At 42.2% G+C, this 121,886-nt stretch overlaps 7 protein-coding genes and 4 long non-coding RNA genes across 19 annotated transcripts; 6 read left to right on the forward strand and 5 right to left on the reverse strand.

The window, feature by feature from the left end:
• Positions 1–8,232: 8,232 nt before the first annotated feature.
• On the reverse strand, positions 8,233–14,246 carry cpeb1b (cytoplasmic polyadenylation element binding protein 1b). The gene is made up of 12 exons (XM_081706249.1): positions 14,019–14,246; positions 13,742–13,748; positions 12,958–13,149; positions 12,202–12,419; positions 11,830–12,079; positions 11,542–11,655; positions 11,354–11,458; positions 10,858–10,994; positions 10,478–10,676; positions 10,258–10,352; positions 9,791–9,871; positions 8,233–9,521 (listed from the first exon to the last, which is right to left on the reverse strand). The coding sequence occupies exons 1-12, from the start codon at positions 14,106–14,108 to the stop codon at positions 9,411–9,413; spliced, it is 1,599 nt and encodes a 532-aa protein (XP_081562375.1). The 5' UTR covers positions 14,109–14,246; the 3' UTR covers positions 8,233–9,410.
• A 1,753-nt stretch (positions 14,247–15,999) lies between these two features.
• Positions 16,000–23,122, reverse strand: rbpms2b (RNA binding protein, mRNA processing factor 2b). 2 transcript variants are annotated; one of them, XM_027004791.3, is made up of 7 exons: positions 21,445–23,122; positions 19,845–19,922; positions 19,306–19,344; positions 18,999–19,061; positions 18,273–18,423; positions 17,764–17,900; positions 16,000–17,169 (listed from the first exon to the last, which is right to left on the reverse strand). In XM_027004791.3, the coding sequence occupies exons 1-7, from the start codon at positions 21,496–21,498 to the stop codon at positions 17,104–17,106; spliced, it is 588 nt and encodes a 195-aa protein (XP_026860592.1). In that variant the 5' UTR covers positions 21,499–23,122; the 3' UTR covers positions 16,000–17,103. The 2 variants fall into 2 exon arrangements, with proteins under 2 accessions (XP_026860592.1, XP_026860591.1); XM_027004790.3 differs by lacking the exon at positions 21,445–23,122 and adding an exon at positions 20,386–20,498.
• Positions 20,580–28,216, forward strand: LOC113574110 (uncharacterized). Its single transcript, XR_003410283.3, has 4 exons — positions 20,580–20,715; positions 25,665–25,717; positions 26,199–26,343; positions 27,886–28,216. It is a non-coding gene; the product is annotated as an uncharacterized LOC113574110 (long non-coding RNA).
• A 1,397-nt stretch (positions 28,217–29,613) lies between these two features.
• Positions 29,614–33,141, reverse strand: tipin (timeless interacting protein). 2 transcript variants are annotated; one of them, XM_027004780.3, is made up of 8 exons: positions 32,907–33,141; positions 31,898–32,042; positions 31,683–31,776; positions 31,516–31,591; positions 31,290–31,412; positions 31,034–31,100; positions 30,712–30,903; positions 29,614–30,481 (listed from the first exon to the last, which is right to left on the reverse strand). In XM_027004780.3, exons 1-8 carry the CDS (start codon positions 32,997–32,999, stop codon positions 30,264–30,266), a joined length of 1,008 nt encoding a protein of 335 aa, XP_026860581.3. In that variant the 5' UTR covers positions 33,000–33,141; the 3' UTR covers positions 29,614–30,263. The 2 variants fall into 2 exon arrangements, with proteins under 2 accessions (XP_026860581.3, XP_026860583.3); XM_027004782.3 differs by lacking the exon at positions 32,907–33,141 and adding an exon at positions 32,821–32,843.
• Positions 33,142–33,193: 52 nt separating this feature from the next.
• lctla (lactase-like a) lies at positions 33,194–39,059 on the reverse strand. Of its 5 annotated transcripts, none has more exons than XM_027004772.3 (15): positions 38,887–39,059; positions 37,895–38,093; positions 37,428–37,588; positions 37,171–37,258; positions 36,975–37,084; positions 36,682–36,810; positions 36,475–36,570; positions 36,278–36,332; positions 35,586–35,747; positions 35,148–35,422; positions 34,853–34,979; positions 34,543–34,742; positions 34,204–34,267; positions 33,912–33,949; positions 33,194–33,780 (listed from the first exon to the last, which is right to left on the reverse strand). In XM_027004772.3, the coding sequence occupies exons 2-15, from the start codon at positions 38,022–38,024 to the stop codon at positions 33,772–33,774; spliced, it is 1,644 nt and encodes a 547-aa protein (XP_026860573.3). In that variant the 5' UTR covers positions 38,025–38,093; positions 38,887–39,059; the 3' UTR covers positions 33,194–33,771. The 5 variants fall into 5 exon arrangements, with proteins under 5 accessions (XP_026860573.3, XP_081562152.1, XP_081562150.1 ...); XM_081706026.1 differs by lacking the exons at positions 33,912–33,949; positions 38,887–39,059 and adding exons at positions 38,260–38,290; positions 38,599–38,878; XM_081706024.1 differs by lacking the exon at positions 33,912–33,949 and having other exon boundaries at positions 38,887–39,058.
• An 853-nt stretch (positions 39,060–39,912) lies between these two features.
• Positions 39,913–42,445, forward strand: crybgx (crystallin beta gamma X). The gene is given in 7 exon segments (XM_027004773.3): positions 39,913–40,019; positions 40,417–40,465; positions 40,823–40,944; positions 41,197–41,311; positions 41,313–41,336; positions 41,691–41,830; positions 42,180–42,445. Coding segments are annotated over 7 exon segments (624 nt in total). The 5' UTR covers positions 39,913–39,978; the 3' UTR covers positions 42,313–42,445.
• A 64-nt stretch (positions 42,446–42,509) lies between these two features.
• On the reverse strand, positions 42,510–59,099 carry LOC145653177 (uncharacterized). Its single transcript, XR_014119516.1, has 3 exons — positions 58,973–59,099; positions 49,662–51,177; positions 42,510–43,448 (listed from the first exon to the last, which is right to left on the reverse strand). It is a non-coding gene; the product is annotated as an uncharacterized LOC145653177 (long non-coding RNA).
• Positions 45,014–47,871, forward strand: LOC118240447 (uncharacterized). Its single transcript, XR_004775418.2, has 2 exons — positions 45,014–45,522; positions 46,227–47,871. It is a non-coding gene; the product is annotated as an uncharacterized LOC118240447 (long non-coding RNA).
• On the forward strand, positions 57,728–65,916 carry smad6a (SMAD family member 6a). 2 transcript variants are annotated; one of them, XM_027004771.3, is made up of 4 exons: positions 57,737–59,255; positions 60,794–60,850; positions 61,021–61,098; positions 64,952–65,916. In XM_027004771.3, exons 1-4 carry the CDS (start codon positions 58,505–58,507, stop codon positions 65,494–65,496), a joined length of 1,431 nt encoding a protein of 476 aa, XP_026860572.2. In that variant the 5' UTR covers positions 57,737–58,504; the 3' UTR covers positions 65,497–65,916. The 2 variants fall into 2 exon arrangements, with proteins under 2 accessions (XP_081562155.1, XP_026860572.2); XM_081706029.1 differs by lacking the exon at positions 61,021–61,098 and having other exon boundaries at positions 57,728–59,255.
• A 12,052-nt stretch (positions 65,917–77,968) lies between these two features.
• Positions 77,969–101,084, forward strand: smad3a (SMAD family member 3a). Its single transcript, XM_027004759.3, has 9 exons — positions 77,969–78,408; positions 90,926–91,119; positions 91,448–91,582; positions 93,165–93,239; positions 93,660–93,710; positions 94,668–94,880; positions 95,193–95,330; positions 95,674–95,818; positions 99,122–101,084. The coding sequence occupies exons 1-9, from the start codon at positions 78,206–78,208 to the stop codon at positions 99,243–99,245; spliced, it is 1,278 nt and encodes a 425-aa protein (XP_026860560.1). The 5' UTR covers positions 77,969–78,205; the 3' UTR covers positions 99,246–101,084.
• Positions 101,085–106,144: 5,060 nt separating this feature from the next.
• Positions 106,145–117,401, forward strand: LOC145653216 (uncharacterized). Of its 2 annotated transcripts, none has more exons than XR_014119583.1 (3): positions 106,145–106,390; positions 106,789–106,889; positions 113,776–117,401. It is a non-coding gene; the product is annotated as an uncharacterized LOC145653216 (long non-coding RNA). The 2 variants fall into 2 exon arrangements; XR_014119582.1 differs by lacking the exon at positions 113,776–117,401 and adding an exon at positions 110,099–110,409.
• The last annotated feature ends 4,485 nt before the right edge of the window (positions 117,402–121,886 follow it).

The following is a 121,886-nucleotide window of genomic DNA, read 5'->3' on the forward strand; positions in this document are numbered from 1 at the left end:
GCATGTGCTTAAGTCTCTGTGCTCAGTCCGTTACTGAATGTAGGTCCCTACATGCCTCCAGCCATCAGCAACAATCAGTTCTGCCCCAGTTACTGAGGCATCACAGAAACACACACTCAAAACATATGAACAAACACGATACACACGCACATTATGCATAATCATAACAAAATACATTTTTAACAAAGAAAGACAAAAATACCATTCCCTGCAGGTACTAGTTATATCCATCAGGTAAACTATAGCCAAATTAGTGCTGATGTGCAGAAAACTGGCACTAGATGTTAAAAATATATTCAAATATATTTTTGCCCAGCAAACTCACCTTAAAAGTGAACTTTTGTAATGATGTTTAAAATCTAATCTTTAAACTCCGATTCCAAGTGTCAACCTTCCATGAACTACACAGCAAGTGATTCAGTGATAACTTCATACCAGCATAGGCCTACTTAGCACAAATCTAGCAATATTTTTGCCTGAAGCTGCAGACATATTGCAAATGATTATATACTGATTAGTCATGGACCCAGACAATTTGGCAAGGGGAGCCAAACTCAAGCACTGTCATATGGACAATTTCTGAATGGAGGAGAGCTGGATACCCTTAATAGCTCTGAATTCAGGACTCCGAAGCCATTACTGTGCTATATGTGGACTTTGCTGGAAGAGTCACAGAAAGCAATTGCTGATGTCTGATCAGTGCATTACTGAGGGCAGCTATGCTTTTGGATGAGTCGGGGGGGGGGGGGGGGGGGGGGTGTAAGGTGCCAATCTCCACACTGCATGACTTTTTAATACATGATTTAAATGTGTTTTAAAGGGTGAAATCAAATGGTAATGCATATGAACAGACCTATAATATTTGTGGAAGTTTATATACTTTTGCCTTGTTAAATATTGGAGCTTTCAGTTAATTTGATAACTCATAGCTAAGGATTTGGAAATGCTTGATGTAATATATCTACAATCTTTCATCCTCATATTTAGACTTTGACATACACTGGGGAATACAGACCCTTTTCCAAGCCACTACCAACACAACCCAGGCTAAGGTATACACCAACTTAAGCACAGAGACGCACACACCCCTAAAACCATGGCACGTTCCTGGACTTTGTAGCTTGGTATGATCCAAACCTACTACATTTCAGCACTCAAAACCATGGCCGAATGTGATACAGGCGTGAACCTTCATTTGCCATCCCTCACTCTCTGTCCCTCTCTCCACTGGAAGGTGCCAGGCAGCATCTGGGTGACGCTCCTGTGCCAGATCCTGGACTGCACTTGGAAGGCAAAACCGTTGCACGAGAGAGCCGTTGTCTCAATATCAACAAACGTGTGAGCCAAACAACAAGCATTCAGCGACGCTTTACACTTTGACTTCTCCGTTTCTCTCACACTTCTTCTCGCTGTGTGAGAAGTGATTGCCTTGATATTACTACAAATGGACACAGTTGAGATAATAGGACTATTTACCAACAACAGATCCTCAGAGTAAGAATACTGCTCTGGGATCAATTTTGGCCTTTTAATTCTCATAACTGTTGCTATATATTTACGGCATTCATCTCACGCTTTTATCCAAAGCGACTTACAACTATGACCGAGTACAACTTGAGCATTTGAGGGTCAAGGGCCTAACAGTGGCAACTTGGCAGTGGTGGGGCTTGAACCAAAAACCGTTGACTTCCCATTAGAAGTCAAGTACCTTAACCGCTGAGCGACCAATACCCTATAAACAGCTAATGCCAGATCTGGATTCTCACCCTGTTCGGTTAAAGGTATTGCAGGAACAGGAGGAGCCATGTCAAAAGAGAACACGCTCATTAAAGTTGCACTTTCATGCCTTCAGAATAATTCACCATTTGATTCCACTATCTCTCGCTTAGTTTCCATTGCTTTGATGGCATGGTCCTTCTTTTCCCTGCCCCCCACACTTCAGCTTTAGTTGAGGTGTCAGGGTGGGGGGTGGAGTGGAGAGAAGAGATGGGGGTTATTCCCTAATGTTGCACCATCTTTGATGGACAAATCCCCTTTAACCAACTCCCTCTGGGACAGATCAGGAGGATAAGAGAGGTCTCTCTCGCTTGCTCTCTCTTACCCCTGCCTTCCCTTTCTCACACACACAGCGGCTTACCCAGACCATGACAGGTCTCACATTTACATGTATGTATTTAACAGTAATCAAAATTCTTTCTGTTAAATAAATTATGGACTGGAATTCCCTGAAAGAGGCCCTGAATGCATAATATACACACAATGAAATATCTAATTTGCATGAAACACATATGTGATGTTCCCAAGGAAATTATTAACTATGCACTTGTGTTGAATGACCATAAGGCATTGTGGTTAAACGCTGCTCCATAGAGACTTAAACCAAAAGGAATAAACATTTTCTGCATGTGTGCTATACTGCTAATGACACCATCATGCAATTGTGACGATGTCCAAGTCTTTAATGGGCTATCCGCATGGCCTCTGAATATAGCATTGGACATGGTAACAATCACCATAGCATGTCATTATTGCCACAACCCTGAACATGTTTTGTGTGAATGTACATTAAATGTACATGCATATGTTCAATGTATGTACCATGTATATATTATGCATTAATTGTTTTTTGCTTATGTATAAACCAGCGCATTTGCGGATGCCCCCATTACATTCACACACACACACACAAACACACTGACATGAGAGGGGATTAATGGTGCTCAGTTAGCCATTATTTTGGGATGTGGGGAACTGACTTAACTCCCTTAAAACCAGGAATGAAGTGTAACTAAAATGGCTTCAGTTGAAAAGTCATTTTCCCTTTAACATATTCAACAGGTCCATGTTAATCTGAATAGAATAATCAAGGGTTTTTAACTATGTAGACTTAACATAATTAAGTAAAGACCCTGATTCTCTCAATGTTCCATTCTGAGCTTTTTTTTTTTTTAGGAATGTACTGGGATGTGTTGAGATATTACTGAGATGTTTTAAACTGGTCCATTTTGATTGGGTTGCTAGGTGTTTGGATTGGTAGAAAAGTCACAATTTCCTGATGTCTGCATCCTGGCCTAGATATAGAGCGGTACTAGTATGAGATCACACAGCCAAAGAAACAGCTGAGAGAGCGCGAGCATGTGGAAACTAGAGCAGTCTGAAAGAAATAGGATGAAAAATGCGGAAATAGGGAAATAATTAGTAGAATGGACAGATATGAGCTTGGCAACATGTAAAAGGGAAAGAAAGAAAGAAAGAAAACTCACAATTCAAGGGCACCTCTTGAGAGGTTGATAAAAGGAATAGCAAGAGGAAAGAGGAGAAACGTGTCACTCATAGCCCACCCCAGAGGGGCAGGGTGTGCCAGCAGGCTCCTCATCTGGTGAACTACAAAAACGAGACACTTTTCAGTATCGCCTCACCCTCTCCCCCCCCCCCCCCTTTCCTTCTCTCCTCAGCCTTGACCTGTCCTCCTCGGCTTCCTGTGGCATGACAAAACAGGTAGGAATGAAGAATACTCCACTCCTTTGTACTCACCTACTTTAGCAGCCATTATATAGGTCAATAAATGACTTTTTATGCCACAGATTAACCAGAGATTGAAAGACTGAGGAGGGTATAATGAGTCTCTAGCAACTTTTTTGTCAAAATGCCTATATAAGATGTTTTGTTCTATATGATGAAGTAGATTTTTTTGCACATAATAGAATTTCACTAAATTTGAACATCCATATTTGCTGGTTGCCATGTTTCTAATTAAAGCTCTCATTAAAAAAGTTGAAATATCCTGTTTCCAGACAAAACACTGGATAACCTCGTCCTGTTAGTGCTCTATATAGCTACCTCAATCAAGCGTCCGCTGTTGTGTCAGCTATCCCTGCTCTCTTCCCGTGGCTTCTGTATACCTGCACTTGCCCTCTGAGACAGAGAGAGAAAGAAAGCAAGGGAAAGAGAGAGTGAGAGAGAGAAAATATTTGGAGTGACATTTCACAGTTGAATTACGGACGTTATACAGAGATAACAGAAGGGTTGTAGAATGGTTTGAATAAACCATCCCTGCTGGACTGAAATGAACTAAAGACTTGAGTCTACTTGGGCTCGTCACCATTCTTTCACTAGAACACAAACAGAGAACATTCCTATGCACCCAGGCCGATGTTTACCATAGTACCAAATTTACCATTTTGTTCATCTGAGGAGTATTTAATATTGCTGTAAAATTCTAATATATGGAAAAATGATAAAGTAATTGTAATGTGGCGTGTCAGATATTTAGAAGTTTGGGATTAGCGCCGTTTATTTTCATTATATCAGAAAAATTACTGAAATTTTCCTTTGCGGATCAGTGTTACTATTTTAGTTGGTTTCAGGAAATGTTAAACAAACACATTATTAGCGTGGATTAGTGGTTTTACTCTACCATATTTACTCTGTGTGCTTACTTTGTGTCATTAGTCATACCTAAAGAGTGTGTTATGAGGTTTAAATGAGGCCGCTTAAGCGAACTGCTCGTCTCCAGCTTTACTGACGGTTCCGTGCAACAGTCTTTTCCTCCCAGCTCAGCTAAAGCGTAAGGTGACACGTTTGTTTTGACTGTGGTCAGTTAGCTGCTGTAGCGGTTCGGATTTGTTTTGGCTGTGTGGTGCTCTGCATGGTCCTATTTCTCCGCGCCTAATCGGTTTCTCGCGCGCCTCACTGCGTCACAGGCGTCCGGGTCCGGGGTACCCGCAGCGGGCGTCTCGTGACTGCGGTTACGTCAGCGTGTAAGGCCTTGGTGTGCTGTACTTTGACTTTTTGCACCCTTTCAGCATTCTCCGTGGTCATATTTCCTCGCGGTGGGGGTTGCTTCCAGCTGGCACTAGTGTACTGGAATACACGCCAGCCCATTCTCTCGGTCCCACTCGCAAAAAATAAAAATAAAAAAAGCCGACAAACCGCAAACGACCACTCGAGGACAGCGCGACCGCTATGACAGGAAGCGTCGGGGAGGTCAAGCAACTAATGCCAGAATATTTTTTTTAAACATTAGTTAGTCTTCTCTCTCTCATCGATCATCATCTATCACAATTTTGTTCATTTCCGCTACGTGGTTCTATACTTGGTTAAAAAGGAGAGCTTTTACCACATACAGACTTTACGTACAGTGTGAATGTTAACAATGTTTTTCCAGACATAAAACCCCACTCCCTCACATTTGACGCACAACCCCCCCCCCCCCCCCCCAAAAAAAAAAAAAAAAACACCAACCACCAGGCCAAGAAGGCTGTGCAGTCTCCATGACAACCAGCTGGCACGTTGGGACCATCATCAGAATGCCTGTCCACAGCTCTGCTGCTCCCTCCCTTTCATTTGTGTTCGTCTCCTTCATCTTATTAGCTCATCTGCCTCAGGACAGAGACATCTTCATACAACTACACAAGCAACATATAAGGCTTTGCAGGCCATGTCTATGTAGTGTGGTGTATGGAACAATAACAGCTTAAAATTCTGGGAGTTCAAAGGCAGTGCATCAGAGCATCAAGAGTCCAGTCCCTGAGACATGAAAGAAGGAAGAGAAGAATTATGAACGTGGATTTGTTAGTGAAAAGCTTGAGACTAAACATGTAGGTTAATTTATCCCACTGCTGTTCAAAGATGTTCTGTTTGTACTACACAGATAGACAGACTGAGATGGCTCAACCCAGACAAGAGGAGAGATCTCCATGCTGGAGACACTGAATAACTAGTTTCACAAAACAAAAGGTGCCCACATTTATTTGCTCTTTCATGTCTGAGGCAGCAAAAGCAAAGTTCTGTGAAAAATTATAACTGCATGTCCCATTTGTGCTCCCAGGCACCAGTGCAGTGGCCCTTGAGAATGACCCTGGAGGACACCGGGGTCAGGGTCAGGCAGGGCTGGGACCATCAGCTGAGCAGCACCCCTCTTAAACTGGCCTCTTTGTCCCTCGACTCAAAAGAACCAGTCTGTCAGTTCTCCAGTAGCGATTGAAAGCGTAGATCAGAACTCTGTCCAGCTACGATGGACAATCATAAATCAAACACATGGGGGGTGGTCCTGTTTTTTTGTTTTTCCACTACTGTTCCACTCTTCCACCCCCCTGACGTGTGAAACGAGTCTGCTGAGTCCCGTACCGTCTTTCGGGGTCTCTGCCATATCCGGCTAGTACCCTCCCTCTTTCCCACGGTCATCTAGCTGGCCTCCATTATAGGCTCAGTCAAAGAGATAGTTCTGAACCTTAACCCCATAACCCTCCATTTCCTACACGTTTACAAATACGGAGAAGTGGGAAGGGAGCACAGGGCGTATGTGGGACACTTTCATGACTCGGAATCGCTTCCGTTTCTGTTACACCAAATTCAAATCCACGGTAGGGACTAGCAGTAGGGCAAAGCTGAACGAGTTAAACGTTGCTTTATCTGACTAAATAAAACAGCCGTTCAACAGCTCGCTATGACTACACATGCAACCACATCTCAGTCAGCTGTTAATACAGATTTGCAGAGGAAATAAGAGCGAGGAATGCCACATACCTCCGCAATTCTCCCACATTGCGATCTATGGAAAGCCCCGCAGCGGGAGGTATTAAAAGGATTACGGGAGTTTTGGGCACGGACGAGGGACAGCGCGACAGGATATTGCTCGCCATGAGCAGCGTACGGATCCGAACGCAAATGAACGAGGCATTAAAACGTTAGGTACCGAAAGGGGTCCACGGAGACAAATAGACAGCAATTTGGTCAGAGAATGAAAACGGCCTTCCCCGTGCATCCCATCACCTATGTATGGCCAAAGCGTGCAGAGGGCGGTCGTTTTTCTAGACGTGGCAGTGGGATGTGTTGAGAGGAGTAGAAAAGGGAAGGATAAGATCTTACATAAAGCTCAACGCACACAGCATCCTACACAGCGAGGAGCTCGGGGTGATTCACACTGACTCAAAATCCCTCGGTCCATCACTTCAACTCTGCTTACCTCCCCACCCCCCTCTTTCTGCTGCGATCTAGAGGAATTGACGCGACATGCATGTGCCGTGGGTACGGGCTGCATTCTTTTCACACGTGAAAGTGCAGTGCTAAAACCGGTGACTCACAGCCAGTGTGGGCAAACCCACAGCAAAACAGCCTTAATATCACAGGGTTCGAATGTTTCTTCCAGCTACCTCTCCTTCTCTGCACTGATGCTGTTGGGTATGTGAAGACAGATCAAGCCGGCGACCTCACCTTCACTGCAGCACGGACATAAGTATTGGGACACCTACCCCTTACAGAAGCTTTTAGGACATCCCATTCTAAATGCATAGGCATTATAGAGTCGATGCCCTCTCAACAGCTATAACAGCTTCCACTCTCCTGTAAGGCTTTCTACAAGATTTGAGTGCATGTATGGAAACGTTTACCCATTTCATCCAGAAGAGCAGTTGTGCTCTGATGGTGGCCAAAAGGTGTTTGATGGGGTCAGGGCTCTGTGCAGGCTACAAGTGCTTCCAGGGCATTCATGACACTTGCACAACACCTCAAAACCTGGTCACAAATACGGCAAAATTACACAGCATAGTGGCCAAGTTGCTTTAGTTAACACTTCCACCACTCACCGTTGCTCATGGAACATCTAGGAAGAATGAAATATGAACTGATGTGCGTGTGTGTTACAGTACCAGGCTTAACTCTGAGATCTTTAGAATGACAAGGTTTGTAAGAATGAGTAGGTGCTTGATTTTACACTTCTGGCAGTGGGAGTGAAGGAAGACACCTGAAATCAAGTCACCAAGAGGCATGTCCCAATACTTCTGTCTATATAGTGTGTAGGCTAGCCTAGCACCTGGTGCAAAGTGAGGTCCCTCATGTAACCGCTTGATTTCAGCAAACTTTCAATGACTAAAAATGCGATTGTGCTGAAAAACTTGAATGTAATTCTCTTCACAGCAGGGGGGGGGACCCCACAGGTATGAATCAGAGTACCCAAGTCAAATATGCAACTCAGCCTTCAGCTTTTTAAATGCTCAGCTCTCCCTGATGGCTGAATGCACCGGTGTCAAGAGGCCATAGAGCGCCCAGTTGTTTGTATAGTGAGGAAGCACTGCCACCTAGTGGATTAAAATTTATCACCCACACGGAGTGGAAAAACCAGGAATAAAACTGCTAATGTTCCATTTTTGTTGCAAATATGAAAGGCACCATCCATTTCCTCAGAACACTTAAATATTGGTCTGTTAAAAAAAACAAACAAAACAGCCAATATGAATGCTTCAACACCTTTATTGTGATCAATTGGAGAACCAAACTTCACATCTGTACACAAACTCAGCAGACCACAATGAGGTAGAATACAAAGAGGGACAGCTGATCTTGGGAGGCTCAGCATTTGATCTGGAGAAACAGTCCTGTTTCTGAACTCTGACAGAGTTAGAAAGCAATTTGCATCTGGTCTACTACAGCTCCAAGGTAGTCAAGTGAAGTTCAGCCTTTTTACATTCAACAAGCTGCTGTTGGTACCAATAGCAATACCTGCTGACATTAAGTGATTAAAAACCAACCCCTTTCCAAAGTGCAAATTAAAAAGTGCAACAATAAAACTAAGTGCAATCTATGGCCACTTGTTTCTGATTAACATGTCAAGCTGATCTGAAAACTTGATGCAACCCAGTAAAAAAGCAATGCCTTCCAGGAGCACGCACTAAAATGACCTGGGTTGGTGACAGCTACACAAAGCATAAACCCCCTTGTTCCACTTAACATAAAAAAGGTGGACAAAAGGAGAATACCTCTCCAGAAAAACTGTAGGAGGGGGGAAAAAAAAAACTGAAATTAAAAAGCCAGTAGGTAGAGTACTGTTCAACCTTTTTTCCTTGTAAGGACTTAAAAACCTGTTATGTAAAAATTAGTAAAAAGAACTGCGTAAAATGTCTGGAAGATGAAAATTGGGCTTCATTATGCAGCTGTGTTTAAAGTAAAAAACAAAAAAAAAAACTCCCAACTGCAGTGGGAAAAGCAGCTAGAAGAAAAACCAATTCAAAAAGGCACTGTCTGGCTCTCAGTGGATGAAACTTGCATGACTGCTCAAAAAACCTGCAACTTATGGAGGAAAAAAAAAAAAAAAAAAAAAAAAAAAAAAACTCAAAGGGGGGGACCCCCCCCCTCCCATTTAGGAGGAAAAAAAACCTGAATCATGGCCTTATTCTCACCCCAAAAATTCCAGGGGACTCAGCTGTGTGGGTCCCTGTAACCCCTTCATTTCACTGTGCAAAGTGCCAAAGTGAACAAGCCAAAAGATAAGGGGGAAGGGTGGGGGAGTGCCCAAGTGAACTTTCTACAGTGTTTCTGCAAAGCAGTGCTTGCTGGTGTGCACCCTCTACAGGGCTGGAGCTTCACCCTGGGATACAGGCAGCAGCACAGCGCTGCCCCAACACAGCAGGCCTTTAGCTGGAGTCCCGGTTCTTCTGGTTCCGCATCAGAGGACGATGGTTGCTGAGGATGTCCATAGAGTGCTGCCAGTGCCAGCATGAGCGACAGTAGTACTTGAAGCAGGCCTGGGTGTACCAAGTGTGCATAAACTGGTGAGATCAACTTTGAACCCAAGTTGGGGAGTTGGACACTCCTACCCAATCCAGACCCAAAAAACTGGATAAAAAGCTCAAGCACAAACCCAACCTCAGCACTAGTGTTGGTAAATTTAATTCATGTGGTCAGGTTTGATACAGTAAGTTTGGATCTGGGCCACATGTCAAGCTTTAGTTACTGAAGTCTTAGTGTTCAATATGCCTGGCTCCTGTATAAGAGTGCAATTTCAATGCCTCACCTGGTCCCTGCAGAAGAAGGGTCCTGGCTGACGAGTGCACACCTGACACATGGAATCCTCCAGATATGGGTCAATCTGGACCTGCAGGGTGAGCATAGCATCTCATGAGGGTACACAAAAGAGCATCATTTACTGCTGTAGTTGATGTCCAGGAGCAGCCACAAAAACAAGACCTTTATATGCAGTCTCAATGAAAGTCTTCAGTGCACAAGCAGCAACAAGCACTCAATATTCCAGCTCCCAACAAATTCATAGACTAGGGGTAAATATTTGCAGGAGTCAAGACAGCATGTCAGTGTCTAGGTTTGCAAAACTGCTAAAGTTTGTGAAGTTAGGTTAGTAACTGGCTAATTGAATCAGTAAGCTCTTCCTGCAGATGACTATGGGAAGTACACCACAGCTCTGGAGCTCCCCATACACCTCAACACCTTTGACCAATACTGCTGCAAAACAGCCTAGGAACATACCTTTTTTGTGAATTTAGGGGTCTTGATTTCAACAAATGCAGCACTGACTGCCTTTAGATAACTGCGCTGGTTGTTAAAGGTCACACGGCCAGACCCTGAGCAAGGAGAAAAGCCCAACATTAGTTTACACAAACCCCGGAGGAGACGAGCCCCCAAATACGGCTAGCATTTTGGCAGGGTGCCAAACTACTAATGTGAACAAATATACAATAAGCCTCACCGATTGGATACTTGTGCTTGTCTGTGTCAATCCCTGCATACATGACTCCCCCAAACAGGTCATTCATGATGCTGGCCAAGGCTTCTGCGTTAAGCATGCCATGCAAAGCCCCTACAAACACAGTGTTACTGGGGTCCAGCCTCTGAGAAGGACAGCGCACATAGTTGCTGTCTGAGATTACCCATGGGATCACCTGGACCTGGGTGACATACAGGAGTCAATCACCACAACAGTCACTGCTAGGACAGCACAGCAAGCAAATTTAAATGTCTTAAAATAAAAGGCAACCTAGCATGAACACAAGTGCACATGCAAGCAATTGTGTGAAGTTCAATGAGAATTCCTCCTGGGATGCAAACGAGAAGTAGGCACAAGCTTACATCCTTGCAGCGCATCCGCCTGCTGGACATTTTGAAGTAGTACTCGCTGTAGCCCTCAGGGTGAAGCAAATCCTGGGTGCAGGCCTGCAACAGGGCCCGCACAGACTTCTCCGACTCAAATACCAGGTACACGTACCCTGCAAGACACGAAACTCAGCTACAGGGCAGACACAGAAACCAAAAACAGGGGGGGTCGAGAGCAAGTGTGCCTCCTGAAGTTAGGCACTTTATACAGCATATTAAGGCATGGAAAAATCCACAGTAAACAGCTTTACTCAGCAGCTAAAACCATGCAGGCTATTACAGACCCAGGTACAAGTATGATGGACCCCTATTCACCTTTAGGTAGTCTACCATGTGCACAGAATTCAAGTAAGTTTGCTGCCACCAAAATTGCACCTCATGTCAGCCAAGACACTGGCACCAGAGATGGGTGATGGACACCAGTCACCTCAAATGTGCAGAAGGAACTGAAGGACCTACCCGCTTGCATTACCTTTGGGCATATTACCTTTAGGAGGGCAACGTGGGTGCTTGCCATCCTTACCAGGCCACTCCACACTCAGTGGGCCATAACAGTTAAAGGTATTGATCAAGCCAGCTGGAAGGAACAAAGCACTCTTAAAAAGGGAACTAGGCAACAGTAGCTTTAACTGCTTTAAGCCAGACGACAAAGTGCCCCACCCTCAGTAATGTCCCATGGAACTCCTCCGAGGAAGACCTTGCAGGAGTAGACAGGGCTTTTATAGTTCCTGGAGGGGAGCTGGCCACTCCATGTGAACGTGGCCTCATTAATTGCTGTTTATTCAGAGACAAAGTCAGTAATGGCCTCATTAAGGCAACAGCAGCTGTGCAGAATAAGCACCTCTACCACAAAAAGTTCGACAAGCATAATGAGAGAAAAGACATTGGCTCAATTTTACCTACAACTCAGAAACCGACACAAAGAAAGAAAACGGCCACCGAACGCACATGCTGCCTGTCTGTGGAGTCGAGCTTCCCTCTCGATGCTGAAGGGGCCGTCTGGGGCTTCCAGCAGGTCCCAGTTGGGCCAGACGGACGCACCAGGCCAACGGCGGGACAAGCTGCTGCCTGGGCTGGTGCTGGGTGGAGGGGTCAGGGGAGAGCTGTCATGGTCCATACGGGAGCCGAGACCCAACTTCAGCGGATCCTTCTGCATGCTGGACATGAAGGGCATGGAGGGGGAGATCCTCAGAGAGGACTGCACAGGGGCACACAAACATGGCTGGTTAACAGGCTTTTAGCTTACTCAATCTGTACCATGTGCAGACTACATGCACTTAGTTTCAAGTATGAAGCCATGCATCAGCCCCCTTGACCGACCAGCAGGTCAGAGAGGTGATCGGAGCCGGAGCTGAAGCCACTAGTCTCGGAATCCACAGGGCTGCTGGAGTGGGAACCAAGCAAGGAACGCGAATTCATGCGTGCCAAGCCTGGAAACTTCTCCAGGAAGTCGGAAGCCCCTGTGCTGGACTCGTTTGAGCTGAAGACTGGAGGCTTGTTGAGGAGCTGGCCGAGAGGGCTTTCCAGAAGCCCAAGCACTGAACAGACATGGAGAAACAGTGAGCAATTTGTTTATAAATCAACCAATTCACCGCCAACAAAACCCAGATCGATATGAATACAAGTCATGCCATTAGAGTTTATAGGGCCTGACGATCTTATACACCCAAAGAATTAAGTAAAGAAACTTTCCAGAACATACAACAGTTTAGTGAACAGCAAAGGCTCATTTACCATGCTACCACCAATAGGAATAGGGAGAACATGAGGCAGGCAGGGAATCTTTGACACCAAGCCCCAACTCATTTTTGAACTGCTGTTCAGATACAGCTTCACTTGTCACTATTGCAACTTGATCAGCAGCTCAAATTAAAGCATTAAGAAATTGACCAGAGGTCAAGCAAAAACTGCTTTGCCCCCCCTTTACATTAGCATTTAATAGGACCGAAGCATGGGAAACTCAGGAAGATTCTTCACTTAGAAAAAGGGTGCAAGGTAGTGTTACTAATAATAGAAGGTTAAAACACAAGGAGATGGTCAAAGCTTCAGAAAGGCAAGTTGCAAAACGTTACTCACTGGAGGCATTGTTGTTTGGGACTGCCGGCTCAGAGTCCTGGCTGCTCCATGGCCTCTCCCAGCCGGACAGGCTGAGGGACTGCAAGCCCAGGCCGAGCTCACTGACGTCAGGCAAAACTCGCGACGAGTCCTGGCCACCGCTGGGAAAAAGCATCTTGCTCCGGACCGCAGACAGGTCCGACTCCGGACGGTCTGTAAACACGGGCCAGAAATAAAAAGAAAGCTATTTCATACACCCTTGCATTCGCATCAGCTGGTGGTATAAACAAAATCAGCACAGAGCCAACACATCTTCACTGATCAGCATCTCCCCTCTAAGCCTGCTGAAAGAATGAATCTGCAAGCTGGCAAGGAAAAGCACATGAGGCTGCAGCAGATGCCATGCGACTCCCCCTGCAGACGTGACCCACCCTGCATGTGACCCAGGCGCTGATGCCCTCACACCCCCGTGTGAATGACATCAGCCCTCCAGCTCCTGCTCTGCTGCCACACCACTGAATTCCTGTCAAATTCTCCCACAAGCAAACAAGCAGGAGTCCAAGCCATCCGCACCCACCCCTACCCCCTCCCCCAGGGCTGCTGTGCTTGCGGTTGGCAGCAGAGGGAGCAAACCAGAAGCACTAGGATGGAGGAGAGAGGCAAAAGAAAAAAAAATCCTGACAAATCAGAGCAACAGCAAGAAAAGGCCGTCTTAGAGGTTGAACGGACATGCAACACTGTCTGGACTGGCCCATGGCCAGCTGCTCTCCAGGCCAAATTCAGCATCTTTTGGCCACTCACTGGCTCTCAAGCTGCATGCATGAAGCATAACTGCAGAAGGGCAAAGGCTACACAGACAGCATCACAGCCCAGAGGACAGGAGACCAACATGACCATTCAAAACTCACTTCAGCCACAGGCTAACCTGCACTTAATCCAACCATTTGAGGCACAAAAACATGGTCAACTCATAACACACTGGTATAGATGAAGAAACAAGTCACCAGTTTATCACCACTTTTAAAAAGTGCACCATCAAGCCACTCCGTTATGTGATCCTGTAGTATGATCCAAAGTAAGACGTTACCCATCAAGGAATCCCGCTTGGTCCTGCCACTGGGAGTGGTGCACACCCCAGTGAGGTCCAGGGAGTTCCCCAGCATGGTGTTCATTCTGCGGAAGATGTCTGCATTACTGCACGTTGACAGGGCAGGGGTCTCTGAATCCCAACGATTAAGAGCTCTAGGATTGTCTCTCTGCAAGATTAAGACAGGAACATATGGGAACGGTCGAAATAACAGATCATGAATGACGAGGCCTTGCCTCAACACATTATGGCCAGTGGGCTAATGTTTAGCTCCGCTATACCTACGTTCAGCAACTCGCTATACTAGGACGCTTTCAAACGGTCAAAAGGAAAGGTAAAGTTAAGTGGTGGGGCACATGACAAGATACAAAAGTTAGTGAAATCCAGAACTAAACCTTTAACTTTGAACATAAGACTAACACCTCATAAAAACAATACATGTCCTTCTTGCAATACAACGCGAGGCCTCAGACAAAATAAAAATAAACTCGCTTAACTAAAATACTTACCAGAGAAAACGCCATGATAGAATTTTTCAAACAGAATTATCTAAAACACCAACAAAGTTTCACTCCGCATAGATCTACTTAAGTCCTCTACCAGGCTGATTTCTCATTGAGAACATCTGTTCTTGCCTCCTGCGAACGTTGCCGCACCGTGATCGCAGTGGCACATCAGACTGGCCAATCACATGCCTCGGACAAATGAGCCCTGAATGAGAAGCACGTGGAGGTGTGTTAATTTGTAGTCTGATGATGGGGTGTGAGTCTATGCCTTTTCTGCAAGGCGAAAGTTTCAGTGTAATAGCTTTTCGGTGCATGATCCTGGGAGGATACGTATATTTAATGGAAATGCATAGATAATGGGGACCCTGAACGGAAGTTCTCGTTTTTTCGGTTGCAGTTGTAGAATGTCATCGCTGGATAGCAAGTACTGATTAATGTAAGCAAAGAGAAGCGTGAGCATTTGTGCACAACATGGAAAAATGTGATTAAAGATTGAACTCATTTGCAGTAGAGCTACATACTGATTATCAGGTGGCACCATATAATAGTAATAGATATAACGGTGCATCAGAAATATAAGAAAAAAAATATTGTTCAACCCGCTAGACGTGGCATATAACGTTAGTAATGGACGTCTTGTTGTTTCATCATATTTATTCTAGGCCTATCCCTATCCCGACGTTACGTTACATGAGTGAATGATCAAATTTCAAAACTTTCGGACAATGAAACCCTAGTTTGAAATGAGTATAAATCCATCAGACATGCATGCACCGTAGATTTCCCAGCATTCTTTATATTAAGAATGTCTTGTCAAACATGCAGTGTCAAATACACAAAGCTCTGGCATCTCAATACTCTGGCGCAGTCTGCAGTTTTATCATTGACACGAGTGTGTGATTGTGTAGCGTTTGGGTCTGCATATAAGGTGCCATATAAAATGAGCGTTAAAAAAAATTGCACAAGTAAAAATATTTTATGCTGCTAAGTGTATTTTTACAATTCGGTGTCAGATTCAAGCGTTATCATGATGAAGATGAACGGACAAAAGCCCAAAAGTTCAATCACCCTTTCAGTTTGTGCTTGGCTCACGACACTTGCTTTTGATCAGTAAATATTGCCATCTTCCGGTGATGTATTGTAACTGCAACAGCATTCCAAGGAAAGACTGAAGCAGCGTCAAATGTGTATCTTGATTAGTCGTGCCTGACGAAGCTGAACCACAACCTAACAGCACTTTAGTTCTAAAAACGGTGTTGCATTTTGTTTTCAGGATGACGAACGATTATATTTGTAGTCTAGCGACTGGTAGTTTCTGCTGGCTTTGAAAACGAACAGAATATTATAGAGGGGGCCAATTTTCTTGAAAAGGCGTTGTAGATGGCATCACCCAAATCCACTGCATATTTCCGCTGAAGGCATTACCAACATGCAGTCATTCTAGCGGACGCTTAGTCAAAAAATAAATAAATAAGATGAGCAAAGTGGTCTGCATTTACATTTTAATACTGTATCGTACAATAGCAAGTTTACAGAAACGTTTTACAAATAAATTTCTAATGCCAATATTAGCCATTACTATAATCCACATTAAAACACCATCCATGCGTCAATACTTTTAGCACACCATACTGACATGTCCAACAAAAGGAAGGAGTTCCACTCACACGGGACAGAATCAAAACCCAGTAAATATCAAACAAAAATGTTAACTTAGATTACTTATTTAATTGCACAAACACTTTAATCTGCACCACATCTACTGCACACTCAGATCGTCTTTGTATTTTGCTAAATCCAAGCAATCACAGGTACACACAAACTCAAGGTGGCATCTTAAAATCAGAGCTCATGGTGCTGGGGAAAGATGACTTTGTACAAGGTGTATGGCACTCACCTAACCAGTCATAAGGACATGTAATGACAACTACTTCACATCCATCACAAAACAAGCCCAGGTATCCAAACATGAAATGAAGAGGTTTACTCCTCCATAACTGGAAGTAATCACTACAGACAAGAGCACACAACATCTACTCCTTGGGGGTGGGGGAGGGTGCACTTGTCTCAACTGACTGGCTCAGACCCTGTAAACTCCAACACAGAGTGGGGAGAGCAGCCTTACATTTTAAATCCTAATTCCAAAAATATTCCATAAAGGAATGCCAATTACACAAGTGCTACTACAGCAGTGCCATCCGAGTTTCATGTTTAGCATATAGCTGGCACGATGTCTTCAGTGTCACCCTTGGCCCGACTCCCAATGATCAGATACGTCCATGCTGCAGAACTCCCAGGGAGCCAGACTGAATTAAAATGTGGTCTGTGATGGGTTTACTCCATTTGAAGTGAACATTGTTATCTCTAGGGAAGGCAGAAAAGTGAAAGTTTCTCTCCAAGAAATGCATAATTTAACCCCCCCCCCCCATCAGGAGAAAGCTGCATTAAATAACCAAGAGCCCTGAACACTTTTTTTGTTTAACATTCTAATACTTCACAAAGATCAGTTGGTTTATGCTGATGCAATTGTACTCCTAAGGGGTTAATGCATACAGGGGTGAACAATTAACATATTTAACAGAACTGCCTCGATTTCCATCCAGGTTGGGATGACTCAGAAGTAGATGGATACCAACGCATCTGTAAAGAAAAATAAAACCATTATAGATTGTGTACACAAGTTGTCAGGGGTGCACTCAATTTTATTCTTTCTTTTTTTATAGGCATCACTACAAGTACATGCTCACAGATTATAAATTTATATTTAGACATACAAACATGCTGCATCTTAGCAGGTTTATAGACTTTCCAAAATCACTGTTGCTTAAATTGGATTAGTGTACATGAGTATTTCTGAGCAGCAGTAAATTGTGTAATCAGTTACCAAGATGTCAGATTAAGCTGTGATTCAATACACTTGGAGTCATTAAGTTTAGCATAGTACATTCCCATCATTCAGGTTGAGATGACAAGTCATGGGAATTTTGTGCAAGGTCAAGTCGGTCTGACCAGAAGCCATTTTGCAAACAGCTATGAAAGCATCAAGTTGCACTCAAGCTGGGCCCCAGACACAGGATGTAGGTAAGAGTGGAGGCTTCAATGGAATGTTTAACTCTCCACCACAGTGCTCTTAAAGCCAACAGCAGCAAACAAAACTGAATATACTGCATTGACGCATTGTAGTCTGAACTCTTGGAACAAGTGAATTAATCAGTGTTCACTGGTGGGTGTTACCTGGGCATGGAGAGCAGCCGCAGCCGGGTAAGTGAAAGCAGCGTGGGGCAAACCAGGGCTCAGCTCGGCCGTGTAGAGTGGGTACGGAGACCAGGCCTCTGGGGATGCTGGGATCAGTGCTGCCCCTGTCAAGTCATCTGAGAACGTGCACACAGCCAGACAGAACTGGAGCTTGGTGTCTGATTACAACTTGGGTTAAATTAAAGCTCAATGTTAAAATGACTCAAGAAAGAACCCAAGTGTCAAGTATATCTAGATAGGGGATACTATAACCCAGATTTGTTTGGAACGCAAGACAAGCTGCATATGGTGTAAAGTGAAAAATACAGAATCGGAATGTGTGCAGCTTAAAGTTACTGAACTGAAAGAAGCCAGTTTCTAACACTACATGCATGTGGTGAAGGTGAATTAGTCCGTTCCTCAGCTACGGGTGACACTTCAACACATGCCTGGACAGTGCGCGCTAGTGTGTATGCGGTCTGAATGCTAACGTGTGGCAGTACACTTACATGGGTCCCGTGCTATGAAGTGTGCTCCTAGAGCTGGGTGGATATTTGTGGGGTTCGGGGTGCCCATCAGCTTACTCTTTGCCATCTTCGTGTTGGCTTTAGCAAACTCTAAGCGGAGTGTCTGCGGGTTTTCAGGGTCAAATCGAACCCCCTGGAGACACAAGGTGGTTCGGGGTGGGGGTTACGGTAATAGTGATGGGCTTTACCCGAAACCCTGGCAGAAATAGCAAGTGTGCAAAGCTGGTGCCCACATGCAGCTGAATGCTTGTGACTTTCAGAAAATCTAGTACTGCTCTCAAGACAGTGCTACACCAGTTACTATGCACCAAAGTTTGTAGGAAAGACTGTTAGTTCACAGCAAAAAGGGTGCCTAGTACTTCAACTAGACCAAAACTCCTCATTTGCCCAGATCCACAGCCAGTGAGTGCCAAGCAGAAAGAACTGAATAAAATGTAGGCCAGCAAGATTACCAGCCATGAGATTCAACTGCTTCATGAACCAGAGAGACAGAACTAATGTATTCAGAGAGTAAAGGCTACTTCAACTGGTAATCCTTTGACAGCAATAGATTGTAGTTAGAAAACCACTACATTCGATCACCTGTGACACCACCACTATTAAACATGTGGGGGGGGGGGACCCCACAGTGCATGCAACCACTGTTGTGCATCATCTGAGGGATGATAAATCATTCAAGCCATTGCTTACAGATGAATGGGTGCTTACATTTAATGCATTTTTTGCTGCTTCAGCACCAGAGCGACTGTCAAATGTCACAAATCCAACGGGCTGGGAAAAGAGGAGAAAAAGGTATAGTTTGGCTTTATTGCTTACACCAGCAGTGCCATTAAACTAAATTCATAATTTGATGTACAGTCAAAGGATTTCTGGTAAGCTTAGTTCAGGTAACATTCAATGTGTCCTAAACATACTCCAAGTTAGTCAGATACAGGACAAATGTATTCAGAGAAGTGAAACTCCAGACTGTATGCAATACATCACCAATTGGCTGTAATAGCTGCCACTGTCTCACCTGCTTTGATGTTAACTTAATCAGTGAACCTTCATAACCCTGAAGAAAAAAAAAGAAAAAAAAAAAGTTGTCCAATTAGGGTCTTTAAAGTCACATGCCTGCAGAGGAGCATCAAGAAGAGGGGAGGAGAGAAAAAAAAAAAAAAAAAAAAAAAAAAAAGCCAACCTTCCTAGCATTCCCCATAGGAAGTCAACCCAATCAGATAGTTAGCCTCTGGGAAAGCCAACCAGAGGACTCTGAAAAGATCATGAATTTATTTATTTATTTATTTATTTTATTTTTTTATTTTTTTATTTTTTTTTTAAAGCATGTTAAATCCTAAGTCCAGATCATCAAGATCCATGGTTTATGTTAGACTCTCTGCTGCTATGAATGAACTTTATGACCCATTAGAAGCTTGGACATGATGAGTGAGGCAGCAAAATGACTCATGCAATCCGATAACACATTCTTAGTATATTTATAAACATACTTCAAGTGTCAAGCCACCTGTGAAGAAACACCAAGATTAGAAAACATGAAACTTCAAATACACTCACCTTATATGGTCTAAACAACAGATAGAGTTCACGAGGTTTGATATCTGTTGGCAGGCCACTGACAAACAGTGTTCGGACCTGGGGGGTGAACATACAGCATGACTATGAACACTGTGCTCAGTCTCAATTCAGTATTAATAAAATGACAGCTCTCTGGCAGATTCAGTTCCAAACTACACATGGCTCAAAAGAAACAAAGGGCCCAGAGCGCACAAGCTTAGTTTATGCTTTGATCACTTCTTGGTTTGTAACTGAAACATTACAAAATTAAGATGTGCCAACACAGTCTACATGGAAGAAGAATCAAACCAACAGAAAACACCTTAAAACTAGGTCACACTAATGTGCAGCACTGGCTGGCAGTGTTATTTCAAATTCTAGTAGCCTTTACAGAAAAAACACCTTGCATTAAATGCAAAAACCTCAAACACCTAAAGTCTAGCAGACATGCCGGCCATTATGGCTTCTGTGACCAACTACACTTTCGTCTACTTCCTGGACATGGCAACACGAACACATACAGTTGCAAATAAAACCCTACACAGAGCATCATGCTAGAAGTGGCCAGCAACCAAACAGTGTTGAATGCAGCCAGGTTCTCTCCAGTCGCTAAGGAAATAAACAAAAGTGCAAACATCCACTTGTTGGAACTCAGTGGGACGCTCAGTACTACAATGGTCTGCTGATGGAACGGCAATGAACAACATCGCCCAGCACAACAGCGTTTCCTTCCTCTGCACAGCAGCTTTGTGGCCCATGGAGTGCACCCAAGCTCAGCCTGCTGTCTCACCACACCCCTCTCTACAACCTCATCTGACGAACGCTGGTTCAAGATGCGTGTGGCTCAGCACATATTATGGCATGTTGAAAGGTAAGGTGAAATGGCACTTTTCAGAGTCTCATTTGAGTCATATACCAGTGCTTTAAAAAGGCATTTCCACTCTTGGAAAAGGGGGGGGGTTCTATAGGCTACTGGTATAATAAAGTTACTGTAAAGCAGATTGACATGCACCACAGATGTTTTACTACAACTTTAACAACCACAAAAAACCTAGAGGAAAATTAAAACATCAGTTAGTGTGTCTTGGAAAAAAAAAAAAAGGTGGGGGGCATTTAACAAACCAGAACATTCATCAACCTCCGAGTGCGATTCTAACACTTACACAAATGTGAAAGTTTGAAATGGAACAGTGAACTGAACTAGTCATTTTCAGATGTTCTGTACTGGAATCATAAACCAATCAGAAAATCATTTTTAGCATAATGATCTACAAGATCTGAACGCCTCCTAGCATAGACCATGTTCATATTTGACAAATAACTCGAGCCAGTTTGAGCCTTTTCATTTCTTACTGTGTTCTCACGCTAAACAAGAAAAAAAAGAAAACAAAACAAAAAAAACACAGCGAAGTAGTTTAGCTTTTATAATAATAAGTTAATAAACAATTGAGTCCGCAATACGCAAAGACGAACTTCTTAGGGATAGCTTACACACGGTGGCTCCTGCACTCTGTTAAAGCGCAAAAGTTTTACAGTAATCAGCACCAGATAGTTATGGAGCATGTTATTCACTAAAAGGCGTTAGAAGCAGAGTTCTTACCTCTTCTTCGCTTGAGACGTTGTTGTTTGGCTCAGAGTCAGATTTGATACTCATCTTAAAGGTAAACTTGAGACACCCAGAAGACCAGACAAACTATTATTTTCCGCGTTGAAGTGGGTCCAGAAGTGCGGCTGGGGCTTGGTTTCGGTTCGTGACAGACTTCTGAGAATTTGTGCCAGGGTGAGCTTGTGCCAAACCGAAACGGACCCTGAAGAGTAGCAGGTGAAGGAAACGAACTGAGGTGAGTCAGTGAGGGGTAGTGCACTGGGGGAGAGAAACGGGGAAAGAAGTGGCGTTTCTTCTGTTCACATCTACTTCGTTTTAGATATTCAATTTAACAAAGAAGAGAAACACAGGGAAACTGTACTATATTGCCCTACTCGCTAATTAGGGCATCAAGTAAGACGTGGAAGGTTTCAAAGTAGTAATCACGACCTAGAAAGGTTTCAGCTGGTGGAAAACCCAACCCCTTCATTTAGCGCATCGACGTCTTCAGAGGAAACCATGAACCGATTGGAGACGACTTGGCAAATCCACGCTCTCATTTTGATTGAATACGTGTCAATATACAATGTCCGCTATTTTCTGAGTATTTAGGATTACAAGGACCCTGAAAAAAGGCTAATTATTAATCAAAAAACTGTGTAAGGTGTAATGAATTACTATTTAGTCCTTATTAGAGCTTGTATTACTAATCATACCTTACTCATACCATTTACTCCAAAGTTTTCTCTTGAGTGCCCTTGCAACATAGCATGATTGCCAACAATAAGCATAAAAAAACCCGACAATTCATTTTCACTGGCGTTTGTGTAGCATTTGTTTATTGAGGGTACTTGTAACATGAAAAGGACATTTTTCCTGACATTGTTGGGAAACACAATGAGAATGATGTGTGTTTTCTGGAGGGCTTGAGACATTGTGAGCACATCTATAGAAAATTACCTAATGTATTGGGGTTGTTGCTGTTGTTGGTTGGTTTGTGTTTTCTTCATTGATTGTTGTTTTGGGATATTTTTGAAATTTTGGGATACTTCTGCTAATTTCATAAAGGGTGACACAACTACAGTTATTTTAAACATGTTCAATTCAGTGAAGCATTTTCTTTGAAACCTCTTTTGGGTTGAACCAGTATATTTTATAGCATAAGAGCAAGAAAGTTTTAAATACATTAAACAACCTTTTCAAGCTTTAATTTTTTGCATACTTGTGTAGAGTTTATGCTTCTTTGCTGATATTTTTAAAATAAAGCACAGTGACCAAAGCCAAAAAAAAATCATCCCACTAGAGAAAACATCATCAGTGCAAGACTATTGATAAGTGACATGCGCATTGATTGGGTGAGTGGAGCAGCTGTGGCATAGAGACTGGGTTAACTGTAGCATAGCAAAGTGACACTCCACCAGGCATTACAGTCCACTTCCCAGGCCAGAACAGATCAAAACACAGTCTTTGTTCAGGACCTTTCTGTTCTCATGTTCTTGGTGCAATTTTGCCTCCAGATTTTGTTAGTGATTAGCTTGTATAAGAGTATGGCAAAGCAGCCAATGAGGAGCCTTTTGAGTGGTTAAAGTACCCTTTGAGGTTCACAAAAACTGCACTATAATTTCACCTGTAACCACCAAGGGTACAACAAAGGAAAGTTCCCTGTACATTACTTTCAATTCCTGTTGTCTCCTTGATATTGGCACCGAATCCCTGCCACACAAACGTCAGAGCCCAGCGATGCTGCTTTCGTATTTCACTGGAGAGGAGAAGGCCCATTGTCTTCAAAGCCATGACACTCTGCACTCCTCTGCCCTCTGCCTCACTGCACCCATCCTTCTGGATCAGCGTCACCAGGCTCTGGAGCATTTAGCTTGGACTCCGTGTGTCCTCTGTGCCTGTGGGCGCGTCCACCAACCCGCTGGGGTATCCCCACTTGCAGCCACTTCACAGGCAAGCAGACCTCAACAGCCTCTGCTTTATGTGTTTCATATATCATTTCAATTATATTTTCTCTGCCTTTATAAGGAATTTAGTTCCATTCCTCATTCTATGTTGGCAACAAATCAGATCCACACTGCTTTTGACTAAACATTCGACTATGTGCTGATAGTCAAGTAAATAATTAGTAGTTAGCATTTTGTGCCAGACTCTTGAGGAGGGGCTGTTTAGATAAAGTGCTATTGGTTTGTTAAGGACATTTCACACAGTCACTCTTCCACTGATCTCTGCACTGTAACATCAGTGTGATGCCCAACTGAGATGTATGTTTCTTTTAGCCTCGCCTTCAGCCAGTCTGTCACTCATACCTAAGGACACAAAAACACCCCTAAAAAGTCACTAGAGTTCATTCCTTCACTCTCAGCAGTGACCCCCACCCCCTTCCCCAATAAAAACAAATCCTTTGCCAGAATTAGACTGTGTTTATTTTTGATATGGGATCCAATAAAACAAGAGCAAACTGAAACATGATCATCAGCAGGGCAAGAAACAATATCTATCGTTTCCTCTTTGTTTCTTGGGAACAAGTCTCTGAAGCCTGGAGATGCTGAAATGAGAGAACAGTGTGTCCTAAGTTTTTCTAAGTGTCTTCCAGACAAAGCATAGAGTTGAAAAGAAAATATAATTTTTACTGTTTTGGAGAAAAGCCCTGTGCTTCAGTCATCTCAGTGATGACAAAGCTAGACAGATGTAGTTTCATTTATTATGAGCTTACTACTTTACTGTAAGTGTTCTCCCCCACAGAAAGCATGCACTGAAACATTGTTCCCAAGCATGGTTAAATGAATTTAAGAAAATATGCAAAAATTGAGAAAATGCCCTTAGACTTCAGAGGGTTAAAGCCTAAGCATGTAGTGCTTGAGGTTTAAGCTTTAATTTGTTTTCACATCCTCCCTTATATTTTCTGAACTTCAGCCCTGGTTTCCTGTTTAGATATGAAGAATGGAAATAAAGGTTATACCATTAAAGAAAAGGGCAACATATTCCCAGAGCAACTAACCCCACTATGATAAATAGAGCTGCTATAGAGAAGTGGATGTAACTTTGCTAAAAATGATTCATTACATCACCTATGTTCACTTACAGTGAACAATGCTTACTTCTAAAAATATTCACACATGAACACTGGAGTAATTGTAAATTAGTTGTAGCTCAAGGTAACCGTTTCTCTGAAACATACAGTTTTGGAATGACTTCCCATGGTCATGACTCCCTGCCAAAGAGGTCACAAGAAGTGATAACAAACACCACTGGTTTCTCATTGCTAGTTTCTCTGTTAGTTTGCTAGTCTCTTTGGAGTTGGCACACAACTAATCACAATTTTCCATTTGTATCTGAGCGAGAGCATCTGAGCATAAAGCATAGTAGACAGATTATTTATTAACACGATCTGGTAGGACATCTCTAGGCCTGGAGTATGTTTCTGGGAGGATTTAGTATGTAAAATTTGGAGGCCTGACCATTCCACCAACACAAAAAAGACACTGGTATGTAGAACTGCTTATGCAAGCTCCATGGCTCCCTAATGCACCACATTTACAAATCAGGTCCACAGAAACAGACCAAAAGCAGTCAGAAAGAACTAATATAATTAAATATTAAAAAGAAATTTGGACATTGCTGCGGTGAAGCGTGAGGCTACAGGAGACGGTGTGAAGGATCTGCATTATGCAGCTTAACTGGAGCAGGACACGTGCAGATGATGAGAGCAGCTAGGTGATGCGGAACTCTCGAGGAACTACATCCACATTTAATGTCCTAAGCGTCAAGTTTTAAATAAGATGTGCATTGCCTTGGCACACTTTTACTTTGCTAGCACATTCCATCAAGGCTTTTTGTGCAAGTGTTACAGACTCAGCCTCCAAAAAGCAGGTCCTTAGTTTTTTGTTTGTTTGTTTGTTTGTTTGTTTGTTTGTTTGGGGGGGTTGTTTTGTTTTGTCCAGACAGATACTGTGTTTAGTAGCTGAGGAGGAGACTGATGAAGAATTGCTGAACCTTCTAGGCTGTGGAGGGGTGATAGGCCAGGGCACTGACCTGCTGTCCATCACCTCCACATTGCCTTGGCTTTAGCCACTATAAGAAGGATGAATATTTCATTAAGACCTTCCCCCTTGAGTGGGGCTGTCCGACCCTGTCTCTGCACACCATGCCCCCGGGTTCTTAAGAGAATGCTATAGCTTGCATAATTCAGATAGCACATGCTGTGTCTCTCTCTCCTTTCCTTTTAATAAAAGGAGGCAGGCAGATGGGATGGGAGCTGTTACTTCAATGAAAGTCCTCGATGGAGGTAATGGCATGTCACTGAGCACAAGCGTTATATCTACACATGTACACAGATGTGCTGGTCACCTGTCTACAAGTGCAACTCTATACCAAAGCATCTATTCAGTAGGAGAGGGCTCTGCAATAATTGTCCCCCACTGTAGTTATGCTAGATGTTATTTATCATAATGTTGCGTCAGACACATCTACTCTACATCTAGTATACAAGTATGTCTAGTGTACCACTCTGAGCTGTAGGTTCTAATGCAGTTTTGACTGGAGCATGCCTATCTTAGTCTATGAACTCCATTTTAGAGGAGCTTCCCCAACACTAAATCTGACTAATATCTAAAGACTCTGAATATGGCCTACCAGTTGTAAAACTGCTTATTACATACAGTGCATTCTCCCTTAATCCTGAATTCAAAGAGAAAAAAGAAATACTTCTTCTTTAAAATCGCTGTATAAAATTGGCCCTCACTTGTCTTCTTGTGTTTACATAATAGCAGCCGCTGTTATGCGCCGAGCGGTGGCTGCACTGTGAGTGATGCAGAGATTAACTTGAGGAACAGAAGGCCCATGCGGGCTGAGGGACAGCAGCTGTTTTGGTGGACAAAGCGGAGATGCCCAGAGCTGACCACAGAGTCACAGGTGCTGTGATATCCAGCTATGAAATAAATATTATTTTATGTGTCCCTTTATAACTCTGTGATATTTCTGAAGACACTATAACAGTCAAGGTCACAGCCATGGTAGAACAGAGAATAATCACATGTAATGTGCACACACACATGCACACACACATACAGACAACAACAATGTAACATTTAAACCAATCCACTCTTGAGTAGTCAAACTCCGTCACACTCTCTCTTCTCTTATCGTCACACAATGAACCTGCTGAACTGAGCATTTTTTGGCATGGCTATTTAAACAACATCCACAGGGTCATATTTCAGGAGGAGGATGAACCTCTGACTTTCCGCTTTCTGCAGAAGTTGGTGGACCATTCCAGCGCTTGCATGTCTCTAAGTAATGCTGTACAGGGGCTGTGGGAGTCAACGGCTCCCTCCATGGAGGCCTCCAAAACAAAACAATCCTTCTGCTGAGAATGTAAAGTGAACTAATAGCCCTACACTACTGGACTCCCTTCACAGCGTAAATCAGCATACATGTTTCTCAGGCAAGACATATGTTCAAATCCATGACCAGAATGTTCACTAGTTGTAATGTTATATGTTATATTAAAGGAGACCATGCCTTCCATGCTATTTGTTGTGAAACAGTCGAATTGCCAGACAACGGTAAATGTGTCAAAGCAAAGACAATTCAGCTTTTGGCTTGGATATGCTTCAGTCAAAGTTCTGTTGCCTTCAAATGTTGAGATGTATTTTGCTTCACACAGAGAAGCATAGCTCTATAGCAGTAGCAAATGTAAATAGAAATTGAGGTGAATTCACATTGTGCCACTCTTATTTTACGGTCATGATAGTCAGTCAGTCTTGTCTTGATAATAAGGGTTTAGCCCTTTTTGATCTGTATATCTGACTAATATGGAGTAAACGAACAACTGTTTCAGAGATCACGACTGTCAGGTTTTTGTAAACATGTTTCAAAAAATTGAGAACTCTGCTTATAAGGAGTCTCAGAGCGCACAGAGGTCTTTCTTGCCCAGCAGTTCTCTCTCAAACTGTAATCCCGTTTGCAGCATCTGCCTGTGTTTGGAGGGTGTTGTGGGGCAGGGGAGGGGATGGGGTGTGTGCTGTCATCTCAGGGCTGATGCACACCACCTGCCTTGGCCTTTCTGTGACCCAGTTCCTCACCACCAGTACCCCCACCCCACCCCCACAGAGGAGGCATTCCACTACCTCCCACTGCCTTGTTTATCCCGAAGACAATTACTGGCCGGGCACTCCTCCGTCTGCCGAGCCAGAGAGAAAGAAGCCGGGGGGTCTGCTCTGCTCTACTCCGACATGCTAAGCCTCCATTAGCCCTTTTTCATTGCCTTTTTCTCTAGCAGGCTAGCAGGGCAAAGCGCTTGTGCGAGATCGCTCTTTAAAGGCTGTTTCATATTGTATATAATATTGAATAAACGTTTTGTAGGTTGTTTTGTGTGTGTAGATCAGGAAGAGGTGCTCTTGCAGAAATGATGTAGCAAATGAATTCATCTTAGTTTGTTTTCCATGTAAATAGGAGGAAAATCTGTAGGCCAGGAGAGCTTAGTCTATCAAGCACGCACCACCAGACTCAGCTGCCAAGAGCCTGCCTGCCCCCACGGCTTCTCCACCCAACTTCAAACAATGAAAAACTGCAGCCTGATAACATAATTCACTCTCTACTTGCTGAAGAATTTATCTTGGAAGGTTCATGCCTTTACTGTGATTTGAGCTGAGGTGAATCACTATGTAAAACTGTAAATGTTTGAACCAAACATAATGCTGACCTCATTAGAAGCAGGACTGTACTGGTCAGTAATAAAGTGTATGATCACTTAGAAAATGATTTGTGTATGTTTGAGCTCTGTTTTGTATATTTACATATATATCTGCCTATGCTATTGTTAGGATTGTTACAATTTATGATCATAGCCAAGCAGCTTTTATCTTGTAAAGAAGTAACTGCTGTTCACTGACACTTAAGCTATCAAAATGATCCAGAAACAACATAAAAAATTCACTACAATTTGTAGAGGCATACAGGTCATGGAATGTCAGATACTGTGGTCAATTGAACCAAAATTCAACCAAATATGCTCTCTCTGACATATTACAGTTTATATCTAGTGTCATCCAGTGAACTGCTTACCAGTATATAACTTTTTTTGGATGTCAGCCTGCATGCTTGACATCTGACGTTAATCTGACTGCTGGTTTATCCTTGCCAAATGGTTTACATAATACATTTAGCCATATCAAATGTTTTATTATTACTAGATGACTAACTTCATAATGACACCATTATTTACACTATGGTCTTGAAACATTTCACTGAAAATGGTAGACTGAACAGACTATGTGGTAAACATGTAGACTGGTTCTCTCTATAGTGCAGTAAGGAAATGTATTCTATTTTATATACACAGAGTAAATCTGACAGAGACTGAAAGACCCCTGAAATGAGAGAAATTACTAAAGGTGTGACTATTTGGACAGGCTATGATTTCTTTAGTAAGCTTAAAATTATATATCCTTCATAGCAGTCATTCAAGTCATAGTCCTCAAGGTCCAGGTGCTACTTTTCACTTAGGTCTGATGACAAAGTGGCCGACCTGTTACATTTAGCTGTCATTTAACTGCCAGTGATTACAAAATCCAGGATCAGATTTAGATTTGAGGTGCTGATTTAATTACTTCTGCTAAACCTGCCACACACGAAAGGATGAGAACAGTTGCCATCCGCTTAGTATAAGGACTATGGCACCATCTGCTGTTTGTACAACAGCATGACACCCAATGATTATTGTCCTGCTTATAAAATGTCTATTTTTCAAATATGACAAGGCCTGTGGCTGCTACAGTCTAATGTTAGCACTTAAATATAAGGTTTAAAGACTTAAAATCTTACAGCACCACAAAAAGCCTCAAAAAAGCAAAGACTTAAATACTGCTATGCAATCTAACAACCAATCTATCCCTTCAGCTGGTCTATATGCCAAACAAATTAATCATGATCAGTTCATTTATAATTCTAAATCTAAACGTTTAGCCAATTATTGAGAGCTTCAACAGCTATTAAAATTCTCTGAAGCTTACATAAGCCTTTTTGTTCATTAAAGCAGCTTTTGTGCCTGTTATTTTGAAAATTAATGCACTGTGACACCTCGGCATGCTGCTCATCTTCACAAATAAATATTGCTGTGTGTATGACATCTATACAAATAAATTTCAAAATGGCTTTTCTGCAGTCAAACAATACAAACCATAGTATATGAGCACTTTATTTACAGTCCTGAAAAAAAGTAAAAAATTACAGAAAAATGAGAAGAAACTATGTGAATTAAAGTTTTAAAACCAAAACTTGCCAGCAAAGACTTCCACAAGGCTGTGGAGGCTTGAATACAACAATCCATGATTCCACACAATACCTCAAGAATTAACCACCTTGCAAATGGCCTACTTTCCTCGTAACCCAATATCTTTTGTTACTGATTAAAGGCTTTTATTGGGTTTCAAAACTGTAGATAGAAAAAAAGATGATGGCCAAGTAGTTTTGACAGTGAGGCAAGATCCTGCTAATTTAGACAATGTTATAGATCCTCACAGAGTATCAAGGGCCATGTCGTTCACAGAAGCTGAACCAATGCTTCTCCATTTCTGAGGCGTAAGAGGGGAATGGAATGTGGCATGTCTTGGCTCTCTATACTTCGCCATGAACTTGAGGTGTTTGGTGAAATTTAGTTCCTCTTTGGTAATCAAGTTCTAATCAAGCTGAACATTCTTCTGTTCTTTCATTCCATTACCATTCAACCGGTGCAATGATAAAACTTTTAGACAACTGTGAAGGACTTGTTGGCAGTAGTTTTGTAGTAGCTGTTATAAAAACCTTGCCCGTTACAGGAAGACTAAAAATGATCAAAAAGCATTCTCGTCTTGCCTGTCCGTCAACTCTGAGGCGGGGCTGTCACACTCGTCATCAAATAGGGGGGAGTTCTCAGGCACAGAAGGTTTGTGTTTTAAAGGTGTATCAGTTTTTTCTGCATTTTGATCCAAGGCTTCTTGGTTATCTTGGCTAGGGAGATGTCCTGAAGAACTTGCGACAGGCTCATCCAGACAAGCAGATTGTGAGGATTCTGTATCCCAACAAATCAGGGATGGGCAAATGGGTTCAGAATGAAAGAATAATCAATAATTAACAGAGTAGACTAAGGATATTAACCCTAAAGGCAACTTTCCATTGTAATTGCCTTCTGCAATACTACATGTTTCAGGTACATGCAAATACAGGGTAACTACTTAATATAGTAAAGTTACATCACACAATATATAACGCAACATCCATGCACACTGTATGGCCGGTCACCTTGCTGTTTCTGGCGGGACAACCTCCTCTCCAGAGCCAGCTGTTTGTTGAGCTCAATGCGTCGCTGTTGTTCCTCAGTCAGAGAGACCAGTGCCGAAGGTGGGGCTGGGGTGGAATGGACAAAAGGATCTTCAGAGAAGCCTCCATCTTCAAACGAGTTTGCATCCTCCTGCAGGCGGTCCTCTGCTTCATCTGAACACAAGATAACACACACAGACCAAAACACACATTAACCTACATTCACTGCCAGAAAATCAAATGTGAACAAAGACTGTACAATCAACATAGATAAGCTTGCACTAATGTGGATAAAGCTTATTACCACCATCGTGTCCCACGAAATCTTCATGTGTCAGAGGCATGTCCAGTCGTATTCGTTTAAGACATGTCTAAGGGAGACAAAGGTTGCCTGATGTACCCATGTGTCAGTACATTAGTAATGCCATTACATGAAAGGAATGTTTTCCTAAAAGGCAAGACCCCGCTAATGACAAGGTAATGTGAAAGCATAAATTATGTTGGTGGTCAGATGAAACAGACTGCAGCTCTAGAGTCGGTCCAGCTCAGATCCAACTTACCTGCACGTCTTTTTTGCCACCTAGAATCTCAAGTTTATCGATGAAGTCCTCAAACTGTAGTTTGGGACAGAGTCTGTGGGCCCAGTTCTCCATTTTCTGCATGAGGACCTTAAGATCCTCAGCCTAAAGGTAGAGTCAGGTGAGGATAGACATTCATCACTCAGAATAAAGAAAGGCATTAACACACATTTAATACAGTTTGTATGAAAATGGCAGGAACAATCACCTCATGCCCTTTGCCTTTGAATTTTACATCATCAAATAAAGTACGTAAGGCTGGAAGTCCTCTTTCAGACAGCAGTCTGTAACAGAAGGACAAAGCGGGTGAGTCCTGGGCACATCAGTCTGTGGAGTTTGTGTAGTACAAATGCCACAAAAAGCAACACTTATTACCTGTGGGAGTCTAATTTAGGCTGGGGTCTCCTGACTGTTCGCCTTTTAGCGACTGGAACCTCTGGTAACTTTGAAACCTCTCCCTCTTCTGCATCTAAATACACAGCAAATATGGTGACTCAATAACAGCGGAACAGCAAATGAAAATTTAACACTGATATTATGGTGGGTGATACAAGGCAATAGTGCGTTGAGAGCATTGGTGTTGCCCTCACCACCAGTCAAGATGTCTCCCTGTGGGTCACCGTCTCCAGCTGAGAGGGGAGGCGAGAGAGGGGGAAAGGTGTCATCCTCTGTGTGCTCATAGTCAGGGATGTCACGCGGCCCATTTTCAAATGGACCACGCATGGCGCACAGATCCTGGAGAGAGAAGCCCATCTTCTCTTAGAATAGCTGGGACATTTTTATCAATAGACCCAAATGTTTAGTACATTATCAAAACCACCAAATATGGATATATTCTAAAAGATGTTTAAACTTGATCTTATTTGAACTCTCTCAGAACTCGATGCATCTATGCAACTGGCGTTTCCCCTTGAATGACTCAACTTGTTCAAATGATGTAACCTAGGTTAGCTATCTAGCTAGCGAGCTAGGTCAACTAGGCTACCGAGACATTTGTCTTGGGTTTGACGTAATGAATAACCATAACTGAGAATGGCCAGTTAGGTTAGTTGCGTACACTGAAAGCAAATGTTCAAGCCTGTTTAAGCCTTGCTTTAGCTTAGCTGTCTGGCTATTAGGAGTTAAGTTTGCTCTCCCTAACTAGTTTGCTGTCCTACCTTATTCAGCTAGGTTAGGTTAATACCCACAGTATGAGAAATCCTTCAACCAAGCATTTTAGGGTCAGCGTTTTGGGGTTAATAAATTATGTACCTATGTGAAAATCACGGGCACCTTAAAAAAGTAAAACTCGTAATCGTGACAGAGTATAGTTAACTTGGTAGACAGTAGGTTAGCATACCTGTCTATCTAAAACACAAGTATAAACAGCTAAGATATGCTAGGTAGGTTTGCTACAAAACCAAGATGTCTTCTGGCGGGTGATATAAGAGCTAACGTTAGCCAGCCAGCTAGTTGGATAGGAGTAACAGTAGCTAACGTCCTTTTCAGCCAAGCAAAAACTTTTAAAGCTTACCATGTCCTATAACTTGTCATATGTGAAAAGCTAAAACAGTTTCAGTCGAACAAAGGATAAACAGTAAAGTTAGCTAGTTGACTTACCTTAGGCAGAGACACTACAGTTAAACCTTTTCTAGTTTTACCGGTTTTTTCTCTCAGCCAACCAAAGCACCGGAAAAACTTTCCTTCTGGCATATTTGATCGTTGTTTCCGAGTGGAAGGCGCCACCTAGCAAGCCCACACAGCATACTGTTTTCCTTTTTCTACAGCTCGCTTTTCTGAAAATGCAATGTGCTGTTTCTTGTGGTCTGCTAGTTTTACACGTTTATATTCACAGACACGCCGCTCCGAAAAGGTATGTGAAAAGAATATGAAACGCAGGGCCGTGATACTTATAGAAGATATGGTTGTCAGAATTTTGTTTTTATTGAGCATTTTATTGATTTTCAATAAGTTATCTGCCTCTCCCCCAAACAGTCACACACAGAGCTTGATTTTTCCCAAATGTTTAAAAACTAATAAAAAGTTATTAAAGTGTGTTTAACCCAGGTAAACAAATAATGATCTAAAATCTCTACAGTAACTTGTATATCTCAAAATCTACGACTTTTCACCTCATATCATATACCAAATTTATTATACAGTGTGAAATCTGAGGCGATTGTACCGGGATGGTTTAGGACATTTTACATTGTTGCATTAACCTTGGTTATTCACATGTAGCCTCCACTGTTGTTTTTTTAACTGATACTGGCACACACGTCATAACCAGATACTTGACACTAGTGCAGCAGTCTCTTGCTGTCACGTATTCCTCTATAGGGATATGGTGAACATAATGGGAGCTGAGCAGACAAGACCTAGAAGCGACCTTTCAGCAAGAACATGATGAAAACCGCACTGAGCAGAATGCAGAGGGTGCCCACGATGGGGACCATAATCTCTGTCACCATCTCCATGTGGCTGGTCAGTGGATCTGAAAAACAACAGCACAGAATGAGGAGACCATATAAAGTAGCAGCTACTGGAAAAAAGAACAGCCTACATGAAGATGCACATTTGATTAAATGAGGAAAGATAAGCAGCATGGTAAACCCATGGTGGCACCTTTTTAGGGAGAGCTTGACAAGCAAGTCCTTGAAATGCTGGAAAGCAAAACATCAGTCAATGCAATCATATTGTTACTGGGTTTGCAGGATTTTCCCTCACTGTTCCTATTCATATCTGTTGTGCTCTTACTTCTCTTTGGCAAATAATGTTTGTGCATGACCTCCAATGATTACAGCCGAGCTGCACTGTAAAGATGCCAACATTCTCCATTAAGAAATTGTCTTTTGTTTGTCCCAGCTGGAACATCGCTGTCTTTAAGAAACATGAAAAATGCCATGCTGATACTGACCTGCTGCTAGAAGCTGGTTACTGGATATACACATCTCTGTTGCTTTCCTTTTCCAGCTCTCAATCTGTGGGTTACATTCAACACATATTCAACACACACACACACACACACACACACACACACACACACACACACACACACACACACATACAGAGACACAGTGAAACCATATAGGAAACAAATGATACATGCAGAGGACTGATTTAGATGTCTAAATGTATTAGCACACTGCATTTTACCATTTCTCTTAAATATAAGCAGAAGTACTTTCTGTAGCTACATCTGTATTTTCAAATCTGGTTTTATCACTATGTCAGTAACCATTGTAGAGAACCTTACCTCTCTCTGACTGGGGAAGCCATTAGAGTTGATGATGTGTTTGTAGTACTGAACTGAAGCTTTTGGGTAACGAGTCTTGTTTTTGCTTCTGAAGTCCACGTAGTACAGGCCAAATCTTTCTGAGTAGCCCTCATCCCATTCAAACTTGTCAAGCAGGGACCACACTGTGTATCCTTTCACATTCACCCCATCATTAATCGCTGATGGAAAAAGAAGACTGAAGTCCTTCACACTGTTTACTTGAATCAGTGAAGCTGGAAGTTATTAACAATTATAATGTAGCATCCATGTTTTGAAGTTTGTCACTGACCTTTAAGTATTTCATTAATATAATCCCTTAAGTACAGCATTCTCCATTCATCACAGAGATCTGTGCACACCATTTTCTCTAAAGCACCATTTTCAGTCACATATATCATAGGGTTTCCATACTGGGACTGGGTGGAAAAAGATGCATTTTGTAAGCACATTTCTAATATTAGAAGTTTGTATGTTCAGCTCAGATTTCTAGTGGTAGGGGAGCCCAAAACATATCAAAGCTATGCATTCTGGGTGAGCACACATCAACCACAGTAGATTGGACCAACTCCATCATTCCGCACTACCTTCACGAAGTTGAGCAGTTGACGGAAACCCCAAGGCACTGAGTAGAGCCATTCGGAACCAGCATTGGGCCACTGTGGGTCCACTAGCTCTGCCAGGTCGCTGTCGGTGAAGTAGCTGCTGGAGCGGCTCGAAGGGTAGTTCTTTTCTGTGATGTAACGCGTGGTGAAGTGCCCAATGCCCAGGAAGTCACAGGTGCCTTTGATGTAGCTCTTCTCCTGCGGGAGGAACGAAGGAAGGCGGGAGTCACCAAGACCCTGCCGTGTGCTCTTTCTGGCTGGAGAAATAAAGCCAAGACTAAAAGTCAGAACTCCTGACCAAAGTTAGAAAGTTAATGTCAAGAATAAGTCAGTATGTAATGCGGGTATATAACATTTTAATGACAGGATATGTATGATCATCCCCTTTGATGTTGATGCCCTTCAGATCCTGTAACTTGCCCACATATTCTTTCATCACTTGAGGATAATCTCCATTGAAAAGAGGTGTGGCAAACCAGCCCAGGTTGAACTGCATGTATCTGTCTGCTGCTTCGATGTCCATGTCATTCATGATGTCCACAGGCTCTCCCCAGTGAGTAGACAGAGAAATCCCCACCATGCCTGTAATTGGAGGAGACTTTTCAGCTTTCTGGATAATGCACCCATATGCATTACTTTATTGAGGATGGGTCCTACAATCCATGCTGTTCAAACCTGCTGTTATCGATTTATTTTAAGAGTGCTTCAGCTGAACTGTCTTTAAATCCTGATAGTAAATACTAAAATATAACTGAAAGATATATTTTGATTGTCGTAGACTCTGTAATCAGCAAACAAACAGTTCAGCATATTCTATTAACCAATTAACCATTAACCAATCAAAAAATGAATTTTCCAAGATGCGGCCCTCCCTGCTGGTGAATTATTTTGTGTGTGCGTACAGAACATAGAAGGCTAGGCTAAGCACTTGATCTGCATGTTGCTGGAGGGACAGACTCTGGAGAAATTCTTGGGTGGAGAATTTAGGATTGGAGGGAGGGGGTGGACTCTTTCAGTGACTCTTTCAGAAGTCTGCTGAGGTCTCCAACATCAGTTACAGCAATTTAATAACAACCTTATCAGAGCAACATTTGGTGATGTATGATTATTACCTTTCTGCGTATCTCGCCACTGGGTGTCGTAAGTGTGCCAAACTGCAGCATGTGCCTGTAGGATTGAAAGGTGGAGCAGGCTTAAGATAATTTAGCTTTAGCATACAGTATCTGACATTATCACAATAACACGTTTAAAAGCCTTCCAGCGTTGTATTCCTTCATTCAGAACAGATACGTTGTGGCTCCTTGTTTACCTTAATGATGTTGTGGGCAGCCTTGTAGGCACCAGTGCCCTTCAGTCTCAGTCCAGGAGCATGCTCGCCAGACTCATAGCCCTCGACAGCCATCGACTGCAAAGACATTGGGCTTCTATCACGTGAGCGTGCGCTTAAAAAAGTGCTATGACATGAGCCTTTATCATAGCGGTACAAGCCCACTTGTATAATGTTCATGGCTCTTACCCATGGGTCGTTGAAAGTGATCCAGTATTTCACACGATTCCCAAATCTCTCAAAGCACAGGCTGGTGTAGTCATTAAAAAAATTGACCATGCTGCTGTTCTGCCATCCGCCATATTTATCCTCAAGAGCCTAGAAATGCAAAATAAATCCAGATTTCCTGGTTCACTGCAGAAGTGGATGGATCAGAGCTCTGGCTGAAAATATCTCCATCACATGATTAACCTGGATAAACAAGCATGTCTATTTCTTTATATTTAAGTGTTGTGCTTACCAGAGGTGCCTGAAATACTTACATGAGGCAAGTCCCAGTGATATAGGGTGACAATAGGGGTGATGCGATTCTCTAAGAGAAAGTTGATAAGATTGTCGTAGTGCTGTATTCCCTTCTCATTGACTTTGTCAGCTAACCAACGGAAATATTTGTCAGAAAACAGTTCAGTACATATCTTGATTAAATGATGCTAATTTGAATGTCTGCCTTTCCCTCACACTTAATTCCGCTGGGAATGATCCTTGGCCAGGAAATCGAAAAGCTGTAGTGATTCAGCTTCATGTCCTTCATTAGTGAGATGTCTTCCTGTGAAAAAGAAAAAGAAGATATGAAGTCATTATTTAGGAGACCCGCATTCGGCTTATATATCTGTGACTGCCTCAATATCACCATTTCGGATAATCTAAAATGTTACATAGGATGTCATTACCTTGTGTAAATGTTACATACGGTGTCATTGTGCATCGTGTATCACCTTGACTTTGTAGTATCCCTCACAGGAGGAGTCTCCAGTGACATTCAGAGAGGTTTTTTCTTTCTTATGGCAGAAAATGTCCCAGATGCTCATCCCTTTGCCCTCTTTGTCCCAGGCTCCCTCTGTCTGGTACGCTGAGCTGCCAGCACCCCACGAGAATCCTACGGTAGTGTAACACACACACACACACACACACACACACACACACACACACACACACACACACACACACACACACACACACACACACACAGAACTACTTTCTTTGACGTATCTTGAATAGGTTATGAAGTGCAGAACTACAGTCTATCTGTGTGTCTTAATCAGAAGAAGTGCTCGCCTATTCCAGTCCAAACAGAAGAAGGGCTGGCTTTTTTATAGCCTTGTAAATTAGAAAAGCACTAAACATCCAATGGCTTTAGCAAATTTAATATGTGTTAGGTCACATTTGGACTATAAAGTGTTACCAGTGGGAAAGGTTCCATAGTAGAAGGATCCAATTTCATTCTTGGTCCTGTCAAAGTCCCCAGTAGCACACACCCACAATGCCAAAGCAAAAATATGGCACACCCTAAGCAGCCTGTTCGATTCCACCATGTTCTTCTCATTTACCAGTTACACTGGCACAGGAAAAACACCTGTGTGAGACTCCCTTACCAGCAACACCTGCACACACAAATTAGTTTGTTAGTTACACATTCAAATGTCAAAACGTGTAGCTCTCCAGGTTCACCTAATCACATTAAAGATTCTATCACCAGATACCTGCACAGGTAAATTAGTCTCACCACAGACACCTGCGCAGATAAAACATCTCACCAGTTGTACTTACTTAGGTAAGAACTTTGTCTTGTCAGTTACGACTGCACATGTAAAAAAAAGTTCAATTTATGTCTACTACCTCTGAAGTGTTACAAGAAAAAATCCTTCATATTTAATCTATCAGAGGTATTTATGTACAATGTGACATTGTTTATATTGTTTATATTTATCGGTCTTATTCATATCTGTAAACATTCCTTAACTGAAATATTAACATCGATTATCATATAGTAGGTTAACCCCAAAACCCTTAAAATGGAGTTTTAAGTAAATGTCATAGTAAACATCATAATTTACTCAAAGTGGTCAAACCTTTAAACCATGTAAGCATGCAAAAAGCATGTCATACCTAAAGGCCAGCGCTGGCTTACATGCAGTCAGTCATACATGCAAAACAAGTATACACTTTCTGTTAGATGTATGAGCCAGCCATGCGATGTGCTGACAAAGAATGACCTCAGAGACACATGGAACATCAGCTCATCCAGTGCAGCCAATATGAAGTGGTCGTTAAACACAGGAACGTTAGCTCGATCGGAAAAGAAAAAAGAAATCTGAACTATCCAGGTGACCCCTCTGAAGCCTAGTCAGTGCATTGTCCTGGGTAGGGCTGCATCAAACACATACACAGCCGTACCTGTTTCGTCGGCTGCGATTATCCCAGCTGGAATCTACTCCAAAATGTCCGAAGGTTGTCCGAGCTTCTGGACTTAATTCATCGTCACAATGATGTGCAGAGGCGCTGGCCAACAAATCGCAAACCAGCACCGAAGCGTCCAGCAAGTCCGGCAGGTTTGGGACGCCTGGCGTGACCCGGGCGGAGGAACAAACAGCCCCCATTCAGGGTCATTGAGGCGAGATAGGGAAAGTGCTGCTGCAAACAGCTTCCATAGAACTCCAGAGAACTGACTCAGTAAGCAACTCTGATGATACTGATGCTGATCAAATGGCTGGCAGGGGCCCTATGGAGGTGGTGAGGAGCAAAATTTTAAAACCTATAAACAAAAAAATTACACAATGTTGTGTGATATATATCGCATTTACAGCACAAATCACATCAGGAGTTGCAGATGGTCCACTGGAAGTAGCTTCACGTCTGTTAACAGAATAAGAAACTGGAGTTTTACTGGATGAATTGTTGGTAAAAGAGGTTGCATTGTAAAGAGGTTGCACTGTAAGTGACACAATCATGAAATGCATTTGTTCACTCCTGATTCAATTCTCATGCATTTTTTTCTAATTGTTAAAGAATACATTTCTCTCCATGCCACAAGTGACTGTAGGTTATTTGTGCTGTAACCTACATGATTTACTCTGGTAATCTCTAAAGAACTATCCACTGAAATGAACTCTCTAATGTTTATTCAATCTAAAAATGTATTTGCACAGATCTCCCTGTTTTGTGTGTGTGTGTGTGTATGTGTGCTGCATGTGTGAGTGTGTGTGTGTGTGTGTGTGTGTGTGTGTGTGTGTGTGTGCACACGTGTGTGTGTTTGTTTGTAGAACGAGTTATCGTATTATGCACCAGTACCTGTAAGCACAGAGACATTTTCTTATATAAGCAGTACTGGGTTTCGACAAAAGTATTTCGACAATTCACTGTACTGTGTTTAGCATATGAATACAGAGAGGCTTCAAAGAGCCCAAAATCAAATGAGCATTCTAGTAATCCCTTATTCTCTTAATCTGCTGTATTTAAGGGTTGGTTTAGTGCCCACCATGAGCTGAAATGATCTTTACTAAGCTCCCAGGACTTGTCCAACAAGCCAGGTGTGTTTACAGTGAACAAGAACAGAACTACATCATTTCAGGCTGATGTTTGACCAGTCGATGAAGAGATCTATGTTCTCATAACGTCACCTCTGAGAATGCATCCAAGTATCTTTAAACAACCATAGATCTATATGGTTCATCTGAGGTGGACTTGGACAAGGAATTTATTTCATATGTGTCCTCTCATGGACAGATCAAACTTGCGCACGAGCGTCAACTTTTTGTACCTGATTTTAACATGTTTTCACAGATACTGCCTTCTTGCTAGACAGAACATTTGGCACCCAGTATGTGATCCTGTGTAAATCTGTTTCTGATGATAAATGTGCCCTGCCCGGTGTTGCATGTAAATGTGCTCTGTCAGTAATTTGTACCCCTCTTTTGTGTCATGCAGCAAGCTGGGGTCTCTACTCCAATGTGCCTTTTATGGGTCCACTGGAAGAGTGAGTGATTTCTCTGTATTTACATGTTTATGGAAAACAAAAACACACAGCGGTGTGAATCTTGTGATTTTCCTGGTTTATCCCTAAAACTGTAAAATTGTCACTAAAAATGTGTAAACTGTTCCGTTTTATTCCTTTAGATTATTTTTGATTATTTGTAATCTTAATTATTAGAATATAAAAATGTATCCAAAGTCTGCACTCTAGGACAGAAACGATTTGGACAATGTACCTCCAGAACACACAGCGTTTGCAATTTCCTATTGAAAGAACAAGAATAAAATAGGGACATGACATGTTCTTGTGTGTATTTGCTTAAAAACTGTAAACGTAAAAAATGTACGTGTTCTGGGTCAGATGACCCTTTTCGAGCAGAGGAACTTTGCTGGCCGGCGTTTCGACTTGAGCTCAGGCTGCCACAAGTTAAGTGACAAGAACTTCTCTGAAAGATGCAACTCTGCGCAGGTCCAGAGTGGAGCGTGAGTTCTGTCACATGCAGTCACACACTCACCAAGAACCAAAAAAATAACACATAACTCATTCACATAAGACTCCAAGGTGAAGCTGCACTGACAGCTGCCATCCACTCAATACCGATCTGACATGTTTTTGTTAATAGTTACTGTTGTTGCTTGTGTTCGGATTCTCATGCCTTCTTCACAGGTGTGTTCCAAGCCATTGTGTGCAATAGTTACTGCTCTAATGTGTGGGTTTGAATTGTTTGTTGGGAGCAACTGGGTGGGTTATGAGCACGAGAACTTCCGTGGGTGCCAGTATTTGTGGGACATGTGGGACAGGGGAGAGTATAACTGCTTGGATAATTGGTGTGCCCAGAGTGACAGAGTGCTCTTCTGTACGTACAGTGAAGGAGGTGAGATGTACAACACATCACATGCCTGCATAAACACACTAGGCCATAAATACATGCCTGCAAAAATACACGCAAATTATGATACATTTTTTCCAAACAAAAATTGCTCTAGGTGCGTGTGTGTGTGTGTGTGTGTGTGTGTGTGTGTGTGTGTGTGTGTGTGTGTGTGTGTGTGTGTGTGTTTAGCTCTTCCTCCTGAAGGCTTGCTGTCAAGATATCAGCATGTTTTGACTTACTTCAGAAGAGAGAGAAATTACCCTGCAGACAAGTGCTTAATGTGTGACTGACATGTAGATCATTACTGTACATACCATACCCACCTTCTTGCTAACAAGCCACGCCTGGCATGTGTAGGATATGAGCCCTCCACATGCCCAGCTGTTCGAGTGGCCTGCGTTCTCTGGGAGGAGGACTGTGCTTCAGGACAACATTCCCAACCTGATGAGCCGATACAGTCTCAATACAGTATCCTCGATCCGGGTCCTGGGTGGAGTGTGAGTGGCTAACTCCTTCTCTCTCTCCCTGTCTCTCCCTCTGCCTCTCTCTGCCTATCTCTTTCTTTTTTGTTTCATTCTTCCTCACATACTTTTTTCGTTGCATTCCTTCCTTTTTTTTTACTGACTTACAATCTGCAAAACTTCCTTTCTGCCATATAACTGTGGTCCTACAAATGTTTCTGCTATTTTTATATATAATTAAACAAAAGGGTTTGTTGAAGTGCTACACAATCATGTTACCCCTGCAGTTTTTTTATTCTACCTGTGTGTGTGTGTGTGTGTGTGTGTGTGTGTGTGTGTGTGTGTGTGTGTGTGTGTGTTTGTGTGTGCACGCATGTGCATGCAGCTGGGTGGTATAGCAGGAGCCCAACTACAGAGGAGAACACTACATCCTGGAGAAGAAGGACTACATGAGTTTCTCAGACTGGGGAGCTCCAAGCAGCACCATGGGCTCCATGCGCAGGGTCCGCTTCAGCTGACTTTCCTCTCCCACCTTTTGACAAGTCCCTTCTCAAACCCTCTCGCCACGACGTCACCTTTTACACATCACACACCAGCTGAGCAGTTCACATCCATTCAGAAAACCTATTTTAGTAATAAACTTTTGAGAAAGACAAATTCTGTTGTATTGTGGTTTATTTTTAGCCAAAGATTGCAGAGGCTGTAGGGACTGCTCAGAGATGTAACACTGACTGTTTGCACGCCCTCTTGTGGTGTGTTTTGAAGTAACTAACTCGGTTAAAACACTTTGATTTGAACCACTCAACCTCAATTAGGCTTTTACTTTTATAGGTGCTGCGCTCAGATTATTATGAAAAGCAATGTCTACGAGGGCCTTTTAATTTTATACTTATGTGCTATAGTTTGGCTCTTGAATGAATTAGGTTACCAGCCCCATAATAACCTTTCAATATTTAATATTAATCAGTTACCAAAATTCTGATGTTCAGAGAAGAAGAAAATAAGCATTTATTCATAGTTTGTTTATGTACAGACACATTTTTAGTATTGTGATCTCTGAGGGGATATTTAATCTAGCACACATTTACTTTTAAATATGTTTTAGCAAAAACTGAAAAAAAAACAAAAAAACAACTCTTGATTTGTGTCTTAATAATTCACCCATGGCTATGTAACACAATCTACTCTGTATATACTAATGACCTTAGTCTCAAAAGTTCCATCATTTCCATGCCTCTGGCAGTGGGAATAAACTGACTGTTCCCAGCCTGTGACCTAGAGCAGTGCTTAAACAGCTTAAGTCCTCAGTTACCTAAGAGCCCTGAGCACAGCTGAAGGCCCATTCAGTGGACATGAGAGCATACGATAAGGAATTCACACGGCTTTAGCGCTGGCTCCCGACTCCTCCACACATGCTGGGTCCCAGTTCGTGGCAGTGGACGAGAAGGGTATTTCCACCAGCCGTGGGGGCAGCAGTTGCTCTCCTTCTGTCTGCCCGATGGCCCTGGTCTCCGTGTCTCTCTCATGGGTGCCCGGGTAGTGCTGAGATACACGCTGGTGCCAGCTGATGCATCTAGTATTGCCAGACTGGGAGACAGAGAATGACGCACTCTGTGGCGGTCAGGTGTCAGCTTTGTAGTTTCTCTGGTAGAGACTGAGATTAGGGTAACGGGAAAAAATTAGTTGAAAAAGTGACTTGTTCAGAGCATCAAGGGTGTATGCTCTTGAAGCAGAGCTTATCATGATGCAGTGTAGTACATGAGACAGTGTAGTATAAGAGACAGTGAAAGAGAGCAAGAAAGAGAGAGATAATTCATGTAAGGGTTTCTGTCACTATATACATCTCTGATGAGTCCTGAGTTTTGTTTAGGCCAGTGGGTAAATGTGAAAGAAAGCGAGGGAGAGCAGAAAGAAGAGTAGAGAGAAGAATGTGATGAAAGTGAATTCTGCAGGGCAAAGCCAAGCTTTTGTAAACAGGCTTTAACCAGCTTCATCTGAAAGTATAAAAGTCAGTTCATGAAATGACTTGAAATGGCCCACAAGTATGCCCCAAACAGAGTCTGAAAACAATGGCTTTGACAGAAGTATAATAAGTGGAAGTGGTGGAAAGATGTGGTCAGGCCAGCGTGCTTTATGTTTGAGGCCATCAGTTTAAACAGGAAATATAGGATTGTGGATCTACTGCTTTAGGCCTTAATACTGGAAGCCCATCACTAAGCTCATCCTCTCTCCCTCTCTCTCCTCCCTCTTTTTCTTTCTTTTTTTTCTCTCTCTCTGTCTGTCTCTCTCTCCTCTTTCACACCCACATACACATGCATTTCTCTACTAGATCTGGCTTTGGAGATGATGATGTGGTTAGATGGATGGGAGGGGCCCTGTGTTTTTCCTCTATGAGCGATTTGGTCACAGCTGAAACTGTAAACTAATTGACCACCCATACACTGCATTCCTCTGTCCCTGCAAGAAATTGTGGTTCAGTACTGCGACTTTCCTTTCTATCTCTATCTCTCTCTCTCTCTCTCTCTCTCTCTCTCTCTCTTTCGCTCTTGCTCTTTCCCTCTCTCTCCCTTTCTTTTTGTCAACCAGAAACATGCAGTCTCTTAGATATACACCCCCCCAACACAGATTGGTACAGAAACATGCACACACACACACACACACACACACACACACACAAAGCAGGCAACAGTTCGTATGCTATCAATCAGGCCTTTAACCCCCCTCCTTTACCCCCCTCTACCTCAGTTTTCACCCCCACCTGAGAAAAAACCCCAGTGACTTATGCATGCCTCAACCAGTAAAAGTCTCTCAGACAAGCTGTCACTAGCCAGCTGCAATCAATAGCATCCCCATTACAAGCCACTATCAATATACTTCAACCAATACAATGACTATCAAACTGCCACAAATATCAGTTTCCTTTAAGACGAACTCTAACCCCAGCTTCCTTAACTTGTTATTTTATTTTTCTTTGAGCCATTAACAGGGAGGCAACATCCTTTTTGTGCTTGACTTCAATTCTGCTGCCAAACGTCAATATATATTTCGTTAGCTATGCGTGAGAATGAGGTTTTTTTTTGTGTGTGTGTTTATACTGAGGTGTGTGTCTGTTTGTGTGTGTGTGTGTGTGTGTGTGTGTGTGTGTGTGTGTGCGCGCGCGCGCGCGCTTAACATTGCATATCGTTGGGTGGCCCACAATTATTCCTTGACTGAGAAATACGCTCTTGTTATCAGTGCATCTCCATGGCGCAGACATGATAGAGTCTGCTGCGCTGAATTCTTGCACATTCCTATTCATGTTCCCATTAATCTCGTGCTACTCACAATGCTAGCGTTTGTAAACTAATCCCAAAATGCAGCACATTTCTTTTAAGTGTGTGTTACACACGGACGTTGACTCCCAGCGCTTGCGTTCAAGCATATCGCACAGCGCACAGCGACCTGGTACGGCCGCATCCGTTCGCCCCGGAGCGCTTTTCCCTCGTCTAGGGTCTGACAGCCGCAGACCAAGACAAACCCCCGGGCTTCGTCCCGCGCGTGAAGAGCGTCGCCGTGTGCCAGCGCGCTTTGATCACGCTCTCGAGCGCGGCGCAGACAAGCACCGACGCCTTGTGCGATACTTCCTCAGCCTCCACCGGGAAATTCCAGCAGCTTCGGGAGAGAGAGCCTTCATGTCGGCGCGGATTGCACCTTCAGCTTTTGCTGTAAATGCCAAGCTCTGAGGAGGGGTAAGACGTACTGCTTAGACCTTCGACCCGTTATCATGATCATCGTCATTTTAAATAACAACATGATTTATTTTATTCCCGCCACTTATTTCAAATGAAACGTGTCTGAAATAAATCCGGTCAAACCCAATGGCTTACTCCTAAAGCTGACCTCAGTTGTAAGTCCCATGATGTAATAATTTTATTCGCTAGCTCTGGATAACCGGATGCTAATACTGCAGTTATCACTGATCCTGCGCGCCTTCGCTCAGCCAGCTACTTCTAGGGTACAGCAAGATTTAATTACAGATGATCTCACGAGAAAATACCTTGCAGGGCTTAACTGCACATGCCTACATGTCTGACAAGCTATTTCAGGACAATTATCAGGAAAATCTTGATGCTACAAGCCGGTATGTGGCGTGGCGTCTTGTTACGACATGCTTTCAGCTCTGGGGCCAACAGACACGGGAATGCCTTGTAGAGGCAGCCGGCTCACTGTCGAGGACAAAGCTACATTTGCCGAAACGGAACCTCAGCAGTAATTCTTCTTTTTTTTTTTTTTTTTTTTTTTTTTTTAATATCTTATATGGAACTCTGAAGGGGTATTGAATAAAATACATTAAGACATACAACATAAGTCGTGCAAAGGCAAATTGCTGCCTTTGAAGATGGTTATCATAGAATATTCTCTCTGTTTGATGAGCTCTGTGTTATGCCTCTAGGGACTCGATGGCAGCCAGAAAAAAAGGCTTCAAAGTGAATAGGCAACGGAAAGCCATGGGCCGGAGGATATGACTTCAGTCAGAGACGGGACACTTTGGAATGCTGGTGTCTTTTGTCCCAGGTCCTGATGTGAACTCCCAGTCTGGAGGCAACCACTATGGCCACCTGTGAACCACCATTATCACCAATACTCATGCACAAACACACACACACACACACACACACACACACACACACACACACACACACACACGACGACATGGACCAATTAAGGCTCCTGTATTCACGCTTCCATTCAGCCATAACAAACAGGCCCTGTGCTGCTGCTAGGACTGCCGTCCTTCTGTCACACTCCTCATTGTATGTGTGTGCATATGTTCCTGTTTAGGTTCTGTGTTTTATAGACTGTACATGTATGAGTTGTGTATGCGTTTATGTGTTGTGAGCATGTGTATAGACTGTATGTGCATCTATGGGTTGTGTGCATGTATAGACTGTGCATACATGGATTATATGCAAGTGTGTAGTCTGTGTGTGCATGTATGTGTTGTGTGTGAGTGGATTATGTGCCTGTGTATAGACTGCATGTATGGGTTATGTGTACATGAACAGAGCATGTTGCCAATTATAATCAGCTCTGCTGCAATTTCTTGCTCCTCTCTCCCAGTCAAGCCTGACCAAAATCATGAATTTCAGTTTGTGCTGCAAGCCAAAATGGAAAACATAAGAATAGAATTTTGAAGCAAGACTATGTGATTTGTTAATACACAAACGAACAATAAAATAATTGGAGGAAACATCCGCTGCATGTTTGCATAGCATATAGTATAATTGTTGATGTATTGTTTATATAATTATTTTTGTTGATATAGGAAATTGACTGCAATGCTCGGTCAAACATTCATGCTTATAGACATTTGCTTCATGTGCTCTATTTGCTAAAATCTTAAGCCTTTCGAAGAGGGAGCTTGAAGCCCAGCTCTGAAAGCAGCAACCAACATCTGTTTTCAATTACACTGGGAGGGCTGAAAATGCCTCTTTAAAAAGGCCTGAGTTTGTTTGGCTGTTTACATTTGCACCGCTGTCCCCGCCCAGGCGGCAGCGTGGAGGTGGGACCAAGCAGCAGCCGGCGAACCAGAGGGCAGCATCAGCCATCACTCAGCAGGGCTCCACGCCACCCACTGCGCTACTGATCGTATCAAATGCAAACACAGGCTGGAGCGGTTTACTCGCTGGCACGCAGGCCCGCCACTGCCCTACGCCCGGCTGTGGGGAGCTGCTCTCCCAACACATTCCACTTGGCCTGCATCTCAGAAGGTCTTTAAAGCATTGCTGGAGGCTTTGTCATGCCTGTTACATTTCCTGTTACATAGGCTTTGTCATGCCTGTTACATTTCCTGTTACATAGGCTTTGTAATGCTTGTTACATTTCCTATTACATAGGCTTTGTCATGCCTGTTACATTTCCTGTTACACAGGCTTTGTCATGCCTGTTACATTTCCTGTTACATAGGCTTTGTCATGCCTGTTACATTTCCTGTTACATAGGCTTTGTAATGCTTGTTACATATACTCTCTTTCCCTCTAGGGTTTTGACACCAGATTCTGGACCATTTATCAGTTGTCAAATGACAGTAGTGGCTAGGCAGATTATTTTGATGACAGTTTACCAGTCATATCCAATAAACATAACTTTATATGCTATAAACATACTGTACATTTTCAGTGCATTCTACCAAAAAATACATTAAAAAACAGGAAAATTCAGATGATCATAAATGTTACCAGCCTTCAACATTCAGCCTTCAACATTCCAACCTAATCAAGCCTTATTAAGCCTAAATACCATCTTACCTAATCTAATCATTATTAATCAAAGTGTACTGGTGGATATTTATATCCTTACATAATGTCTTTTCCTGGTTATTTCTGTCCCTACTGGGACAGATTTTACTGTATTTGATTGTACTCATAGCCCATGAAGTTATTCACCAACTACAGATATTGCATGTTTGCTTCTACGTATAAGCTTGGAAATAATGTTTAGTTTTGAGTCTGGAAGCAGTGCTCTGGAGTGTTTCTGGTCAGCTCTTAACACTCTTATAGTGCAGCCATTATGGGCTTAGAAACATGGATGCCTAAATTAGACCTGCTCTGCACTCATGTCACAGTCAATCCCTACCATGTGGAGTGACGGGGACCATGAAGCCACAATCGTGAGGCCCAGCAGTGCGTGCATGTGTGTGTGTGTGTGTTAAACTATAGCTCTTAGCAGGGTCCAGCCCACCTAAACCATGGTTTGAGCATTGCCAGTGCCACCATTTTGGGGAACAGATTTTTTTTTAAATTGTTTTGTGTTTTTCAACCATTTTTATACTGTCAAAAATGGAAACTTGTGGTTGTAAAAAATATTGAAAATGATGGTTAATTTTTTTAACTTCTTTGTCATTCAAAGAAAGTATTTGTGTGTGTGTCTGTGTGTGTGTCTGTGTGTGCGCGCGTGTATGTGTGTGTGTGTGTGTGTGTGTGTGTGTGTGTGTGTGTGTGTGCGGTGATATTGTGTGCATGTGAGAGATATTGCAGAAAGAGAAAAGAGAGCCAAATCTCATTCTGTGTGCCCTCCTGTGCGTGTCATTAGCACTGTAAACTTCCACCCAGTGAACAAAACTCTTCCTGTTTAGAATACAGTTTGTCTCTGATACCAAACTGGACAGCATTTACCCTTAGCCACTGACCTGCAGTCAGTTTTGCATTTCTTATTACAACTATGTATCCTAGGCTTAGTGGGTGAGAAACAGTTCCCCAATCAGGTCTTTAAGGCCCATTCTGTATGGTCTCCTCCCTGGGACACCTGATGTCATTCTTATCTCACTGACAGTTAACTGTTACTGCTCTGTGTCAGTGACGCAGGCTTCGGGAAAACGGGAAATGATTAAAAAGGGGAGCATAAGGGAGGGATGGTGGGAAGGAGAGCACGAGAGAGATAAGACGGGGGGATTTGGTTAGCTTGTCCTGATATGATAGGAAGGAGATGGCTCCTCTGGGTATCATATGGAAGTCTGTGGCTCATGTGCCTTGATAAGTGACAGAACCCATACTGAAAGATTTGCCTTATCGCTCCTTGACTTACGCCTTACTTTTTGCCAGATCAGTTCTGAGAAATATGACCTATATTACCAAACATCACCATATATCTCATACACATGGTCTGTTTGCTATTGTTAATGAAGTCCTTTCTGACAAATATGTCAGTTTTACAAAAATCATTTACAACTACAGCACACGATTCTACATGTTCATAGGAAATTGAACATCTGTGTACATATAATAAACCTTTTAAAAGTAGGCTTGTAAAAAAGTGTTCAACACAGAAACTGAGGGAGACAGGCAGAGAGTAAAACTGAACCGGGACTAAGAGAATAGAGCATACTTACGGAAAATAAACATCAGAAGAGGTACTGAAGAAGGAACCTAATGGGAGAATCTTATCTTCTGATATTTGTCCTTAAATATCCCAAGTCATGTCCCCTTTCTCCTCTACACACTGAACCTTCCTCCCCAGGCCTGTTCTGCTCAAAGCCAGACAGGGACAGGAAGTTGGGGGACGGTTTGGTAGTGGTCTGGCCTCTGACCCCCTGAACTGCAATACTTTGTGCTTTGAAGTTTGGAAGGAGAATCACATGCAATTACTTGTGATATAAAGCACATTCTCCAAGAGTGCTCAGCCCATGCTGAGCACATCCTCTCCTTCCCTTTCACACACACACATAAACTCAGTAAACTCTATACACCATATAACGGCCCATAACATTCACAGCCTTTCAAAAAGAGATTGTAGTTTTTCTTTAATGTACACACACTTTGGAGAATGCTGAGGGAATGAAATTTTGTACATTTGTCAAATGTAAAAACTATTCACCTAAACATTAGGAATTCTGCAAATTAGGTTACTGCAAAGAAATGTTTACTGTTAAAAAAGTGGTAGCACAGACATATAGCATGTGTTTACATAAATTCATCAATAATGTAATAATAAATAAAACTAATTGAAAGGTGCTGAAGAGCAATTGTTTCCTTCCAGTCCTTACAATAACAGCACCTTTGCCATAATCATTTCTCTTAATTATTCCTCTTGCCTATCTGCAAGCTCTGATTAGCAGAGTTTCACACTGGACTGTATGTTGAGGTGCCTTTTGTAAAAGTTTTATTGAAATAACATTTATTTAGTTCTCTACAGAGACAGAAGGAATTATCTGCAGTCTGAATCCAAAATGATTCCCTACTTCTCATGAAAAACATTACATGTGCTAATGAAGGATTTTAGATTTGAGTGCAGCTCAGACCAGGGCCAGTAGTTGTACTATGCAGTATTATGTCCATGCAGACAGACCAAGTAGCTTGTGACTGCTGTCCAAGAGCATGGTCAGGTCTTTCAGTGAAATCAATGCAAATAAATGAATTATTAGACAAAAACAACCTTGATTTAAAAAATTCTATTAAACTAAATGGTACGCATTAATAAGCTCAGGAGTGCTATCAGTCTAGGCTACTGATGAACCTATGGACTAGCTAGCATTCTGAATGTTTTACATAGCGAGAATTAGCTTGGTATCCATGTGGTTGAAAGAAACAGATAAATTTTTCTTTTCAACAGCAAATGTTAAGTCACTGGTATAACTTTTGGAAAGACAAAAGTAACAGAAATATATGTAAATGGTTAATCAGACAGCCATGTGGAGGTAGTTTCTCCAACTTTTGCATGGTACAGCTATTGAAATTGCATGACCTAACCAAGTTAGTGTTCTAGAACACATCTTGGTGTCTCCGTTGAGAACGTGCCGTGTGTTGGGAAAGGTCCCAGCGAGCAGTGCATTCAGGGAGGGGTGGAAAAAACCTCTGCTTCCTCTGGAGAGCAGGAATGTGAAGCATTCCCTATAGCAACCGCAGACCCTGCAGTCAGAGGGGAGATGGGAGCAGGGTGTGTGGTGAAGAGAAAGAGAGGTCACTCTGCGCACTTTCCCCTTCTATTTTATCTCTCACACCATCATGTCTTTATTCACTTCTCTCTCTCTTTGTCTCTCTCCCGCTCTCTGACTGTCTTTCTCTAAGTTTTCAATTCAGTTATAAATGAGCTTAATTGGCATGTAAAAACCATATTGTATTGCCAAAGCTTTCACAGATAAACGGAAGTAATGTACACAAACAGTAACGTACACAAAGACAGATGAACAGTGCGATGTACATGTAATGTGTATACATATACTGTATATATACTCATACATACAATACATTATCTCATATAACTCTTTGTCTGTGAGTCTGTTTCTCTCTCTCTCTTTCTGTCTATGTCCCTGGTCTTTTTTAACCCTGTTGAATAAATATGCAATGCGAAGTGTTGTAGAGTGGGCAGCTCTGCTGTTTAGTTCTGAACGTTTTTCATGTATGTAAATTGTCTCATAAGTGGATCAAAATGTATTCTGCACATATATCTGTGTAGTCTTCACTGAAATTTGTGCTTATTTAATTGAAATATTGTACTTTTTAAACAAGTCCCAAAGATCATTTTGGGTTTCTCAAAAGCATTTTAAAGCAAACATCATCTTTAAATAGTAGAGCATGTATTACACTGAAAACTCTCATTTAAGATGATCTTAACACTACGATGATTTTGGGAAATGCAGCCCAGATTATTCTGCTTTCTAAATAGTATGATGGAAGCACAGAAAATATAAAAATGGGATTGTTGGCTGTATTGTGTGAACATTAAAGAGAAAGAGAGAGACACATAGAGGGAAAGAGAAAGATGGAGACAGGCTGATGATCCTACTTTGCCAAACAATAAGCTTCCTGTGTTTTTCTGCCACTGTGCCAACCGTAGTTACAGCACACTCTTCCATCCACCCACACATGTACACCTACACACACACACACACACACACACACACACACACACACACGCGCACACACACACACACACACACACACACACACACACACACACGTGCAAACTCACCAAACTGTCTTATACACAATCTAACATCACAATCACAACGCCTGTGCTCTCAAAGCAAAGCACTCTTCCTGAGAGACACAGTGTTTTCCTTTATGTCTCCCTTCCGCTCTCTCTGTCTCTTATCTTTAAGGAAAAGTTCCTCTGACCCCTGGCGGGACCAAGACTCAAAACAGCTCTTGCTGGGGGCTGTGCTTCCTTGCACTTGCGTCTTGAGGTCTTGATTGGTTTGAGGAAGACACAGCCAAGAGCACTGAGATACTATTGTACCATTCAGAAGAGTATAATTCATACTTCATACTACATACTTCTTTACTGGCAACATGAATGCAATAATTTATTACATAGTTCTTTATTAATTTATATGCATAAATATAAATAGTTATGTATATAAAAATCTGAATTAAATCCCTGGAGATAAACAAATATTTCACTATATTTTCACTATGTATTATTGTAATTAGGTTCATGTTGCTTTGATTTAAATACGTAAATATGCATAGTGATATGTATAAAAATATGACTCCTTGAGGATAAACAATTAGTTCCCCATACAGAAATGCTATACTCTAATTTGATTCATGTTGCCTCCCACAGACCCAACAAAATATCAAATATGTCCTTTTCACACAGGTAAAGTTATAGTTCATTTTGGTGTCTTTAGTTTTACATTTTTAACAAACAAAATTGTTAAAACTGTAAAATTGTCATGTTGCACTTTTATGATATGTCAAAATATTAATGCTTATTAAGACATTTGGGGGAAATTTTTTTTTCAGATGTTTCAAATGGTTGCAGGGCAGGATTAAATGTCAGATGAAGTGAGGAAGTTGTTCCTTAGATTACTGAGGAATATGCTAAAGTTGCTTTACTAGAGTAAAATAAATGTCATCAACAGGATGTCCAGTAATTCCATATTTTTGTTTACATGTAATGGAAAGAGCTAATCATGAAGTCCAGCAGAAGAAAAGTTTCTTTCAGCAGAAGGTTTATGAGTCATGATGAAAAGCACAGGCAGAGTGGCAGCACCTGGAGGTGACACAGAAAGATGGGATGGACAGAGGAAGAGAGAGAGAGAGAGAGAGAGAGAGAGAGAGAGAGTGAGAGAGAGTGAGAGAGAGAGACAAATAGGAGGAGAGTGAATGAAATGGAGAGAGAGCTTATATCTGCAGGAGCCGGGGGGGAGTGTTTGTATATGGAGCTCAAGTCTTTATCTCCAGCCTGTACTGACGCCGTGCTCTTCCTGTCTCAAATCTCTGCTGATTTACTCTCTCTTTTGCCTCTCCCTTTCTACTCGTCCCTCCTCTTCCCTCCCTCTCTCCCTCCCTCTCTCGCTCCTTCCTTCAGAGCAGTCAGCCCCTGAGGCACCCTGCCTGACTGTGCCACCCACCCCCTGCCCCCACTGTGTCTCACTCCTGGAGATTAGATCCAGTCTCTGTACCTGCTGACGTAAACAGCGGTTGGCCAAATGCACGCAAAGCCCATTGCTGTGGGTAGGACATGCCTTTCATAAGGGTAGTGATGTACACAGGGACTTGCAATCTTTGTCTCTGACTGCCCCCCCCCTCTCTCTCTCTCTCTCTCTCTATGTCAACAAAAAACATAATGTTCCACAGAAAACTCCAAAGAAATACTCAAACCCTGACAATGTGCAGCACACAACTTTTCCAATGATCTGTAACGCAAGCAGTTGTGGTTGTTCTCTTATTTTCAAACATGCTAAAGTTCATTTTTATTGCATGAAGTCTTTTTTTCTAACAGCTGCTATAACAGCGTGCAGTTAGCAATGCAAGCCTAGCGATTGCCAAGTCAATAACCACCACCCCATCCCTCAGAAGTACATCATGATCACAGGACAGCAGGACCAGACGCTGGGTGCCTGCGCTGGTGTGGGCACTGAAGCTGATCCACCCCCGTCTGGATCTGAGTGGCGCCTCACACCCCGAGTGCCCACCAATGGGTGCGTTTTTCCACCTTTCCATTGTTTTCTGTCCCGTTTACTTCCCCAGTTTCTTAGATATCGCCCCCCACCCCAACCACTCAAACACACAACCACCCAACCCCTCCATCCAAATTCTAAACATGGGCAAGTTGAGAAAGCACGTACGGGGTGAAAGCTGCACAGAGAGCCTGGGGTCTAGCATTGGCCTGCTTGGATGGATTCATATGAATGTCTCACATGACTGTTTCATCTCACCAGGAAGCCCCCAAGAATCCATTACCTAGAGGCAGGCCAAAAAATTGGTTTAGAGTGTTTAAAACTTTTGATTGGACATGGGGGTCTTTTTGTATTACTAACACTGTGGGTGATATAAAACAGCTCCGTTTCGTTTGCTCATCTTATAACGTCTGATTTCAAGATACAAAGAAGGATGGCATTCTTTTTTATCATGCATGAATGTCAACTGAAATTCATGCACAGCTGGCATTTGTTTAGAAATGTGGACACAGAGAAAAAAGAACTGACCAGCACGCAAAGAGAAAAACAGATGTGCTTTCATTATTTAGTTCATTTTAATTGCTGAGTGATTGTCTTGGCCTGAACTGTACATTTTAACTGTCAGACTGACCTGAACTGATATAACTAAGGATGATCATATAATATTTCATAGCTAAGAACTTATTGCATCAGACCACCTCACACACCCTGACATAAGGATCTTATGTAATCTTACAACACTGATTTGGTTGTGCTGTCAGTGGATGGATAATGGTGGTTTTGTGCATGTCCTCGACACATTAGATTTGGCAACACTTCCAGTTAGCTTAGCTGCTAAGCATTAGAATTAACATTTATTGCCACATTTATAGTCCAGACAGGTTTACACCTCTTCAAATGTCTAGAGGTCTGTAAAAGTCCACAAAAGAACAAATACCCTCTAGTAACCAGCTAGTTAGGTACAGCTAAACAGGGAGCCATCTCTTCAATCTACCTAAAATCACCCATGAAAGCTTGCTTTCCCCATGGATTCCACTCAGTCACAGTCTTGCTCAGAAATTCCCATCTTGTGCCACGTTGGAGTATCTGTCCCATGTTTTCCCAGCAGATCCTCATTGAGGGCTCTGGCTGTCTCCCTCACTTCACCATAAATGTGACTCCACGTGCTGAAACATGGCTTTGGAAGCCAAAACCTTTCCGAGTAGACAGATTCCATAGACACTGTCTGTCTGAGTTTTGCTGTTGCCTTGGATGTTATTGGCAGTCAAACCTCAATAACAGTAAAGGTCTTTCCTGAGTTTTATGCAAGTTTTCATTCTGGAAAGAATAGATGCACATTTGATATGAATAAACTGAAAGACAGTGTACATGTAAATATTTCAAAATGTAATGTGAAAGTTAGTGATGAGTCAGAAGAGAATCCTGCGAGAGTTATACAGCGTATACCAGCAAAGCGTAAATGTGCTTCCCATTTGTATTTTTTATCCAACCTTAAAAATCACCTTGGAATTCTGGGAATGCATGCTGTCATTTTCTCCATTTTCTTTTTTACAATAATGTTTTTATTTTCTCTTGAGCATTCTCGAGTGTATGCTTTGGAGTCAGAGAGTCTGATTTCTGTTAAGTTGAATTATAAGCTCGGGAAACAGTGTAAATGTGCTACAGAGCTTTTGTCTTTTATCCAGCTGTGTCTTCTGGGAATCCATTTAGCCCACTATCCTGAGATCATTTTCATCCTGCAAAGGTCACTGTGTGTGTCCCGGCCCTCCTCAAGGGGGTCTTCATGAACTCAGCGGGACTTCCTTCACTCACTGCCTCTTGCCTCTTTCCCATTGCCCCATCACTGGCCCTGATGTTCCTGTACTGACTGTGGCTAGACCCCTTGCAACAGTGGCTATGGCTGTCCAGAACTAGGGTGGACGTAGGGGCTATTTTTGGAGGTGTTGTAGTGCTGTGGTCCCAGGCTCCTTAGCTCCAGCCCCTTTCTCCTGATAAATGATGTGCAGGGGAATGAGTGGCAGGCGAAGCAGTTATTAACCTGACGCCAGGCTAGTGCGCTTATCGTCTGCTCTGAGAACTGATAAGTGACTGCAGCAGTAATGAGGATCCCACCACTGGTTTCGAAGGGAAAGGCCCATATACAGTACTTTACTGAGATTGAACCAGGGTAAACCTGACCCTAAAAGCAATATTGCAACTGTACTAATGGGCTGATATCATTCAGTTTGCATTTAAATGTATTAAAAATCTATGTGAATCCATTTGTAAATTTGCTAATCGAGTTTCACTAAAATTGGAGCCAGCATAGTTTTCATTAAAATGTTATGTATGAGGTGAATTCCAAATGCAATAAGACAATGTAATTACCCAAAAACAAAACTCAAGAAAAATGGTTCCTGTCTACTAACTGAAGACAGCAGGTGCCATCTCTATATCTCTATATCTCCTCTGTCAGCCTTAGCCAGTTTGAATTTATCAATAATAGTGTTTTTACTCTGTTTTAACAATAGAAATTAGATATAAAGTTTATATAGCACATGTCTCTAGATTTACAAATGTGTTCCATATCCATTACTGGTTAAGTAATAGCCTACATGTAAATGTTAATTTAAAACAAGTCTGTAAATGATAAATGAGTCAAAATATAGTCAGCCAAGACAGGATCACAGATCTCTGCCTCCTGAAAAGTCTTTTTAAAATGTTTGGTCAGAATAGTAAAAAAAAAATATATAGCCTATGCTTAGACCTGTAAGGGACGGACCCTAATTTACGCACTAATAGTTTTATACACAAATAACCCATTGACGCGTCTCGCTTGCACCCTATCCTTTAAAGGGTGGACTTAATTGTCATTGAGTTCTTTCCTTCTCAATGGAGAGACTCAATACCTAGGGAACCAATTGGAGACCTTCTCTCCTGAACTTTTGTTACTGTGAGCAGTCAGTGTATTATGGGGCGTGTCTTTACTTTCCTGCACATGGGTAGAATTAACCCTTTCATGGATTTTACCGACGCTCTTATAGTTAGTGTTACAACCAACTATATATACTACAATAGCTAATAGCCACAAGATATTATAATGGCCATAATGAAAACATCATATTTATTATTACATGGAAGAACATCGCTATAACAATTAGTGTAGTGCATGAAAAGATAAGCCATTAATCATTAATGTAATAAATAATTTTTGTTTCACTTTATTTTGGACTATCAATGATTTTACTGTATGCTAGAACAGTGTATTTCTGTCAGACTATTCTCTTTATATATATATATATATATATATATATATATATATATATATATATATATATATATATATATATATATATATATATAATTACACAAAATTGTTTTTACTTGAATATGTTGCGCAATTTGCTATCTGAACTTTGGGTTGTTGGGGGGTGTCTTTGTTCATAGGTTTTGTTTGTTTGTTTTTTTTCCAAGTAAGAAAATACACACCCAATGCCGGTATCTTAAATGTGGTGCCTTTAAGAGTTCAGAAACTTGATACCGTGTTTGCGCAACAATCAGCGCGGCTCGCGGCCGCCAAAGTGTCTAGACTAGCACATGATGGGAATCAACCAATGGCTCCACTGCACTGCTCGGGGGCCCCGTGTGTGTGACTGAGTGTATATCTGAAGAAGAAAGAGCGAGAAACGGCGTGAAAACCAAATCGAAGAGTCCCGTTAATCTTGTCTGGTGCACAGCACGAAAGTATTTGCAAGGCCTGGATGTTGCATGTGTTCAATCCGCCGATGGACCGGTTGTTTTTCCGTTTGCGAGAAGCCAGTTTTATGCCATGAGAAACGAGTCGGAATGTGAATTCTGAAAGGATTACTTGGGGTTGTTTCACTCGCGGAGTTGCACCACTCATGTGCCTAGCGTCATAAAACAAGGTGTTTGGGGTTTGTCTGAACTGACTGATCTTCACGGCGGTCGCCGCTTATTAATATGTTCTGGATATGAAATGTCAAAAAAAAGCTAACGCCTTGGATATCGTGCAGGAATGTCAAGCTCTCCACGCTTAAAGCAAGCCAATAAATCAACTTTCTCATGCTCACGGGGCACATTAGTAGACTATGCACCTTTTGTGGGCAGTAATGTGCTGTAATAACAGCACCGCTTCGCTACAAAACTGATACTATCGCAGCACTCGAGTCTAATGTTGTGGTTTGGTCAGAAGAAATCTGTCCACGGCTGTGTATGTAGGCTCGTGCACGGCATTTACACACCGTTGATGTCGGACTACGACCGCACAAACGGAATCTTCACGGTTCTGACCAGACAGAAAAGCGAATGAAAACCGCTTAAACTGTCGTATGTTCAGGACGAGACGCACGGGTCTAGTTCGGCGACTCTGGCGAAGCCGTTTGATCCCTGATGCCGAGGGGGGCGATGGAAGCACCAGGAGCAGCGAGGGTGGTCCCAGTGATTCAAATGACAGCAATCCAGAGAAAATCCCCAAAACGGAATACGCAGCGGAGTCGAGAGTGGGGTTGTGCAACCCGGGTTTAGCGGAAAGTGCGGAATCGGGGATCATTTTGGAGCATGATGGCGGTACCATGTGTAGCGAGCGGCACGGTGTACCCCGCTGTGAGGGAGCCGACGGGACACCGGTGACGTGTTGTTTGTTTAAAGACCTTCCTAGAAGCGATGTGCCCACCCGAGACGGACTTTCTTGCCAGTGGGAACGTGAAAACACCAGAAGCCGAAGGGGTTGTGGACCTAGTGCTATAGATGCGAAAACGCGCGCACTGTTAGAGCAAGAGCTCAAAATTTGTACTTACGCGTTCCTCAAAAAGTTGAAGGAGAAGTCTTTGGATGTCTTACTAGAGGCGGTCGAATGCAAAGGTGGGGTGCCAGGTGACTGTGTAACGGTGCATCAGACCGATCTGCAAATTGGGGGGCAGGCGGCGTCTCCTCAGTACCTGCTGTGTAGGCTTTTCCGCTGGCCAGACCTGGCGCTCTCCACCCAGCTGAAGGCGCTGTGCCATTGCCAGAGTTTCCAGGCGCCGAACGGCCAGCCGGAGTGTTGCAACCCTTATCACTACAGCCGCCTTTGCAGCCCAGGTGAGGATACTCAAAAAAAAGACGTAAACCCTTAAGCCTTATCTTTGGATGGACGCAGATTTTTAATTCGTGTCTGAAGGTCCTTGTAAATAGAAATGACATTACCTGAAGTATTCCTGAATAGTTTCACACTCCCCGTCCATTTATTTGATGTTGTAGCATATTTCACTGATACACATAGCAGGATAACAGGCATGCTGGGACCCAGTGAACGCAACCACTATGAGCTGCACATTCAGAAAGCTTTAATGACTGACTTTACTGCCATCAGCATAATCGGGGCAGAAAATGTAATGATGGATTAAAACTAGGCTGACACCAAATAGATTCAAAAAATGTCCTGCTATTTGTTTGGTCTGGGGCCTGTGAGAATTTAGCTCTGAGTGTTTATTTGGAACTACAGGCTAGCAGATTGTCTGGCCAAAAGGCAAAAGGCGTAACCAAAAACTTTTTGCAGTCTTAACAAAAATTATGTTAGCACGCACACAATTCCATGTAGCGTACATCAAATGAGATGACATAGTGATAACGAAGTTTCCTACAGTAATCTGTTGAAACGCATTTGGTGTGAAATACATAGAACAGGGTTGTTCTGAGAGACACTCCTAATCCATTTCCCTACTGGTAACTCGGTTACTCAGAAAAAAACTCATTGCTCATTACTCATTACTCATTACTCATTACCCATTACTCATTGCTCAGCTCCTATTGCTGCTGTCTAGTCAGTATATAGTCGTTCTGATGACAGAATTTATTTACAGGTTGTAAAAATACCCTAAGTGTTATAAAGTGACAGTCCTTAATTCTGTGAAGACCCTAACTGAATAATTCTTCTTAACTCTTCTTAACATTTATTGATGTATTGTGCATTTATACACCTCTGTTGACTTTAAGTCTAATTACAAAGTTGCCCTGGGAGCTATGTAATAATATGTATATAAACCAGCTGTCTAATGGGGAGGCCACAGAAAGGCAACCCATGTACTTCTGCTGTCACTCATTAAAAACAAAAGACCTGGAGAGATCTTTTCAGCACAATTGACAATGAATGGATTCCCATCATGCCTTGCAGAATTATCCAACCAAACATCAGGTTGACTACTAATCACAGACCTATATATGTTTAACCTTTTTTAAAAACCTTTTCAGAATATGATTTACCAGCCAATTCAACAGACTATTCAGAGCAATACAATTTAACCAGACCTTTCTGTGTTCTCTCTATGGCAGGTGATGTCATCCTTTTACTCTGCGCTGTCAGTTGTGATGATTAGGTTTCACAGTTTGGATGAGGACCTGCAATTTCATTTTTGTAACATGCAGGCCTGGTACAATCATAGTTTCAGTGAAACCAACACATATCCAAGGAGAACCTGTTACAATGAAACAGATTATTGCATATGGATATTTAGGTGACTGTGTCTGACCAAAACAGCTGTGTGGGTGTGCATTTGGACAGGGTTGATGCTTTTGTGGGGCTCTCTTTAGTTCTGGATGCTATATGAAGAAGGCTCTAATGCAAGCGCTCTGTCTTTCAGATTCACCCCCCCCTCCTTATTCACGGATGTCCCCTACCATGGGCTCGGAGTCTCTGGGTAAGATATTTGCATAATTCTGCTTTGTGACACTTTCAACTGGACACATTAATATTCTTGCAGATATTCCTGGTTGTTTGTCCATTAGCTACTGTGAAAATGCACTCAATATGCATTGATGGCATTTTTTTTCTTTTCACCTGTAACAGAATGTGTTGATTCCTTTATAGAGCCTTCACATTCAGCATTGCCCCACACTGATATTGAGGCAAGGCGTTCACCCCACAACTCATCTGGGGGTCACTCGGGTGAGTTGGCCTATTTGTAGTGAGTTAGGGATGTCTGTGGTGAGATACATTCACTGCTTCTGCAAGACATGCTGACCATGCTGGTTGTATGAGTTTCTTGAAGATAGAGGTCTTTAAGTCTCTCATTATGTGTTGGATTACCCTTTATCAGCCTTCATGAATGGGGCATGTTTGTGCAGTGCTTGCTGTTTGAATGAACTGGTCTCTTAGCATGAAAGCCAGGCCAAACATTGGTTGACTCTTGTGCTCATAAAGGATTTTCAGTCTCCCTTTGTGCACAACTGTAGATGTTTTTTGTGACCTTTGATAGAGTGATAAAATAGATTTTATAGGGGACGGAAAGTTCACTTTCATAGGAAGAGAGCAGTACATGTAAAGGAAAGGTTAGCATAGCTGTGTGGCTGAGATCTACAACTACGTCCTCATGGATGTCCAGACAGTCTAGATCTCAGGTGATGTCAACACACAGGAATCAGGTAATCCATGTTGGCATAACTGTGATTAACATGATTAATGGGTATAGTGATTAACTGGTCCAGGTTTGGTGGGACATGGAGTAGAACCAAGTCATAGTCTGCCTTAGGGGTAATCTTTACCTGATTTGATGACTTGTGTAAAGATTAATAAACAAACCAAAGAACTTAGGATAGGGATTTGCTGTTTTAAGTCTACTTGTGGGATACTTTAAGGTGCTTTCTTTCATTTATCTCATATATTTTTCTTTTTGTTTTAATCAGCGTGGTTTGCAAAATCTGTCCAGTTCCTTTGCGTCGTGACGCGTTGTCGCTTCATGCCTATGAGCACACATTGTCTTGTGTCTCCTCTGCTGCTGTTTTCTGGCTCAAGGGGTTGACATTTGGGAAGTGTCCCTTTTCAGATCTAGCTTCTTAAGGCTTGCATATACCCATGGAACACACACACAGATCCCACAGTTCATCCTTGAGGCACAGCTCTCCGAAGATGACATTATAACCAGTAACGGGCAGTTTTGTGAGCGTGGGCATCGCAGTGTCCAGCGGCCAAAGGAAGTTGACCGGCACCGCATAATTACCCAGCCTTTTGTGGTCCGAAGAGAAGGAATAAGATCCTCTTTTGGTGTGTCATATATGGCTCTTGCTCCGTTATTTGCATGTTGTTGTATCCTGCCGAGTTTTGCAACGCAGGCTCCAGCGAAGCCAGCCAGTCGCATTTTAAAATAAGGTTTAAATTACAGGGCTCGCTGTGGCTTTTCCTCTTCCTGACTGAGCACGAGCCAACACGCAATTTGACTAATGAAATCCTGCCAGCCTGCGTGGAGATTCTTTACAGATGTTGACGATGGACGACCCTATCAATTGTTGGAAAATTGGCTGCTGCTGTGTTTCGTGGAATATATGCCTAAGTGCAAGTTTTTGTTTGGTCAGTTGTCAGTGGGTGTTATACTGTGTGTAGTGTTCAGTTTCCATTTGTTTGTGTGTGTGTGTGTGTGTGGGTGTGCACCTCCCTGCATGTGAGAGAGAGACAGAGAGACAAGCAGAGACAGAGAAAGCACATCTTTCTCAATTGAGTGTTGTGACACAGAGAAGTATCTGTCTTCTATCATTCTGACATAGTGTGTTTTCTTCATTTGAGGACAGGATCGATATGTAGCCAGTCCGTGGACTTCCATAACACATCTCCTTGAAAAATGAGAACTGGGCCGACTTTCATATTTGGATATTAATACCATGTTATAGTACTACTTGGTTAATTCATCGATTTAAAACTGTTCTGTATAAGATCTCTTTTTTTTCTTCTTTCAAATCAATAACTGAAAGACCTCAGAGAAAATGGATTCTAAATTCAGTTCAGAAAGGTTTACCAACTGAGAAACCGTTGCTACTGCTTGTAAAATCCATTGCCACCGTTCAAGGTATTGCTTACTGTGTGATGTGTGCTAATTGCATGCAGAGGGCATTGATTTTCAAAATTGTACTCAAAACTATACTTACGCACACACACACACAGGAGCAGAGTCTTACTTTAGTAACAGTATGAACTTCATTACTATTCCAGCTTTGTGGTGCCACGCTGATTTTGGCTTTCCCACTGCCCTGCCTCCTCAGAAGTCCATCACCTCTTCTGGCATGGTGGAAGACTTTAATCTGTGGAAGGGGGAATCTAATATTTGGCTCAGCAGGACAGACAGCACTTCTTACTTCTTATGTCTTACCATCAGCACCCACCCAGTTTGCCATTTTGTGGTATTGGTTTGGGCAGTGAGCGCTCAGACTTCTGATAGCCGCGCATTCCGCACCACCCATGAACATCTTGAATAGTAATACATGCTTGGTGAACAGTTTGTTTATTTTATTTTATTTTATTTCATTTTATTTATTTACTTACTTTTTTTGGATTGAAGAGTACATGTGGAAAAATGTAGAGCGTTTCCTGGAACCCACACTTCTCAGAGTAGTGGCATGGGTCAGCAACAGTGTATTACCACAGCTCAAATACCAGATACTTCTAATATGTGAGTTACGGATTTGTTTTATTTATGAAGTGCCCTGTACACAAGCAAGGTCATATAATGTTTAATGATATACTTTGTTGACCAGCTTGTTTCAGTAAACAAAAAATCTTAAATTTATGAAAGATGCCATTTAATATAAGAAACAGTCATGTTCAGCAGTTACGTTTTTGCCTGCTAGTATTCAGTACATTTCAGTACTTTTAATAGTTTCTGCTGTTCCTTTGAAGTCAATCATGATCAAATTGCAAGATTGCCTTGGTGCCCCAAATACCAATAAGAAATTTGATGACCCTCTCTCTCTCTGTCTCTCTCACTGTCTCACTCCCCCTCTCTCACTCTCTCTCTCTCTCTCTCTCTCTCTCTCCCTCCCCTTCTCTTCCCCTCTATTTGTCTTTCTTTCTGTCTCTTTTTGTCAATACCACACACATATATACACAAACACAGATATTAATTACTGTCCATATTTACACGTTGAGCTAGTAATCATTCCTCTTCATATTTCCACATCAAGCCACAGGGAAGAAGTGCTCGCAGAGCCTGTGGGTCTCCCTACACCGTCCTTAAATGAGCCTCCTTCCATTAGCTGTGGTTTTCCGGGTGCCTGACGGGGCTGGGGGGTGAGACGGGGTGAGATGGGGGCACAGGCCTGGCCTTTTAGATCCTCCCCCTTCGGGCAAAGCCCAGAAAGCAAAAATAATGCCATCAGTCTGTATCCCAGTTAATCAGAGCTGATAGGCTGGCGGCTGGGGGGTCAGGAGGTCACAAGCCTGCACCAAATTGTCAGGGAGCTGAATGCCGATGCTGGGAGGGGGAGAAGGGTCCCTAGGCAGCCCCCGCACAACTCGCCGGAATGCCGGGGGGTAAGGGGGTGTGTCGAAGGTAGAGATGACAGAGCTTTTTAGGGGGAAGCATCAAGGGGACCTTTGAAATGGTGGGGAAATTAGGTAGTGCTTCCGCTAAGTGTTTCTTAAAAAACAAACAATTGTGAGAGCAGATGCAAAAAATGCTGAAACGACTGACCCCATGCTGCAAAACAGCATACTCCTGCAGAAGGAGGAGCTTGTCATGTTTGAGAAAATAGGCAAGAAATGTCAGTGCTTGTCTTGTTCTACTAAAAGGCTGTTGCAAATACAGGAATTTGCTGTTTCTGTAGTAACTATGTGTGAGTTAAGTAATTGCTATTCCAGTGTAATGCTCTTACCGATGTACTGTATTTAGACTGTAGTATATTTGATTACCAGTACAGAGTTTTTGTATGAGAAAAAGCACTGTTTGTACACCATTGTTACCAAGACCTACATTCATAATTTTAGCAGTTATTTCTCTTATGTAAATGCAGTATTTCTGGTTTCTCACCTGCAGATGGCAGTATATCTCCCTCCTCACTCGCAAACCCCCAGTGGTGTAATGTGGCATACTGGGAGCACCGCACACGCGTGGGCCGCCTGTATCCCGTGTATGACCCCTCCCTCAACATCTTCTATGACCTACCTCAGGGCACGGGTCTGTGCCTGGGCCAGCTGCCCCCACCGGTTCGCTCGGGGGCCGCAGGCCGTACTCGCGCCAAGATCGGCCACGGCATCCTGCTGACTAAAGAAGCCGACGGCGTGTGGGCGTACAACCGCAGCCCGCACCCCGTCTTTGTCAGCTCGCCCACGCTGGAGGCTCCGCCCCGCTGCCGGAGCCCCACTGTCCGGAGGGTGATGCCTGGCTACTCCATCAAGGTGTTTGACTACGAGCGCTCCCGCGACGTCTGCCGCTGCAATGACCCCACACACCCGGACGGCCCGTGTGACCCTGACAGTGTACGCATCAGCTTCGCTAAGGGCTGGGGGCCGTGCTACTCCAGGCAGTTCGTTACGTCATGTCCATGCTGGCTGGAGATTCTGCTCAACAATCACAGATAGCACAGACAAGCAAAACTGCACAAAGATTCATGGTGCCCACTTTTAAAAATAAACCACATTTCTCTCTGTCACACCCACACAAACACACACACACACACAGATTTACAAACACAATCCCAAAATATAATCTATCTAGATTTAATATAAATTTTTATATATGCATATTCTAAAAAGTACATTAGACTTGTAAATAATGAGTCATTTTTACAGTGTAACTATTTATGTATGCAATGTGTTTAAGGACTTGAGGAAAAGGGTGATGCACTTTGGATTCTGTGTCCACATGGAATCTTTCAATGCCATTTTTGCTAATGGATGTATACAGTGAACCTGGTTTTGGTGTATAGTTTTCATATACTATCAATATCCAGAAAAGAATAAGTACCATGGACACATTGATAATAAAGTATTCATGAAATATGTTTATTGTCATTTGTCCTCGTTAAGATTTTTGATTATTTAAATCCATGCATAATATGACATAAAATGATTATGTTCCTTCAATGCTAAAAAAAAAAAAAAAACCATTCAATTTCTGTTATACTTAAGCTTTATTTTTGCAAAGGGAGAAGTTTACTTATAAGATGTCTAACAAAAGAATGTAACTGAAGTTTGTAATTACAGTTAGGGGGGGGGAAAAATGAAAGAACTCTTAATGAAACGAGTTAAGATTTGACCTTTCCCAACTCCTTAGACTGACAATGACGATTACCTAAAATCTCACAGGACGCCCAAACGCTTGCATTCCTCCATTTGGCTGGCTGCAGCGACCTCTAATCCACTTTTTACGGCGTATTAGAGTGCTGAACGATATGGTCCGTGGGCGCGCACCCCGGGGTCGGGGGAAGCGTTCTTTAAAAGCTGTTGTTTGTTCTGGCCGGAGCGCCTGGCTTACTCAGCAGTCTGCCTGGCCCCACCTCATCCCTTTTAAAACAAGACTCCCAGAAAGCCGCACGCACATTATGTGCGCGCCACAGCGCCCCGGCCTCCCAGTCTCCAGACGCATTCTTCAGCGCCGTGAATGCTGTATTATGACTGTGGAGACAGTGAAGGAAAACTGGCACGTCCGCGGGTTTTATCTGTGCGGGGAAACGGAAAAAAGGACCTGGCATTGGGAAAGTCCTCGGGGGCTGTGTTTGAAACGTTTCCTTCAACCTCCTTCACATTTACAGGGAATGCGGCTCTGACGGTGTGCAGTTGCAATTGAAAACGCGTTTAACGCTTTCCCTGGACTATAGAGGTCCAGCTGTTACGGTAGCCTTCCATAAACAATATCGCACTCAATGTCAAGTTCCATAAACTACTACGGTATGATTCCGCGCATATGACACCATGTGAACGCGGTCACCCTTGCAATCTTTAATTGTTTTCATTCGTCAGGTCTCGAAAGCGAGAGCGATTTCTCCGGGTTTCGAATGTATTTCTGCGAGAGGCACGTTCTGCCGTGACTGACGGCCTCTCTGGCCTCGCCGTGAACCGGATCACTGAGCGTGGAGATTCTGGCTCGGGCATTGCCTCTCCATTTCACGTAAAGCAACCGTCCATGTGTATCAGGCAACCCTCAGTTTCTAGGGTTTATTGCGTGTCTTAGTTGTGAAAAGATAAAACTGACCCTTGATATTAATTTTTACCGTGTGTTTCTTACATACCAGGCCATGCTAGTTTGACGTTGACGCATGGAGTGCGTTGTTTCAGTGACTGCACCTCGCTTGCGTAGCAGTCTGGGCATATTCTACAAATAACTACAATGTAGTATAATGAAAAAAGCAAATTATCCTGTATTTCCCCATCCATTTTACTATGAGAGCCCAGAACACTTTCTTGTTTGCCTGCTTGACCTGGATACTCAGATCCCAGCCAGTTCTACATTACATATGACTCCCACCTGTCAGTCTATATGTAAATGCAATACAACATTATTAAACCACTGTTTAGTAGTAACCTCCAGAGTACAAAAAGGTTCAAGCTTCTAATAGAATTCACTGAGTCAGCTGCAAGGAAAGCACCCCCACGGGAAAAACCACTAAACAGGATAGCAGTACTGGTCTAGTTCAGGTGTGGTTCAATTCGGTCAGGAAGTCGTTCAGTGATTGCAGTGAAATTGTGTTTACTGCTACTGATGTCTCGGCCACACCACTCATCATACTCCTCACCCACACCCTTCGGCCATTCTCAGAACGGATACCCAGTTGGCGAAACCCCTCCCCCCACAAACACACTTGGTATTGCCTTAATTTTTCCCGTCGTGGAAACGCACCTATTAAAATGAGAATTAAAAATTATACTAGTATCGCTTAAACAGCAGAGGGGTCCTTTCTATTTCCCAGTTTTCCAGATGAATTTTGCCCTGGATATATAACCATCACGATGGTAGGATTTTAAATCTATAAATGTGATATGGTTTCAGAGTATGATATGTAGATTTCTAAGTGCTTAATGTCCTTGGTTTATACTTGTATTGGTGTTTATTCTTAATCCGGGCTGTGTTTTGTTTCTTTAAGCACTACGTCTGTCAGCCACTGTGGTAATTATAGAGAGACAGAGAGACTGGGGCAGGACAGCCCTTGTTTTCAACAGCTCCCAACCGCAGCACTCCTCTGGCTAGGGGCTTGAAAGTCAGCCAAGAACATTTCTCTTCCTTCATGCTATAACCTCTCTCTCTCTCTCTCTCTCTCTCTCTCTCTCTCTCTCTCACTTACATCCAAAAAACATTTGCCTTCAAGTTTAGCCTAACTATTCTGTCACATCTTTCTTGGCTTGGTTCCAGAAGGATATTTATCTTTTATCAAATGATTTTGAATTATAACAATTGTACAGGTCTGTGTGGAAGTATAAGTATAAATACAATTAAGTCCAAATTTTGTACTTTTATGTTAGCAGTATGTTTTCAGCATGCCTTGTCAATACCTTTGCAGCGGGGGTCAATATAGTGGCCAGTGAACCTAGCAGAGCTCCAGTACACTGCCTCAGCATTGATCAGATGATGTAAACATAGCTGAGAAAACCCAGAATCTCTGATACTGCTTCACTTTTACAAATAACTGCTCTAGCTTTACTGACCACTCACACTCTGACAACTGTTCTCCAGCCCAGGTTACATGGGAACTTCTCCCTTACTGTGGTACAACCATAAGCTTGATTATTCTCTCTCTATGTCTATCTCTCTCTCTCTATCTCTATCTCTCTCTCTCTGTCTCTCTCTCTCTCTCTCTCTCTCTCTCTCTCTCTCTCTCTCTCTCTCTCTCTCTCTCTCTCACTTATTTAATATAAGTGAACTCATAATTGTTTGGGTGTGAAAAATGTGATGGGCTTATGTGTGTGTGTGCGCGTGTGTGTACGTGTGTGTGTGCGCGCGTGTGTGCGTGCATGTGTGTGTGTGTGTGTTACAGTCTGAGCCTTCATAGATGAGTCTGACAGACTGTTCTAATGGACTGAAAGAAAGATATGCTATCAGGAAAACTCCCTTTCCCTAAGAGAGAAAAATCTTGACACTATACAAGATCAGCCGAAAAGCAAATGTTTTAACCACTTTAAACCATTTATTAAACCATTTATCATGGCTTCAAGATTTTTGAATAATTAGAATCATTTTGAGCTCTAGGTTGCATTGAAAAACACACATTTTCATTTGCATGCTTCTCCATATCTGTATTTCCTGCATAAAGAAATTGATTAAGATATTTTAAGAACATAGCTGACAAAAGATGAGAGGCCAGATACAAGTGCATCCTCCCTCCCTCTCTTTTGTTCGTCCACTCTCTCTCTCTCTCTCTCTCTCTCTCTCTCTCTCTCTCTCTCTCTCTCTCTCTCTCTCTTTCAGGAGGATCGGATGTTCCTGAGTCTTTAGGAGGGCAGTCGGTCGGCAGACGGACTGGCTCCACGCGAGACTGGGCTGCCGCATACAGCCAGACATTTTCTCAACTGCTTTACTCTCACTGCGCTCAACTGAACACATTTGTGGATGCCAAACATTTGTAGGCACATGCCTACACACACACACACACACACACACACACACGCACACACACACGAGAATTTTCATATATGCACATCCATTACAAAATGCAACATATATTCTCTGCACAGTGTGTTATGTGATTAGATATACTGCTAGATCTGGTGTATCATGAGAGATAAACTTTTATTTGAATAGTTGTTGTAGCCATATGAGAGCCATCTTAATAAGCAAGAAAGAATTACTGCTAAGTGAATGAAGCTTTGTACATGAAAGAGCAATAATAATTTTGGGCTGTCTGTGTTATGTTATGCATATATTTCTCCACTGCTTACGTGCATACAGTAGGACTGTAGGATCGGTACAGTATGCAGGGTTTTCACAGTCTATGTTTTGCAGAACAGAAAAAGAAGAATATACTACAATTGTTTTGAATGTCAGTATGTGCATTATTTTTGGAAAGTTCTCAATTCTATGGAAAGCATATTTACTGTTCCCTGAAAGGAGGTTATTTGTTATTTCATTATGTATGGATGCCATTCAGGAACATATGTTAACAGCATTAAAATTGCTAAATAATTCAGATACATGTGGTTCCTAATGTATTTGTGGTATTTATTTTTAATGAAATTACACATATATTTATTTAAATAGAATTCATATATATTTTCTTTAAAGTGATTTGTGTGATATTAATAAAAGAGATGAGAATGACAAAGAGGGCCATCAGTGATAATAGCAGTTGACATCTCATGTGTATCCTATACTGTCAGAATTACAAGAGAGAAGATACTACACTAATACCAATCAACTGTGTGTATGATATCAGAGAATATCACTGCACAAATTATTTAAGCCTACAGTTGTGTCTCTTTGCTTTGTTTAATGTTATGCATACAGCGCTATGACAAGACAGTAGCATAACACTAGGTGTTTATGCATTTCACATAGCCTACGTATTTAACAAGGATATTCATGTCTTCATTTAGAAACCGGAGTGTGGCCCTCAGTAGGGCTGCGTTATTACAGCGATATTTAAGGCTCGTCAGAGCGAAAACATTAAACTCCTGAAAAACACCAGAAGTGGCAGATTTTTAAAATTACTTTGCTTAATATGAATTATTTAGCAACCATTGAAATGATATCTATGCTTGTTTTACAGAACGACGGAGAAATTTACTAAAATAACGTTACAATAAGCGGGACACGGTTTCATCCGGAAGTTCCAAACTTCGGCTTTGTTATTTTCAGTGCCTGCTGCCACCTAGTGGTAACTTGGTCAACGGCTTGTTGGTAATGACCTTCGTCTAGTCTGGAAGAGCAGGACAATCATTGGCATCAGCATCTGGCTTGCAGCCACGCATCTATATTCAATATTTCCCTGAAAGAAACACGAGATGTCAATGCTTACTGGAGCTAAGCAATCTCATATGGTTTTTTTGCGTTTTCTGCTCCCATTCAAGAAGACTTGGACAGAAGCCTAAATAGCTGAGTGATACAGTGGTGATTTATAACCATGCAAAAGGTCTATTGTTTAATCTGTTAAATTACGATAGCAGATGCTGTATTTGTTTCCACAAAATCCAAACACTTCCTCATCATAATGAACATTCAGGGGTTCCTAACTTTAGAGTTGTTACTCTGAGATTTGTGATAGAGCCACAGTCCTTGGAAAGAGATCTTAGGCTATAAAGAGTTTTTCTTTTTTGTTTCTTTTTTTTTTTTTTTTTTTTTTTTGGAGTATGTATGCAAAATAAAGTCTAACTAATCCTTGCAAATGCACAGAAATTTTATATTATGACAAATTAATGTGTCAGTATTCTTTGCTTTCTAGGAATTAGAAAATCTTTGGGTGAATATAGTATTGCAGTATTCAGGACATTTTAAACATTACAATTATAGCATTTAGCAGATGCTCTTCTCCAGAATGAGTTATGTATACATATTTGTCAGTGTAACAGTAAATGTGCTCACGTCTTTGAGTGAGTGTTAAACTGAGACAGGTGAAATTTAAAAAGCAGTCTTTTTATTTTTCAATATTGTTATGTCACGCATAACAACTGTAGTAACATCCAAACAGTACTTTAAATAAGCTTACTAAAGTTGACTCCCCTTCAAAAAGTTTACTAATGCTGAGTAACGCCTGTAACTGACACACTTGTATCTGTATCAGGTATCCAACAGCACTCACACATGCAAATTACAAGCACTATATACCAAATGCATTACATTAGTGCCCTCAAATTGTTTATTGAGGGACTTTAGCTGGGAAGAGATTATATCCACCAACATTTACACTTTTAAACTGAAGAATGAATGAATGAATGACTGAATGAAAAAATAAATAAATAAATAAATAAATAAATACATTTATTTTATCTCAAAGTGTTTTTCTAATGCATGTACCTTTCAAGAAATAAATTATCTATATTTAATTTCAATAACACAACCCAGCATAAACTGACATGTAGATTTTTAACCCAACATAAACTGACATAGATTTTTAACCCAACATAAACTGATATGTAGATCTGGATAAGCTTTCATGAAGTAACAAGGTGACAAGTATAAACTTCTGATAATGTTTACTCTGACTTTTTAATAATTTAATATTTGAAATCAGATTAAAGTTTCTCTAATTTAAAGGTTTATAATTCAGTAATATGTAATTTACTCCCCATTCAGGAGGTCATGCGCATGGCTCAGTTGTTTCCTCAAAGGTTTTGGTTCACACTGTGTGCACAGTTTAATTATTTATAAATGATAGGATCTTTGTTACGCTGTGTTGAGCCTGGTCACAGGCATAGCACAGTGATGTGAGAAAGTCAACAACCAAACTCCCCCCATTACTCCAGCACGGAGGGTAAGAGCAGGTTAAAAGTGTCTACTTATATGAGTTTCATTATGAATTTTTTTAAAAAGCACATGAAAAGGTGGAACATGACTCATACAACTATATACCAAAGTGTTCTTTAAACTGCACACAAATACAGTACACTACAAAAAGGCGCACAATTGAAATACAGAATACATTGTTCCCATTTCGTTTTGTACTGACTCGTTTTCACCACAAGGGGGACCTACACAATTTCTTACTTAAAATGTAAAAGCACCTGTAACTTCTAAGTGTCCACCCAATAATCATCTTATATTAAAAAAAGGTTCCTCAAATGCTATAGTGGCAAGTGACCATATATAGAATAGTGTATCTGTGAGATTTGAGTCAGCACACAGTAATCCCTGTTATTCTCGTCACTATATTTCCATTAAACTCAGTAACCCCCATGGTCTGACTCGTGTGCTATAACTAGCATGTATCACCTGCTGGTACAATAGGATAGTTAGCTCAGGAGGCAGTGCCGGGGCCTGTGTACACATTAACGTGTGAATCACCCTCGATGAGTACAGCAACACACTGACGTTACACTTCAACTACGAGAGATTTTATGTCTGCTGTGAACTCAGTGACCCAAACGTGGCCATTTTAATAATCTGGCAAGAATAAAACACATAATATAAATCCAGTGATTCAGTGAGACAGAGCATCAGCACCCCAAAAACCTCCCCAGCGTCACAAGCCGTACAGGGAACAATATCAGATCAAGCTGCAAGCTATTATTTTGCCAGCAGTGAGCAAAACAAAAGTAAAAGATTTTCTTAAGACTAAATAATGACGTGTACCAACTGGCTGCATGTCAGCTCATTGTCTGTTGTGCAACCTATCTAGATTAAGTTTACAATTTAGGACTTCTTAGTATTGTAAAAATAGATTTTTGTTGTAAATCTACATCATAAGCCCAATTTACCTTACTCAAAGGTGCCCAAGCTTTTTGCAAGCCACTTGCTTATTCAAGCAGATTAGATTTTGTTTGAGTAATCAAACATGTTTAATCTCTTGTAATCAGTTTAGAATTTAAAAAAATTGTCTTCTGAAAACCCTTTTCTGATTCCCAGAGTGAACTGTTTCAAAGACAGCCTTTCCCTCGGCATATGTGTTGTGTCAGGTTTTGTTTGCTCAGAGCATGTGTGTGTGTGTGTGTGTGTGTGTGTGTGTGTGTGTGTGTGTGTGTGTGTGTATAAATGAGTGGTTACAATGTGCTGTGTATTTAAAATCACCAGAGCGAGTCACAGGTTATTAGGGAGAAGAAGCGTGTGTGTGTGTGAGTGTGTGAGTGGGTGGGAGGGTGTGTGTGTGTGTGTGTGTGTGTGTGTGTGTATGTATGTGTGTGTGTGTGTGTGTGTGTGTGTGTGTATGTATGTGTGTGTGTGTGTGTGTGTGTGTGTGTGTGTGTGTGTGTGTGTGTGTGTGTGTGTGTGTGTGAAAGGGGGCTTCAGAACAATTTATCCTGTGGTAGATTTGGATGTATGTGAGTTTCAGCAGAATTGATGGCCATGGAAAGAGAAAATATGACTTTATATTGCATCTGACTGCCAAGAAAGCTTCAGGATATGCTGTCTTGAGGCTGCCATAACACTCCACTCTGCACTCAACTGTTTCATAAAGCAGCCTTAATGACACCCTACCAAGCTGGCAAGATCCCAGGCCCCCTTGTAAAGGTGCACACATTCACATACACAGGTTCTGGCATCACAGATTGTGCATCTCTTCACACCTGTCTGTTGCAACATGCTGGCACAGAGTCTTCATGTCAGAACATATTTCCATAAACAGACAGCTTTATGACAGTTCTCTGCGGTGGGAAAGGTAACGTCTTACATTATACACCAAAAATTTCCAGCGTTATCTACAGTATTAAATTAACACCTAAAGTCTGGACACAAATGAACACTGTTAATTCAGCACTCAGCTGAATTTACTAGTGAGGGCAATGGTTAAATGGTTCAGAGGTTAAAATGGTCTATCCCCTGGTCCTAATTATAAGTACTCTAGCTTCTGTTGGCTTTTGGAAATGCATAGCCCCACATTTATAGGCTGTAAATACATGTTGGTGGGAAATTATAAATGCCAGCTTGTGGGAAAGAATTAATAGATAATATCCAGAGCTTTATCACCTCAGAAGCCAGTTATCAATGTTGCCCCAGTGTTCCAAGTGTTCACAGCCAATCAGATGCTCACGTCCTCTTAGTCTTGCCACAAGTCTTCCTGTGGGAGCCCAGCTGAGCCATTCACCCTCTCCATCCATCCTCCCCTCCACCCTCACCAGCCCTTTTCTCCAGGGTCCTCTGAATCTAGGTATCCACAATAGCCTTATCACCCATCATCTTGTACATGGTCATTACCCATTCATATTGCCTTTTGTATGGAACACACACACACACACACACGCACACACACATACACACACACACACACACACACAAATACACAAATACATACATCTGAAATCCCTTCACTTCCTCCCAGATCTGTCTGTTAAATCCCATCTGCACCCCCCACCCCCTCACCAAACACAAACACACTTGCACACACACACACACACACACACACACACACACACACACACACACACACCAGAGCAGCTGTCCCAGAGCTTGAACCCTAAGGGAATAAACAGGTGGTGAGCTTGTACTGGCTTCTGCAGTCAGACAGCACATGGCAGAACTCATAGTTGAAGTCCAACCATACATACACACATACAAACACACACAGAGGAGAATGTTTCTGTTAGTTTTTAGTTTTACTTCACTGAAATTTGATTGTTTGAACAGATCAGGATGTAACATTTCAGTAATAAGACATTTATAGAAAAGACCACAGAAACAGTTTATCTCAACAGCAGAAATTAGGATTACAAAAAAGCAAAATTATCTTTGCAGCCATTGACAGTAAAATAATATTTCACCTCCACTGGCCCTTATGAAATGTACAATAGCCTAAATAATGATTGGTTTCTGAAATATCTCACACTTACATGAAACAGAGCTCTGTACAGCCCTTTTTCCAACACGAATACCTCTGTATAAAATATTTTTAGGTTGTATTGACAGTTACCAAGTGGGCTGGTAAAAAAGCAGGCAGGAGAAGATGTGAAAAACACACTGATGGTTGTCTAAACTAGCTAAAGGAAGGGCCTCGAATAAAGTGAGCAGGACTGCACTTTATTTTTAACAGCATTCACAGTCTGTGTTAAGAGAGGAGAGTAAATTTTTCCCTACCCGGTGACTAGTGTCCAGTTCCTCACTGATTCTGAATGGCTTTGCAGTTTATCTATTAATCAGTTTTTGGAGGGGTAGTGATTGAATTGAGCATTTTATGCAATAGAGCCAAGAAGCTCTGTTTCTCATGGGTTTGGAGTGCATGGATGGAAAGATGGCAAATCTGTATTCAGTCTTGTTATGAGTCATATTTACTGTAGGCAATGATTCATCACTGTGATATTGACTCCGTTTTTTTGTTTGTTTGTTTTTTGTTTTTAATCAGTCCGCAATCTTAAATGTGTTGCAGCAGTTTTGGTTGGTGGCACACAATTCAGTGGAAGTGAGATTTAGACTTGACGTGCCTGAGATGAAGAGCTGAAGAATGTTTGGCAAATTGGCAATGATAAATCATTTAACACACAATGCTGGAGAGGGTGAAGTCAGAGTTTCATCAATTGCATTATATATACATGTGCAAAGAGTGCTGCCATTTGCCATTTTGTACTTTGAAAATAAAGCAAATAACCAAAAAAAAAAAAAAACCATACATACAAAGCACAAGGAAACTGATTTTACATGAAGATGTGCATGACGTATATGAAGTGTGATTGTAGGTGAGATTATGATCATGCAAATACACCCTACTCTAGTCTCAGCCCACAACAGCCTTGTGTTGGCTTGTTTGCATTTTAGGGGTAACATCTGGCCCTCTCCTGCACACTTCTTTGGTTTGCACTTTGACCCTATCCCCCACTGATATATGCTTGAGTGACAGAATGTGTGTGTGTGTGTGTGTGTGTGTGTGTGTGTGTGTGTGTGTGTGTGTGTGTGTGTCTGAGAGAGAGAGAGAGAGAGAGAGAGAGAGAGAGAGAGAGAGAGAGAGAGAGAGAGAGAGAGAGAGAGAGGAGAGTGTGATTTTTTTTTCTTGTGTGTGCAAGTCCCTGAGCAATAGGAATAGGGACAAAAAGCTATATTTCCATGTACTCAGTACAGGAATAGGTCCTTGTGGACGTATGCTTCCATATTCCTTACCTCCTTACCTACTCCCTACTGACCTCACTTAGAACTCTTTCATATAAATTCTGTTACACAGCCTGTTTTCATCATTACTGCACTCTTTTAGCAAGAATGCAACTGAATGTCCAGGGACTAGCACAGCCAGCTGGAGTGTGTGTTGTTTTAATTAATGTATAGTTCTCTGTATATTCTGTTTAAATTACTATGGTATTGCAACATGAGTTAGACCTCACTGGCTTCAAAATGATCAGGTCCAGAACAGAGAACCCTTTAATAAGAGATATGTTAAATGGCCTGGCTAACGCAAAGCTAGAATAAGAACTCCACACAAGGAGCTACATCCATCCTTGCTAGTGCCACTGAATTCTGGGGTAAGTAGTTTCGTTGTTTGTTGGAAAGTTTGGGTAGTTTCACACGTATGGTGTAGTTTCCTTACGCGTATGGCACCCATCACACCCACTCATTTACTAAAATAAAAAGCAGACCCCTGCGCTTGACGGATATCCGATAAATTAATATCTGCTTACTTTGTCCGCTGAGACGTCCTATTTAATTATGCACTTGCACGTAGACGTAGTAACTTGCGGTAAGGGGAGGAGCAGGCACTTAATTACCTTGCCTGCAGAATTAGAATTTCACCCTCGCATTTCCTCTGAGTCACTTTAATCGCTGTGGTTGTCCAGTCTTTACAAGTGTTTTCAACTGAGAAGGAAACAGGCCAATAAAACCGCACAATGGGCCCAGCTACACTCAAAACAGCCCACTTCTCACTTTGCTGAGTGGAGCACGTAAATCACAGCTCCAGTGCAGTGCGTCGAGTAGCCCTGCATTTAGTTTTGACCCAGATACGTTTTCTGGCATTAAGTATATAAGCGTTTGTTGGAACATATGTACATAGAATGATTAAATGATGGTAATGAGAAAATATCCAATTTCCATCAACTTTTCAGAAAGAAATATTCAATCTACTAGTATTTGCTTCGTATATTTCCGACTGAGCTTCTGCGTTTTAAGTAATAATTAAATGCAGCGAACGCACAGAAATTATTGTTTTATAGGCAGACCAGAGAAGACAAATACCTGACGAATGTAAAGCATTTGATGACCCTAACTGCTGTACTAATCTCTACAGTTGTCTGTTGTAAGTTTGGGAGCTGGTAGTGGGTTATTTGCATTAGAAGCAGACTCAGCTGCAGACGTCAGAAGGAACCGCATTACAGCATTGTAGCGGAAGACTCTAAACTTGAGCATACTTGCCTTTTTGTCACTGATATAAAAAAACACAAACTTTTCGTTCAGACATAAAATATCTAGAATCCTACGTGTATTTTTAAAACAGATTGCATTTGTATTGTTGTTTTAAATAAAAAAGCACAGATGGGACAGGAGGAACTATGTTTCTCTGCGGAGTAATACAGACCCCTTGCTAATGCGGGATATGCATGGAGAGACATCGTGAACGCAGCCGCGTTTGTTTGCCCAAGTCGGATTGTTCTGTCTCGCTTACTTCGCATGTAGACCTAGTTTATGATTTTAATTGTTCTTCTTTCTGTTTATGCATTTGTCTTTGGGTTGTAACCGTCTCCCCCCTTTTGTGTAAGAGTACGCACAGAGGAAAATATTTAAAAGTTAGCTAACATGTCAATTTTGCCTTTCACTCCCCCTATTGTGAAAAGACTTTTGGGTTGGAAAAAGGGAGAACAAAATGGACAGGAAGAAAAGTGGTGTGAAAAGGCGGTCAAAAGTCTTGTAAAGAAACTGAAGAAGACGGGACAGTTGGACGAACTGGAGAAAGCCATCACAACTCAAAATATCAGCACAAAGTGTATTACAATACCGCGGTAAGTCGTAGCAATTCACCTCAACAAAGTCCACCGTGGATGGGGTGTTTGTTTGTTTGTGTGTGTGTGTGTGTTGTGGCTCTGACACTTTCTCTTTTCATACTAACACACTTTTGACAACAACAGCTTAACTTATGGTGTTGGTGTGTCCCAGTGTGCGATTCTGACAGCAGTCAGAGTGAGCAACCAGAAGACCTGAAGCTGACCTAAGGTTAGCTAACTATATTTATAAGCCGCACCTTGAAAAGTAACGCCGTGTTCAAGTATTGCGATTTAATAAACTATCTAGATATTCTGTGCTTGAATTTCAGGACTATCAAGAGACTCGTTAATTTTCATCATCTGTGTGGCACAGGCAAGCTTATTTATACATACAGAGCTTTCATTTCCATCTAGGAAACTTAAGCGGACCAAGAATGTCGAAATTGCCAGCGTATTCTTCATGGTCGGATACATTTTAACCACACTGCACGCTTGCGGTTCAGAGATTCCGTTTTAAGACAAGAACGCCACAGTGTAGCCTTCCTCTGGCTTTAGTCTGTTGAACGCCACAGTGTAGCCTTTCCCTGGTTGTTGTAGTCTGTTGAACGCCACAGTGTAGCCTTTCCCCGGTTGTTGTAGTCTGTTGAACGCCACAGTGTAGCCTTTCCCCGGTTGTTGTAGTCTGTTGAACGCCACAGTGTAGCGTTTCCCCGGTTGTTGTAGTCTGTTGAACGCCACAGTGTAGCGTTTCCCCGGTTGTTGTAGTCTGTTGAACGCCACAGTGTAGCGTTTCCCCGGCTTTAGTCCGTGGACTCATAATGTTATGTAACACGCGCGACCTTAATCTTCCGTGTTTAAGATACTGTGCATTGTGAATGCAGCTGTATTATTGATAGAAATGCGCGGTTAGCTAGGTTTGAAATTCGTTCCATCCATCCAGTGTGTATTTTTCTTTCTGTCACGAAAATGGGAGGTTGCATGGTGTCTCTCATAAACTGTTTACTTGAATTCGCTGCCCTGTGTGCCCTACACTGGCTAGATGATCTTGTTTGTTCTTGTTTTATTACGCTAAGGAATTCTGACCTACCACACACACACACACACACACACACACACACACACACACACATATATATATATATATATATATATATATATATATATATATATATATATATATATATATATAATATTGCGTATAGTGTTTGTAAATCAGTCTTCTGCTATCAGTCTGTATTTGTCTGAAGTCTCCTTTAGAAGGGATTAAAGTGGGAGTCCTTTTGCTATGTTGGACAAAGCACTCAGGGCTGCATCCGCAGTGATTTGGGGGTAAATAATCTTTACTTTGGCCAGTTTTAAAGTAGACCTTAAACAGGGTTTGAATTACATGTTGAGGCTGGTAGATTTGTGGCCACAGGTGCTATTCCAGCTTTGGAGAGGAACAAGTTTATTCCAGGTGTGCCACCTGAAGATATTGGGAGAGCAAGTTCACAAACATTACATGCCCCAGTGATTTGCTTCCTCATATTATGAATTTTGAATTTATATATATATATATTATATATATATGTGTGTGTGTGACACACGTGTGTGTGTGTGTGTGTGTGTGTGTGTGTGTGTGTGTGTGTATATAATGAGAGAGAGAGAGATCTCACATTTCTCACTTGATGGTTACTATAGGAATCCATGCATTATACAGGTGTTATGGAGGTGTTTCCACAGTGAGGCTGGGCTTTGTATAGAGACATTCTCTTGTATTTTGGGGCACTGTGAGCATGGGCTGGTGGAACGCATGTTGCTCAGCAGATGTGGGGTTTTTGTTTGTCGTTTTTGCCCGCAGCGCTGTTGTTCTTGCTGGGGTTGTTTCTAAACAACAGATAGCAGAGTGAAAGTATTGCCCCAGAGCAAGGGATCGGTCTTAGTGAAGCCAGAACAAGCAGAGTGAGAGAAACTGAGCTACTAGGAAATACAGGAGGAAAACTTGTGGTGAGCTTTATTCAAATGGCCTGGATGGTGGAGAACAGTGAGCAAGACTTGGAGTCAAAATTGAATATAGAGATAAATGCCCGGGTATATAATAGGTAAAACTAAAATGTTAAAATTAATGTGTAGATTCAACTAAAATAGCTAAAGATTTATTAGTTGAAGCAAAAAATCAAATTTTACTTGAGTATAACCAGATATTAACTATTAATAAAAATATTAACATTTCTTTGTGTCAGTAAACACTTTGCTATGGTATACAGACTTCCACAATTTTCCTCCAGACTTCAGCACTTCACCTGCTTGTTTGAGTATTCTGAATCAGCATGGCATTCAGCCCTGTTCTCTATTCCTGGCTCAGTGTGTGAACACCCAGACAGTGGCTTCTCCTCCTCTTTAAGAAATGCTTTTCTGGGGTGCTAGATTCCACACACCTTTCATCTCACACCGGCTTAAAGAGGGGGCAAGGGCTGCAGGCGTGTGCTTAGTTCCAGAATCCTGTCTTAGCTACGCTGGCTGTGAAAGATGGAAAATGGTTATGAGCTGCTGACTGACACAGGAAGAAACAGAGAGAGAGAGAGAGAAGGAGAAGGTCAGAGAGAGTAAGAGAGAGGGAGAAGAGGGACAGAAAGGGGTGCAGAATAGGGGAGAAGGTTAAGGGAGAGGGAGGGGAGAAAGAGTGTGTATTATTGTAAGGTGAGGTGCTAAGAAGAAAGTAGAATAAATGTAATATCAACTAGATTCTGGGCATTAATAATAATTACTTACCATATACTGTTAGAAAAAATTATAGGCCTAAATAAAGCCAAAGATCTGTGTAATACATGTGAATGCAAGAAGCAATGTCCTGACCTTGAAATGAAGTAACACTAATGAAGTTTTCTACGAGCATTTTGGGATTTCAAAACTTCATTTGAAGTACCTGGAATCAGCACATAGGCCCACTGGAAACTTATTACAGAACATATTTATGTTTATCAAGACATCTAGCACTCCAATCTTATGAAAGACAGTTGAAGAAGTGTTCAAACAAAACTGTGATTTTTTTTTCAGGCAGTTTGGTTAGTCTTATGCACTTTCCTCACTGCGCCTCTGCAATATGCAATCCGCTGCTTCATACCAACCTTTTAAATTGCTTCCTATTTGCTTACATCTCATCTTTGGTCCACCACCTGTAAGAATGGGTGACTTTTTGACTGCCTTTTCTTTGACTTGGAGGTCTTAGGAACGGCATGGTCTGTCAGTCTTTCCTTGCGGTATACGCTGACGTGGTTTGCATGCATGTTCTGGCATGGGGAGTGAGTGAGTACGAGTCAAAGCAGGGTCTGGTCATGCCTGTGAGGATGCACCCAGCCACTGGCTCTGTGAGTGACATGAGTCTCAGCATACTTTGCAGTGTGACTTTGATGCCTACATTGTTGGAAAGGGCATGTCAGCACAGGTGCAGTGTAAGATATAGACAGCAGCATTTTACAAAGGACTTTGTGTACTAATCTTGCTCAATTTTGAGTGTAGACCTTGTAAAAAAACTTTTTAAAAACATCTTCATAGTACCTATAAATAAACAATACGTACTTTTAATTTATAGTTGTGTATTCCTCAAAAACAATAGTAACCTTACACGCATGAAGGCATTTTAAGCTTGGTTACACTGTCCGTAAAAAAGAAAAACAACTAGTATAAGAACCCTACATAGTGTCTCCAAACACTTCGTATCTGTTGTTGACCTAAATGATTGATTCAGAGGGGATTCCCCACACATAACTTTCACCATGGATTCACCATGGATTTCACCTGTGTCTGAAACCCAGCCTGTACTTTTTAAATCGTCTTCAGCTCAGTTACTGCCAGCTTTGAGATTTGGAAGCCTCATCTTTTAAAAGCGATACGCTGCACCTGTTTGTGTCTTCCTTGCCTCATGCACATCCGGCTTGACCCAGCAAAGAGCCAGCAGCAGATAGCATGCCTGCACCGCGCGCGTCTATATGTGTACTCGGAGACGCCTAGCACGTCTAACCACAGTCTCGGTTTTGTTTCGCAAAAAGTTACCCTTCACAAAAAGTTTAAAGCCCGTCGAAGCCCCATCATGCAGTAGGCTTTAAGTAGACAGTAGGCTAGGCTGCCTGAACAAAAAGGTTTATCAGGGAAGCTGGGCCAGGCGACATCTGCCGTCGTGACACTCATTTTTCTTACTCTTCGAGGCCGATTCCGTATGCACCCTGAAGAGATGTCTGGCCTCAGGTTAAACATCCTGAAATCCTATGCTGCATCCTGCGATTCAAAGCAGCTTTTGATAAGATAAAGAGATCATATTGTTTTTTCTAATTGATCTGCCAAGCCTTTTTGCATGGGTGGGAGCGTACCTTCAAAGCGAAGGTCGTCTGCAGGAGATGAACTTGAGACTCTGAAAGATGAGTCAGAATTATTGTTTAGAGGGGGAAGGCAGTAAAATCAACATTTAGCGACAGCTCTTGTTGCTTTACTGGCTCGGTGAATGCAGCTAGGTTGAGCTGCTGGATCGAGAGTCATCTACACAATTTCACAAAGAGATCAGTAGTCATACTTTAGTGTAGTCATGCCCTAAGAAGAACCGGCATTAAAGGTGTCATAGATTTGTACACTTAACCTGTTACACTACAAGAACCTGCCAGTAGATTCAAATTCTCATTACTCACACTTGTAACTACATAACTACGCTAGTTTGAGTGCAGTTATGGAATAATTCACAGTGGTTACTGAATAATGTGTCTTAACTTTAAGTAATGAGGCTGGAGATTGAGTTTATAGAGAATGTTAGAAAATGTAAAATTTTAAATTTTTTATTGAGCACAACACCATGTTGTGTGGATTAAGGTATTTTACAAAGACTAATTTGTAAAGTGTTGCATAAAAGTCAAAGTGGGATTGAGCATCACCTTGAGCATCTGCTACTGGAGTTCCATGCTACTTAATCTTGTTTAATTTTCACTGCCGAATTACATAATTTAGCCTTGATGTGCAAAGTAGGTGGGCTACTGAATGTTATGGTATCCTTTTTATTCTATGGTTCAAACAGTTTATTCTGTGGTTCAGACAGTGTGTGTGTGTGTGTGTGTGTGTGTGTGTGTGTGTGTTTAGAAGGAAGTTTGTACCGCCACAGTAATGAGGTAGAGTGCAGGTGCCAAGTCTGACTGTGGTTGTGGAGAGAAGTGTTAGCTATGTAGTTTATCTGTGCATTAGTGTATAGGCCTATTGTGTGTTGGTACAGACTTGTCAGTGCTTTGAATGTGCTCATGCATGTATGTATTTGTCAGACTGTAAAATTGCTAACTGTGTGTGCAACGCAGCCATTGTAGGTCTGAGCACTGTATCTATAGTCTTGTGTGGTTGGAGGAGTCAGACAGTAAAAGCATGTAAATGTGTGTCTGGTGCCTAAGTGTGCATTTGTTTGTTTGTTTCTGTGTGTGTGTGTGTGTGTGTGTGTGAGTATGCAGAACATGTGTGTATGCACACTGTGAGTTAGGGTTAGTCAGCCCTCTGGAATGCTGTGTCTGCCCAGGGGATGTTGTAGGCCTGTGCTTGGTCTGTGGTCACTGCTGGGGTTGGAGGTTTAGAAAACTCCTCACCTCCATCCTATCTGCCAGGATAACAGGCACTCCGTACAGCAGACAACAAGCCTGCTTTGTCCCGCACTTGCCATCGCCCGGGGCCACGCGCATTCCCACTGCCGCCACTCTTGGGCGTTGCGTGGGGTCACAGACATCCATGAATACAGCACTTCTTTGAGGTTGTGAAGCTTTTCAGAAGTGTGTGTGTGCACGTGTTTGAAATGGGGTGGGGTAGCTTGTGAAGGACATTTTGAAGCTTGCCTGTGCTTTTTTGGGAGACTTTAATGTCTTCACGGAGTATACACAGACTAATCCAGCTATTCTCTGAAGCCTGTCATTTATCCCATTTATTCAAAGAATAAAGTGGCTGCATCTACACTTTATGCTTTGAAATTCAGATTGAAAAACAAAATTATAGGAAAATATGTTACAATTGAATTTTGAAATTGCAATTATATTTTGTCATTGTGTGATAGCTGACTGTCGGTTAAACATCAATAATACCTTCAATAATACCTTGCATACTGTTGCATGCCCAAACTTTGAGCACACTGCACAAATGCATGCTGGGGTGGCAGCAGCTCATCTGTGTGCTACATTATGCAGTGGTGCAGGTGTTTTTGCTATGCAGAAGAAAAACAGGTTTTCATGCTATACCTTATAGCTAAAAATGATTACTTGAATGCATATTCAAGTTCTGGAAAGTACTACTTAAGTGAACTAATTGAGTGCACATTCTTCCACTACCAGGAGGGCCCACATTAAGGGGCTACCAGGGTGAGCTTGCAGATCCAGTTTGATGCCTAATAAAGCATCTGTTTATCTGTTATCTAATTAGTCTTAAAATTGGCCAAGCAACCTATGACCTTAAAATTATTTGAATTGTCCAGTGGGATTGCAGCAAGAATTTAAAAAGAAGCTGATGAGCACAGTCTGTTAGTCTATTTTCAATGTGTAAACCATGCTGATTTAATTTTCACCATTACATCAGTTGGCCCAGATGGGCAGAGAAGGTAAGCTAATGAATGTTATGTTATCCTATTTAAGCTGTGGTTCAACAGTAGTGTGTGTGTGTGCGCGCGTGTGTGTGTGCGCGCGCGTGTGTGTGCGCGCGTGTGTGCATAGACTAGCTACAGATCAGCCTTAGTGATGTAATGTCACCTTGTGCCATAAGTAAACCATGGCCAAGTTTCTTCTATTCTATGTTGATGCTGGCAGGTAACTACGTGGAGCATCTGCTACACCGAAGGTGGTCAACAGGTCAAATCCTCAGCTGTGTTCTCAGATTATACGATGATCATAGAGCTGCAGGAGGAAGATAGCGGTGTCCAGTCTGCCATATTGCGCGCCCCCCCTGTGCACCACTGATTTGGGCCCCGAGCCGGCTGGTGATATCGCCTGCAGATCACACTGTAGCTAGTTTCTGTTTATACAAGTAAGCCCTAATTGTTTTAGCAGAGGCACAGGAACGCAACCAAGTATAAGGGGGGAGAAGGTGGAGTGTTCAACATGTGAAGCTTCTTTGCTCTTTCTGACTTTGTTTTGGACTCAGATCAGAGGAGATGTTGATACAATGGGCAGTGTACGTAGGTAAGGGATGCCAGAGACCTCAGGGGTGATTTACCCATTATTAATGCATTCAGTTTAATAAATAACATCAGTACTGTTTTCACATGTAAGTTGTCATAATTCTCACAGCCAAGTTGTTGTGCATTTGTACCAGCACTCTTAAGAGTGCACCTTTGAGTTTCAGTGATATTGATGTCTGCATGCTCATACAGTAGAACAGAAAGCTTAATGCTCTCCTCCAAGTGTGTGGAGATGCATTGGATGAGCTACGCTACATATGTTTGAGGAGGAGGTGTGATGGCCTACCCTCTCCAACAATGGTGGCACTTTCACGTGGTGGAGGACAGCTTTGTGTGGCTGTGAGTTTGAGTCTGTGACTGACAAGATTAATGTGTATCTTTAGCCCCACACTGAACAATAAGTGTGGGCTCCTGTGATTGGCCGTAGCCTGCGTGCTATCACTGTGCTGTCCGACTTTAAACTCCTGGGGAGGGGGAAGGGCAGCAGCGATAATGGCAAAGGGGTTATTTTGGGGGGCCGAAGCACAGGAGGCTCGGGGGGCTTGGTGTGTTGGAAGCAGTCTGGCTTGTCTACCTTTGTCCTCTCTCTCCCTTCCTATGGGCTACGTCTGTGTATCCCATTAACATAGTTCAGACAGATCATGTCATTGAAAGCTCCTAATGCTTCCTTGAAGTGTCTCTGCAGTTTCTCAAAACTTGGAATGAATTCTGTTTTTACACGCAGAGCAACAGCACTGAACACTGACCTTGACAACGATTACACAATATTACCGATGCTGTAGCCTAGCAGTAATCCTCAACAAAGAATACAATCCTCACTTTTGATTTGGCGCTATAATACAGTTACTACTTTATTATTTACTTTTCCTATTAAAGTTACATCTGTTAGTTCTGTAACACACTAGACAATGAAAGTACTTGCATAATACTTTACATACTTTTAACATTAAATATGTACCTAAGAAGTAACTAAGAAAGTTCAGATTTCCAAAATGCTGTTGTAATGCTAATAGCTGAGCTAGTGTGTTGAGCGGTATAATGGTGGTGAGGTTCAGAGTGTGTTAAAGAGTGGGGTCATATCAAACACCCCCTCATTCCTCTGCCCCCATTATGCACTTGCTCCTATCTCTCTTTCTGGAATTACCTCTCTCTCTCTCTCTCTCTCTGTCTCTCTGTGTCTGTCTTCCTAAATCCCAGCTGTCCCTCTGCTCAAGTGACAGCTGACAAATGGTGGACCTTCCCTTTGAATTTGTGAGTGGGTGTACATCTGACTGTGAGACTCTATGGACTATGGTGCTCTTCGCCTACTTTCCCAAAATTCTCAAGAGCAAAATCAATACTTAGAATTCCTTTCTCTATGCCAGTTCAGTTCCTGGTTATCTCTGCCAACAATATTGTCTGAATCTTGCAGCTCCTTTGTAAAGGAACTGAATGCACGCTGAGTGGCAAAGTGAAAAAGCCTTTTCAAGTTACTGTGCTAAGGCTTCATAGCTTGAGCCAAGGTTAGTGCATGTAGAATCCCTGCCCACTGTTCTTCTCAGCCACTTCACCATCAGGCATTATTCATCCATTGAAGGTGAAAGTTGTCCAATATATGAAAGGCTGTTGCTTTTTTAAATCCCTGTATGTCAGTCTGTCTGTTGGAATAAATAAGAGTATGTGACATGAATGGTATCCATGCCCAGGATTCCTAAGTGAATTGGGGAGCTTTGCCGAACAGGTATAACTTTTTCAATGTCTCTCTCTCTCTCTCTCTCTCTCTCTCTCTCTCTCTCTTACTGTGGACATGTGGGGTGAGAGTATGTTGTGGATGTATCTGATGCATATCTAAAACACGTAATACAGCAGTCATGCATAATGCATGTCTCACATGTCCTGGGCCAGGACCTCAGGGCTCTGCAGTATAGCCATTCCTGAGGAGCTTTTCATTACACAAGCCTGACGTGGGGCTTCTTAGAATTCACACTACGCTACCAAGTTGTAGTCTGAACTGTTCAGTTTGTTCGGCTCTCTGGTTAAAGAGTGGGGTTTTTACGTATTTATTGCTAGTAATTAGGTTGTAGGCTGTAATTGCTGAAGCACAGTAGTGGCTTTTGGCACAAATGTAGAAATTCACTTCTGTTTGTCTTAGAAGTAGGTTTTTACTTAGAATGCAGGGTATACAGGTCTATAGGTAGTGTAAGAATTAAAAGACATGTTTAAGATTTAGTGTAGGGATAAGTCACCATTGCAGTCTACAAGATTTCTCTGGATATCCACGCTGGGTGGTGAATTAAACCATCCATTACTGTTTATTTAAACAGGTAGTTTGAAATAATCAGAACTAAAACAAAATTGCATCAGGGATTAAACCTACTACATTACAGTTCATAAAGGGGAATGCTCACATTTCCCTTTTCCACCAACAAGGAAGGGGTTCTGTTCTTGTTCACACACCATTCCGGTTTTCTGACCAGTTGTGCTGATTTGTCGAAAAATGCAAGAATAAATAGTGTGTATCCCATAAAGGTATAGCCTAACTCTCTCAGTATAATGACTTCAGTTTAATAACAAAAGGAGTAAGTGTACTGTAAGAGCATGGGAAACATGTTTTTATACTCTGTTGTAATACTGAATCCCAGGAAATATCCCATATAAAATAATGTTCCCAGTACAGAATCATATTATTTTACATCAGTGTTTACTCCATTTGATGAACACATGTAACGGTGAGTGATAAGGAGGTGGGCGCATGTGCAGAGAAGAGTGAGGCTTATTACGGGCAAATCCAAAGTTGTAGTCATCAGAGTAGTCAAGGGTCATTGAGCCAATACTGAGAGTACGAGGAAACACAATTAAACAAACAAAAACACGAATGCAAACAGGGGAAGCAGGCTATAAAAGAGGCTAGGAAGAACTCGGAGGCTAAGAAACAAAACGGCTAGGAAAAACAGTCAGACTAGGATACACGGAGTACAAACTTAGGGGCATACAGATACAGGCTTTCAGACATTCAAACAGCCAAACCATGAACAGGCAAGACACAGGGAACAAGACAGGGTTTAAATGAATGAATTAACTCAAAACCAGACAAAGGTGAAAGTAATAACAAGCGTGGAAAACCAAACGAGGGGTGGAGAAAATGAAACTAAGGAATGGAACCAAAACACACAAGACAGGGAAACCATGGAACATGGAAGCTGGGAGGGACTAACTGTGATAACACGAAAGATAAAAAACTGGGATTTAGCTGCTATGTAGCACATATTGATGGGTAGCACAACTCGAAAGAATACTGGTTCACTCTTGTGAGAATCGCCCCGCATTTGCACCAATTTTTATTGGAACCAAGGCTACATCATCAATGGAGGATGTGGCACAGTGCACAATGGAAGCAAACAGTAGTAACGAGATGGCAGACCGAATAGATTACCTACGAGCATTTGTGCTGTTGTTACAGATGTTTGTTTTTATCCAAAAAGCAAGCATGTATCAACTATTGGTGATAAGACGATGGATAATAATAATAATAATAATAATAATAATAATAATAATAACAGATGAATTAATGAATGAATTAAATAATAACAGATAATGAACAACAATGTAACAAATATAACAATATTAAATAGTGATGGTAATATAACAACACTACATGCAGGCTTAAAGTGCAACCTTTCGTCATTAATTGCACATGTGGATGGAGATGCAGGGTCAACTGCCAGTGTCTTGACAGTGCATAGATCAAAGTACTGATCGGCCCTTCCATTCCCTGACCCTTGCTGTGTGTGTATGTGTGTGTGGGTGGGTGTGTGTGTGTGTGTGTATGTGTGGGTGGGTGGGTGTGTATGTGTGGGTGGGTGTGGGTGGGTGGGTGTGTATGTGTGGGTGTGTGTGTATGTGTGAGTGGGTGTGTGTGGGTGTGTGGGTGGGTGTGTGTGTATGTGTGAGTGGGTGTGTGTGTGTGTGTGTATGGGTGTGTGTGTATGTGTGGGTGGGTGTGGGTGTGTATGTGTGGGTGGGTGTGGGTGGGTATGTGTGGGTGTTTGTGTTTGTGTGGGTGTGTCCGTGTACAGGGTGAATGAGTATGACTGCTACTGCTTGTACATTGAGTATTATTAAGAAAAGAGCTGTAGATTATAAAAAACAATGGGTCACAACTGAATAAACAAAGAGCTGTTACATAATTCATTTCTACTCTAGCCTTTTATTTAGTAGATGTACTGTTGAAGGTCTCTCTCCCTCTCTCTCCTTCTCTCCCCCAGACACACACACTCATACACCCGAACTCTCTCAACGGGACGTCTGGTTTTCTGCTTTTCACATCGCTCTTATTTTTTCCCTCCCTCTTCCTAACTGCCAGCAAAGTGAAATCTTTGACAAATTGAAACCACGTTGTGGTGCTGCTCTAGCTGCTGCTGCCGCCATCGTGGTGCGCGCTAGCAGGTCCCCAACCGGGCTGTTGGTTTGCGGTGGGCCCTGCGTCTGGCCCGGCCGGGCCAGCCCTGGGCCCTCAGCCACTGCGGCAGGGCAGCGTGCGTGCGGGGAGGGGCAAAGGGATGGTGATGGTGGAGGTGTGGGTCATGAAGAGCTTTTGCGCTTTGCCTTCAGGATGCATTTGAGTGCGCATTTGTGGTGTATGTCTGTGCATGTTGGTGTTAAACGGATGTGTGTGCAAGGGACAGCAAGAAAGAACACAAGATGTCATCTAGTGGTCTTGTAAGCCAAAGTGAGATGGTGTTTCATGGCTGCGTGCTCTCTGGTGATGCTACAGGCTTGCCTATTCTGTGTAGCAAGATTAGGAGCCCTAACAGGTGCAGTCAATTACTTGGGGTCTAAACCTGGCATTACTTGATATGGCAGTTAAAAGACCACCACAAAAACTCATTCTTATAACAATTCCTCATGTTTGTTCTTCCTATTACTTTTCTTTTTCAGCCATATGTTTTGAATGCATAATTGGAAATTGTGCTGCTTTTTGAAAATGATCTCACCTTGCTGATTATTAGAAACAGCTTAAACCTCATCTCTATGGCCATGTTGTGGGTGCACCTATCTTATATGGGCATGTTGTTGGTGTACAATTACCCATCTGTTGCCATGCACAGTTCATTAGCCTCCTCCTACCCTGTTCACTGCTGGTCAGTTTCTAACCTGAGTAAAGGAAGAAGCGTTTGTCAAGAAAATAATTTTGGATTTTTCTGTAACATCAGGTTTATACATTTGCAGGTGAGAAGCAACTATAACAATGAACAACTTGTAATCAGTGCACAGTTGATCATGATTTTGTTAATAGTGTCATACGGTGTCTAATGCCACTACATTTCTCTCTCTTTCTGTCTCTCGTTTTGTCTGTCTGTCTCTCTCCCTCCCCGTCTCGCACATGCTGTCTGGCAGGTCTCTGGACGGGCGTCTGCAGGTGTCCCACAGGAAAGGTCTCCCTCATGTGATCTACTGCCGACTGTGGCGTTGGCCAGACCTGCAGTCTCATCATGAGCTGCGGGCCGTGGAGTTGTGTGAGTTCGCCTTCCACATGAAGAAGGACGAGGTGTGTGTGAACCCCTACCACTACCAGCGCGTTGAGACACCAGGTGAGTGGTGCACCACCCCTGAGAACAGCAGTCACGAATAAAAACTCTGTTTCTACTAAGTACATAAACTGAGTCAAAATGCACACTATTTAAAGTACATATGACATTTTTAAATACTGCACTTCAAGCCCTGATTTTATAAATTGTATGAAAACAAAAACACACACCTCACTCTCTACAACGTCTCTGTATTACAGAGAAGCTATAGGGAGTGTGGTGAGTGTGTGCATGCATGTGCACAATGCTACGTGTGTGTGTGTGTGTGTGTGTGTATTTGTGTATGTCTGTGGGTAAAGATACTGTTGAAAGTATCACTCTCTCCTTCCAGTCTTGCCCCCAGTGTTGGTGCCGCGGCACACAGAGATCCCCAGTGAGTTTCCTCCTCTGGATGACTACAGCCACTCCATCCCTGAAAACACCAACTTCCCCGCAGGCATTGAGCCCCAGAGCAACTACATCCCAGGTAAGAGAAGAGCATGAGAGGTTTTTAGAGGTTATTAAATGTTAATATGACGTTTTGAGTGGATATTATGATATTATTAGAGGTTATGGGAGCATATGAGAGGGTTTAAGTGCTGTGTGTGTGTGTGTGTGTGTGTGTGTGTGTGTGTGTGTGTGTGTGTGTGTGTGCGTGTTTGTCCCTCAGCTCTGGCATTACTGGTTCATAAAGATATATGGCAACCTCATGACAGAAATTACTTTTCCAACCACTTGTGAAACCTGACACTGAGAACTGAGAAACTGACCTAACAGAGCGATTATTGGTTGCCAAAAAAAGCCCTAAACCCTTGAGGTGATTTCCTTCAACACTGGCTGTACTCAGGGCTGGACTGTTGAAGCTAGGACTGTAGTCACTGCTCTTTCGGTCACTGAGCCACCACTGAGTGGTCAGGAGACAGAGCAGTCCAAGCAGACAGACAGAGAAACAGTTCAGCTCAGGGCCCCTGTTTCCATAGTCCACTCCAAGCTGCTCCGACTTGCAGGGGCAGCCACTGGTAAATCATCAACACACACACACACACACACACACACACACACACACACACACACACACAGACACACACACACAAACAAACACTGCAAAGAAACCCTAGGAAGCAGACCGGGAGAACAGCAGACACTGCCTCGTACACACACATACACATGTGTGTGCACGTGCTTGTGTGTGTGTGTGTGTGTGTGTGTGTGCTCATATTTAGGAGTTTACACATTTATACACTGCAATATGTAATTGGACAGTGATTAAATTTGTGTTGTTTTGTCACTGCTCTAGAATATTGGATTTAACTGTGTTGAACAACATCTTTAATTTACATCTACATTTGGATGAACAGTGCAAAAATCACAGTCCTTCTATACCTGGTCCCCTTCTCTGCATTTGAACTTTAAAGTCACCATTTCATTTACTATTTCCTAGAGCAGAGTGGCAAAATAACAAAAACTGCCATAAATGTTTTATGGACTTCATTGTACTGACTCTCACACACATTGAGCACTGCACACAGACAAACACAGTACTGTACTGTAGTGCTCTAGACACAAGTAACCAAATTAAAAATATAAAACACTGACTATTTTATTTAGTTTTTGTATTATACTGTATTGTGGTAAGCCGTAGTAAGTGATTAAGATGTGGTGTAAGGCTGTGTCAGTCTCCAGTCTCCAACTTTCACTGATGTGTGATGTAAATCCTGGTTTTTACCCGACCGCAATAAAGAATACTGTATAGAAGTGAAAGTCAGTATGATGGACACCACCTGGGCCTGATTTGACTCATGGTGTTTGACTCTGGCTCCACCTCACCTTGAATGGTAATATTTTTCAAGGTTTGGACCTGTGGTCACTTACTGTAATGTGGCATTTGCTTTTCCATTTCCTGGGCAGAGCTAACCTGCTGCTGAAATTCCTGCTGTTGAAACCAAACCGCTTCTAAATAGGAAGCTTAGTCTTGAGGAAAAAACCTCATGAGTCACCACCTTATGTGTGTGTACTGCACCTGTTTGAATCCTTTGTCCCCACCAGTGTGTGTTGTCTGTGTTTTTCAGAGACACCTCCTCCAGGCTACCTCAGTGAGGATGGAGAGACCAGTGACCACCAGATGAACCATAGCATGGACACAGGTTAAGACCTTTAGACAAACTATGCTGTATTTAGGAGCTGTTTATAAGACATAGCAGCTGCGTACCTGCTTAGTCTTCTCTGTTTTGCAGAGTGTTTGTAATGTGGTATAACTTCCATGTGCTATAAGGGTGCCAGGAAGTGAAAAGGGCCGGGGTGGTGCTAGAAGAGCACACCCTCATATAACTGTGAACCTCATATATCTTGAATGGTCTTTATTCTGCAGTGTGCTTGGTAAACCAGACTAGTTCTGTTCTATTCAGTTCAAGATAATCAGATTTGTGATGGTTTTGTGTTAGTACTGTCTAGTGTTTGATAACGTAACACTTTATTGGTCCCGAAGGAAATTGCAGATGTGAAAAGTGCTGTGAAAGTTCAGGGAAATACCGTCATGTGGCCATCATCTTTGTCTCTTTCATTAGGATCTCCGAACCTGTCACCAAACCCTGTATCTCCAGCACACAACAACTTAGGTAAGGCCTTCTGGTGGGAGGAGGGGCACATATGTATATGTATGCATGTATACATGTGTGTATGCAGGTATCTGTGTATATCTGCACATGGCAATGGATGTGTGCGTGGGTATATGTACTCATGTGTGGGCGTATCTACAACGGTAGGGAGATGGGGGTAGTATGCATGTGCAGGTGTTTGTATACATGTGTTTTGAGATTCTTCCACTGGTGGCTGCCCCGGAGGAAGCTCCAGCCGAACGAGTCTTTTTGTCTTTCCTGACTCCGACCCCTGCTCAAGCCCTTGGACAAACACACCGCCCACACCACACTTGTGTTAACCATATCCTGCCGCTCTCTATCTGAAGTGAGAATCCCATATGGAATTCTCGTCTTCCTCGCTGCTTCTGGAATAATAAATAACCCCAGAGCCACATGTTCCAGCTGGGCCGTTCACGCGTGCAGGCCAGATCCTCTCTGGTCTTTCCTTTCATTTCTTTTCTCTTTTTTTTGCTTCTTTGAAGCAGTTACAGGAATCGTGGTGTGCTTGTGAAGCTCTTGCCACAAGGCCGTAATTTGCGTGACCAAGCAATGGTGGTGTTTCCACTGCTGTCGCTTTTTAGTTCTGGGAATCTGCCTTGGCTATTGACATCGCCGTGTCATCGATCTCCACCCGTTCGTTATTTTAAAACCCCCTTTCTCTCCTTCCCTTTTTTCTTCGTTTGTTCATTTTTCTGTGCCCCTCCCTGACCATTTCCTTGGCCATCCCTCTCTCCTCAACCTCTTCTCTCACTCTTTCTCTTTGTTGTCTCTGACTCTCTCTGTCTCTCTTCCTCACATTGTCTCACTCCTTTTTTCAATTATTCTCTCTGTATCTGTCTCTCACACTCTTTCTCTCTCTCTCTCTCTCTCTCTCTCTTCATATTGCTTCATTTGTCTTTTTCTCTATCCCTTTCTCTATTGCTCCCCGTCTCTCAGACCTGCAGCCTGTGACGTACTGTGAGCCTGCGTTCTGGTGTTCCATATCGTACTATGAGCTGAATCAGCGTGTGGGGGAGATCTTCCATGCCTCTCAGCCCTCTCTGACGGTAGATGGCTTCACCGATCCATCCAACTCAGAGCGCTTCTGCCTGGGTCTGCTGTCCAACGTGAACCGCAATGCAGCTGTGGAACTTACCCGCAGACACATTGGTGAACACACACACCTACACCCAAACACCCAAAGCCTCCCTCCCCAACACACTACATGAATAAATGCTCTTACAAGCTAACTTAAAGCAAGCCTACACTAGAAAAAAAGGAAATAATTTGTTGGTGTATTGCAGTGTGGTTTGTGTGTCAAAGGACTTAATATAGCAACATTTTGTCAAGAAATGTAATATCCTGAATGCTGAAGACATGTTTTGTAAACAACATTTTTCTCTTTGGTTTCTGCTTCTGTTGACAGCAGTCATTTGTGTGTGTGTGTGTGTGTGTGTGTGTGTGTGTGTGTGTGTTTTGTAGGTCGGGGGGTGCGTTTATACTACATCGGAGGTGAGGTGTTTGCTGAGTGTCTCAGTGACAGTGCCATCTTTGTTCAGAGTCCCAACTGTAATCAGCGCTATGGCTGGCACCCTGCCACCGTGTGTAAGATCCCACCAGGTGAGAGAGAGAGAGAGCGAGTGAGCAAGCCTTCAGCACCCATTCTGAGTCCACTGAAAAAGCTCTTACCTACTTTCTGTGTTTCTGTGGAGAATGGATTATGCATGCAGTTTTAGATTCTACATTATCTTGTTCGGTCATATTTCAGGTTGGTTCAGATTCATCACTTGTTGAATCTGAAACGAACAGAATGTTGCACTTGGGGAAATGATTTAAGGAATACACAATGATTTAAGACTATGATTCTACTCACACCCTTAAGTCATGTTTTTATCTCTTATTTTTCTCCCAGCCCTCAGATATCCTGTTTTAATGCATGTGTCTGCTCGTTGTCTTTCGTCAGGCTGTAATCTGAAGATCTTCAACAACCAAGAGTTTGCTGCACTCTTGGCTCAGTCAGTGAACCAGGGCTTCGAGGCCGTCTACCAGCTCACCCGCATGTGCACCATCCGCATGAGCTTTGTCAAGGGCTGGGGAGCAGAGTACAGGTGGGTCTCCTCCCCACCCCCAAGGGCTGCCTTGGGGCTAACTGTGCCACAGCAGAGCTGCGGTTATGAGTACATTTGTCCCAGGTACCTCTAAACTGTGTTCACACAGAAGGAGTGTAGTACAAAATCTGGGGACCTGGTCCTGGTCCCTCTGTTCTCTAGTCCCTATTCCTGTTTGTTGCAGCAGTGGATATGCAAAAAACAGCAACAAAAAAATACGATAATAAAAACTATGAACTTCTAAGATGAATTAGACTTTACTCAGTTGCTTAATGTAGGAACCTTGGTCCAGTGGTTCAGAATGGCTGCACTATAGTCAGTCTTGGTGCAGTGTTGGTGCACACAGTTTTGTGTGTACCATCTGGGCAGAACTGTTTCCCAGAGCGTCCGGCTTAATCTGGGCTGGTTTGGCGTTGGCTGGTGCATGACATTTTGGGGGATGGTGCACCTGCCCTCTCAGACCTCCCCCAGATCAACATGCCAGCCATGTAAACTATTAGGTCTGCGCTAGCAAGTCACAGTGTGCCAAAACAAATACACACCCTCTGAGCTCCAAGAAGTGTCAGAGTTTCCTGGTCTGGGCTCCTTATTCTCTCTCTGTCTTTGTTCTCCCTTTCCCAGTACGCTGTCTCTTGTGTGTAATCTTATTGTTGGAAAGAGAGCAACCAAGTCCATAATCAAAAGCAGTCGTGGATTTCCAACAGAGACATTCACTGCAGAGAAAAGAGAGAGAAAGAAAGAGAGAGAGAGAGAGAGAGAGAGAGAGAGAGAAAGGGTGTGGAAGAGAATGAGGGACCAAAACTGGGAGAAAGGAAAAAAAAGAATGAAACCAAAAAGGAGAGAAAGAGAGAGACTCTGGTTTCCCAGACTGCTTCTGTATTTGGCCAGGCACTTCATGCTCAGGCTGCTTCTCTTTCAGGATCTGAACTGCTCACACCGTTTCTCTTAAGTGATGAACCCCATTCATTCAAATTTTGCTCAGAACTACTAGCAGCGGTGAGATGGCTGCCATAAATGAAAGTGGCTGGCACCACATGAAGCTTCTGTACAGCAAAGTCGGCTGACCTTGGACTCTCCCTAGCAGTCTGTCATTCTCTCACAGCTCATCTCTCACCCATCTCACATGTCTCAGTAGAATACTCAGCTGCCCTGAAGATGGTACTTTGCCCCAGCAAGTGCTTTCTTAGTGGTGCTAAATAGAGGATCGAGGAGGGCAGAGTACCGGGTGGGGGCAAGGGATTGTATAACGATGTATGTTGGTATTTAGGGTTGGAGTAAAAGTATCATTTTTATAAATCAATCTTTTTCACCACAATAATGTCAATAACATCACTAATTGTGTCCCCAATATTGTATCTTAGTGGAGATGTGTAACACGATTGTAAAGAGTAGAGTGATGTATGACATCAAAATAACTAGATAAAGGGCTGAATTGCAAATATTTTAGATTCACATATTTAGATTCACACTCTCACTTTCAATCATAGTTTTCAATCACAGATTTACCAAAATTTCCTAAGGACTTTTATTTTGGGATTGTGGTTGGTTTTCTGGTTACTTGTGATGGCTCCTGTGGCTTGTCTGGTAGTCATGCCCTTCAGCAAGCCCTTTTAACAAACAGCATTGGTAGCCTTCACAATAAAGGTTACAGATTTTAACAACATATATATATATATATTTAGTTATTTTTTTATTTATTTTTTTATTTATTTATTTTTTTAATTATTATTATTTTTTTTTTTTAAAGGAATTTGAATTAGACTTTGTTGATTTGTTGAATATGGGAATTCTGGTGCAATGGATCAGGATGACTCAGTGCAGGTTTGGACTATAAAATATGGCTAAGATCACTCTGGATGGGCTGCTTCCACATTAGTGGTTCAGTCTATCAAGGCGACATTAGTAGCTGCTGGAATTCGAGACTACTAAATCAACCCCACCATCTTATTACAACAACCTGCATGTTCTGGTTAAAAATATCAAGACGAAAGAGCTGACACTGCATAGATGCATTCCTAATATAATTAAAAAGTTTTGAAGGGCATCAAGTTTGTAAGTTTGTTTGAGATGAGCCAATGCTACTGCAGTGCTATTTTGGGGGTAAATTCTAGAACTGCCAACTCCTACAGACTACATTATTGTCCTATTTTAAAAGAAATGTATGTTAAATTATTATGTATAACTGGTTTATGTTGGGATAGTGGAACAGTTCTTCACCATTAGTGCACATTGGACCACCATGTTGCCCTACATTAGTGCAGTCAGTAAGTCATATATTTGTCTTCTCCTCACATGTGGAGGAGTGTAATAAAACACAGCAAGTGCCTTAACCTGAATTGAGGGGGATCAAACTCTTCCTTCAGACACAGTCTGTTCTTACTCTCTCCTGCTCAATCTTTCATCTCACTTAGCCCCCATTCCCTCTCCGACTGTCCCACTCGCCATCTCTCTCCCTACCTTCAATTTGTCACTGGTCTCATCATTAGTCCCGGAGGGGCCGCTGGCAGGCAAGGACCACGGCTGATAGAGCCACAGTGAAGCACGAGGGAGTTGAAGGACTTGGCAGAAGACAGCAGGCTCCGGGTGGAGAGCCTGAGAGACATGCAGGGAGGGAGGACAGGCTGGGAGGGAGATATCCTGGGCTTCAGCGTATCCTTAAGTGTCAAAGCATGTGTTACACCCTGTTAGGAGCATGGAGCGGAAGCCACATTTAGACCATTTGAGGACTACTCCGTGTGTGCGTGTCTGTGTGTTTTGGTGCTTGCCTGCTCTCGCAGAGCATTGTGTGGCAATGTATGTAATTCTAGGGGATCAGAAAGAGCATGTGAAAGAGAGACAAAGAAAATGGAGTGGGTTGGCTGAACCTGAACGTCATGAGTAGGGGGGTGAAGGCAAGCTCCCAGAAACAGTGTGTGTTCGTGTGTGTGTGTGTGTGTGCATAAAATGGAGAGAAGCAGGCTGAGGCATTGGGTCAGCAGTGTGGAATGTAGACGAGTGTGTTTGGCAGTGGTGATGATCCCAGCCAGAATCTGGAAGCGCGTAGAGGCGTGTGGTGCTGTTTCTTACAGAGCTGAGTTTACGCAGAGACTGAGCTCAAACCCAGACGCCCTGACAGCCTGTACGCCCCACTCAGTCAGCCCTGCTTCTTCATCACCTAATTCAACCTAATTCAGTAAAGATACCACTGACAAATAACTGATTACATTTCCTAATCTGTTACAACATTTTATTCTTATTCTCTTTTTCTTTGTTTTTGTTCCCTCATCTTCTCTCTGCTGTTTTGTCCACTCCACTCCACTGTAGGCGGCAGACAGTGACTAGCACCCCCTGCTGGATAGAACTGCACCTGAACGGACCCCTGCAATGGCTGGACAAGGTGCTAACTCAGATGGGATCGCCTGCTGTCCGCTGCTCTAGTGTGTCATAGGAAATGCGTTCCCCTCCCCTTTACCACTGCCGGAAGTAACCAGACCAAAACTAGAACTGAAACAGAAAAATGTTTTCGGAACGGAAGGGTAACGACCCTTAAAGCCATCAGCAAATAGAAAATGCAGCTCATCTGACAAAACCCACCTTCTTTCAATAGCACTTTCACACACGTTCGTCTCAAAGAGGAAGTGTGTATTAAACAGTACCATTTATGTTTATATTTTCTTTTTACATTATGTCCATGTTTATTTAGTGTCCTTTGTGACATTTTGTGGGTCAGAGCCAGTTTGGCTGGCCATATGTACTGTAGTGTCCCCTTTTTTGTCTTACGTGTTGCTTCGTTATGTGTATCACAACAAGTGTAATAAAACACCTAATTAATATAATAACAAATTATTTGTGTACAATGAAAGATTAATGAAGTTTTAGAAATTTCAGTTAAAATGTTTCGGCTATTTTTGTTTTAACAAAATACTGGGACAAAACCCTTGTATGTACCATGTCATACATGTTAATGTAAGTGAATGGGAAATGAGCTCTGTGTGTGAAAGATAACAAATACTGTTTGATTTAATCCATGGACTTCTATGTTTCATGTGTCGTGCCAGTCAAGTCCAAGAGGAGTTAAACTGGAGTAAAAGCTCACTAAGTCAGAGAAGAGGCCCTCTCTCATTAGAGCCATAATTGACCAGTGCCTTAAGAACCAGAAGTGGAAGGATCACCTCGATCTGTAAAACTTCACCTAAACACTTTGAAGGCATCTGTAGAAGGACAGGGTAATGTGCAGCACAGCTGTCTATATAAGCATCCTAAGCATTATACATTGCTTTAAGGAAACAGTATGGGGTTAGCAGGGTGGAGCTGTTGTAGACGGCTACAGGGTGAGAAGCTGTTATTCTCTCCCCCCCCCCCCCCCCCCCCGGAGTAGAGCTCTCCCCCTGTGTTTTAATCTGTCTGTGTGGAGCCATGCCAAGTCTCTGTGTGTGGGTGTGTGTTCTCCTAAGATGTGCTTTTGGTAGCTGTTTAATCTGTGAGCCAGCTGTCCCTGCCGTGTGGGTGTGTGTGAGTGATTCCGGGGGTGTCTGCCTGCCCTCCTGGTGAGATCAGATAGGGCTGTCTATGGGGAAGAGCCAACACTGGGGAAGAAGTGTGCAGCTCTTTGGTGGGGACTCATGATCCATCTTCACTCTGTAGCAGCTTTACCACCCAACTCTCATGCAGGAGGCTGTTTAATCAACCAATAAAATGGGGGTTATTTTAGCAGGGCAAAGAGCACTCACAGAGTCACACTTTGGTTTCCCGTCAATATAAATATCGTTTACTTTATCCTTTTCTTCGCTTTAAATTATTGGGCCAGCGTCTGCATTTACACCATGCAAAAGAAAGCTCCACCAAACCTGCACACAACTCTGAGTCCTTATATTGCCTGTGCAACATTCCACACCTATTTTAAATGGTTTTCATTCAACTAAGATTGCACTGTACTATACAACTGATTTAATTTAAAACATATACAAACTGATGGTTGTCTTTTAAGATCTTGCTAGGAATCTGTTGCAAAATAAAAGTAAACTAGTCATTGGTTATCTGCCAGAGTCCAATTATATATCCCCTTCTCATTCTTCTCATTCACTCCAGTAAAGTCCATTGAGTGAGTGCACTTTGGCATAAAGATTTCATTTTAGATCTTACACAGTATGTGCACAGATGTTTGTCATTCAACTCATATGAGGGCCACACTTGATTTCAGTTAACTCCAAAATGAATAGTTTTAGATGTCTCGTATATTGATGCATGCCTGTTTTCAGAGTTTGATTAAATTTCTACCTAAATTCTATTTTGCTATTGTTTTTTGTTGTTATTGTTGTTGTTTCCTTCTTTTTCCAAAGTGAGGACCTTGCCGATGTACTTTTATTTGGCAAAGGCTCAAATGGAGAAAAACCTGCAGGCAGTTTTTTTTTTTAAACCATAGCCACATATTTTTATACCATAGAGAGGAGATACCGGGGAAGGGGTTAAAAAAGGGAAATGTTTGTCCAAATGAGGTTTCTGGTTTTGTTTATGGGTTTTTGTTTGGGTTTTTAAAAGAATTTGTATAGACAGTTCATTAAGCCATTGCTTGGCTCTTGCATACCTTCTTTCTGATCTTCACAGTGATTTGATTTAAAACTATGATGTCAGAGCTAGGAACTGATGACAGACTTCAGAAGCTCCAGTTTCGCATTTATAATACAGGTTCGCATCTGAGGATACAGAAGGTATTTGGGAGGAAATATTTGGGGGAAAAAAAGTATTTTTTGGCTCTCAACATTTCAGTATAGTTTCAGGTTTACCAGCATTTATCAGATTTTAAGGTTTTAACAGCATACATCAGATTTAGAAAGGTTACATATTTGATTTACCAGATGCTCAGAACTGTTTTTTATAATATTAATGGTATATATTGTTTTAATAGGAAATTTATGACCCCTCATAGTTTTCTTACTATGATAGGAGTACTCTTATTGGTCCACTATTGGTCGACTAGAAGATAAAGGGAAACATCAGCATCATTGAATAAAAAATATGAATTTAATTTTAAGTTAATCAGCGAATTGTTGAGTTACCTTTCAATAGTATGCTTTATTGTGCTTGCGTTGCTTATTGATTCTGGTAACTCACTTATTCTGTGATGCTATGATTAGTTGTGTTTTTGTGTCAAGCTTTAAATAGGCTAATGTCCTTTTGTATAAAATATATATTCTATATTATTTTTCTTTGCATCCAAAATGTTTGTCAACTATATACTTCATTGTAGTTGCTATTACTGTACTTTTAATAAAACGATATATCTCAAAAGATTTGACCTTTGTATTAAAGATAATTTTTTCCACAAGCTCCAATTTCATTAATGGGGTAAATGTATATTTAGAGTACCCACTGCTCCTATATGGCCTTTGGTCAAAACTAAATCACACCTGAAAGAAATTGACAAAGTTTGACACATGGAGTACAGGACTCATGTTAAACAGACATCAAAATCAACTACTGAGTATAGTGTCAGAGTGCTGGATTACAATTTATAATTGAGTATAAATTGTATAGCAGCCCATTTAGTACAGCTGTAAATGTATGTAGTAAAGTGGTCCCTCAGTATATGTCATTGGCCCTGGTCTGTGTGCATCATTTGGCAGATGCTCTGAGCCAGATCAACTCAGTATGAAAATTTATCTGCTCCCTGGGAACCAAACAAACGATATTTGTGTACTGTGTCAGGTGAGCTGGAATAGCTCTCGAGTTTGAAAAAGTCATCTTATACTTTCATTCAGCTACACTATGTAACAGTTTTAAGCATTATGACATAGAACACACTGCACTGGCTAGAATATTACATGGTAAGATGAGAGAGATTCATCTGTCCTTCCTCCCTGCGAGAAAGTTGGGTTATGTGTGCTGTATGATATGGCTGGGTCTCTAAACTTGAATGTTCACACATACAGCTACAATGCTAAACACTCCATTAGGTGGGTGTGGCACTCTGGTGAATTACAGACCAACCCACCTGACAATACTAAGCTTTGACATGTCTAGGTGTCTGTCTCCCCAAGTGTGTGTCTGCATTGCTAGGTTACATGTAACATAACCCCACAGCCTCTATTCTATCACAGACACTGTAGACACTGTACTCGACAGGATGTCTTTGTTCGGGTGACCCTCAGGGCAGGGTGAGGGGAACCTGCGAATCACTCACACACACACACACACACTCACGCACACACACACACACACACACACTCACGCACACACACACACACGCACACACACACACACACTCACGCACACACACACACACACACTCACGCACACACACACACACACACACACGCACACACACACACACACACACTCACACACACACACACATTATAAATAGAACAGAAATGACTGTATTCCCTCTCACCTGAACACTACTTAGATGAGTCAGGAATCCTTTAACTGCTAACTCAGTCAGGCTACAGCCCACCGTTTTATGCATACACAAATGCATATACATATATCTGTACCTGTAACATGAGACATTTGTCCAAGTAACTTTCATTCTAATAATCTGCCTTCAGTAAAGAATAGCATATTGCAACAGCAATCTTTCATTCAGTAATGTGAATGATGTTCTGCTTAAATAATTTTTAAAGACATTAAGGAGATGTCATTATACCCCATGGCTCTTCGTAGGCTTCTGTATAGCAACACATCTTTACTTCCCACCCATCCCTTCAGCAACAGCGGCGGCAGCAAAAACGACAAGCGACAGTAGCAATTAGCTCTCACGGCCCTCCACCATGCTTCTGAATAATGAAAATGGGCTTGGAGTCCAGCACGCTGACCAAAACACATAAATGATTCACAGTTTCACAATATCTGGAGCCTTCAAGACAGGCTTCTACCATTTCAAAAATATGATTCTCATATTGATTCTCATGTGATTCTCAGGTGATTCTCATTCTGAAAATATTTTAAGGAAAAATACAGATGCAGCCTTTTTTATATGAAGTCTGGGTCTTTGAATACCTTTTTTTGAGTAGCTGATGGTGCCCTCTGTTGGGAGAGGAAGGTTATACAGCAATCCACTGCCCTCTGCTGTCTTGTGATGTCATAGTGTCTCAGATTGCTGCATCAAAAAGTCAAAACGCACAGCCAGACAGGCTGAGACGGTTTGTGTCTGACACCCTGGGATTGTATGGGACCGTCAGGTTGCTTGGCTCTTAATCTTGTTGTCTGAAACACTTTGAGAGCCTTTGTTCACAAAAAGAATTTGACACCTGGTTTCTGTCCAGTCTAATTACAATGTAGGCTGCCATTAATTCCTTATGTTACATTAAGGTATTGTGTTACTCCAGACATATATATGGGCCAAGAGTTTTCCTGCATATCTGTGTGTGGGGGAGGGGGAGGGGTACGTTTGTGCATGTGTGTCTGTGTTCCGTGTACGTGACTATGTGTGTCTGTGTGTGTGAGCTGCACTATTCTTCCTGTTCATGGTCAGTTTTTATTTGTTTATTTGTTTACTGTTTTCTCAGTAGGGTATTATTTTAATGTCACGCTATTTTACCTTAATCACTGCATTATTACATAGTAAATGCAAAATTACTTTTACTACACGAAATCACTTCATTCTTAGAATTACTTGAACACAGAACTCTTCGGAATTAAAAATGGCACGAGAGAAAACTAAGTTATTGAATTGACCTCTTCAGAATTAAGAGTGTCGAAACAAACAAAAACCCGCGTGACCGCCTGTATTATCCAAGACCACATTGTGAAGTTGTATTTTAGTGTTAAAAGGAAAGTCATTGCGCGTGCTAGTCTATCCCTCTTTAGAAAGGTGACCATGTACACTTTGCTGAGAGTCCAGCTGTCTCCAGCTCATGGTGAGGGACTGGTGGAGAGTTTAAACTGAACAGATTCCTTTAGTAAACCCCCTCTCAGCCAGCTGACAGTAACACAAAGGTCACGCGTCAAGGTGACGAAGCTACTGGCTTTGTTGGTAAACAAATTAATCTTCTCAAAGGTCGTCATTTGTCGTCGTCGTCCGCTGTCTCTCTAACCTCCCCATCTATGCTCGGGAGGAAAATCTGTCAACAGCTCAGATCCTGCCGGGGGTCTGCAGACTGCCGCGCAATCAGCATTCCGCAGCGGCAACACACACACACACACCTGATTGCGGCGTCGCGCGCTGCTGCGCCACAGCTGTCTCGTGGACAGAAGCCGCTACCTGCTCGCGCATGCCAACACGTACGGCGCTCGCCGCTCTAACCGGCGCGTGCTGGACCCCTGCCTGCCGGCGCTCGCCTCAGAGCCCAACATCCCACCCAGTCCCCCGTCCTCACCCCGCCTTCTGTCCGCATACACCTGCATACGCTTCCACTCTGGCGTGTATTTGTTTCGGTTATTTTCCTACTCTTTGTTCTCCCCCCCCCCCCCCCCCATCCAGTAGGCTTGCAGGTTCGTCAACGGCTCCTTTTTATTTTCCACTTTTTTTTCTGTAATTGCGTGATCTATGACTTAAGTCTTCACAGCTTCTTTCTATCTTCAGAACAAAAGGAAAATTCAATTTTGCTCCAGCAGCTGCCAGAGCTCTGATTAATGGCTGCTCGTATCCCTGCCTGCTGAAAGGTAGCCATTCTGAACAGCGTGGAAATCCAGGCAGTGACCCGCAGCTAATAACACTCTACTTGGGCAGGCTATCGAGCGCAAAGCGCCACTGTTTCTTGTGCTGGTTGATAGTGGTATTGCCCATAAGTTGCCTATAAGTGACACAGGCCAGAAGGTTAATAATCTAAACTTTGGGCTTCACCACTTTACCACTCTCGTGTGCAGTAGAAGAGAACAGTGAACAGCCCAATATACTGGCATTGCTTTGGGGTCGATTGTAACTCATGCACAGTAAAGTATGTGGCACCTGTAAAGCTCGTGGAATGGTTAGGACTACATCTAAGTCAGCGATAGGGGTTGCATGAAATGTGTGACAAATGTTTTCTTATTAGGCTATTTACAAACATACATACACATACAGGCTACATACGTACATACCTACATAACAATATGATCCCATTAAGCACTCGGTCTAAAACACCTGGTACGCCCAATTCCTGCCAGTAAAAAGTCGCAACCTTTTGGTCCTAAAGTAATTTTGCAAAGATCACCAGTTCTTACATTCCTTGCAATAAAAAGCCACAAGGACTTAATGGCTTAAAGATTGTATCGTTCTAATCCACACCACGAGTTCGTGAAATAATCTGCGCATCTATTGGTATCTTATTCTTCAGCACACTCTTGTCGCTGTCATATCAAACACTGGCTGGAAACGCGTCAGCGGGGAAACTAGTATGAAAAGCACGGAAGCAGTTTTTTCGTTTGGCGGCGGTGCGCTGTCTCTGCGATGTGCCAGCATGGCTGCGGGGGAACAGAGGAACAGACGCCGGCTGCTAATGGAACCTCGAGCCGCCGGTTCTGGTTCCGGTTCTGCTGTCATGTCGAGTCGTCCGCCTGTCTGTTCCGACCAGATGTTTGATGTAGCGGTGCAAGCGGGACGCAGTTTCAGCCCCGTGGATATACTCGGCAGTTAGTGATTAACTCACGACAGCTGGCGCGACATTTAAAGAGGTGATGTATTATGATAGAGTGACAGGCTGGATTTTGTCTGTGATGTGATTAGGTGTGAGTTGTGGACTTGATGGAAGAGAAAATCCAGTAAATCTCCCTGTAAAAATCCATCTTTGCTTCAATATGAATATTTGTTTCTAATTTTGCTACCATACACAAACTAATGTGAAATCGCTTTTCAAGTAAAACCTGAATTTGTCCCACTAGTTATAGTTATAGTTATTCAGATTAGCAGTGTTAAAAAAAAAAAAAAAAAAAAAAAAAAACGACCTTAAATTAAGTTTGGAAAAGACTAATTGCCACTTGGGGGTGGGGGGGGGTCTTGCCAACTTTAAATAATTACATCAGCAGAGTGTATAAAGCGAAGACTATAATAAAGAAGACGTTTGTCTTGGCAGGCTGATATGTAAAGCAGAGCAGAGACACATGGGCGGTGAGGAGAGTCGAGCTGACACTGCTGCCATCAGCACTACCAGAACAGTGGTGTAGGAGGACAGAGGTGGGCACAGTCCTTCAGTTTTCAGCATCTCTCTGTCTCTCTCTGTCTCTCTCTGTCTCTCTCTCATTCTTTCCCTCATTCTCTCTCTCTTGCTGTCTCACTCTCTCTTGTTCTGTCTATCTTTCTCTCTCTAGACCTTACTCTCAGTTCAAGTTAACAGTGCTTTATTGCCATGAATTTCATATGTTACATTATTGCCAAAGCAAAATACCTTAACCAGAAAAGAGGAAATAGGCAGGAAATAATAAAAGAAAGTGTATTATCTACAAAACAAACACTTAACCACAAATACTGTCCAACTAGGAGGGGGGATTACTGGTTGTCTTTGGCTGTGACAAGATGCCAAAAATTTTGCTGACTCACTCTTTCTTTCTCTCCCCTCAGCTTTATAGAGAATGTTATAGAGAATAACAAACAATGTTTGGGCACTTTAATAACCTGTATGGCACTTTCTTTTTTGAATAGCCACACTCTTTTAAAACTGTAGAATTTGTTCTTTTGGAAAATTCTTTTTGATGTGACAGAACACTTTCAGATTCAGATCTTCCACACAAACAAAAATTAAGATTGTGTTGGGTCTCACATGTATCACAGTTAAATGATAATCCCTTTACCAAGTCATGGTCAAATTTTGCACATTGTACTTATAGATGTGTGCTCACAATGCTGCTTCCACAGTTTTGCATTCAAAAAGGGTCATATAATTGGTAGGAATCATTATACATGAGGGAACCTGAGTGACATTTATCAGTGCAGCTTCCCTGGACAAATTCACGGACCTGAACAGCAGGACTGTTATTGTCAGAACAATGCATGCACCATTTTGGGACCTCTGCTCCTTTAACTCTTTTACACTGCCAAGCCATTTAGCCTATTTACCTTATGTTTTAAAAGACAGCACAACGTTTACAGAAGGAGACATCATACACTAGTTCCAAATGTTTTTCATCATTATAAGGTGCACTATAATTTTTCAGAATTTTCCATTGTCTGTTAGTGGTAGTGGTCTTAATAGTCAATGTATATGTTGATTAACCTCTTTTATAAAAATTAGTAATTGAAAACTAAACATCACATGGACATTTGCTGCATTCTGAGAAATTGTAACAGACCTCAGCTTTAATACAACATAATCAGCTCAAAGAGATAAAGTACAAATTCTGGTAGGTAATATACATTTTGACTGGAAAAAGCTATCTGGAAAGTCATGGGGATTTGCATCAGCATTCCATGGATTCTGTGTGTATAACAAACAATGAGCCTTTTCTCCCATCACTGTGTTCAGATAAAGTATAGGTTGGTTCAGCCAAAAAAAATGTAAAGCCAAGGTCAAAGATAAAAGTATACCAGAAGCTGAACATTCAGACTCGCATTTTTGCTTCTGTATCACCTGAAGCCAGACCAGAAGTAAGTTAAACAAGGCCAACAACTTTATAGATTTTCTCCACTGAGTTGTTTTCAGTCTTCTCAGACTAATCTTGGCATAACCTCGATTGCTCTTATTTGATGAGGATGAGTTCTGTTCCACATTACTATCTAGCTGGAAAAATAGTTGTGTAATGGCTGGCAAGTTTTTGATTTACTTACTGATTTACTTATCTAAAGGGTTGCTGTCAAGAACATAATTGTGGATTTATTTATTATTTATTTTTTATTCATACAGAAGCCCAAGTTCTTGCTTTCCATTAGTGATGTAATACAGATGTGTCTGTGCTGTTTGTGTGTGTGTACTTATGCCTGTGGTGTTTTTCTGTTTGTGCACGTGTATATGTGTTTTATTGCAACATTTATTTGTTGTTAATTATGTCCATAAAAGTCCGCCTAGTAGTCCCACCCATCAGGACTAATTGAATTCTAAAGGGGAAAAAAGCCTGTAGCTGATTTGATTAATGTAATTTCTGCTTATTAATATAATTTATGGTTATTGTGTCCACCTTAAAAGCAACAGAAATTACACTAGCATTTGCATTTGCCTGTGCGTGTTCTTGCCTGCGTGTGGTGCCTTTTTAAGTGTATTAACACTCCTGTCAATGATCCATGTTTGTGATGGTCTTCAACAGCTGGCAGCCAACTAGAAACACTTCAGGTCTTCCAGGAGGGCCATTACCCCCCACCCATCATCACAGCCCCCACACCCCTTTATCTCTCTCTCTCTCTCTGTGTCTCTGTCACTTTCTGTCTCTCTCTTTCATTCTATCTCTCTTCATTACACACACACACACACACACACACACACACACACACACACACTCATCACAGCCTGGAGATGGCTTGCTCGTCTTATTCAAATTGGTCTCGGCAGGAAAATGCACTCATGATGATAGGGATAATAATGCAGGAGAAAAGAGCCAGTCTTCAGCTTCAAACACCATTTAATTTGGAGATTAAGCAAATAAAAAGCCATTATGGCCATCCGTACTGCAGTATTAGGCTGCTGTTATAAGCCAGTATCCACTCTCATTTAACCTAAATGAGCTATAAAAGGGAGATATTGCATATGTTAGTGTTTTTAAGTGTATATTTTCCCCCCACCTTTTCATTTTCCAATCTTTATGGACATCTAGAATGATGAATGCTATATAAATATAGGCTATTTTTTTTTATAGTAGCCTATGATGAGAGAGTTTGTGATCCTTCCACAAGGCAAATGAAAGAGGTAGAATAGGATAAAAAAATTCTATCAGAGTTTTAATCAAATGTGCAGTCAACATGATTAGATACAATGTCTGATATTATTTAAATCTAATTACCAGCAGATGGTTGCTTGATGCACTTAGGGCAACAGAACCAAAGAGGAATCATTAGGAAGTTGAGCTGAGTGGTACCCCGCCACCCCCACGTTGTAATAGTCATCACCCAAATGTTAATTAGTGCTAATTTAATTATTTAATTACATATGTGCTCTTCTTGCTATGTGTTGTCTCCTCTCTCTCTCTCTCTCTCTCTCTCTCTCTCTCTCTCTCTCTCTCTCTCTCTCTCTTTCTGTCTCTCTCTTGAAGATCAGATAGATATGTGAGCATTAGTGCATTCATTAGTCATGCACTGGTGTTTTCATACGAGTGCCTTCTTTCATAACTGCGGCAGGCAGAGATTGGAAAGCCAGCTCACCTGTGGAGAGGGATGCAGATGTGTGCTTGACATTCTGTGTGTGTGTGTGTGTGTGTGTGTGTGTGTGTGTGTGTGTGTGTGTGTGTGTGTGTTGTATGCAGTGTTCAGAACACTTTAGGTCACCTGGGGAGAGAGAGATAGACCAGCTCACTGGGATCCTGGTGGCGCCATGCGGAGTAGATCAGGCCTAATGCTATCTAAGATTGCTTCATTTCCAACCATGTGCTTTTAAATGGTGCCACCATTCCTGCAGGAGCGTCATCATCAGCGCTTCAGTCGGTATAATGCGCCTGCGATAGTGAGGAAATCCGCTTTCCACAGAATAGTCCTGTTTCACTATGGCTTATAACTGTTGCTATGGGCTATGGAGATCCTGCTTGTGGAGAACCTGTACATATGTATGTAGTCTTCATTGTGCCTTTAAGATGTAAATCATGAAAATTATTGCTATATATTTATATATACAGTATATATCTCTGTCTCTCTACAGCTTTTATATATATATATATATATATATATATATATATATATATATATATATATATATATATATATCAGAAGTCCTTCATCAGTTGTGAAAGCAAAATATTGTAGTTGTGACAATTTCATAGACAATCTGACAATCTGACTATTTCAAAGACAATTTCAGCAATCTGACGGGAACCTAATTTCAAACTCACTTGCGCGTATGAGTTTAAAATGAGTTCATGATGTACAGTGCCCCATCTCTTCTACTCCCATAACGTTCCATGCTGAAGCACCACCAAGTGCTGCAGTCCTCTATTCCAAAACGTTTATTCCTGTCATCTCCCAGGATCTTGGCAGGCTCATCAGTCATCTGCGAAATGAATCTGTTATAAAGACTAGACACTACATTTTTGTATACTGACAACCATCTTTCATGACGTGTCTTGGTAAGGGAGCATCTGCGAATGATGAATTCAAGTAGTTTTGTGTCTTTTCCACCATAGTTCAGGTCGGGTTGTTTTGCAGTTCCATGAGTATCCTGCAGGAGGCACTGCCGTTGTCCTGTAATTCAGTACAGCCAAAAACAGAATCTAGAAGATTTAAGATCCCATCCATAAACTGCAGAATCAGGACTGAGGCCTAAGGAACTAGGCCTGGACTCACTAATTAAAGGGCATGGTAAATATTCACACAGCTTTTTTGCCATTTTGATAAATATGAATGGTACTAAGTCTAGGGCATGTGTAGTAGTTGTAGTTGACGTTCATGTTGGCCCATTCTGTTTCAGTGTTGAACATCAACAGGTACACTACTGCCGATGAAGTATTTTGTGTCACTGTCACGAATCACACAACTATGTTGGGCATTTTTCATAACCAAAGCTTCTTATTTACCCCCCACCCCCCTACCGCGCCCCCGCCCCATGGGTGTGTGTTCTTCATGATGTCATTCTCTTCCCCAAGAATACAAAAGTGCATATGCAGGTGATTTTCTCTCCTACACTCCATTTTCTTATTGATTTTGCATCCTTGTTGACATTAAGTTGGCCTGACACATCAACAAGATGAATCATTGGTGGTGTACACTGGCATCAGACCCTCAGCAACAGGTTTGTCCCATGCAGGCTGCATAAATACAGATGTGTAGTAAATCAGCACACTACCTGAGACGAGTGAAGGGTCATATCACGGTGTATGTGTGTTCGATCATGGAAGGCCTGGGAACATAGTGGGTCAGTGCCCAGATGGACATGGGGAAATGGTGTGTTTGTGAGTGAGAGAGGGAGAGACAGAGATGGATGGATGGATGGATGGGTGGATGGATGGATGGATGGATGGATGGATATCATCTCATTAAGGCCAAACAGAGTTAGGACAATTCTCTCTACTACGGTGTTAAGAACTTTTAAAGAGCGTAATCTGCCAACTAATGGAACAGAAGGCAAAAGCTTGAAATCGTGCTTTCTTTGAAAAATATTCCATGTGTCTTCATATTGTCTTTTTGTTTCTTTTTGATATTAAAATCATTTTACATATTATTTGCTGAGCATGTTATACTGTAGGCTGCTATCTCTGGATAATTTGAGTGGGCTGAACCCATAATTATAGTCTAATTAAGTAGACCAGGCTTTGATGTGCAGGCCTGTCTGGTGTGTGGAGTATGGGCCCCTCCAGGAAAGCCCTTCCACAGTGGACAATAGATAATAACATGTAGCTGGAGATATACTTTGGACCATAGCAGGAGCCACAATTCTCTGCCTGTCTAATCCTCTCCATATTTTGAGGGCCAATCCTCCATTCTCCCGCAATTACAGGCTCCTCACCCAACAGCTTATTTGTGCTAGCAGTTAGCAGTACATTGATTTAATATGTTTGTAATCAGTACATACAGCCTCGGGCCAGGAAATGTAAATTTTTCATACGCTTACAAAGTAGCCTTTGATTTTCTGTCACGCGTTAATTACTGCGATTCGCCGCTAGATGGGAAGCTTTTGTAAACTAATTACAGGGTGATCATCACGTACCGTGAGCATGTTGTTTTTCACCTTTTTAATTTCGCTGTCCCAGGCAGCGGCAGCCACCCACCTTGCCGTACCGGCCTCCCGACCGCACCCCTGAGCTATTAGCTTCCACTAATTCGGGGGGTGACACGGTTAGCATCCGACCCAAAACTGTTGTGGTATCGGCGCTGTTAATTACTGGAGTAAACGGTTGTGCCGCTGCCAGGGACCTATTGCGGCGGGGCTTTAAATTGTGTTTCCGCCATCTGGGGGAGCCCAGAAGAAGAAAACGGGTAGAGAGTTGATCGCTTGCCTACAGCCTCGGGGTCCGGGGCCATATGGAGACAGCACTTTGCCTGCGCTTTATTGCACACCTTGCTGTTTTAATCAATGGCAAGCCTGCTCACAGTACGATGAGAGCAGGGCTTATTGCTCGGTGTCATTGAACTATTTTCCTACTTTCTTTCTTAGTCTACCCTAGCAACTTAGTAGCCGCGCAGTCGTGCCTTTTGGGGTCTGCCGATGGACCGTAACTTGCTTAAATGGCATGTCATAAAGTACTATTGTTTATCCACCGCAAAGCATTCTCGATTCTCGTTATGGGCTTGTTAGGAGTCCAAATCAAATCCGAATTTAGGTTGAGTTTTATATACATCGTTTGTGTTAGAGTAAATTAAAAACGGAATAATATCGGAAGTTGGTTCCTAAACAGCTTTAAGGCAAACAAAGTCACACAGGGCAGGCAGGCCGCGCTTCAGTAAAGAGCTCGTTCCCTTTCCAGTTGGTGTAGACGAGTCATCATGACTGTTTCAGCCTTATGTTACAGATTCTGGTAATGGCATATATAACTGACTGTGTGTGTGTGTGTGTTGAGGGTAATGGTATCACTTTGTTAATGGTGATGGTAGAAGTGTGACTGCCACAGCTGTAGCCCCTGCTCCTCGTCCCCATGTTCCAGCACTGCCGGCCCCGCGGGGCCCTCCATGGCCTGGCTGCAGGGCACAGAGAGAGGCCCCTGCTATTCAGCAGGCTGTGTGCATGTTGGTTAATTATTGTCTGTGCCGGGGGCACTGCAGGAGGGAAAACTCAGAAAACTCACCGTGACGCGCACAAGGATGCACCCGCCTGTGAGGAAGCAGAGAATAAAAACCAAACGCCTCGATGCCATGTGTGTGTGTGTGTGTGTGTGTGTGTGTGTGGGAAGTGTGCCTCTTGTTGATCTGACTGTTCAGTACCTTTTTTGTTACATTGCTTGACACAATGATATATGGAGTATGTGTGTGTGTGTGTGTGTGTGTGTGTTATCCTCAGGGCATTGAACAAGGCTGACATGTGAAGACCTCTGGGGACTCACAGAGTGGCCTGCTGGACTTCACATAATGGACACAGCTGATAAGCTCGCACTGCAGAACATGAGCACACGCTGTATCTATGGATACAGCAAATACACATCATTATGCACTTCTTTATATGTGTTTATATTTGAACACACAGATGTGTGTTTTCTTTCTGAGGGCTTGTCAAAGTTCCACACATAAACAGTATAAATAGTAGTGATCAAAAACATTTTATCATCATTGCATCACTGCTGCCATTTTTTACTGGCTAAAGTTTGTATTATCATCAAGCTCAGAGCATAGAACAATGCACTAAAATGTGGTTGTTTAAATCGCAGTTAAGCCCGGGAGCTCTTTCTGTTCAAACCACCATGCACAACATTAATGACCCCTTCACATGCGATCGTTTATGAGGAGCCTCTTCTCTTTTAAAAGACTTTTTGAGGCTAGAAGCCAGTTAAAACCTAACGGTGCTTGAGCGCCAGCACTTCAGCCAGTTGACGGTCCTTTTGAGGGAAAGTTTGATCAAGTGACAAATAAATACTAAGAGCCTCCTAACCCTGCTGGGAGGTTCGGTGTGTCCCTACAGACATAAACAGGGCTGATGAATACTGGTAATACTCACTTAATGGAGCATCTGTGGTCCAAGTTTCATTGCCAAGAGAGCATGAAAACAAGTCAGATTGTAGAGGGACAAACGTGCGCATTATCACAAGCATGCTAAATTACAGGTGTTCTTGCTCAACCACATTAACATTTTCCAAGGCTTTTAAATCTTTAAAAAGATGTCCTTTCACTCATGTAAGCATTTTGTGTCTCCAGTTTGCTGTCAAGGATATCAATATTTCCCCCAAGCGCAGGTTAACTGTAAGGGCAGGCGTCCGAGAGGAGGCTCTCTATAGACAGTCATTAACAATTGGCTCCAGTTATTGAATTTGTGAATTAATGCATTGTGCTGGGAATCTGTGTACCAGGCCACCCTCAATTACCAACCTGGGGGACCTCCTGCAGAAAGCTTAACACAGCAATTAACAACATAATTAAGTGCTAAAGTCGTCGTGCCATTCTGCCGCTGCAGGAACAAGAGTGGTATTGATCAGAGGAGCGCGATCTGACCCCTGATTGATCTGCTGATTGATTGGCTTGCATACGCATTCATCACCCACTCCAAAAGAGAGGGAAGAACAGATTCTGGAGGGTAGAGAGGGATGGAGTGGTGTGTGTGTGTGTGTGTGTGCATGCAGGCAGGAGTGTGTGTATAAGAGAGAGACATGAGGCTGTTAAGCCAGTTGATGTGTCAGTGTGTCAGAGGTCCTTTGCTACTAGACTGCTGTGTGACAATCTGATAATGGCTTGTTACACTTTCCTGTCTGTTGTGCCTGCTATAACTTTGTATATGTCTGTCACATAGTGACCACAGTGCACCATTGCAGGAACATAACAACTACTTTCTTTCTTAGCAAGCTGACCTTCTCACCCTTTAATTCGCTTAACGTTTATCTTCGGTATTTGCAAAAATGGTTGTTTGAACAGGAGGGGGGGAATCACTGTACTGCACTGCTGCTGTGTGGCTGAGCAGATGCTGGTATACAGCATGGGTTAAACGCCTTTTAAGCAGCTCTCCAGGAGCATAATCACTACAGCTGCGTCCTGAACCAGATGCATACTGCCTGGATCTGCAATGCACGTCATCAAAACATTTCGCTTTCGTTCTGAAATGAGAACTCCAATAACCACTAGGACCGGATCAGCCACCTCGTAGGCCTGCCCTGCTGGGGTTAAATGACAGCGAGCGCTGACTGTCTTCGGGCTTCCCGTGGGACCTGGGAGATGGAGGAACAAGCTGGGGAGAGGCTGGAAAATGGGGTGATGGAACAACAAATAAAGTGCCAGGTCTTATTGTGTCAATAAACTAATCCCACTTTTAGAGCCTGACCTCTGACCTCTGGCCTCCAGACACTGGACAACCCAAGAATGTCCCTGGGGAGGAAAAGAGAGACACAGAGAGAGAAAAATACAGATAGAAAAAGAGACAAAGGGAGAGAGATAAAGTGTGCCTAATATTTTATATTACCCATAGTATCCAATGTATTTTAGGTGCATTTAATTGGAAAATACATTTTCTCAGCCCAAACTCTGCATGTTTATGAACATGACTGTTTAAATGTAACCTACCACTAGAGGGCAGTCCTGTGTGGAAGGCAACAAAAAGGAATATTCTACCAAATAATCTCGCAAATATCTGTAAATATAATTTGCAGCTGTTTGACTTCCTTTACTCTTTGTTTAAAATAATTTACATTTTTACTACAGTCATTGAAAGTGATTTTCCCTGGAATTCTTTAGAAAACATTGGAATGGGGCACAGTTTAAGCTAGTTCACCTAAAATGGTATGTTTAAATCAATCTCTTACAAGGAAAAACTGCTTTGGAAATAATAATATGTGATAGTTTGGCCTTTATTAACCATCCTCCAGCATTGCTACCATAATGAGGTAGAATACAGTATGTTCCCGCCCTGTGTCTCTGCCATACCCTGTGTGGTCCTGCAAAATTGAGGTGACACCAGAAATATGTGGCTGCTCCCTGTGGCAGTCAAAGGTTGCTTGGTATGACAGCCAAGCGTTTTCTGCTAGTCCTCACTCAGTGAACTCTTGCCCTGTAATTACAGCAGAGCTTGCCCTGTCACAAGTACTTGTGCTCACACACACACACACACACACACACGCGCGCACACAAAATTAAGCTGTTTTCTCAATTCTGGGTTCTTGTTTCGACGTTATCAGGACTCAAATAATTTGATTTTAAAGTATCAGTCTCTAGTAGACCCACCACATTATTTAGACAGTTGTATGTAATACTATCTGTTAGATCGTCCTTTAATGGTGAATCAGCATAATACATCAAAAGCATCAAAGCAGACAAAGGAAGAGGGACATTCTGTCCCCAGAACCTTAAAGTAAAGAAAGCCACAGACAGACATAACCCAAACAGCAGACAGCCCGGGGAGACACGTGTACAAACCCGATGTCCATTCAAGCCTCCATTTACATTCAAACCTGTTGCAGAAAGCCATCTTGTTTCATAATGGCAGGGAGGCTAGCGCCGGGTCATGGGCGTTTGCCCTTGCGCTCCGGCGCTGCATTGTGGTTTTGGAGGGACCTCAGCTGCACGCCTGTGGTTTTTAATGAAAACGTGGCGCTATAGAAAACAGGTACAATCCGGGTTCGCATGTCAGCCGCCTTTGTTATGTCGGACAATGCGGTCTGATTCTTACAGTCGCGGTAAACGTCCCTCTGGAGTCTGCCCATCGTGTGGTTCTTCGGAGCTAGCAGACGGGAGCCGCCTCGGAATCAATACAGCACTAAACGAGGGTTCCTTTTCCTCTCTTGGATACCTCAATCTGCACTTTTATGTCTGTCTGTAATTTTGCCCATTGATCGCCCAGTGCACTCTGATCTTATTGAGGCAGGGAACGGATTTTTACATCGTTGCATCGCTGTGTTGAGGGGGAGATTTATTTTCTATGATGGTCTCATAGAATCATATGTTGATAGTTAATTTATCGTTCATATTGAAGGGAATTTTCACCTAAAATGTTCTCATACTTGCATGTCAATAAACCTATGAAAAAAGCTTTTTTGCAGTAAAAAAGAAAAAAAGAATGCTTACCTTCTGATCACTTTTCTTTCAGTGTGTCAGTGGTATATGTTTATATGATATGATAAACACACACACACACACACACACACACACACACACATATGATATATATATATATATATATATATATATATATATATATATATATATATATATATATATATATATATATATCTCCTATAATCCTATAAGTCAATATTATTTTGGAACACCTCTCCCTCTTTCACTGTGTGTGCATGTGTGTGTGTGTGTGTGTAGTGTACTTGAATGTTGTGTATGTGCACAGCATTCATGTGTAGCCATAAACAGTCCAGATGCTTAGTCCTTAAGCATTTTTCCATAAAGTGATGTCGATCAGTTTGAGCTCTTCAAGAATCAGGTGTCTATTAGCCTGTCCTGGAAGGAACATTTAAGGTAATAAATAAGCTTTACTCTAAGACTCTTGCCAAATCTGCATTTCCTTGCTTTGCATTGTAACCCTCTATTAGCATGCTATGTGTACAAGAGTGAAGACAGAAGGCTGAGAATGGCATTTGAGTCTTTTTTACTTTTTTATAAACATCTTAGGAACTTACAAATCAGTAATGGAACCTAATATTGCTTAAATAAACAATTACAGATTATTGAAAAAATAACTATAAATGAATGAAAATTAACTTAAATAATGGAGCTGGAAGACAAATAAGTATGTAAACTCCAGCAGTATTGGATGTTGCACAAAGCCACTTCCAATAATGATGCAAACAATCAGGTAATTAAATATTCATGTGGAGGTTAATCATGCATGTATCCATATTTATGGATGAAGTGGAGATCTTATTTACATATTGCTGACACCTCAACCTGCAGCCTTCATTGAGCACGGTTTAGGTTGTGGTTTTGAGAGTAATTGGTATAGGCTACTTTGAAATACCCTACATGGTGGTTAGCCAACCTCGATTCCCGCCAGTTTCGATTCCTGACAATGTGCAACACAATCACTTCAGAGGGACTACCTAAGCTCCCAAGCTATAACATGCAATGCATTATGGTAGCATGAAACTAATATAAGATAAGGAGAGTGCAAACAGCAGCGGACATCATTAAAGACAGAAATAATTGCATTTTTATTATTGAAGCTCAAGTCATTACTCTGCAACATTAATCACTGCCTTGAGATGGTATGGTATGATATGAAATATACTTTAGAATCTTGCAGAGAAATTATTCTTGGAATCAACACACAGAAAAACAATCACACGTTCATATGCACGCATCCCCCAGTGTCAACATTTGAGGCCCAAATGATAGTTTCAAGGCAACCTCTCCAGTTATTTACACACTCCCACAATTATTGCACAGCTCAAGAAATATTGTACATTCACACAACGTACAACCGTCAACTGCTGCATAATTCCTCAACCACAGCAGTCCCACTTATTCCAGCTGTTGCGCTGTTCCACAACTATTGTACAGTCCAGCTCACACCGCACAGCTCCGCACCTTCAAAACCCCACAAATGTCACACAGTCTGCACAGTCAACAGTCTCACAAACCAGTCTGTAGTTATTGCACAGATGGATGTATAAAGTCCGACATGCTTGAGGAGGTGTGTGATGAACACTTCAGTGGGGAGATTCAATGCTGCTTGGTTAAAGGGTCGTGGCCTTCGAGCCATGATCTCTGTGTCCCATGCTTCCTGTCTGACTAAGCTTAAACCTCCTAAATAACCTTCATCTTACCTACAGATACCCTTAATGTTAACTGTACAGTTAAAGTACGCTTAAAGTTTTCTTTTTTTTTTTTTTTTTACACTTTTTGCTACTCTTTAGTGTGCACGAAAATACATCTTTTGACCTTGGTACACCTATATAAAAGATTATTTATTATCAAAAAATGGTTCAATTTAGTCTTGCTTAAGTTGTAACAGCACATTTGTTGTGTTTGAATCTGCCAAGAAAAAAGGATCTTGCCCCCTTGACTAATAATACTAAATAATGCAATGCAACGTGTAAGGTCAAATGTTAGAGTTGGGGTTAACATTAGGATTGGTTTCTAAGGTTAGGATGAGGTTTATGGTTATGTTGGGGTCAAGATTTGGTTGAGCCGTGTGTCAACATGGAGTGTATCTTTTTTTTGTCTTTCTGAAGTCATATTAAATATACGTTATTGATTGTAACTGCTTCTACATTAAATATATTTCAGATGTCTTCCTTTTACATTTTATTATATTTTATTGGGAAAAGGTTCAGTTTCATATTGGATTTTTAATGTGGTCGCAATATTACCACTGCAGTGTGTAATTATCTACAGTAAAGTTGGCATCAGAGTAAGTAACAGCTTGTGTAGTACTGAATTTAAAATGTAACTATAAATCTGACACTGTTTTAGGCAGTGTGTAAGCTTCTTCATTGATTGCATGGTTATATTACAGCAATTAATATTACAACAGTTGTTTTAGAGAGGGAAAAATGGGATATAGAATGTACCTTCCAATACCCTTACAACATAGATCTTTAGCTTTTCTTCAGAATAAATAAACGCAGAATCCAGTGGTCCTTAAGAGGGGTTAGGGAGATGCTGATAGATCCAGTTTTATCCTATTTCCAGTAGAAGCTAGATTCTCAGGCTTTTCTTTCTTTTCACTCTCTGCCTGCAAAAGTTAAATACCTCCAGATCACATGCCTGAAGTCAAATGTAGCTTCTCCTTAGCTAAGCAGCCTGTCAATAAGGAAGAAGGGGAAAGAGTGAGCATTTGGGCTGATGAAATGGCTTTTAATTACCAACTATTGTTCGCTGGCCCTCCCTCGGCCTATCTCTCTCCGGGCCTCCTCAGAGCTATCTCCTGAGTTTGATTTCTGATAATTGGACATGCTGACTGGACTTTTAAATTCACCCTGGTGCAGGGCTGTAACACTGTGCCCTCACGGGGTCAGTTTGACAAACTGCCATCTGTATTTGTTTCCTCATCAGCACACTGTACTCTACTGCTGGGTGCGTTAACCCTGCTGCCATTACTCCTGCTGCCTGTCCCACACCCTGCAACAAACAGCCCGGGCCTTCGCTCATCGTACTGGGTGACAATCAGCATCATCATTTGGTATCGTCCATCGTAAAACGTGGACATAAACGATGGTTAACCACTGATGTTAAATCTGATGGCCATGTGTTTGTGTATAACTGGGTGACCACGAAATGTGTGCACCAACAGCCTGTGTGTTCACCTGCACAAACTGTCCGGTGCATGCTCATGCGGCCTTTCTACCCATTATTTTAGGACTTTAGCGAAAGCCCCTTTCTTTCCCAATGGCCAGCACGCTATCTGAACATTAATCTAATGAGTTTGCAAACAGACAAGTTTGAAAGCATGCTATTTAACTTTCACCTTGAGATGAGAATGCCCTGCAGTCGCACTTAGCTCTGCTGCGTATTTAAGCTTTTAGCTTTTGTCCTCTTACAAAGTGAGCGCAGAAAACGTTATGAGTGGCATTCTTCCGCTTCCCATTCATCCTTTGAAAGGATGTCCATTGAGGGTGTGCTTGAGGCTAACATGCCCCAAAGCATGGGCACACCACAAACACTATTGTTGGAGACTCTAATATGCAACTCAAACTGATTTAGCAGCCGGCATCCTCCTGTTGATTTCAGATTAAAGACATACTTATCACTGTAGAGTGCTCTGGTCAGGTCTTGAAGCCTCATTTGTGGGAGTATAAAAGGCGGATGAGTCTCCTTGTTTGTGGGGAGGCTGATGTCTCTGAAGGATTTTGAACTTAGCCTGCATATATGACTGAGCGATCAGGTCCCCTTCCAAAGTGAAGACTGTCAGCAGAAATGTTTACTCTATGCTGACATGTCCATGTCTACAAGTTTCTATAGCGTGGACTGTTTTTCTTAAAAACACATAATTTGCTTACACTTCAACAAGAAATAATACCCTACTGAAATTTTGACAGTTAGGTGGAATTGACATTTAACTCCTCCCTAATTCAATTTCTGGTGTGCATATACCTAAAATCAAATTTGTGAAGAGTGATTCAAACAAAAAAAATACTGTCTTCTTTATTGGTGTGTGTTGTGCCCATAATCAGGCATGGAACTGTGCCAAACCCAGATGTCACTGCATAAAGACTGAGTTCAATTACTACATAAAACGTGCTAAAGTTTGCATTTCTCTTATTTCCGAGAGGAAGTTTTTTTTAAAAAAACAAAACTTAATCATAACATTGGTAAGCGCATTGCCACCCAAAATAAACAGACACTGACAGACAAACGCAAATGGCCCACTCAACTAATGCCATGATTTTTATTCTCATGCTTATTCAATTAAACGTGACATGACTACACACTGTGCAGAAATAAATAAATTGTATGATATCCACATGATCTTACAGTTGTTTAATTAAATAAGACAACTATGATTATTGCAGTGTATGGAATGTG

This window comes from Electrophorus electricus, chromosome 23 (genome assembly GCF_041902795.1).
Source record: "Electrophorus electricus isolate QZ-2024a chromosome 23, ASM4190279v1, whole genome shotgun sequence".
In the NCBI taxonomy this organism is placed as follows: Eukaryota; Metazoa; Chordata; class Actinopteri; order Gymnotiformes; family Gymnotidae; genus Electrophorus; species Electrophorus electricus.

Coding starts and splice junctions, on each gene's coding strand:
- smad3a (XM_027004759.3), top strand. CDS start 78,206: ATGTCAATTTTGCCTTTCACTCCCCCTATTGTGAAAAGACTTTTGGGT. Junction 78,409..90,925: donor AAGTGTATTACAATACCGCG/GTAAGTCGTAGC, acceptor GCTGTCTGGCAG/GTCTCTGGACGGGCGTCTGC. Junction 91,120..91,447: donor CCAGCGCGTTGAGACACCAG/GTGAGTGGTGCA, acceptor CTCTCCTTCCAG/TCTTGCCCCCAGTGTTGGTG.
- tipin (XM_027004780.3), bottom strand. CDS start 32,999: ATGCCAGAAGGAAAGTTTTTCCGGTGCTTTGGTTGGCTGAGAGAAAAA. Junction 31,777..31,897: donor GGGAGACATCTTGACTGGTG/GTGAGGGCAACA, acceptor CTGTGTATTTAG/ATGCAGAAGAGGGAGAGGTT. Junction 31,101..31,289: donor GTGGCAAAAAAGACGTGCAG/GTAAGTTGGATC, acceptor TGTCTCCCTTAG/ACATGTCTTAAACGAATACG.
- rbpms2b (XM_027004790.3), bottom strand. CDS start 20,481: ATGTTTGCACTTTTGTTTATTTCCTTAGCGACTGGAGAGAACCTGGCT. Junction 19,062..19,305: donor TTAAGTTAACATCAAAGCAG/GTGAGACAGTGG, acceptor CTCTTTTCCCAG/CCCGTTGGATTTGTGACATT. Junction 18,424..18,998: donor CAGCAAAAAATGCATTAAAT/GTAAGCACCCAT, acceptor TTGTGTCTCCAG/GGGGTTCGATTTGACCCTGA.
- cpeb1b (XM_081706249.1), bottom strand. CDS start 14,108: ATGAACACCATGCTGGGGAACTCCCTGGACCTCACTGGGGTGTGCACC. Junction 11,459..11,541: donor TCCATGGGACATTACTGAGG/GTGGGGCACTTT, acceptor TGTTCCTTCCAG/CTGGCTTGATCAATACCTTT. Junction 10,995..11,353: donor TAAAGGTAATATGCCCAAAG/GTAATGCAAGCG, acceptor CGTGTCTTGCAG/GGTACGTGTACCTGGTATTT.
- lctla (XM_081706024.1), bottom strand. CDS start 38,024: ATGGTGGAATCGAACAGGCTGCTTAGGGTGTGCCATATTTTTGCTTTG. Junction 37,589..37,894: donor CTATGGAACCTTTCCCACTG/GTAACACTTTAT, acceptor ACACTACCGTAG/GATTCTCGTGGGGTGCTGGC. Junction 35,748..36,277: donor GTGGCGAGATACGCAGAAAG/GTAATAATCATA, acceptor CTCCAATTACAG/GCATGGTGGGGATTTCTCTG.
- smad6a (XM_027004771.3), top strand. CDS start 58,505: ATGTTCAGGACGAGACGCACGGGTCTAGTTCGGCGACTCTGGCGAAGC. Junction 59,256..60,793: donor CAGCCGCCTTTGCAGCCCAG/GTGAGGATACTC, acceptor TCTGTCTTTCAG/ATTCACCCCCCCCTCCTTAT. Junction 61,099..64,951: donor CTCATCTGGGGGTCACTCGG/GTGAGTTGGCCT, acceptor TCTCACCTGCAG/ATGGCAGTATATCTCCCTCC.